This window comes from Rhinopithecus roxellana, chromosome 3 (genome assembly GCF_007565055.1).
Source record: "Rhinopithecus roxellana isolate Shanxi Qingling chromosome 3, ASM756505v1, whole genome shotgun sequence".
In the NCBI taxonomy this organism is placed as follows: domain Eukaryota; kingdom Metazoa; phylum Chordata; class Mammalia; order Primates; family Cercopithecidae; genus Rhinopithecus; species Rhinopithecus roxellana.
Genome location: NC_044551.1, coordinates 36,604,384 through 36,746,804, shown reverse-complemented (window position 1 = coordinate 36,746,804; position 142,421 = coordinate 36,604,384). Strand labels below are relative to the sequence as shown.

The 142,421-nt window shown below is 46.5% G+C and overlaps 2 protein-coding genes across 4 annotated transcripts; one reads left to right on the top strand and one right to left on the bottom strand.

The window, feature by feature from the left end:
* The first annotated feature begins 43,839 nt into the window (after window positions 1-43,839).
* On the top strand, window positions 43,840-107,302 carry LARP1 (La ribonucleoprotein 1, translational regulator). 3 transcript variants are annotated; one of them, XM_030926757.1, is made up of 20 exons: window positions 43,840-43,946; window positions 44,088-44,726; window positions 80,444-80,505; window positions 80,764-80,829; window positions 82,668-82,842; window positions 83,651-83,779; window positions 83,856-84,056; window positions 84,156-84,318; window positions 85,235-85,379; window positions 89,731-89,905; window positions 90,018-90,187; window positions 92,161-92,553; window positions 93,441-93,564; window positions 93,688-93,893; window positions 94,349-94,455; window positions 95,909-96,060; window positions 98,487-98,631; window positions 100,962-101,071; window positions 101,226-101,353; window positions 103,576-107,302. In XM_030926757.1, the coding sequence occupies exons 2-20, from the start codon at window positions 44,291-44,293 to the stop codon at window positions 103,783-103,785; spliced, it is 3,297 nt and encodes a 1,098-aa protein (XP_030782617.1). In that variant the 5' UTR covers window positions 43,840-43,946; window positions 44,088-44,290; the 3' UTR covers window positions 103,786-107,302. The 3 variants fall into 3 exon arrangements, with proteins under 3 accessions (XP_030782617.1, XP_030782615.1, XP_010358843.2); XM_030926755.1 differs by having other exon boundaries at window positions 43,867-44,726; window positions 83,856-83,957; XM_010360541.2 differs by lacking the exon at window positions 43,840-43,946 and having other exon boundaries at window positions 43,975-44,726; window positions 90,045-90,187.
* An 883-nt stretch (window positions 107,303-108,185) lies between these two features.
* On the bottom strand, window positions 108,186-140,983 carry FAXDC2 (fatty acid hydroxylase domain containing 2). The gene is made up of 9 exons (XM_010360542.2): window positions 140,850-140,983; window positions 127,701-127,748; window positions 125,380-125,471; window positions 125,158-125,261; window positions 121,034-121,155; window positions 113,365-113,570; window positions 112,450-112,555; window positions 110,927-111,093; window positions 108,186-110,133 (listed from the first exon to the last, which is right to left on the bottom strand). Exons 2-9 carry the CDS (start codon window positions 127,746-127,748, stop codon window positions 109,977-109,979), a joined length of 1,002 nt encoding a protein of 333 aa, XP_010358844.1. The 5' UTR covers window positions 140,850-140,983; the 3' UTR covers window positions 108,186-109,976.
* Window positions 140,984-142,421: the final 1,438 nt, after the last annotated feature.

Sequence of the window (142,421 nt, the reverse complement as noted above, 5' to 3'; positions counted from 1 at the left end):
ATATGCTGGTCAGCCCCACGCTTCAGTTTCCTTCTTTTCTACATGAGGATAAAGAAAGGAAGGAGGAATTTACAAGAGGGAATCTTGGGCAAGTTGAATCATCTTTCTGAATTCCTGAATTACCTTCCAGGAATAGATAAGGAATAGATAAAATTCCTTATGTATTAAGAGGGGGTACAGGGATTGAACTATATTGTAGTGACAGTAGCTTTCTTTCTGTTCTCCAAACTTACCTGCTTTTCAGGGTCCTTACACTCATGGTTGGTTCTGTGTGCATTGAACACTCTTGCTCCAGCTCTTCCATTGCCTGGTTCCTTGTCATCATTCATGTCTCAGCTTTAATATCACCTCCCGAGGGAGGGCCTCCCTTACCACATCATTGAAAATATTCACATCCACCCCCCATTATCATATCCACCTATTTCATTTTTGTGGAACTATTACCTATCTAATTGGTTTCTTTATATCTAGATCCCCTCTCTCCAGAATGTAAACTCAGTAAAAGTAGGGTCCTCGACTTTCTTGCTCATTGATGTGTCCCTAGGAACTAAAACAGGGCCTGACACATAATAGTTGCTGAATAATAATGCCTGTTGAATAATGAATGCCTGATAAATGACTAGATGAGCTAGATACTCTCCAAAATCTCTTTCAGCTTTAAACCCAAGGTTATACACTCATTATAGTGAGTAGAGGATCACTCGTATGACTATACCATGCTACAGATGTGAAAACTGAGGCAGTGACTTGCCAAAGGCTTCACAAACAGGCAAGTGGTGTGGTCCAGCAGCACTGTATGGGAAGTCAAAGGCAGGATAGTTGGGTTTGGATCCTCACACCATCCCACTCTGTTAACCTTCCTTACAAGGGCTGTGTGAACTGAACAAGCCACTTCACCCCTCCAAGGACTCAGTTGTGCCACCAAAAAGGGAAGATGTACTAACAAGTCTGCCCCAGGGTCACTGTGAGATCATGTAGTCTGAACCGCACTGAGCACTTTGTAGAGTGTTTTGCTCTTCCTTTAGCCCCAGCTTGTTTTCCAGGGTGGAGAGTGGAGGTGAGGAAGGAAGCCCAGGACCAGGGCTGTGGAGGAGGGGAGACTCCCCGGTTTGCCACCGTTTGTTTACTCACCTAAGTCTCTCTGCCCCTACCCTATCTGTGCTGCGGGGGGAGCCTTTCTCAGCCAATGAGCTGCCGTCGCTCTCTTAAAGGCACCCAGCATCTGGCAGGAAAACTAGCCTGGCAACCTGGAGAGCTCCCGGGCCAGAGCCAGGAGGCAGCTGTGCGATCTGGATGTACCTAAACCCTTCAGGGCCACATCGTGACCCCAGGCCCTGGTCACTCTATGCTTTGGAGGGTGCTTTTGTCAGAGAGGCCTCCTTTCCCTCACCCAGAGCTGGATTTCCAAGAGGCTCCCACACCTAGCTGCCCTGGCAGACTCCCAGGGAGGAAAAACAGCGTGGCCTTGGCAGCTGCCCCGAGGAAGGATCCCACAGGTGACAAGGAGAAGCCATTGCCATTCCCTGTCCTGACCCCCTTCAGCAACCCTGGTGAGTCCTAGCACTCTGCGTTTCTCAGACCTCAGGACAGCAGGGTGTGGTGGGAAGATCCTTCTCCCTAGGGGCAGAAACCTTGGGTGCTGGTTCCAGCCCTGCTGTGTGACCCTGAGCGAGTCACTCCAGCTCTCTGAACCTCACATTCCCCATCTGGGAAAATGCGGAGCTCAAATTCCGCTCTTGGCTTTCCTTTTTTATTGTTTTCCCTTGTCACACCCCTTGTTCTGAAAGATTTAAGTCTGTCAAGCTGCACCTGTTACATAATGATTCGTTAATTGGTTTTCCCCTTCTGTGTTAATTGTGGCCCTGTAATAGCCAATCAGTGTTTTTTGGTTAGCAGAAACAAACCGCTAAACTGATGCAAGTTCAGCCAAAAGCAATGTAGTGTTTTATTCTGTCTGTGAGATCTTATCTAGAGTTGATATTTGATTTTCATTTGACCTCTTGAAATATGAAAAATAGAGCATTTGTGAGTAATTTCCAGGGAATGGGGTCCCCAGGTGGGGAACTCCTAGATCTAGTTTGCATGGGGTTTATAAGGACACCAGCAAAATCCTGCCTTCACACCCAACCTGAGCTTTGGTCTCTGCATGCTGCCTCACACACAGGGTTCATTCTTGAAAGTGAAAGCTTTAGACTTAAAAACTTCCTATGTGGAGAGACTGCTCCCGGGAGCCCCCACAGTGAGTTTACCCCACCTCTAGCTGGCTGAGGCTGGGGAAGCCTGGTTGGAGTAGCTGAGGTCTCCCTCAGCCCTCTGTTAGGGTGTGGCCAGGAGGGTGATGGGAACAGGTAGGGATGAACACAGGGCCTGGAGGCCAGGAATATATGGTAGATACCGCTTGTGCTGAAAATCTTGTGCTGAAAATCAGGAGATAGGCCTGCAGTTCTGGTTCTGCACTGACTAGCTCTGTGACCTCAGGCAAATTATTTACCTCTTTGAACTCAGTTTTCCCAGCTGCAAAATGGGGATTGTAATCTGGGCAATGCTTGCCTACCACGATTTTTCTTATGACCAAATAAAGTCTTCCATGCAAACTTAGATTCCACAGATTTTAAGATAAATTCAGATTTAAAAATACATTTTGGAATTGATGAGGTAAGGTAATGAATGTTGTGTAAAATGTGGCCTCTGTAGTAATTATTTTCTCCAATCATTGTGTGATAATGCGATAAAAGAATTACTGATTATGATGGAATCGTGGATGTTTGTTTAAATCCTTTTACTTTAAAAAAAATACCATTTACTGGGACTTTTTAAAATGTAGAATCATATAAACAGAAAGAAAGGGGAAATATCTCACTGAGTCATGGTATTTTCTAACGACTCCTGGGATGGGAACCAGTCCTGGAATGTGGCCCCATTGGAAGCAGCAGGATAATACAGTGGTTAGAACAGGCACTTCGGAGTAAAGGATCTTGGGCTCAAATATATATTGTAAGACCTACTGATGACCCTGGGTGTAAGTCACTTTTCTTTTCAAAGCCCCTTCTATGCAGTCATTTGAGCTTCAGCCTTTCCTGTTCTCTCCTTTCCTGCAGCTCCCTGCTGAGTAAATAAATCTCGGAGAATGTTGGTTTCAAGGGTTGTGGCAGCACCCTCCCTCTGGGTAGAGCCTATGGTAGAAGGAGTGCAGTGAAAGTGAAAGCCAAAACAGTTTCTAGGAATAGGGAATTTAGGCAGATATTTGAGCAACAATGTGTGTGAGTGTTATGCGCATATATGCATATGTGCATGTGCACAGGAGCTAATGAAATTAAAGATGAAGCCAGGCATGGTGGCTCATGCCTGTAATCTCAGCACTTTGGGAGGCTGAGATGGGTGAATCATGAGGTCAGGAGTTTGAGACCAGCCTGGCCAACATGGTGAAACCCGTCTCTACTAAAGATACAAAAATTAGCCAGGTATGGTGGTGCACGCCTATAATCCCAGCTACTAGGAGGCCGAGGCAGGAGAATCGCTTGAACCTGGGAGGCAGAGGTTGCAGTGAGCCGAGATCACGCCACTGCACTCCAGCCTGGGCAACAGAGCGAGACTGTGTCTCAAAAAAAAAAAAAAAAAGAAATTAAAGTTGAAGATTTTAAGGCCCCTGAAGGGTCATGTTAGCCAGTCCTCTGCTCTGGGGCAAGCCTCTGTCTCTTTCTTTTTTTTGCGAGACAGTTTTGCTCTTGTTGCCCAGGCTGGAGTGCAATGGCTTGATCTCGGCTCACCGCAACCTCCGCCTCCCAGGTTCAAGTGATTCTCCTGCCTCAGCCTCTTGAGTAGCTGGGATTACAGGCATGTGCCACCGCACTCAGCTAATTTTGTATTTTTAGTAGAGATGGAGTTTCTCCAGGTTGGTCAGGCTGGTCTTAAACTCCTGACCTCAGGTGATCTGCCCACCTCGGCTTCCCAAAGTGCTGGGATTACAGGCGTGAGCCACCGCGCCTGACCAAGCCTGTCTTTTAATCAACACTGAAACATTGCTGCTGAACACCAGGGAAGGCTCCTAAACATTTTCCTTGGTAACTAGCCTTGGCATCTCAAAATCCTCCCAAGAGTGAATGCAGGGTGTGTGCGAGTATTTTTTGAGTGCCTTGGGTATCTGAGTTAGAGTTCCAGGGATATTGAGTGACCAAACCTTGGGGAAAAAGTAGATTTGAAGTGGATGGAGTAGGGAGCAGAAGGGATTGGGAGTTCCTCCAATTAGGAACTTCAGTGGAGTAGCTATAGTTATTGCGTACCTACGATGAGCTAACCATTTTACTAGATGTTTTAAAGTCATTACCTCATTTATCCTCACAGTAGCCCATTTTACTATTCTCATTTTACAGGAGAAAGTATTGAAGCTCAGGGAGGCTACAAATCTTAAATAAAGTTACTTAGACATGCAGTGGCAGAACTCCGACTCAGGTCTTTATATGTTTAAATCTGCAGCCTGGGGCCCTTACCCCTTCCACCAAAATTTACAAATCAGGCTAGACTGCAGTTCTCGGTTGTGTTTTGTTTGGCCCACACAGTGGTGTTTTACTATTTTTTGGTTTTTTTTTGAGATGGAGTCTTGCTCTGTTGCCCAGTTTGGAGTGGAATGGTGCAATCTCAGCTCACTGTACCTTCCGCCTCCCGGGTTCAAGTGATTCCTGTGCCTCAGCCTCTCTAGTGGCTGGGATTACAGGTGCCTGCCACCACGCCCATCTATTTTTTTGTATTTTTAGTAGAGATGGGGTTTTGCCATGTTGGCCAGGCTGGTCTTGAATTCCTGACCTCAGGTGTCTGCCCGCCTCAGCCTCCCAAAGTGCTAGGATTACAGACATGAGCCACTATGCCCAGCCTTTCACTGTTTAAAAAGTTAGATGCCAACATTTTATTTTGTTTTGAGACAGAGAGTATCACTCTGTCACCCAGGCTGGAGTGCAATGGTGCCATCTTGGCTCACTGCAGCCTCCGCCTCCAGGGTTCAAGCGATCCTCCTGCCTCAGCCTCCCAAGTAACTGGGATTATAAGCACACACCATCACACCTGGCTAATTTTTGTATTTTTAGTAGAGATGGGGTTTCACCATGTTGGCTAGGCTGGTCTCGAACTTTTGACCTCAAGTGATCCACCTGCTTTGGCCTCCTAAAGTGTTGGGATTACAGGTGTGAGCCACTGCACCCAGCTGATGGCAACATTTTAACATGAGATTATTTGGCCAGGCACAGTAGCTCACACCTGTAATCTCAGCACTTTGGGGGGCCAAGGCAGGCAACTTGCTTGAATCCAGGAGTTTGAGACTGACCTGGGTGACATGGCGAAATCCGATCTCTACAAAAAATTTAAAAATTAGCCGGGTGTGGTGGTATGCACCTGTAGTCCCAGCTACTCAGGAGCTGAGGCGGGAGGATTTCCTTGAGCCAGGGAGGTGGAAGTTGCAGAGAGCCAAGATCAAGCTGCTGTACTCCAGCCTGGGCAAGAGAATGAGACCCTGTCTCCAAAAAAAGAAAAAAAAAAAGGAGAGAGAGAGACTATTTAATATAAAAATCTAAAGTCTAACATGTCTTTAAAAACCAGAAGAAAGATCTGGCACTATATGTCCACATTCTCATATGCCAACAACCAACTTGAACTGATATTAGCTGCTGCCTTTAAACAGGGCATGTGACATCTAGTTTGCCACAGTCCCCACCATTCCTTTTTTTTTTTTTTTTTTTGAGACGGAGTCTCACTGTCGCCGAAGTTGGAGTGCAGTGGCCAGATCTCAGCTCACTGCAAGCTCCGCCTCCCGGGTTCACGCCATTCTCCTGCCTCAGCCTCCCGAGTAGCTGGGACTACAGGCGCCTGCCACTTCACCCGACTAGTTTTTTGTATTTTTTAGTAGAGACAGGGTTTCACCATATTAGCCAGGATGGTCTCGATCTCCTGACCTTGTGATCCGCCCGCCTCGGCCTCCCAAAGTGCTGGGATTACAGGCTTGAGCCACCGCGCCCGGCTTACCATTCCCTACTATTCTACCCAGCCTACTTTCTCATTTGTGATACCAGCCTGGCCCCACAAGCCTGTGGTTATTTAACCTCTGCATTGCACTCTACTCCTTACTTACATATCTGGGCCCTGGTCCTAGTGATGGCTTGAAACGGCTGTGACATTAGGTAAGTTATGGCACCTGTCTAGGCTTCTGCTGTAACCTAGGCTAGTTACACTCTGAAATAACTTCCTAAGTGGCTTTCTGCATTGCTTTGCAAGAAACCACAAGTCTCCAGCACATCTTGGCTACCTAGCTAATCTGAGTCCATGTAGATTATACCAGAAGTGACTGGTGTTATTCACTCTCTGTCACCATCACTGCTATTCTTTGTGACACAGGACATTTAGGGACAGGTAAGGCCTGGTGATATCAGTACTGGTAGGATGCCAATTCCCAATACTTTGATCAAAAAGTCTGACTTCCACGTGCCTCCACTCATCTGTTCCAGGAGGCCTAACTGAACCATGAGGAGCTCTACTGAGATTTCAGCTTCTGGGTGTCCTATTCTGACCCCATTTTTGCTACATGAGAGAAAATATGTAGCCCAGCTGAGAATGTTCTCTCTTTCTCTGACACATACACACACCCACCCACATACACACACACACACCCCTATGGGTTAGAAATAGCCTTTTGTTTTCTTTTTAAGAGTCAGTGTTTCACTCTGTCACCCAGGCTGCAGTGCAGTGGCACCTTCTTAACTCACTGCAGCCTCAACATCCTGGGCTCAAGGAATCCTCCCACCTCAGCCTCCCTAGTAGCTGGGACTACAGGTGTAGGCCACCATGCCCAGCTAACTTAAAAAAAAATTTTTTTTTATGGAAACAGAGTCTCACTTTGTTGGCCAGGCTGGTCTCAAATTACTCTTGTCAAATGAACCTCTTGCCTCAGCCTCCTGAGTTGCTGAGATTACAGGCATGAGCCACCTCACCAGCAGAAATAGCCGCCTTTACAGGTCTCTGCATCTAGCTAGTATCTCACTTGGGTTTCTGAGATCAGATCTTTAAAGCGATAGAATATCAGAGATAGAAATGTATTCTTTTGTCTTTCTTTTCTTTTTTGTTCATTGATTTGTTCGAGATGAGGTCTTGTTATTTTGCCCAGGCTGGAGTGCAGTGGGATTCACAGGCGTGATCCCACTACTGATCAGCATGGGAGCACTGGAGTTTTGACCTGCTCCATTTCCAACCTGGGCCAGTTCACCCCTCCGTAGGCAACCTGGTGTCCCCCCTCTCCAGGGAGGTCACCACATTAATGCCAAACTTAGTACAGACACCTGATTAGCATTGTGTACTATACCCCAGAACTCTTGGACTCAAGTGATTCTCCTGCCTCAGCCTCCTAGGTTGCTGGGACCAGAGGCATAGGCCACTGTGCCCAGCCAGATCATCTAGTACAGTAATAGCAAATAGGCTCCACTTCATTTGCCAATTTCAGTCAACAAGTAGAGTGTTGAAAAGGCTCAGAAGCTACCTATGGGCATAGAATGATCAGACTCTAAGATCTCTCAATAATGTCTATTGTGGGTATGGCAAGGGGGAATGGCAGTACCTATATTAGAAATTTGCTATCCTTGAGCCAGCCAATCTCCTTGTTACACAGATGTGAAAGCTGATGTGGGAAGGGGTGATGACTTGCCCAAAGTCATGTGGCAAGGTAAGGCAGAAGTAGATCCAGAAGCAGGGTCTCTCTTGACCTTGAAGCCATGATTGCTCCCACTGTATTAACTCAGAGAAGAAAACTGAGGCTGGGAAGGGAAATGACTGAAGCAAGACTAGGACCTAGGAGTCCTGGGAAGCCTGGCTGGGGTGGGGGCTAAGAAATTCAGTTTGGTGCCCCTAGCCTGAGCCCTGCCAGCCTGGCCTATTGGCCTCTGCTCCACTTCTCAGAGTCCCTTTGCTCCTGTCCCAGTTTCCTGTCTCATTTTCCTCAGGCTCAGAGAGTGCATATGGAAGCAGAGGGGCCTCTGGGGATCCTAGGCCCTACATACCCTCTTTTGGCAGCCTTCAGCAAGCTCCCAGCTCCCTCCTCTCTTCTGGAAGAGAAGTCCTAGGACAAGGGTTTTTAACCTTATTGATTTCATGGATCCCTTGACAATCTGTGAAACCTATGGGCTCCTTCTCAGGGTATTTTTAAATACATAAAATACATAGGATGACAAAGGAAACCAATCATCCTGAAATACAACTATCACATTAGTACTTTAAAAATGAAGTCTAGCGGCAGATATAACTATTGTAGCCAGGTGTGGTGGCCTCACGCCTGTAATTCCAGCACTGAGGCAGGCGGATCACATGAGGCCAGGAGTTTGAGACCAGCTGGCCAACATGGAGAAACCCCATAAAAATGCAAAACTTAGCTGGACATGGTGGCACATGCCTGTAATCCCAGCTACACAGGAGTCTGAGGCACGAGACTCACTTGAGCCCAGGAGGCAGAGGTTGCAGTGAGCCGAGACTGTGCCACTGCACTCCAGCCTGGGTGACAAAGTGAGACTCTGTCTCAAAAAAATAAATAAATAAATAAGATATAGCTATGGTAATTTTATAATACTGGCTGGGCACAGTGGCTCATGCCTGTAATCTTAGCACTTTGGGAGGCTGAGGCGGGTGGATTGCCTGAGCTCAGGAGTTTGACACCAGTCTGGGCAACACAGTGAAACCCCGTCTCTACTAAAATACAAAAAATTAGCCAGGCATGGCGGCATGTGCCTTTTGTCCCAGCTACTTGGGAGGCTGAGGCAGGAGAATTGCTTGAACCCAGACGGCGGAGGTTGCAGTGAACCGAGATCACACCACTGCACTCCAGCCTGGGCAACAGAGCGAGACTCTGTCTCAAAAAAAAAAAAAAAAAAAATTAATACTAACCATAAATGGTATTTTTGAAAGATCTGCAACAACTATAATGTGATATTAAAATATCTATGATTTCTTTTGGTGACATAGTCACAGGAACTGCCAATACTACTGTGGGTCATTGCCTACATTTATAACGAAACAAAATGCTAACTTGAGTTACAGGTTAGGGAAAATAAAGACAGTGGTTTGTAATGGTCCATAACTGAAAAACAGAGGCTAGGTGTGGTGGCTCACACCTGTAATTCCAACACTTTGGGAGGCCGAGGTAGGAGGATCACTTGAACCTGAGAGTTTGGGACAAGCCTGAGCAACATAGGGAAACTCTCTCTCTAAAAATTTAAAATTTAGCCAGGTGTGGTGACACGTATCTGCAGTCCCAGCTGCTTAGGAGGCTGAGGTGGGAGGATCACTTGAGCCCAGGAGGTTGAGGCTACAGTGAGCTGAGATTGTGCCCCTGCACTCCTGCCTGGGCAACAGAGAGAGACCATGTCTTGGAGGGAAAAAAAAAAGAAAGAAAAGAGAAGAAAAAAATTTTTTTTCCTTCCAAGTTCAGAGATACCCTGAATTCTATTTGTGAACCCAGGCTGGGAACCTCTGTTTTGGGAGGTTCATGCAGGAGTCTGCTAGGCCAGTGGTTTGCAAACTGTGGGCTATGGAACCCTGGAGATTCTGGAAGTGTCAAGGAAGCTGTCAAACAGTAGATGAGTTGAGGTAGCAAGCAGGAAAACCATCCAACCAGATAGCCTCTGAGTCTGCATCCCTAATCTCTGCTTCCACTTGAAAAGGTTCTTTTCTATTTGAGTTCATTTCAGTCATTCATATGATTCCATTGTCTTAAAAAGGAGGTGGGGTGCTGGGCCTGGTGGTTCACACTTATAATCTCCGCTCTTGGGGAAGCTGAGGTGGGAGGATCACTTGAGCCCAGGGGTTGGAGACTTGCCTGGGCAACATAGTGCAACCTTGTCTCTAAAAATATATATATTTTAAATTAGCCCGGCATGGTGGTGCACGTCTATAGTCCCAGCTACTCCGGAGGCTGAGGTGGGAAGATCCCCTGAGCCTAGGAGGTTGAGGTTGCAGTGAGCTGTGATGGCACCATTACACTCCAGCCTGGGCAACAGAGCGAGACTCCGTCTCAAAAAAAAGTGTGTTGGGGGGGGTTCCTCTGTTCGAATGTTGAAAAACTTCATTTGGCCCCACCCACAACTTCACATGACATAAAGGAAAGCAGAGGCTGAAAGAAGTGAAGGGGTCCTATGTTACCCTTACCAGTTGGTGGCAGGTTTGGGGGTATAGGGAAGGCCAGAGAGAGGAGCTGGGAAGCACCTAGGCACAGGTGAACTTCCCTGTACCTCTTCCTGCCAGCCACTGCAAGGAAGCACCTTGTATGGCCTGAGTTCTGGGCCAAGGGTCAGGAAACTGGAATTCAACATCCTGGTTCTGCTGCTAAAGTTTCTTATTTACAAAGTTTCTCATGTCAAGTTTCTCATTTGCAAAACAGAGATGATAATGCACAAGTGTTGAGAGAACCAATCCAGAGAAAGCTGTAAGGAACATAAGGCTGTGGTTCAAGGGATTGTAATGTATTACAGGTGCCTGGCACCCTTTTTTCCATGCTCCTGGAGTCCTTTCTCTCCATACTGACAAACCAGATATTCCCTGTATCCTATGACAGTATCATCCCAGTCACCCAGCACAATGACACAGTCAGATTTATGGTTGAATGCCCAGTTACTCAGTCTACCACCTTACCTCCTAAATATCTCCTCTTTACTGTCTCCACTGCTATGACATTATCTTTGACCTTCATTTCTCTAACAGCCCCCAGTTTCTCTCTGTCCCTCAGGCTGCCTTCCATGGAGCCAAAACACGTTCTGACCACAAGTTCTGACCATGTCTTTCTTCTACTGTAAAGCCTTGGTGACTCCTCACTGCGTGCAAGGCCAAGTCTAGCCCCTGCAGAATATGGCAACCCAGACTCCGCATGCCTTTAGCCTCCCTGCCCTCTCCCTTTTTCCAGCATCCCTTTCTCCTCCTTCAGGGAGGCTGCTGGACTCCTTTTGCTGTCTTCCCTCCCTGCCTTCTTCATTACCCAGACAATAGTGCAATGCCAGGGGGCTATGAGAAGAGGAGATTCAGGAACCTGGGAATATTGCTCTCCCCAGGCTGGTGGGTGGGCAGAGGAAGCTGAACACACAGAAGACTCAGGAGTTCTGTTGATAGGTTAGAGAACAGGTGTGACCCTGCCCTCATTCTGGGAGAGACGGGTTATTTTCAGAGACCAGCCAGTAGCACATGGAGAAGTCACCTGCACAGTCAGGAAGAGTCTATACTTACAGGAACCAGATCACCAGGAACAGGATATAGCCAGGCAGTGGAGAATTCATAGAATCCCTGATTCTTTTTTTTTTTTTTTTTGAGATGGAGTCTCTCTCCGTTGCCCAGTCTGGAGTGCAGTGGCGCAATCTTGGCTCACTGCAATCTCCACCTCCCGGGTTCACGCCATTCTCCTGCTTCAGCCTCTCAAGTAGCTGGGACTACAGGCGCCCGCCACCATGCCCAGCTAATTTTTTGTATTTTTAGTAGAGACGGGGTTTCACCATGTTAGCCAGGATGATCTCGATCTCCTGACCTTGTGATCTGCCCGCATCGGCCTCCCAAAGTGCTGGGATTACAGGCGTGAGCCACCATGCCCATCTGAATCCCTGATTCTTAGAATGTTAGAGGTGAAAGGGACCTCATGCATATTTCCTAGGTTTTTTTTTTTTTCTTTTCTTTTTTTTTTTTTTTTTTTTGAGATGGAGTCTCACTGTGTCGCCCAGGCTGGAGTGCAGTGGCGCGATCTCAGCTCACTGCAACTTCTGCCTCCCGGGTTCAAGCGATTCTCCTGCCTCAGTCTCCTGAGTAGTGGAACTACAGGCGTGTACCACCATGCCTGGCTAATTTTTGTATTTTTGGTAGGGACCGGGTTTTACCATGTTGGCTGGCTGGTCTCAAACTCCTGACCTCAGGTGATCCACCCACCTCGGCCTCCCAGAGTGCTGGGATTATAGGCGTGAGCCAGCACACCTAGCCTCTTTCCTAGGTTTTAACTCTTCTCTGCTTCAAACATAAAAGTAAAATCCAGAGAAGGGAAATGAGTTGGCCAAGGTCATACAGTGAGTTGGGGTAGAGGCTGAACGAATGCCAACATCTGATTTTCTTCCCAATTTTCATGTTCTGGGCTCTGGCCTCTGGACTCTCACCAGGAGCCTGAGTAACTGGTCCAGGACTCATTTACTAACAATGGGTTAATATGTCACTGCCGGGCGTTACAAGTGCTAGCTGTAACAGGGGTTGTCAATGCCTTAACCCTAAGGTTTTTAGCTGGGGAAGAGTGATGGGTTACAAGTGTGCTGAGATATAGAACCATTGGGCCATAAGTGGCCAGGTGGAGACTGGGGCAGCCAGAGGCCACAGTCCTGCTGGGTAGTCACCTTCAGGCCTTAGACAGCCTCCTCATAAGTTTAGCCCCACAGGTATCTAAGAATTACCATGGACTAGGATGGGGAAAGTTGGGAAGCACTGTGTAAACCCTAAAACGTGAGTTGTTTTAGGGGTGGTATAGGCAAAGGTGAGGGAAGGGAGAGTGCAAAGATATAGGTTCTAGCTCTAGCTGTACCACTTCCTTCTGACATATATTCTAGGGGGAAAAATATGAGAAAATATAAGAGGTATCATTTATTGTGTCTCATTTAATCTTTCAAACAGTTCTATAAAAGTAGATGCTGTTATCAACTTCATTATACAGATGAGGAAACTGAGTCAGGGAAATTAAGAGACTTAGCCAGGAGCCAACAACCAGGAAATAGTATGCTAGAATCGAAACCCAAGTCTGTCTTTATTTGGATTCTGTGCTCTTAATTACTCTGCCATATGGACTTGTTTGGGGACAAGTGGGGAGAAAGATGGGGCCCTTCAGCCCCACTCCCCTGGCATGAGGGCTACTGATTCTCCCTCTACTCTGGATTCCCAGGCTTTAGGGAGGCCTTCAGCAGGGAGCAGTAGGGTCCAGAGGACCCCTAAGCAGTGAGCGCTATCCCCCAACCCTGCTTTCATGGTGTAAGATCATCCACAGAACTGTAGTGAGTATTTTGAACCCTGCCAGAGGCAACCATGATCTTCCAGGAGTGGAGTCTCCAGCCCTCAGAACAGGAAAAGTAGTGAGATTTCCCTGGTTGTTGTGACACCCTAAAACTCATAGAAAGAAAGCTGGAATAAGGCACCTTGTTTACTATACTAATCCTTCCTTAAACAATAACTCCTATTTACAGATCCAGTTACTTTGCCAAGAACTTTATTCACATTGCCTCATGGAATTTTTACAGCAGCCCTATCTTGAGTAGCTCCTGTTATTATCATCTGTTCTTTACTGGAGGAGGAATCTAAAACTCTGACTCAGCTAGACTGCTGACTTTTCAGTGGACCTTAGTCAAGGGACTTTTGGGCAAGTCTTCTCTGGGTCCAATATTTAGGACTACAGAAGTAATTCCTTCCCTGCCTAGAGCATTGGATTATGAAAGCGAAAACAATTTACAAGCCGTTATCCATTTGTTTAAATGGTGTCTATTGAGAACTTAAAGCGAGGAGGCCCTGGCACTACAGAGAAGAATAAAGTGTCATTCCTGCCCACGGAAAAATGCAAGATAAATGTTAGGTAAACAAAGGCTTTCCATTTCCAGTAATTAGTAATTATGGACTAGAAGACTGCTCCCCCACTTCACTGGGAATTTTTTTTTTTTTTTTTTTTTTTAAGACAAGGTCTCACTCTCTCACCCAGACTGGAGTGCAGTGGCACAATCACAGCTCACTGCAGCCTTGAGCTTCCCAGGCTCAGGTGATGCTGCCACCTCAGCCTCCCAAGTAGCTGGGACTACAGGTCTGTGCCCTATACCTGGATAATTTTGCATTTTGTGTATAGATGGGGTTTCGTCATATTGCCGAAACTGGTCTCGAGCTCCCAAGCTCAAGTGATTTGCCCACCTTGGCCTCCCAAAGGCTAGGATTACAGGCGTGAGCCACTGCGCCTGGCCACCACTGGGAATTATTAAAAGAGCTAAACAGCCAGGACTGGTGGCTCATGCCTGAAATCCCAATACTTTGGGAGGCCGAGGCCAGCTTGGGCAACATAGTGAGACCTTGTCTCTACAAAAAATTTTTAAATTAGCCAGATGTGGGCCGGGTGTAGTGGCTCACACTTGTAATCCCAGCACTTTGGGAGGCCGAGGCAGGTGGATCACGAGGTCATGAGATCAAGACCAGCCTGGCCAAGGTGGTGAAACTCCATCTGTACTAAAAATACAAAAATTAGCTGGCCGTGGTGGCAGGCACCTGTAATCCCAGCTACCTGGGAGGCTGAGCCAGAGAATTGGTTGAAACTGGGAGGTGGAGGTTGCAGTGAGCCGAGATCATGCCACTGCACTCCAGCCTGGGTGACAGAGTGGCACTCCATCTCAAAAAAAAAAAATAGGTGTGGTGGCATGCATCGCCTCGATAGTCCCAGCTCCTTGGGAGGCTGAGGTGAAAGGGTTGCTTGAGCCCAGAAGGTTGAGGCTGCAGTGAGCCGTGATTATGCCACTGCACTCTAGCTTGGGTGACAGAGTGAGACCCTATCTCAAAAGAAAAAAAAACAAAAGCTAAACAAAATAAGTGTGTGTGTATATGTGTGTGTGTTTGTGTATTCGAAGGCATTAGAGAACTACCAAAGCCACAAAGACCTGAGGGGTCAAGATTCCAGAGAGATAAGAAGCCCCATATTTGGTTGCTACTTTCCTGCATGAGGCATAGGCTCTTTCTCAAGAAAAGGCTGAGAAACTGAGCAGAGAGTCTGGTAGTGTTATGAGGCTGGGGAATAGAATAAAAATTGGATTTCAGAGTCTACCAAGAAGGAGTGTCCCTAATAAACGTTTCAGGTCTTCCTTTTCTTTTTTTTTTTTTTTTGAGCTGGAGTCTCGCTGTGTCACCCAGGCTGGAGTGTGGCGGTATAATCTCGGCTCACTGCAACCTCGGCCTCCCAGGTTTGAGTCATTCCCCTGCCTCAGCCTCTTGAGTAGCTGGAATTATAGGCACCCTCCCCCACACCCAGCTAATTTTTGTGTTTTTAGTAGAGACAGCAGTATCTCCATGTTGCCCAGGCTGGTCTCAAACTCCTGACCACAAGTGATCCTCCCACCTTGGCCTTCCACAGTGTTGGGATGACAGATGTGAGCCACTTCACCTGGCCAACATTTCAAGTCTTCCACTGGAGCCACCAAAGGGCAACACCCTAGGAATACATGTGAATTAGAATTAGACCAGCCCTGACAAAACTGGCACCCAATCAATTCAATCCCTTATAGGACTTAGGTGTAAATGCCTAGTGGAAACAAAAGTAAAAATATTTCTGAAGGAAGATAATACCATCCCGGGCCTCAGATTTTTTTCATACACAATACCTGGTATTCAATCAAAATTCACCTGACATTTCTTTTCTTTTCTTTTCTTTTTTTTTTCTTTTCTTTTTTTTTGAGATGGAGTTTCACTCTTGTCACCCAGGCTGAAGTGCGATGGCATGATCTTGGCTTGCTGCAACCTCTGCCTCCCAGATTCAAGCAATTCTCCTGCCTCAGCCTCCCAAGTAGCCAGGATTACAGGCATGCACCACCACACCTGACTAATTTTTTGTATTTTTAGTAGGGACGGGGTTTCTCCAGGTTGGTCAGGCTGGTCTTGAACTCCTGACCTCAGGTGATCCACCTGCCTCAGCCTCCCAAAGTGCTGGGATTACAGGGGTGAGGCACCGCGCCTGGCTTTACCTGATATTTCCATAGATAAAACCACATGGCTGAAAACCAAGTAGACAATAGCAATTGGCCCATAGGAGATCCAGATTTTGGCATTTTGAGGCATGGACTTTAAAAGATATGTGATTAATATAGTCAAGAAATCACATGACAAAATGGAGAATTTCTGCAAAGAAGTACAATCTATCACAGAGAATCAAATGAAAATTTAAGCCCCAAATACAGCATCTGAAATTAAGATGCAATAGATGGATATAACAGCATATTAACACAGCTGAAAATAAAAATTAGTGAACCAGAAAGCCAGCAGAAAGTTGTATTAATTTGTTCTCATGCTGCTGTGAAGAAATACCTGAGACTGGGTAATTTATAAAGAAAAGAGATTTCATTGACTCACAGATCCACATGGCTGAGGAGGCCTCAGGAAACTTGCAATCATGGCAGAAGGCACCTCTGCACAGGGCGGCGGGAGAGAGAATGAGAGCCAGCAGGGGAAATGCCAGATGCTTTTAAAATCATCAGATCTCATGAGACTCACTCATTATCACGAGAACAGCATGGGGGAAACCGCTTCCATGATTCACTTACTTCTACCTGGTCCTGCCCTTGACATGTGGGGATTATTATAATTCAAGGTGAGATTTGAGTGGGGAAACAGAGCCAAACCATATCAAAAGTATTCAGCACATATAATACATATTTTATATGGAATGTGGTAAAAATTTCTACATATATAATTGAAGGCCCATGGGAAGAGAGGGAGGGGAGGGGAGAGGAAATGAGAGAAGAGACACAATGCAAAGAGAAATGAAGCCAGAAGCAATATTTGATGATGGTCAATAATTAAGAATCACTTAAAACCCTAAGCAGAATAAATAAATAAAACAGAACTACAGAACTAGGGCCTATTATGATGTAACTGCTGATAGTAAAAGATAAGGGGAAAATTTTGAAGGGAGCAATAATAAAACTCTCTCCACAGAAATAATGAAAACCAGAAGACAATGGAATGATATGTTTGAGGTCATAAATGAAAATAAATCATATCCCATTAGAATTAGAGAGTAAAATGGTGGTTACCAAGGTCTAGGGTAGTTGTGGGAGAAGGGAAAATTGGGGTGATATTGGTCAAAGGTTACAAAATTTCAGTTAGATGGGAGGATTAAGTTTAAGGAATCTATTATACAACATGGTGACTAAAGTTAACAACAATATATTGTATCCTTGAAAAATGTTGGGGGCCAGGCACGGTGGCTCATGCCTGTAATCCCCGCTCTTTGGGAGGCTGAGGCGGGCGGATCACGAGGTCAGGAGATCGAGACCATCCTGGCTAACACAGTGAAACCCCGTCTCTATTAAAAATACAAAACATTAGCCGGGCATGGTGGCAGGCACCTGTAGTCCCAGCTACTTGGGAGGCTGAGGCAGGAGAATGGCGTGAACTCAGGAGGCAGAGGTTGCAGCGAGCCGAGATTGCGTCACTGCACTCCAGCCTGGGTGACAAAGCAAGACTCCATCTCAAAAAAAAAAAAAGAAAAATGCTAAGAGAGTGAATGTTGTGTTCTCACAAAAATAATGACTATGTGAGCTAACGTTAATTAGCTAGATTTACTTATTCCACTATATATATATTTTAAAACATCATGCTGTACATGATAAATACATACAACTGTATCTGTAAAATTTTAAAAATGATGATAAATAAAAGAAATGTTGCCTGTAATCCCAGCACTTTAGGAGGCCATGTTGGGCAGATCACTTGAGGTCAGGAGTTTGAGACCAGCCTGACCAACATGGCAAAACTCTGTCTCTACTAATAATAGAAAAATTAGCTGGGCATGGTGGTGTGTGCCTGTAATCCCAGCTACTCAGGAGGCTGAGGCAGGAGAATCGCTCAAACCCTGGTGGTGGAGGTTGTAGTGAGTACTCCAGCCTGGACAACAGAGTAAAACTGTGTCTCAAAAGCAAGAAGAGAAAAGAAATCTTGTATGAGCATAGGCTAATGACTCTCAAGTTGTAATATAAGTATGAATCACTTGGCAAGGGTGTTAAATTTTGGATTCCCAGATCCCACTCTGTAGACTTAGCCCCTCTGGTGTAGGGCCAAGGTACCTTCTTTCAACAAGCAGCCTGCGGATTCCGATGCAATGAGTCTACAGTAGATTGTCTGCCATGATGGTTGCAACAATTCCTCCCATTCCTGTATTCACACTCCTTTGCAATGTGACTTTGTCACTCTTTCAGTCAAGAGATTGAGTCAATTTTTCCTCCTTTTGAATCTCGGCTTATCCTTTGGCTTACTTTGACCAATAGAGATCAGTTGACATGATATTATGGGGCATCTGAGCCTTTGCCTTCAAGAGGCCTTGTGTTTTCGGTATTCACCCTTTTGGATCTCAGCTGCCATGTAATTAAGTGGAGCCTATCCTTCTCGAGAAATAGAGAGAGAGGCAGATCCAACAGCCAACAGCAACCACCAGACACAGTATAAGTGAGGAATGGATCTGTTTGGGTCCAACTAGGAGAGAGAAAGCACACAGTACTTTGAATATGGAAAGTTGAGTATGAAGAATTATTAATTATAATAGGGGATTAGAGTAACAGGGGATTGACTAATAAGAAGGAAAGAACGTTGAAGACTAGGAATAGCAAATATGAGGAACAGCCACTATCTTTAGGGTTGACATAGAGCACCCAAGGAAGAGCTCCTTCAGGGCTGAGATCTAGATCTTTTTGGAAAGGGCCCACTAAATGGCAGAGAAGTCACTGTGGTGCCCTGCCAGTTCAGTGGAACTGGTAGAAATCATCTTCTGAAGGCCGGGTGCGGTGGCTCAAGCCTATAATCCCAGCACTTTGGGAGGCCGAGACGGGCGGATCACGAGGTCAGGAGATCGAGACCATCCTGGCTAACACAGTGAAACCCCGTCTCTACTAAAAAATACAAAAAACTAGCCAGGCGAGGTGGCGGGCGCCTGTAGTCCCAGCTACTCGGGAGGCTGAGGCAGGAGAATGGCGTAAACCCGGGAGGCGGAGCTTGCAGTGAGCTGAGATCCGGCCACTGCACTCCAGCCTGGGCGACAGAGCGAGACTCCGTCTCAAAAAAAAAAAAAAGAAATCATCTTCTGAAACTTGCTGGAAATTGGCCCTCTCAGGTGCCAGGGAAAGTTGTTCATAGGGAAATGTCTCTTTATCGACAGTTGCTGCACAACCACTTGAGAGGGATTCTTGGGGAAGCTGCTAGCTACCAGATGCTGCTGGCCATGGTGCCCTGCAGGAGCCTGAAGCTGAAGAGGCCATTCATGTGCAAGAGATGGGCATGGGGGAAGCACAACACTGCAGGAGCCTAGCGAGCCAGAACACAGTAACCAGGAAACAAAACTCTTTCTTCCTTTCAGCCAAAACTGCCACCTTCCAATAATTCACTAAAATATCTAACACAAAGGGAAAGAGAAGCACCTGATATATGTTCTCTAGGTCTTTTAGGAAACCTGGAATTGTTCCTTTGGCCACATACATGCAAATCTGTAAGATGATATTGTAGACATTGAGAGAATGGATACTGTTCAAAAAGGAATACCCCACAAATGTTACCATGGCAAAACTGAAGAGTCTACAGTGTTACCTAGCATGCTATTGGCCTTGTAAACAAACAAGAGCAAGATTCTTGCCAAGGGAGTTAATCTGCGTAGGGAGCACACTAAGCATTCTAAGAGCTGAGATAGCTTCCTGAAAAGTGTGAAGGGAAATGATCAGAAAAAGAAGAAAGCCAAAGAGAAAGGTACCTGGGTTCAGCTGAAGCACCAGCCACTCCACCCAGAGAAGCACACTTTGTGAGAACCAATGAAAAGGACGCTGAGCTGCTGGAATCTATTCCCTATGAATTCGTGGTATAATAGGTATTAAAAAAATAGCTCTAGACTGTAAAAAGCAAGTAGACAAACAAAGAAAAAACTTCAATGTCTTCCTAGCACACTCTACTGACAAAGCTGGGCATCCTGCCAGCTGTCAAAGGAGAAAGGCATTTGAGGGGCCCAGATCCATTTTAATAGAGCCGGCAAAAAAGTAAATTTGCAGCTAAGGCAGTAAATCAATAACCAGCACAGGCCATCTTGGACCTCTAGTCCAAGTCAATCTGCATGACTACAACTGCATGAATGATTTTAGAGGAGACTGGCAGAAAGAACTGTGTAGCTGAACCCAGCCGAAATTGCCACAGATCAGAATTATGAGCAAATAAAATTGCTCATAAATTTTAAGCCCTAAATTTTGGGGTAGTTTGCTTACACAAAATATTATAACACCAATATTGCAAGCAACCTGGACTGTTGTCCATTTCCTACTTTTATGACTTTCTTTGTGCTGTTCCTTCTGTCCAAAGAAACTTTTTTTTTTTGAGGTGGAGTCTTGCTCTGTTGCCCAGGCTGGAGTACAGTGGTGTGATCTCAGCTCACTGAAACCTCTGCCTCCTGGGTTCAAGCGATTCTCTTGCCTCAGCCTCCCGAGTAGCTGGGATTACAGATAAACAGTCTTGATTATCTCTACCACATAGATGTATTTTTCTGCAACTGATTAATTAACTTTTTTTGACCTATAGCACACATGTAGAAAAGTGCACAAATCTTAAATGCATAGCTTGATACATTTTCACCAAGTGCTTATATTTTTCTTTTTTTTGAGATGGAGTGTTGCCCTGGTCGCCCAGGCTGGGGTGCAATGGTGCGATCTCGGCTCGCTGCAACCTCTGCCTCCCGGGTTCAAGCGATTCTCCTGCCTCAGCCTCCAGAGTAGCTGGGATTACAGGTGCACACCACCATGCCTGGCTAATTTTTTGTATCTTTAGTAGAGACAAGGTTTCACTATGTTGGCCAGGCTGGTCTCGAACTCCTGACCTTGTGGACTGCCCGCCTCGGCCTCCCAAAGTGCAGGCATTACAGGTATGAGCCACCGTGCCCAGCCAAGTGCTTATATTCTTGTGGTCTATAGCTGAGTGCCTCTCATACTCCCATCTAGTCACAAACCATGCCCCGAAGGGTAAGCACCATTTAGACTTTTTTTTTTTGAGACAGAGTTGCGCTCTGTCACCCAAGCTGGAGTGCAGTGGCGTGATCTCAGCTTACTGCAACCTCCACCTCCCTGGTTTCAAGTGTACCACCATGCTTGGCTAATTTTTATATTTTTAGTGGAGACGGGGTTTCACTATGTTGGCCAGGCTGGTCTTCAACTCCTGACCTCAGGTGATCCACCCGCCTTGGCCTCCCAAAGTGTTGGGGTTACAGGCATGAGCCACTGCGCCTGGCCTTTTAAAGGTTTTTAAATATCAAAATATAAAATGGTATGCCTATCAATCATAACCATGTGAAAGGAGAAAAAAAAAAAACACCTGTGCATGGAGTAAAATGATACTAGAAGAAAAAAAAGTTGATATGGTTGATGGGTAAAGGAAATAAGAATGATTTTTCTTCTTGACAATCTGTCTCTCCCAATAATTATGTAATGACCATGTGCAACTTTTATAATCAAAAGAAACATTTAATCCTACTGATCTTTAAAGTCCTGTTCAAATGTCACTTCCTCCAAGTAGCCTTAGCATAACCGTATTGCTGTAGCCAGCCAATGCCTTCCTCTATTTGTACACCCCCTAGAGCAAAAACACATTCCAGAAGGAGCACAGTACCTTTCTTAGAGAAGCTGCTCTCAAAATGTCTGATCCTTTCCCTACAACTACAGACATTTCATTAGCAGCTCACATTTCTCAAAAGAGCATCTCAACCTGCCGCTAAGACAGGCAGGAATCTGAAGCTGGATTGCTGTCTCCATTTTCTACTTGAAAACACCTGATACTGAAAGAGGTTAAGTCCCACTGTCATTCAGCAAATCATTGGTGGAGGCATTTAAAATAGCTTATTCATGAAAGATGAGCCAGCGCAGTGGCTCACGTCTGTAATCCCAGCACTTTGGGAGGCCGAGGCAGGCAGATCACGAGGTCAAGAGACTGAGACCATCCTGGCCAACATGGTGAAACTCTACTAAAAATAAAAAAATTGGCTAGGCGTGGTGGCACGCGCCTGTAGTCCCGGCTACTCGGGAGGCTGAGGCAGGAGAATCGCTTGAACCCAGGATGCAGAGGTTGCAGTGAGCCGAGATGGTGCCACTGCACTCAAGCCTGGGTGACAGAGCACGACTCTATCTCAACAACAACAACAACAACAACAACAACAACAACAACAAAAGAAAAGAAAAGAAAGGTGAATCTGGTGCAAGCCATATAATTTACCAATTATAGTCTGAACAGAGCAAAGAAGCAGGGATGGAGATTAAGGAAAAAGAAAAAATTTGGTAACGTGGCCTTTGCATTACCAGCTGTATAATTTTGAGTGAGCTTATTTACCTTTCTGAACTTTAGTCTTCTGTCTGACTCGTTGAAGGGATAAGAGTGAACTAATAACCAGAATAGCAAATAGGATCCAACTCTGATGAACTAGTGGTGGCTAACTTGAGTACTACCGGGGGAAAGATTCTGAAGACACATGCAGCCTTTGTGGGAAAAAGTGCTGTGATTAATAATTTCTGCCATAAGCAGGGAATCTGAAATTGATGTTATATTTGTTAGATATTGGTCTTTCCTGGACAGATTGCTCTTCGAGATCTTTTCCAGCCCTGTGTATGGAATTCCCAGATTTAGATCTATTCATGTGTCTGGTGGGCAAAATATTCATCCTACAGGAAATCTTCTTACTTCCAAAGGGGAAGGAATTTTAATTATCTTTTAAAACAATAGATCTTGTCTCCAGCAATGGATGTGATATATATTTAAATAATCATCCTTAAGACTCTCAGAGCTCCTTAGAGATGGAAATGTCTGCATATGAAGTGTTAATTATACCAACATAATCATTCTTTTGAGATAAATTATATTATTACAATTACCATGTTTGACATCCTTCCCTGTCTGCACTTTGCCCTACGCTCAGATTGAAGTTGGTCCTGGGAGGAGGGTATGTGTCCTGGTTGGCTGTAATGGGCTGTGGAGTTAGTAAGTAAGGTGGAAAAAGTGAATGTCTCATAAAATCCCAGTCTCAAGGTCCCCAGGATTGTCTCATTCATTGGCTTTGTCTGGACCCACCTGGAATGTTATGTGGCTTGGGATTTCTGGACTGAGGTTGACCCTTATCTTTGAAACAAATATTCTACAGCCACCAGGAGAGTGGTAGGGGTATTGTTTGACCAATTTAAGTAACACATAAATTATAGATTCGTGGCTATTGAAGGAAGCCATGAACAGGTTGACAAGTTACGACATCATGTTGGTCTAGCAGCATAGCCAGGCTGTCAATAACATGGGCTTTGGCATCAGACTGCTCTGAAATCAGACATAGCTCTGACATTTCTATTTTTTATTTTTGTGTAGAAACGGGAGTCTGGCTATGTTGCCCAAGGTGGTCGCAAACTCCTGGCTTTAAGTGATCTTCCTGCCTCAGTCTACCAAAGTGCTGGGATTATAGCTGTGAGCCACTGTGCCTGGCCAGCTTTGACAGTTCTAAATGAGTTTGCACAAGCTATATAACCTCTGTTTTTTTCTCTTTTCTTTTCTTTCTTTCTTTTTTTTTTTTTTTTTTTTTTTTTGGAGATGGAGTCTCACTCTGTTGCCCAGGCTGGAGTGCAGTGGCGCCATCTTGGCTCACTACAACCTCCGCCTTCCAGGTTCAAGCATTTCTCTTGCTTTAGCCTCCTGAGTAGCTGGGATTACAGATGCCTGCCACAAAGCCTGGCTAAGTTTTGTATTTTTAGTAGAGACGGCATTTTGCCATGTTGGCCAGGCTGGTCAGGAACTCTTGACCTCAGATGATTCACCCACCTCAGCCTCTTAAAGTGGTGGGATTACAGGTGTGAGCCACCGTAATAGAGGCCATAACCTCTATTTTTTTCATCGTAGAAAGAGTTTTAATAATAGTACCTAACTCAGCACTTTGGGAGGCGGAGGCAGGTGGATTACCTGAGGTCGGGAGATTGAGACCATCCTGGCTAACATGGTGAAACCCCGTCTCTACTAAAAATACAAAAAATTAGCCAGGCATGGTGGCACGTGCCTGTAATCCCAGCTCCTCAGGAGGCCAAGGCAGGAGAGTCACTTAAACCCAGGAGGCGGAGGTTGCAATGAGCCGAGATCGCGCCATTGCACTCCAGCCTGGGTAACAAAAGTGAAACTCCGTCTCCAAAAAAAAAAAAAAAAAAAACAGTACCTAACTCAAAAGGTTAATATGTGAGATAATTCATGAAGAGCACAAGTATCTTGCACTGCATAGGAAGTATTACTATTATTATATTGAGATTAATTATTAGCATTGATTTCAAATTACATACAAAATAAAACTTCAAAAATACGAATTCAACTTATGTCGGTTTTGTGGACATCAAGCCAGAGGCTGAAATAGGATGAAGCTTAATTGTTGTTTTAATAAGTAAAAAAATGTTCCCTAAAAAAAGTTACAGAGTATAGATTAGCAAAAGGGACAAAATCAGCACTCAGAAATATCCACTGGTAATCTTTTGGTTTATGTCCTAATAATAATAATTTACATATATTAGAATAGAAAAGGACATTTGACAAAAATAGTATCACACTGAACAGGCTGTTTTGAAACCAGCTGTTTTTCAGTGAGTAAAGGGGGGTGTCTACAGGCAAATGTGTTGTTTTGGTTTTGGGTTTTTTTAATTAAAAAAATCCTTTTATGGTCAGAGATACATAAAATTTACCATGTTAACCATCTTTAAGTGTACATTCAGTAGCGTTAAGTGTATTCACGTTGTTGGAAGCAGATTTCCAGAACTTTATCTTGCTAAACTGAAACTCTGCACCCATTAAAAAACAACTTCCGGCCGGGCGCGGTGGCTCAAGCCTGTAATCCCAGCACTTTGGGAGGCCGAGACGGGTGGATCACGAGGTCAGGAGATCGAGACCATCCTGGCTAACACCGTGAAACCCCGTCTCTACTAAAAAATACAAAAAACTAGCTGGGCGCGGTGGCGGGCGCCTGTAGTCCCAGCTACTCGGGAGGCTGAGGCAGGAGAATGGCGTAAACCCGTGAGGCGGAGCTTGCAGTGAGCTGAGATCCGGCCACCGCACTCCAGCCTGGGCGATAGAGCGAGACTTCGTCTCAAAAAAAAAAAAAAAAACTTCCCTTTTCCCGCGCCCTCCAGGCCCTGGTAACCAGCATTCCACTTTCTGTTTCTATGAATTTGCTGACTTTAGATATCCCATATAAATGGCATCATGCAGTATTTGTTGTTTTGTGACTGGGTTATTTCATTTAGCATAATGTCTTCAAGTTTCATTCATGTTGCAACATATAACATGATTTCCTTCCTTTTTAAGGCTGAATAATATTCCATGGTATATATAATATATACCACATTTTGCTTGTCCATGTATCCATCAATAGACATTTGTGTTGTTTCCCTCTCTTAGCTATTGTGAATAGTACTGCTATGAACACAGGTGTACAAGTGGCTCTTTAAGACCCTGCTTTCAGGTCGAACGCGGTGGCTTAAGCCTGTTATCCCAGCACTTTGGGAGGCTGAGGTGGGCAGGTCACCTGAGGTCAGGAGTTCAAGACCAGCCTGGTCAACATGGTGAAACACCGTCTCTACTAAAAATACAAACATTAGCCAGGCATGATGGGTGCCTGTCATCCCAGCTACTCAGGAGGCTAAGGCAGTAGAATTGCTTGAATCTGGGAGGCGGAGGTTGCAGTGAGTCGAGATCGCACCACTGCCCTCCAGCCTCAGCGACAGAGTGAGACTGTCTCAAAAGAAAAAAAAAGACCCCGCTTTCAAATCTTTTGGATATACACACAGAAGTGGAATTGCTGGATCATATGGTAGTTCAATTTTTATTTTTATTTATTTATTTATCTCTGAGATGGCGTTTCACTCTTGTTGCCCAGGCTAGATTGTAGTGGTGAGATCTTGGCTCATTGAAACCTCCACCTCCCGGGTTCAAGCAACCTGCCTCAACCTCCCAAGTAGTTGGGATTACGGGCATGGTTTTTTTGTATATTTTTAGTAGGGACAGGGTTTCGCCATGTTGGCCAGGCTGGTCTCAAACTCCTGACCTCTGGTGATTTGCCCTCCTCGGCCTCCTAAAGTGCTGGGATTACAGGCATGAGGCACCGCACCTGGTCAAGGTATTTCTATTTTTAATTATTTAAAATTTTTTTTACATTTTTTCACTTTATTATTATTTTAGGAGTGGAATCATCACTCTGTCTACCCAGGCAAGAGTGCAGTAGCACCATCTTAGCTTACTGCAGCCTTTAATTCTTGGGCTTAAGTGATCCTTCTGCCTCAGCCTTTCAAGTAGCTGGGACTACAGGTGTTTGCCACCATACCCAGCTAAGTTTTTTAATTTTTTTTTTTTTTTTGAGATGGAGTCTTGCTCTTGTTGCCCAGGCTGGAGTGCAATGGCGCGATCTCAGCTCACTGTAACCTCCACCTCCCAGTTCAAGCGATTCTCCTGCTTCAGCCTCCTGAGTAGCTGGGATTACAGGTGTGTGCCACCACACCTGGCTAATAGTGGACACAGGGTTTCACCGTGTTGGCCAGGCTGGTCTCGAGCTCCTGATATCAGGTAATCCACCTCTCTCAGCCTCCCAAAGTGCTGGGATTATAAGCATGAGCCACTATGCCCAGCAAGTTTTTAAATTTTTTGTAGAAATGGGGTCTCACTCTGTTCCTGAGACTGGTCTCCAACTCCTGGCTTCAAGAGATCCTCCTACTTTGGCCTCCCAAAGTGCTTAGATTACTAGCATGAGCCACCCTGCGTGGCCTATTTTTATTTATTTATTTATTTATTTTAGACAGAGTCTCAGTGTGTTGCCCAAGCTGGAGTACCGTAGCACGATCTTGCCTCACTGCAACCTCTGCCTCCTGGGTTCAAGTGATTTTCCTCCCTTAGACTCCTGAGTAGCTGGGATTACAGGTATGTGCCATCACGTCTGGCTAATTTTTGTAGTTTTAGTAGAGACAGGGTTTTACCATGTTGGCCAGGCTGGTTTCAAACTCCTGTCCTCAGGCGATCAGCCCACCTCAGCCTCTCAAAGTGCTGGGATTACAGGTGTGAGCCACCATGCCTGGCCCTATTTTTAATTTTTTGAGAAACTTCCATATGGTTTTCCATAGTGGCTGTACCATTTTACATTTCCACTGACAGTATACAAAGCTTCCAGTTTCTACACATCCTTGCTAACTCTTGTTATTTTCTGTTTGTTTTGATACTAGCCATCCTAATGTGTGTGAGGTGAATAAATGTGTTCTTTTTTTGGTTTTTCAAGACAGAGTCTCCCTCTATCACCCAGGCTGGAGTGCAATCACGATCTCAGCTCACTGCAACCTCTGCCTCCCAGGTTCAAGCGATTCTCCTCCCTCAGCTTCCTGAGTAGCTGGGATTACAGGCGTGTGCCACCACACCTGGCTAATTTTTGTATTTTTAGTAGAGACGGGGTTTCACCATGTTGGCCAGGCTGGCCTCAAACTCCTGACCTCAGGTCATCTGCTTGCCTTGGCCTCCCAAAGTGCTGGGATTACAGGTGTGAGCCACCGTGCCTGGCCAATATGTTGTTTTAATGCAATTCTAGGGGGAACGTTTAAAGTACTCAAAGGAACTAACCTTCCTTTTTGATAATCTAGAAGCATGGATTTTTTCTCTTTTTTTCTTTTTTTTTTTTTGACATGGAGTCTTGCTTCGTCACCCAGGCTGGAGTGCAGTGGCGAGATCTTGGCTCACTGCAACCTCTGCCTCCCAGGTTCAAGCAATTGTCCTGTCTCAGCCTCCCGAGTAGCTGGGACTACAGGCACATGCCACCATGCCCAGCTAATTTTTTTGTATTTTTAGTAGAGATGGGGTTTCACCTTGTTGGTCAGACTGGTCTTGAACTCCTGACCTCAGGTGATCCACCCACCCCAGCCTCCCAAAGTGCTGGGATTACAGGTGTGAGCCACCGCGCCCGGCTAGAATTTTTCTTTTTATATATAAATGACTAAAAAATTGTTCTGCAACTTAGCAAATTTCATCTCATTAAACATCTTCTGATATGTGGATTAGCCTTTCCCACCTCCACCACTCCTAATTTGAAGGACAGTGATTAGTTCTGTAATGCTGCAGCAGGTCAACACTTGGTACTTGCTTTCTTCTCAAAACCGTCTTCCCCAAGCTTTTGCTCTCTCTCTCTTTGATCTCCTCTGATATTCCCGGTTCCCTGCCCCTGCCCCTCCTTGTGAATGAGCTGTCCTCATTGTTTCAGCTTTCCAGCTCTGCTCTAACCGCCGCTCCTCAGCCCTCCCCTTCATAGTCCCTGAACATTCCCCTAGCTTCACTCCCACTGCTGGTTCTGGAGAACTGTCAGATCCTTGTCTTCATCTCTGGACCCTCAGTTAGCCTCCTCCAGGAACCTAAGGGACAATGGGAGGCCCTTTAGGTTCTGTGGGCCTCCCTAAGACAAACAGAATGGGTCAGAAGCACAGCATAGACACATCTAAGTCACACACCCTCGGCTCCACGATCTGATGGACATAGACACAGTATGGCAAACGATGCATGTGTGGGATACTGGATGCTGCCATTCCCTTAGCAGTCTTGGATCCCAGAGGTGTGTCTCACCACACTGAATATCGCCTTATTGTAGAGCTAGCTGTACATTCCTTTTCTCACAACCTGAGCCCTACACACCAGCCAGCATCTTAATCTGGACCCTCAGAAGAAACAGGCAAAGCTGGGTGCGGTGGCTCATGCCTGTAACTTTGGGAGGCTGAGGTGGGTGGATCACCTGAGGTCAGGAGTTCGAGACCAGCCTGGCCAACATGATGAAACCTCATCTCTACTAAAAACACAAAAATTAACCGGATTTGGCAGCACATACCTGTAATCCCAGCTACTCTGGAGGCTGAGGCAGGAGAATCGTTTGAACCTGGGAGGCGGAGGTTGCAGTGAACCAGGATCGTACCACTGTACTCCAGACTGGGAGAGAGAGTGAGACTCTGTCTCAAAAAAAAAAAAAAAGAAAAAAAAGAAACAGCAGGCTGTTACAGCAATGTCCATAGACTGCTGACTCCAATATGATGATTTTCTGAGGGCTTTTCTTGAGGCTTTAGACCATATATTATTTTTCATCCAAAATGCTGATCCCCTTATGAGATAGGACACAGATGTACCATTTTACTATTTTAAAAAATGGAGTTAGCTGGGCATAATGGCTCATGCCTGTAATCCCAGCACTTTGGGAGGCTGAGGCAGGAGAATTTGAGCCCAAGAGGTCAAGGCTACAGTAAGCTATGATCATGCCACTGTACTCCAGCCTGGACAAGAAAGAAAGACTCTGTCTTAGAAAACAGAAACATAAAACAAAAATAAATAAAAAAATTAAAATTAAAAATTGAGCTAAATTTACAATAATATACTAGACAGTTTTTTTTTTTGGTTGTTGTTTGTTTGTTTTTGTTTTTGTTTTGAGATGGAGTCTTGCTCTGTCACCCAGGCTAGAGTGCAGTGGTGTAATCTGTGTTCACTGCAACTCTGCCTCCCGGGTTCAAGCAATTCTTCTGCCTCAGCCTCCTGAGTAGCTGGGACTACAGGCATGTGCCACCATGCCCAGCTAATTTTTTGTATTTTTGGTAGAGATTAGGTTTCACCGTGTTGGCCAGGCTGGTGTGAAACTCCTGACCTCAGATAATCCGCCCACCTCAGACTCCCAAAGTGCTGGGATTACAGGCATGAGCCACCGCGCCAAGCACTGGACAGATTTTAAGTGTACATTTCAATGACTTTTGACAAATGTAAACCCCTATGAATTACAGGATTTGGACACACAAGTAGCTTATTTAGAGTAATTGCAAGATGCAATAGAACTGTTGGAAAAAGCATGAAATTTGGAGTCAAATGATCTGCTTACCCATTCAAACCTCTGCACTAAACAGCTGTGTGATTTTAGGCAAGTCCCTTCCCCTCTCTGGGCCTTGGCTTCTGATTTGTACAATGAGAAGGCTGCCTCCCCTCCCCCAACCTTCTGCCCCAGCCCCAGGTCCTCATGTCAGAGCAGGTCTTCAGCAAAGGTCACCCAAGAGCTCCTGAAATTATGAAGAGTTACTGTGTCCTGCTGGCCTTTGCAAAGTGAATGCAGCTCACCTGGATCCTTCCAATCAAATTATTGGAGAAACTGGAGAAATAATAACTTTAACAATAAACCAGATGGCAGGAAACCAAACCAAGACTTGTATCGTTTAGGAATGTACCTAAATGTTTGTAATCAAATCCTTCTCAATTTTTTTTTAACTCTAGTACATAAATAAAAGAAGATTCTAAAGGGATATGCTTCAAATTCACAGCAAGTACCAAAAGCACATGATCTACCAAGTAGGTTGAGTTTAGCTATTTTTGTTGAAAGCTGATTTGCCTTGCTAAAAGTGGTAAGGGCTTCTCCAACAAAATGAGATTAATTCCTCACGTTTATATAGTATTTTTCACTTTTCAAAGTCTTCCTGTCCATTTCTCGTTTGATCTACACATTGGTTCTATTATGACATTAAATTTTTTTTGTAGACACAGGGTCTTGCTATGTTGACAGGCTGAGCTCACACTCCTGGCCTCAAGTAATCCTCCTACCTCAGCCTCCCAAAGTGCTGGAATTATAGGCGTGAGCCACCATACCCAGCTACATTGGCTAAATGTCAGGAAGGAAGCAGGACAGGAAATATTCTTTCTCTTTATTCAGATGAGGATCCTAAGGCTCTGAAAGACAAAGTGAAGGTTCTCACAGTCAACAGTGAGCCACCCCTCTGAATTTCCAGCCCTGAGTTTGGGCTGGGATCTACTATCTCCTTCGCAAACAAAGCAATCCAGAGAACCTGAGTCTAAGAGGTTTTAAAACCAACAAGCAAGGTGTGGTGGCTCATGCCTGTCATCCAGCACTTCAGGAGGCTGAGGCAGGAGGGTAGCTTGAGGCCAGGAGTTGGAGACCAGACCAGGTAACATAGTGAGACCTTGTCTCTAAAACAACCATGTCCACCCCGGCCCCAAGAAAAAACACACCACACACACAAACATAAAAAAAATTAAATTACCACCACCAACACTCAGTAGGTAGCAATTAACGGTAATCTACATTTATTGCTCTCCTACTATCAATTAACACTTTGTAATTCTCCCAACAGCCCAGTGAGGATTCTCCCTGTTTTATACTACAGGAAGCAGAGACACAGAGAGGTTTTATGGCTTGCTCAAGCTCACACAGCAAGTCTGCTGCAGAGCTGTAATTCCACCCAGGCAGCCTGGCTGGAAGCCCAGGCCTTTCACCCCTATGCTACACTGCCTTGCGTTACACCATGCTGCTGATTAAAGAACTTTTTAAACAAATCCATTCATTGGTGAGATGAGCAGCTCTGAAAGGCACTGAGGCCCCTATTCTGAGCACTTCAAGTGGAATCATGGTGGAGGCATCTTTAGAAGACACTTAGGTTTAAGGCAAAGGGCTGGGCCAAGCATCCCTTTTAATCCAGAAATGAGGGGATCTGATGAATCTCTTGTGGATTCTAGCCTTTCAGGTCAGGACAGTGACAAGTCCTCCTTGCCCCTGGGCTTCCAGATCGAAAATGTTTTCCCAGCCTGCCCACCATCCTCTCCTCAGGGGCACTGGGATCGAGTGAGCTGGGAGAACAGGTGGCTGTGCATGGATCATCCTGGAAATCTGACAGCACAGTCCCCAGTCCAGGGACTGGGGAGGAGGAACAACAGAACACTAAATTACAGGGTGTTTGCTGCTTGATTAAATCAGTGCACTCTGTGCAGCACTGTGGAGATGCAACACGCCTGGGCTCACTCCTGGGCTTGAGGCCCAGATGTTATTCACAGAGCTGCAGTCAGAGCGCCAAGGGCTCTCAGTAACACCTCTTTTAACCACTTCATTTCACTCATAGGCCTACAGAGTCCCAGAGAGGGAAAGCAGCTTGTCAGAGGCCACGCAGCATTCTTTCAACACATACTGAGTGCCTACTGAATGCCTACTAAAGGTGAATAAAATAGCCACATGCTCCAATGTCATGGAGCTTACATGTTAGTGGAGGCAATGGACAAAAAGCAGATAAACACATGAAATCAGAGGTTGTGATCTGTGCTATGGAGAACATAGAGTACTTCAACCAGGCTGATCAAGGGTGGTCCCTCTGAGAAGGGGCCATTTAAGCTGAGTCTTGAAGAATGCGAAATATCGAGTGTTTGTGTGTGGGTGGGGGGAGTGGGAATGCAGTGGGAACACTATGCCCTAGGGGCCCGCAGGCTGGGATGAGTTTCCATGTGTTTGTGGGACTGGCACAGAGCAAGGCCAGGGACAAGAAACAGGGAAAATCTGGAAGTAAATGGGTTCTGGAGCATAGAGGGTACGTGGGCCAAAGTGAGAGGTCTAGAGTTTATTCTTGTAATAGAAAGTTATGGAGGGTTGTTTGTTTGTTTGTTTTTAAGAGAGTGGCAGACATACTGCAACATTTCCTGCTTTTCCTAAGTGAGGGACTCCTGGGAAGTTTACAAAAAACACAGAAGGCAATGATACCCATGCAAAATTAGCCCAGCCCAGCTTTTCCTTGTCTTTATCTAGAGTCTCTATGCTTTTTGTCCACATTAGGTAATTAGGCCATTCATATTCCTTCTAACGAATCTAGAGATATGTCTCAAATTGACCTAAAGATCCAAGTCCTGTGGAAATTGGCCAACCTCTCTGATCCATGCCTGTTGTTGGGACAGGCAGTTAGGCAGCCCCATCAACTTCCCACAGCCTTTCTGCACCTCACTCCTGTGATCATCCTTTTTTCCATAGAGGTAGGAAATGTTAGAAACTATCAAGATTGCTAGAATTGGAGCCTGGGCACAAGACAAACCTGGGCAACATGATGAAACCCTTTCTCTACAAAAAATACAAAAAAGTGGCTGGGCACGGCGGCTCACGCCTGTAATCCCAGCATCTTGGGAGGCCAAGGCAGGTGGATCACTTGAGGCCAGGGGTTCGAGACCAGCCTGGCTAACATGGTGAAACCCTGTCTCTATTAAAAATAAAATTAGTCAGGCATAGTGTCACATGCCTGTAATCCCAGCTATTCAGGAGGCTGAGGCATGAAAATCTCTTGAACTAGGAGGCAAAGGTTGCAGTGAGCCATGATCATGCCATTGCACTCCAACCTGGGCAACAGAGCGAGACCCTGTCTCAAAAAAATGTATATATACAAAAAATTAGCTGGGTGAGGTGGCTTGTACCTGTAGTTCCAGCTATTCAGGAGTCTGAGGTGAAATAATTGCTTGAGTCAAGGAAGTTGAGGCTGCAGTGAGCCATGATCATGCCACTGTACTCCAGCCTGGGCAACAGAGTGAGACCCTGTCTCAAAAAAAAAAAAAAAAAAAAAAAAAAAGAAAAGAAAAGAAAAGAAAAAGAAAAAAGAAAAAAATAGTTTCTAGTTTCATTTAATATTGCTTAACCCAATGTTTCCCAGAATGATTTGATGATGGACTACATCTTCACGTATATTTATTCATATTCTGGGAAACGCTCCTTGAAAAATGCCACCCTTAGCAAAAAAATCCACTATCCACTATCATAATGGTGTAATAAATGCTAGCTATTGTCATTATCATTATTACTTTTATTATTAACGGCAAGGGCTATAGTTCATTATTTTTATTTACTTTTTTGAAATGGAGTTTCACTCTTGTTGCCCAGGCTGGAGTGCAATGGTGCAATCTCAGCTCACTGCAACCTCCGCCTTCCAAATTCAAGCGATTTTCCTGCCTCAGCCTCCTGAATAGCTGGGATTACAAGTGCCCGCCACCATGCCCAGCTAATGTTTCTATTTTTAGTAGAGATAGGGTTTCACCAGGTTGTCCAGGCTGGGCTCGAACTCCTGACCTCAGGTGATCCACCCGCCTTGGCCTCCCAAAGTGCTGGGATTACAGGAGTGAGCCACTGCTTCTGGTCTATAGTTTGTTTGTTTGTTTGTTTGTTTAGAGACAGAGTCGCATTCTGTTGCTCAGGCTGGAGTATAGTGGCACGATCTGGGCTTACTGCAACCTCTGCCTCCCAGGTTCAAGCGATTCTCCTGCCTCAGCCTCCCAAGTAGCTGGGATTACAGGCACCACCACCACGCTCAGTTAATATTTGTATTTTTAATAGAAATGGAATTTCACCATGTTGGCCAGGCTGGTCTCCGACTCCTCCTCTCAAGTGAATCTCCTGCCTCAGCCTCCCAAAGTGCTGGGATTACAAGCATGAGCCACCACACCCAGCCAGGGCTATAGTTTATACTTTGGCTCATGTGATTTCAGCTTTCTCCAAGTGCCTTGCACAGTGCTGAGTCCTCAGAGATGATGGCACAGACCAATTAATCAACAAACAATGACAATTTGTATTGATTCTGGATCTCCTAGGTCACATGGCCTCAACTGAGATAAAGGGCAGCTCATTTGTTTTCTGTCCTCTACCAAAGGAAAGGCCTGGGGGAAGCCTTGGCAGGGGAGGATCATAAACATATCCGAAGGTCACCAAATGCTAAAACAATCTGCCCTATCTCCTGCCCTCCTTTTTAATCTCAGCAAATCCTACTTCCCAGTTTTAAGTCCTAATTGAAATCCAGGTACCTCCAGGAAGGCTTCCCTGACTACCTCTTTCCTCCCACTCTCACCTATGATACTCTCTGCCTCTTCTTTAGTCTCCTGAACTTGTCTGTTCCATATATTAATGACTGGTATGGCATTAGTTTGTGCAGGTATCTAAACGAGGGTAGTGTGCTGGGAGTAACACCAGAGGAGGAGTGGGGCCTGAGGCTCACTAGTGTTTGCTGGGCCCATCTAATCACATTTAAATTCAATTTAAAAAATACTGTGTGGACCAAACAAAATTTGCCTGTGGGCTGAAATTGGCCAGAGGACTGACAGGTTGCAACAGATGGAATATTATCTGCAGGGGAAAGGGTATTGGACATGCAATTTTTTTTTTTTTTTTGAGACAGAGTCTTGCTCTGTCACGAGACTGGAGTGCAGTGGCACCATCTCAGCTCACTGCAACCTCCGCCTCGCCGGTTCAAGCGATTTTCCTGCCTCAGCCTCCCTCATAGCTCGAACTACAGGCAGCACGCCACCACTCCCAGCTCATTTTTGTATTTTTAGTAGAGACGGGGTTTCACCGTGTTAGCCAGGATGGCCTCGATCTCCTGACCTCATGATCTGCCCACTTCGGCCTCCCAAAGTGCTGGGATTACAGGTGTGAGCCACCGCACCTGGCCTTTTGGATATACAATCTTTACAAGCCCTGGAGTTTCCACCAACTAGCAGTATGACTTCAGATAAAACACCTCATCTTTCTGAGCCTCAGTGTCCTCATCTTTAAAATGGGGTGACACTTCTCCCACCTTCTTTGTGAGATTTGAAGAATACTTCTCCTGACTCTATGCCAGTGACCACTACCCCCTTTATGATAATAGCAAACATTTATTCAGTACTCACTATATATCAAGCACTGTTCTGAGTACTTTGGGTGTATTAATTCAATCCCTACAATAATCCTCAGGGGTTCGGGGGTAGGTGCTATCATCATCATCATTTTACACAGGAGAAAACTGAGGCAGAGAGACACAAAGGAATTTGCCCAAGGTTACAAAGCTGGTAGGTGGCAGAGCTGAGACTATTGAACACTTTCATAAATATTGGCTCATTTAATCCTCTCAAAGACATAATGAATTTTACCCAGCAATTCCCTTTCTGACATTTTACAGATGGAGACACTGAAACTCAGAGAAACAAAGTGACTTGCCTGAGGTCATGCAGCTAGGAAGTGGGCAAAGCTGGGCCTAAACCCAACTTCTTTTTTTTTTTTTTTTTTTTTTTTTTTTTTTTTTTTTTGAGGCAGAGTCTCACTCTGTTACTAGGCTATAGTGCAATGGTGCGATTTCGGCTCACTGCAACCTCTGAATCCCTGGTTCAAGCGATTCTTCTGCCTTAGCCTTCCAAGTACCTGGGATTACAGGCACACACCACCATGCCCACCTAATTTTGGTATTTTTAGTAGAGATGGGGTTTCACCATGTTGGCCAGCCAGGATGGTCTCAATCTCCTGACTTCGTGATCTACCCACCTTGGCCTCCCAAAGTGCTGGGATTACAGGCATCAGCCACCACACCCGGCCTAAACCCAGCTCTTTTGACATCAAACCCTTTCCCCATTTTTCTGTGCCACATGTGAAGGACAGGCAAATGGTCTGTGAGGAGAACAATGTGCTGGTGTAGGGAGTTTTGTTTCCAGGTGGAGGGACCCTGTCTTGTCCTTTATTGTTTCCACACTAGTCTCTACGGCTGGGCCCTTCTGTCTTGGAGCTTGGCTCCCATGTTTGACTGAGTGACGGTTCTCTCAGCCAGTCTCACCGCAGGACTAGTTATGCTCATGTTACGAAGAAATTTCCTTATGCCCTCATTTTGGCTTCTGATTTCCACTTGTCTCCATGAACTTGGATGTTTCTTGACCATGGAATGCTTAAACATGGTTACCTGAGTTCGTCCAACTGTATGGTTTTTGCGTTTTCTATGAGTACTATCTGTGTCTCTTGTGATGTGGTGTCACGATCTGGAATGGGAGGGGTGATACCTGGGTTCTGATCTTGATTCTGCTGCCTTGGCACCCTGGAGCAAGTCACTTAACTTCTGTAGGCCTCAGTTCTTCAGCTGCCAACCAAAGATAATCATGTCTATCCTGTCTCCATGAAAGCCCTTTGGAAAATACAGGGTGATCCAAACAGCAAGTGGGTCACTGGCTGGGCACTGTGACTCACGCCTGTAAGCCCAGCACTTTGGGAAGCCAAGGCACGAGGATCACTCAAGTCCGGAGTTCAAGTCCAGCCTGGATAAAATAGAGTATCTCTACTAAAAAACTGAAATAAAAAAAATGGGCCGGATGCAGTGGCTCATACCTGTAATCCCTGTACTTTGGGAAGCTGTGGTGGGCAGATCACTTGAGGTCAGGAGGTCGAGACCAGCCTGGCCAACATGGTGAAACCCTGCCTCTACTGAAAATACAAAAATTACCTGGGCGTTTGGGCACCTGTAATCTCAGCTGCTCGGGAAGCTGAGGCAGAGAATTGCTTGAATCCGGGAGGTACAGGTTGCAGTGAGCCGAGATTGTGCCACTGCACTCCAGCCTGGGCGACAGGGCGAGACTCCATCTCAAAACAAACAAACAAACAAACAAAAAACAGAAATTAACCCGGCAAGGTGGCAGGCACCTGTAATCCCAGCTACTTGGGAGACTGAAGCAGGAGAATCATTTCAACGCGGGAGGCAGAGGTTGCAGTGAGTTGACATGGTGCCATTGCACTCTAGCCTGGTTGACAGAGCAAGACTGTCTTTAAAAAAAAAAAAAAAAGATGGCCATAGTGGATCACCTGAGGTCAGGAGTTCGCGACCAGCCTGCAAAACCCTGTCTCTACTAAAAATACAAAAATTAGGCCAGGTGTGGTGGCTCATGTTTGTAACCCCAGCATTTTGGGACACTGAGTCGCGTGGATCACCTGAGGTCGGGAGTTGGAGACCAGCCTGACCAACATGACGAAACCCCATCTCTACTAAAAATACAAAATTAGCTGGGCGTGTTGGCGGGCACCTGTAATCCCACCTATTCGGGAGACTGAGGCAGGAGAACTGCTTGAACCTGGGAGGCGGAGGTTGTGGTGGTGAGCCGAGATTGTGCCATTGCACTTCAGCCTGAGCAACAAAAGTGAAACTCCATCTCAAAAAAAGCAAAAATTAGCCAGGCATGGTTATGCATGCCTGTAATCCCAGCTACTTGGGAGGCTGAGGCAGAATAGCTTGAACCAGGGAGACGGAGACTGCAGTGAGCTGAGATCATGCCACTGCACTCCAGCCTGGGCGACAGAGCGAGACTCCGTCTCAAAAAAAAAAAAAAAAAGAAAGAAACAAAAAGAAAAGAAAAGAAAAAGACACAGTGTCTCCCTCTGTCACCCAGGTTGGAGTGCAATGGCATGATCAATGGCTCACTGCAACCTCAAACTCTTGGGCTCAAGCCATCCTTCTGTCTCAGTCTTGCACTACAGATATGCGGCACCACACTCAGGTAATTTCTTTTTTATTTTTCTTAAAGACGGGGTCTTAGTATATTGTCCAGGCTTGTCCTGAACTCCTGGTCTCAAGGGATTTCCCATCCTTGGCCTCCCAAAGTGCTGTGATTACCGTTATGAGCCATTGTGCCCAGCCTAAAAAAATTTTCCAGTTTGCTAAAGTTAGCCTGTTTTATTTTTATATTATATTTTATCATTTACAAAAGACATATATATATATAAATATAATTTAGCACTTGGCCCTTGACAGTGTTGCTCTGGTTGCCAAAACATTGATGCAATCAGGAGTGATCCTGTATTCATTCATTTATTCTTTTGTTCAGAAAAGACTGAAGGCCTGTTCGTGACCATTGATAAGTACTCCAAGTAACACTAAGATGAATAAGGTATAATCCCTGCCTTATGGTTACTTATGAACAAGGCATTCTCATAAGTAACCATAACCGAGTAGAGAAAATGAAAAATATATGTTTTAGGAAAACTGCCACTAGGAGATAAGAGTTCAGAGAAATCTACTTTAACTATGGAGATTAAATAAGATTTTGTGAAGAAGTTGACATTTGGTGCTGAGCCTTGAAGGACAAGTAGAATTCAGGACAAGTGGAAATGGAAAGGTGTTATCAGTAATAATAAAAGTAATGAAAGGGAATATTACTTAGCATATACTCTGCTATAAATGTCATTGGGCTATTAAACACATCTCACTTAAGGCTCACTGAAAGCTCTATGAGATAAGTAGAATTATCATCTCCAATTTACCGATGGGGAAACTGAGGCTTAAAGAGAAGTTAAATATTTACCTAAAGTCACAAGGTAGTTGAGCCAGGATTCAGAGTCATGACCTCACTATTAATAGCTATGTTATATGAATGGAGGTAGGAAAACATGGAGCCCACAGGGGTTTACATGGGAAACTTCTGGGAAGTAGGGAACATGTCTGTCTTGCTCACTTTTCTATGTTCAGGGCCTAGCAGTATCTGGTACATTGTAGATGCTCAATACATATTTCCTGAGTTAAAGAAGGAGTAAGTGGTCCCCTGATGCTGGAGTGTAGGGTGTGTGCTGGAAGGCAGTAGGACAGGAAGGTTAGTTAGGGTCAGGGTGTGCTGGGTGTGAATGTGGAGATTCAAAGCAGAGGCGGGGTCTGAGTCCATCATAGAGCCAGAGAGCTGACACAGGCAAGTGTGGTAGACTGGATCACAGTGGGAGTACAGTTAGTGAGGAAGCCCATCACGGGACAACTTGGGAAGTACAAAACTCCAGGGAGGGTAGTGGGGATGGGAGAAGAGGCTGCATAGGTAGAACTGATGAGAAGAGGCTGAGATGGTACTTGTTTCCAACTCAGAGGGGTGAGTGTGTTAAAAGTTATTTATCAGACCTTCTTCATTGCAAACCATCCTCCTCATTGACCACCCCTCTTCCTCTGAGCCTCCTTTCTCATCTGTAAAGTGGGGTTAGTCATGGAAAAGGATTGGCCTGGGGGTTAAACGAGGAATTATGGAAATAGTCTCTACCCCACCTCCTCCTTGTATGTTAGCTATTGCCGTTTACATCTACTTCACAAGAGGAGATCCTGGCTGAGCCTCTTCCCAAGAACTGAAATAATTATGTGATGTGTGTCAGAAGGCCCAAGAGTCTTCAGGATCTTGAAAAACACTCCCCAGCTGGCACTGTTTTGGCCAAGGCCCCTCCCTATGCTAACCCCACTCCCGTTGTGTCAGTGTAAGAGGCTTCATACCCAAGGGGCCCCATAGCAGAAGTAAGTGATTAGCCCAAGCTCTTCCAGAAACACAAGGCTCTTTGGAAAACCAAACTCAAAGGGAATAAAACTAATACATATCCAAGCATGTTAAATTTTCCTTTATAATAAGCACAGATAAGGAACCATTCCTCCTTTCTTTACCTATTCACTACTCCCCCTCCAATGGAATAAAATTTCATGTAAACTTTGTATTTTCTTCCTGTTTATAAGCCGGATGGGCAGATATGCTTCCTGTTTCGTGGATGGAAGGCTCAGGAGGCTGCCCAAAGTCATTCAGCAAACTTGGAGATGGGACCCAGGTTATAAATCAATTCCCCCAGCTCTCTAGTCTCTCACGCAGCCTGCTCTCTCTTTAGGAAGTTGTTTGCACAAGGAGCAAACAAGCATATAATTAATTACAAATAGGTTTTTGTTTTGTTTTGTTTTTGAGACAGGGTCTCACTGGGTTCCCCAGGCTGGGGTACAGTGGCGCAATCATGGCTCACTGCAGTCTCAACTTCCCAGGCTCAGGTTATCTTCCCACCTCAACCTCCCCAGTAGCTGGGACTCCAGGTGTATGCCACCATGCCCAGATAATTTTTTTTTTTTTTGAGGTGGAATCTCGCTCTGTCGCCCAGGCTGGGGTGCAGTGGTGCAATCTCGGCTCACTGCAAGCTCCGCCTCCCGGGTTCAGGTGATTCTCCTGCCTCAGCCTTCCGAGTAGCTGGGACTACAAGCGCCCGCCACAACGCCCGGCTAATTTTTAAAATATTTTTACTAGAGACGGGGTTTCACCGTGTTAGCCAGGATGGTCTCGATCTCCTGACCCCGTGATCCACCCGCCTCGGCCTCCCAAAGTGCTGGGATTATAGGCGTGAGCCACCGCACCCGGCCTCATCTTTTTTTTATTAAAAGTTTAAAAGAAATAGAGATAGGGTCTCACTGTGTTGTCCAGGCTGGTCTCTAACTCCTGGGTTCAGGCGATCCTCCTGCTTTGGCCTTTCAAAGTGTTGGGATTACAAGTGTGAGTCACTGTGCCCAGACCCAGTTTCATTATTTTAATGTAGAAAAAGCTACTAGATTTAGGATAAAGAGATTCAGGTATGACACCTGGCTCTGTCAGGCTCTGCTGTGTGACTTTGGATAAGGAACTTTACTTTTCTTTTTTTTTTTTTCTTTTTGAGATGGAGTTTTGTTCTGTCACCCAGGCTGGAGTGCAGTGGGGGTAGTCTCGGTTTACTGCAAGCTCTGCCTCCTGGGTTCAAGCAATTTTCGTGCCTCAGCCTCCTGAGTAGCTTGGATTACAGGTGTGCGCCACCACGCCCAGCTAATTTTTGTATTTTTAGTAGAGACGGGGGTTTCACTATGTTGACCAGGCTGGTCTCGAACTCATGACCTCAGGTGATGTGCCCGCCTCAGCCTCCCAAAGTGCTGGGATTACAGGTTTGAGCCACCGTGCCCAGGCGGGAACTTTACTTTTCTGAACTTTGGTTTCTTCATCTGCAAAACAAGGAAAATGAGTAATCATTATGATTCCTTTTTCCAGTTCTAACAGCTTCTAAGTGTAAGATGTTGTCTCGGCCAGGCATGGTGGCTAACGCTTGTAATTCCAGCACTTTGGGAGGCTGAGTTGGGCAGATCACCTGAGGTCAGGAGTTTCAGACCAGCCTGGCCATTATGGTGAAATCCCGTTGCTACTAAAAATACAAAAATTAGTCGGGTGTAGTGGCGGGCGCCTGTAATTCCAGCTACTCAGGAGGCTGAGGCAGGAGAATTGCTTGAACCCAGGAGGCGGAGGTTGCAGTGAGCTGAGATCCCGCCACTGCACTCCAGCCCGGGCGACAGAATGAGAGTCAAAAAAAAAAAAAAAAAAAAAGATGTTTCACACAGGTCTGTTACTTTCTCTGGCCCTAGTTCGCCTCTCTCTGGGGCAGGCCCAGGGTAGGCAGATCTCAATACCCCTCCACTCTGTACACAGCAGGGCCTGGCCATGCTTGTTCAACCCTGTCTCTGACTGCTGAGTAGCATGAATGAGTTTCTTGTCCACATAGTGCCCTCGTACCCTCACAAGTTCTCAGGGGTCAGGGAAGGGTACTTCTCTACCTCCAATAACAAAAAGAACGACCAACAATAATAATTATGTCCCTATTAACAAAGTTTAGAGAGGGTCTAGAGTGAATAATCTCTTCAGGTAATATTTATCAATAAATTTTAAAAAATAAAGCTGTGCATGGTGGCACGTGCCTGTGGTCCTAGCTACTTCGGAGGCTGAGGTAGGAGGATAGCTTGAGCCCAGGAGTTTGAGGCTGCAGTAAGCCATGATCACACCACTGCACTCCAGCCTGGGTGACAGACCTTACCTCTTCAAATAAATAAATAGTGCATTCCAGTGGCAATGTGCAATAATTTACCTTCTGATTAAGAGTACATGTAATGCACTTAGTAGATTCCTGGTGTAATTCATTGAGTAACATTACCTTCCTTGGTAGCTCTTTTCAAGTGCTGGCTTGTCTATAAAATTTACACAGCACCTTGACTAACACTGTCTCACTTGACCCTTCACAGGAGCTCAGAGGGTGGAAGCAAGTCAGGCATTATTTACCCCCATTTTTCCACCAGGAGAGGGGTCCAGGGAAGTGCGGCTAGCTGGCCAAGGTTTGGAGGCTGAATAACCCAAGAGTTGGAATTAGACATGGCATTACCTGGCTATCCCTACCAGTGCTTCTCCCCCATACAGGTTACAACAATCCTACAGCTCAGCCTTGCTGGCTGGGGCAGTTCCAAGAGGCTTTTCATTCAGTCGTCTCCTAGATCCAGCAGGTCGTGTGCTCTAATTCTTGTTTTGGAGATGGCCAACATTCCAGGCTGTTATGTTATGTGAGCACGTGGGATCACAGCCAGTCAGAAGCCAGGACTTCTCTAAGTGAAGTCATAAGCACCAAAGGTATCTTGCTAGACACGCAGATTTCTGGGTCCAGTCCCAGACCGAGTCTGATTCCTAATACTTTGGCATGTGCGTTCAAAGAAGTCTTCCCTTATCACCCAAACAAAAGTAGTCCATCTAGTTTAACTGATTACCACAGTTTAACTATTGTCTTCATAGATACTAGACAATAATTTATCACTTTTTTATTGTCTCGTTCCCCACCTTAGAATAAATTCCATGAGGATAGGGACTTCATTAGCCTGGTTTATACCAAACCCGTTTCCTAGAACCCTGCAAGGCCCCCACAGTACGAGGTCAGTAAGTATTTATTGAATAGAATGTACATTGAAGTTTGAAACTGCTGTCATACGTTGTTCCTTCATTTTACAATAGTGAAACTGAGGCCCACGAAACTGGAAGTCACTGCTGCAGATGGTAAGGGGCAGGGCCAGGATAAAACCTCAGATCTCAGAAGTCCCAATCCAGGGACGGTTCAACTCCGCCCAAAGCAATTCTTGAGGAAAAAAACAACATCCACTTAAAAGAAAAGACATTTCCTGCCCATAAATACAAGGTTCCGCGGTGGGGAGAAGGGCCTGGTCTGGGTGAGGGCTTTGGTAATTCCGTTCCCACTTCCTAGGCTCCCGCTGCCCTCAAGGGCTAAAGAATCGCCTTCCAGGCCCGGAGTCGAACCCATCTGCGGGTAGCGTCGAGGCCAGGCCTGGCGGCGGCGAAGCGCGGAGCACAACCCGCTGAGGTGCGGACGGCTCACCCAACCAAGGTCACCCGGGCGGGGACCGAAGGGGCCAGGCCCGCCGCGCACAGGGGAGGGGCCAGCGTTGGTGCATCCTCGGGGCGGATGAGGGTCCTCCCTTCAGTCTCCCGGAAGTCAGGAATGACACTAATGGATCCTTCCCCTGAATCTGACACCCAGCCTAAAGAGCGCGAGCAGGCCCGGCCGCCCGCGTGGCCCGGTCCCATGTGCTCCACCTGAAGCCGCTCTCACACGCTGGCCCTTTAAGACACCTCCCCTCCTCGCCCAGCCTTCTCTCCTATCCCCCTCAGCGCCCCCACCGACAACTCCCGAATTGCATCAGGCACGTGCTCGCCCCCGTCCGGTCTGAGCGTCCCTACCCCCAGCCCGGGAGGTGCTCTGAGGAATCGGAGACGAGGGGCGGGGCGAGGGGGCAGGACCGCGGAGCCGTGCGCGCGCGCTCCCGCCGCCTCCTGCCCGCCCGTCGCCCAGGGCCCGGCCGGCGGGCGCGCCCCCGCTGCGCCGTCCCCCCTCGCTCGCCGCGTCGTGAGGCGCGCGCCCGCCCGCCGCCTGCCGCGGATCGCGTGGTCTGCTCGGCTCGCCGCGCCTCTCCCCCGTCCGTCCATATTGCTGCAGCCCCCGAGCCGGGAAGCCCGGGCCGCCCCGGGGGCGGGGGGGGAGGGAGGGACGGGACTAGAAGCCTGCCGGGCTCGGGGTGGGGGCGTCTTGCGAGGAACGGGCGGGGGGGGACGCACGCCAAGGAGGCCTGGACCGCAGAGTGGGGGGCCTTCCTCCCCCCCCGCCCCGCTGGTGGGCCTCGGATTTACGGCGTCTGCATCTAACTGGGAGGGGGCCGCACCTCGCGTGAACCCCGACCCTTCTCCGCAGGGACTGGGGCCCGGCGCCCCGGAGGAAGGCGTCGCGGGCGCCCTGCTAGCCAAGTTCGAGGCGGGGGAGGCAGCTTCGGGCGCGCCCGGCTTCTCCGGGGGGGCGGGCGCGCAGATGGCCACTCAGGTGGAGCCGCTCCTGCCTGGGGGCGCCCCGCTCTTGCAGGCCGAAGAGCACGGGGGGCTGGTGAGGAAGAAGCCGCCGCCGGCGCCCGAGGGCAAGGGCGAGCCCGGGGCGAACGACGTCCGCGGGGGGGAGCCGGACAGCGGCGCTCGGAGACCCCGGCCGCCCTGCGCCAAGCCGCTCAAGGAGGGCACCGGGCAGCAGGAGCGCGAGAGCCCGCGGCCGCTGCAGCTGCCCGGCGCCGAAGGCCCGGCCGTCAGCGACGGGGAGGAGGGCGGCGGCGAGCTAGGCGCTGGCGGAGGAGCTGCCGGAGCCGCGGGCGCGGGGCGCCGGGACTTCGTGGAAGCCCCCCCGCCCAAGGTGAACCCGTGGACTAAGAACGCATTGCAGCCAGTCCTGACCACCGTGAACGGACAGTCCCCCCCAGGTGGGTTTCCCTCCTTGCCCTCCTGGGCCCGGGGGCCTCTTCCGGGGACATGGGAGTCCCCTCCCCCAGCACCTCCAGGGCCCCGGGGTCCGCTACCGGTCATGGTGACTCGGGACTTTTTTAAATTGCCTCCTGGTTGATCCTGGTCGCTGCGCCCTCCCCCCCACCGCACACTCAGGGATCTGCCCCTGCCCGAGGGCCCGGCCTCCGGGAGGCTACGGCCACCGCCTGGGCCTCAGCGGTTAGTGGGCAACGGTGTGATCCGGGCCTACCTCGTCGGCAGAGGGTGGGCGCTGGTTTCAGTGAAACGATCTCCACTGCATGCTGGTGTAGGAGACGGTTTCTGGTTTGAACCTTCCTTGGGAAGCCCCTCTTCCCACCCCGCCCGGCGCTCCCCGTTTTGGTAGCGTTGCGAGCCTCCCCATGTTGTAAATGTTTAATAAGCATATGTCACGGGCAACCCAGTGCCCGGCGCGGAGTACATGCCGGCCGCACGAATTCGGGGATTAAAAGTTAACAAGTTTTGTTCTCGGGGAGATGATACTGGGCGGTAGAATCGCCATTTGGAGACGGGTTGAGGGGTCAGTTTTGGGGAGAAGAAACCCATCGTGTTACCGAATTCGGTGGTTTCCCTCCCCGATCCCGGGCACCTTCCGCCTTAAGAAGGAGCCCGACGGCGAGTGTGCTGGGGGAGCCAGTTAGGAGGTTGGCGGAAAATGTGAGGCGGGTGAGGGGCCTGCGGCGACTTGAGGGGCGTGTGGCGGCGGGGGAGGGAGTGGCCCGGCTGGGCGGGCGGGTGACAGTTGGGCGCCATGCGCCGCGCCGGCGTCCCGCGGGTCGCTCGGCCTCGGCGTTCGGCGCGGGCCGCGGCGCTGGGGGTGGCAGGCGGGTGCGGGCCCGCGGCGCCGAGTGTGCGTGTGCGCGGCGCGGGTGTGTGCGCGTCCCCCCTTCCCGGCATTCCTCTGCAGCCGGGACAACGTGGTGCCTCCCCGCGCGGGGAGCGGCATGTGACTGCCGACCGGCGCTCCGCGAGTCCTCCCTCTCCCTCCTCCGCGTTTTGGTCCTTTTGGACCGTGCCCCTTTCCAGGGGGAGGTAAGGGTTGCAGGAAATCCCAGCAGAGCCGTGTCAGCGTGGGGAGAGAGGCGATGCAGAATATGGAGTCTGCTCCTGGCCTTCCTTTGCCGAGAATAGATCGTCGGCTTGGGTGGGGGGGCGCGCCCACTCTTTCCTCGGCCGGCGCAGAGGGCGGGTCTCCATTCTTTGGTTTTGGGTCCGTTGGAGGTGGGTCGGTTTGGAACTGTCTTGTAGTTAGAATGATGGCCTCTGGTCGTAGCCCTGGTGCTTTTAAAAAAAAAAAAAAACTCCTCTCCTGCCGTAGCTGATTGAGGCTAACTGGTTTAAACCATTAAAAATAAAGGGGGTGCTTAATGCCTTCACAGTCAAAGAAGTAGAAGCACTGCTAGTCCTAGGGAAGCCAGAATAGCCAGTCCTGAAAACAGCATGTTGCAATTTTTATTTCTTTTCAGGTTGCTTCATTTGGAGGAGAGGACATTGGGGGTTTACTAACAATCCCTCAAACTGTGTTCTCTTCCTTCACCCCTCCTTCCCTTCCCCCCTTTCCCTTCCAGAGCCCTCTTATGCAAAAGACAGTGCTGAAACCTCCGTTTTCTTTCACATCCCTCCTATCCACCCACAGAATGAGGGAAAACAACTTTAGAACACTCTTTGGTCCTTCTCCACTCTTTAAACTCAAAGGGGTATAATCATCCCCGGGAGAGAGCACTCCTTTTAAATGGGGCTACTCATCCTGGCTACTGCTTGGCTAATGGTGAACCTGCCTTGTGGGTTTTAAATCAGCCATGACATCAGGTGGTATTGGGTGCCTGAGCTGGCATTTTGTGTAAGTCCAGGAGCCCTTGATAGTGTGTGTCACTGGGGTTATTGATCGTGGGAAGAAGACAGCTTGGCTGGCATCTCACCTTTTCCTCTGAGCGGAGAAGCTGACTTGCTTTAAGTGCCCAAAGCAAAATTCTCAGTAAGGGTAGATTTGCTCTGTTATTGTTTTTTGGAATCTTAAGGTAGGAGAGTGTCTACTCGTTGGTTTAGAACCTTTGGAATAGGTTTTGACAGCCTAACTCAGGTTAATCCCGTAGCTTCTCTCTCTAAGCTTGTTGGTAGGCTTGTGTGTATTTTGAGAGAGAATTCTGTGATTGGGCTGTCAGTCTGATAAGGCTAGATGGTGGCCCTTTCTCTGGAGCCTACATGAATCTCTGAAGTGCTTTTCCAGCCCTGGTTTTATTTACAGCTTTGACAAATTTAAATGTGACACTAGTGGAGTGGCTGTGTGGTCTTGGGAATTTTTGTGTTCTGTGATGCATGTGTTTTTGGGAGTCTACAGAAATGAGTACCTCATAAGCAAACTAAAAGCTTTCCAAAGCTTGCTGTAAATGCCTATTTTTAGCCTTGCTTTTGGCTCAGATGTTGGTGTTTTAGTTCTTTAAGGGACACATGCAGTAACTAGTAATAAAATATGTTTTGTGATATCTCTCCTTTCTTGTGGGGTTCTGTATTCTGCTTTAAGCATCCAAGTCTTACATTTGCATTTTGGTTTTTTAGATCTCCCTCCCTCCCCAGAGCATTTTTAAATGTTTAAAATTTTTGCCTTATCCTAGCCATATCCCTTCTAAGTATAAGGTCCAAGATGTCTAAGTTAAGAGATGATATATAGCAAAAGTTCTGGGGTCAAACTGCGTGGGTTCAAATGCCAGCTCTACCACTTGTTAGCTGTGCCTCCTTGGGCAAGTTATTTAACCATTCTGTGCCTCACCTTCTTAATTTGTGTAATAGATATTTATGATTTACCTGCCTCATGGGGGTATTACGAGCATTCATTATTATGATAAATGTATTTAGCCCAGTGCCTGGCAGGTAGAAGTTGTTACTCTGGGTCTTGGTGGGACTTTTCTCTGGATCTCTGCTTTTCTCTACCTGTAATATGATGGGGTTGCTGAATGCAGATCTTTCCTTTTCTTTTGTTATATCAGTATTCCATGATATGTATGGGATCTGTCTCTTAAAACTTGACTTTTGCTTATCCACAGACATGAAGGGCATGGGATGGATAATTTAAAGGTTGGTGACTCTTAAGAATTAGCTGTTTTTTGCTTCGGAGTGTGGTGAGATGAATTTTTAAAAAATAAATTTTAACTTTTTAATTTGCCTTTTGTGAAGATTTTCTTTGGGGGGAGTTGCACGTGTGCTGTCAGGGATATGAGGAAAAGTCAGCCTAACTGGACTGAAAGTTTGCTGTGGCTGGTGCACGTGTAGTGCCGTGAGACTTGAGAGTACAGATAGTCCCCAACTTATGGTGGTTCAATTTATGATTTTTTGACTGTATGTTGATGAGAAAGTGATACACATTTATTGGAAACTGTACTTCAGGTACCCATACAACCATGGTTTTTCACTTGCAGTATATAGTATTCAATAAATTAATTACATGAGAGATTCAACACTTAAAATAGGCTTTATGTTAGATGCTTTGGCCATCTGTAGGCTAATATAAGTGTTCTGAGTGCATTTAAGATAGGCTAGGCTAAGTTTTTTTTTTTATTATTATTATTATTATTATTATTTTTTGAGACAGTCTTGCTCTGTCGCCCAGGCTTGAGTGCAGTGGTGTGATCTTGGCCCACTCCAACCTCCGCCTCCCGGCTTCAAGCGATTCTCCTGCCTCAGCCTCCTAAGTAGCTAGGACTACAGGTGTGCACCACCATGCCCAGCTAATTTTTGTATTTTTAGTAGAGACGGGGTTTTACCACATTAACCAGGCTGGTCTTGAACTCCTGACCTTAGGCAGTCCGCCCACCTTGGGCTCCCAAAATGCTGGGGTTACAGGCATGAGCCATGGTACCTGGTGCTAGGCTAAGCTTTGATGTTCAGTAGGTAGGTGTATTAAATGCATTTTCAATTTAATTATATTTATTTATTTTTTAGACAGGGTCTCACTGTCACCTAGGCTGGAGTGTAGTGGCACAATCATAGCTCACTGCAGTCTCAAACTCCTGGGCTCAAAGGATCCTCCCAGTTTAGCCTCCCTAGTAGCTGAGACTACAGGTGCATGCCACCACACTGGCTAATTTTTTTCTGTATTTTTTATAGAGATGGGGTTCTGCCATGTTGCCCAGGCTGGTGTCCAACTCCTGGGCTCAAGTGATCTGCTGGCCTAGGCCTCCTGAAGTGCTGGGATTACAGATGTGAGCCACCATGGCTGGCCTTATGGTATTTTCAGGATGTAACCCCATCTTAAGTCGATAAGTGTCTGTATATCATTTCCACAAGCCCGCATCCACCGTAGCCGGGGTAGTCAGTAGGTTTGTTTTGTGTACACCTCTAACTTGATGTGTAGTAAGAAACGTAGTGCTGAAGTTTGGAACAAGGTCTGAGACTTAAATGTTTATGTTCTGAGCATCATTTTTTTCTGTGTCCCTTTGAAATGCAACCAACTGGCCCAAAATTTAAAAAGATTATCATTCAGCAATCCCGTGGTGCCCCAGAGATCCTCTGCTGCACTGAACTGGGCCCATGTAAACCTCTCTGCTTTGCTTCCTGGGTGTGGGCCCTTCCCCAGATTGCCCTGGTTGTACTAGCTGGGTGTCTGTGGATTTAGGGCATCACCATGACCTTGCAGTGTCAAAGCTACTTCACCGTTATTAGGAGCTACTTTTTTTTTTTTTTTTGGAGATGGAGTTTTGCACTTGTTGCCCAGGTTGGAGTGCAATGGCACGATCTCAGCTCACCACAACCTCTGCCTCCCAGGTTCAAGTGATTCTCCTGCCTCAGCCTCGCGAGTAACTGGGATTACAGGCATGCGCCACCATGCCCGGCTAATTTTGTATTTTTAGTAGAACAGGGTTTCTCCATGTTGGTCAGGCTGGTCTCAAACTCCTGACCTCAGGTGATCCACCCGCCTCAGCCTGCAAAAGTGCTGGGTTGGGATTACAGGCATGAGTGATCGTGCCCGGCCCTAGGAGCTACTTCTGATCATGCTCATGACCAGCAATGTGGACGCTGGCAAACCCTTTGCTTTCTCTGTGCCTCTGTTTCTTCATCTGTAAAATCAGCGTATTAGACTAGGTCTAAATGTCTTAAAAGTTTTCTAGTATCAAAACTTTTTTTCTAAAACTCCCTTCCCACAAAAGAAAGAAACCAAAGTATAGCTTTATATATGTGTAGCTTTATATTTGCATCATGATTAAGAATCCAAGCTCTCTGGAGGCTGGAGAAACTCTTCTGGCTTCAGGAGCCTAAGTCGATGGCTTGAGGGTGTATAATGGAGCAGCCAGACGTTATGTGCCTTACAGCGTCTGAAAGCCTGAAAATTTCCTCCGCCAATAAAAACTGAACCTAAATCTAACAACCATAGATCTAACTGCCAGTTTGTAGGGAAATGGGGCTACAGTAACAGACTAATTAGCCATGAGGTAGGCAGTTACTCAGTTTCTAAATGTGAGAAATTCTACAAGACACACTATTTCCAATAGATAAATGGCATTTTTAAAAAGGAAGAACTGTTACAGATGAAGAGAGTTGAGACATCAGTCGTGCATTGTTGTGGATCTTGTTTGGATCTTGATTCTTGACCAAATGTCCAAAGATGTTTTGATGACAACTGAGGAAATTTGACTATTTTAAGATAAGAAATTATCTTATTTTGTCAGGGATGATAATGGTATTATGATTATTTTTAACTGTGTAACTGGATATATTGTGCACCCCCAGCTAAAAACTGCTTGGTTAGTCTATTCAATGAGACTTAAGGCTTTTTCCTATCGTGCACTTGATCTTAGCCAAAAGTCCAAGAAGCAATATAGTGTGAATCACTTTCTCTTCTTCTAAGGAGAGGTCACAATTAGGACACCCTTTGAAGGGGAGAGTGGGAGGCAGCTTTCATCGGGAGCCTTCAGCTGGCCTGGCCCCTTCCCTTCTGGACAGGTAGTTTGCGTTTCATACTGACCCGGAAGTGAGTGCCTGCCAGGTAGGGGAAGGTTTTTAGGAGGTGGGGCCCTTTGGGAGGTAGAGGATAGTCACAAACCTTCCTGAACTCTGAACCTCCTGAGGGATGGGGTCTTTTTGCTGACCCACCCACTGTCTAGCAGTGGGACCTGAACTGGAGTAAGCAATCTAATAGCTATTACTGAGCACCCATTCCCTTTTCTGGGAGGTGGGCAGGGGAGGAGGAGGAGGAGGAGGAGAAGGAGGAGCCGGCCTGAAACCACAAAAACCTCTTTAAAATGAAGAGCTTGGCAGATGGGAGTGCCCCTGTTTGCAAAACCCAAGACAGCTCAAAGGGAGTAATTAGGGTGTTGGGGCCACTGGAGGTTCAGCAGGTGCCTCAGTCCAGACTCACAAACCTCCCTGGCTGGTCCAGAGTGATCTAAGGGAGTGGCCAGGAGAAAGGATGGCCTTACCTTGCCTGGGATTCAAGGAAAGAAGTAAGTGTTTGATACCTCGCTAGTGAAAACATGGGAAACAGCACATCAATGTGAAGGGGGACGGTGATGGAATTTAAATTAGGACATGAGCAGGGTACTTCTCTCTACTCTCACTTTGTGACCTTAGATTGTTTGTCTAACCTCTGTTTTCCTTATTCACAGAATGGGGCTAATCCTGGTGCTGAGGTTGTTTAGAGGGTCAAATTGCTGTTAAGTACGGGGCAGCACAGGTGCGGTGGTTCACACCTGTAATCCTAGCACTTTGGGAGGCTGAGGCAGGCGGATCATGAGGTCAGGAGTTTTAAGAACAGTCTGGCCAGCATAGTGAAACCTCATCTCTACTAAAAATACAAAAAAATTAGCCAGGCATGGCGGCCTGCACCTGTAGTCCCAGCTACTCAGGAGGCTGAGGCAGGAAAATTGCTTGAACCTGGGAGGGGGAGGTTGCAGTGAGCTGAGATCGTGCCACTGCACTCCAGCCTAGGTGACAGAGCAAGACTCCGTCTGAAAAATAAACATCCTACACAGATGTAAGATGTAAGTTTTTTTAATTTCAGAAGATTGCATTCCAAAGCCAGATATTGGTAATTACTTACTCTGAGGGTTTATCTGTGCCTTTCCTCAACTGAGTGGATAATCAGGAGTTAGCTGAATTTTCAAGAAGGGCTATTTGTGATAGTTACCAGGGGCAAGTGACCAACTTCCCATGGCTAATAGCCTGGGATGTCTCCCTGAAAGATTTTCCCAGAATCAAGGACAGTCCTAGTGTGGCACCTTTTTTTTTCTTGGCTGAACCTTTAGACTGGCAAAGCCCTAGGTATGGGGAGGGGACGAGTGTGGGTCTTCATAGATGAATTTTGTAAATCCAGCCTGGTAAATCTGTCATACATGGCGTGGGACTTCTCCATCTCAGTTTGATGTGCTGTTAGTAAACCTAGATGATTCCTCCATGACAGGCCTTGTTTACAGGCCACTTTGTAATTACTCTCCAAACTAGTGGTAACAACCTTACTCTCAAGACATACATTCCAGCCACTCAAGTTGTCTTTTCTCTTTGCCTTAGAATGGAGTTGCAAGCTTCTCAGAGGAACTTAAGTCCCACAGTATCCAGGAGCCATCTAGATAAATGATCTGATAGAGATAGGACTCTGTATGGTTTTTGCTCTGCTTTTCACTTAAACTAATTTATTTAGGCTCCTGATAATTCAGAGATAGGTAATAGTGGTATAATAGTCACCATTTACTGAGTGTCTCACCTGTTCTAGCCCAAGTGATCTGCCGAGCAGAGGCTTTTTTTTTTTTTTTTTTAATTGGGAAAGAGTTTTGCTCTTGTTGCCCAGGCTGGAGTGCAATGCGCGCAATCTCGGCTCACGGCAACCTCTGACTCCTGGGTTCAAGCGATTCACCTGCCTCAGCCTCCCAAGTAGCTGGGATTATGGCCATGCGCCACCACCCCCGGCTAATTTTTTGTGTTTTTAGTAGAGACGGGATTTCTCCATGTTGGTCAGGCTGGTCTCGAACTCCTGACCTCAGATGATCTGCCCACCTTGGCCTCCCAAAGTGCTGGGATTACAGGTATGAGCCACTGCGCCTGGCCCAGCAGATTCTCTTTTTATTCCCATTTCACAGATGAGGAAAGCGAGACTCAGGAGACGTTAAGCATTTCTATCCTTCTAATTGCTCAGACTAAAGACCTTAAGATCATCCTTGCCACCTCTCTTTTTTTCTGGCTGGTTGCAGTGGCTCACACCTGTAATCCCAGCACTTTGGGAGGCCAAGATGGTAGGATCATGTGAACCCAGGAGTTCAAGGTTGCAAGTGAACTGTGATTGTGCCACTGTACTCCAGCCTGGGCGACAGAGTGAGACCTTGTCTCTAAAAAGTAAATGTCTTTTGGTGACCCCACATGTAATGTGCTAGTACATCCTTTGACTCTTAAAAACTGTGTCCTGGCTGGGCACAGTGCCTCATGCCTGTAACCCCAGCACTTTGGGTGGGAGGCCAAGGTGGGCAGATTGCTTGAGTCTAGAAGTTTGAGACCAACCTGGGTAACATAGGGATACCCCATCTCTTAAAAAAAAAAAAAAAATTAGTTGGGCATGGTGGTATGTGCCTGTAATCCCAGCTCCTGGGGAGGCTGAGGTGGGTGGATCACTTGAGCCTTGGGAGGTAAAGGCTGCAGTGAAAGATGAGTGTGTCACTGCACTCACTCCATCCTGGGCAACAGGGCAAGACTATCTCAAAAAGAAAAAGCTGCCTGGGCGCGGTGGCTCACACCTGTACTCGTAGCACTTTGGGAGGCCAAGTGGGGGGGCGGATCACCTGAGGTCAGGAGTTCAAGACCAGCCTGGCCAACACAGTGAAACCCTGCCTCTACTAAAAATCCAAAAATTAGCCGGGCGTGGTGGCACGTGCTTGTAATCCTAGCTACTCTTGAGGCTGAGGCAGGAGAATCGCTTGAACCTGGGAGGCAGAGGTTACAGTGAGCTGAGATTGTGCCATTGCACTCCAGCCTGGGTGACAGAGCAAGACTCCATCTCAAAAGAAAAAAAAAAAAAAAAAAAAACTGCGTCCAGGTTGGGTGTGGTGGCTCACACATGGCATCCCAGCACTTTGGGAGGCTGAAGTGAGAGGATCACTTGAGCCCAGGAGTTTGAGACCAGCCTGGGCAACATAGTGAGACTCCATCTCTTTTTAAAAAAAAATTAACTGGGTGTGGTGGTGCACTCCTATGGGGTCTCAACTACTCTGGAGGCTGAAGTGGGAGGATTGCTTGAGCCCAGGAGGTCGAGGCTATGTTGAGCTATGATTGTGCTGCTGCACTCCAGCCTAGGCAATGCAGTGAGACCATGTCTCAAAAAAAAACCAAAACAAAACTGGCTGGGCGTGGTGGCTCCCACCTGTAATCCCAGCACTTTGGGAGGCTGAGGCGGGAGGGTCACTTGAAGTCAGGAGTTTGAGACCAGCCTGGCCAACATGGTGAAACCCAGTCTCTACTAAAAATAAAAAGTAGCTGGGTGTCGTGGTGCACACCTGTAATCCCAGCTACTTGGAAAGCTGAGGCACAAGAATCGCTTGAACCTGGGATGCAGAGGTTGCAGTGAGCCGAGATCATGCCACTGCACTCCAGCCTGGGCAACAGAGCAAGACTCCATCTCCAAAAACAACAACAACAACAACAACAACAACAAAAACTAGGTCCAAATCTAAATGCTTTTACCACCTCATCTCTTGCTGGCCTGGACCATACATCATCATTTCTCATGTAGATTTTTGCAGCAGCCTCTTAACTGGTCTCCTATCACTCCTACTTAAAGCCCTCTGGTAACTTCTCAGCAGAGTAAAATCCAGAGTCTTCAGGGTGTTCTGTAAGACTGTACTTGATCTGGTCTCCATCTAACCTCTGACCTCATCTTTGATCACTTGCTCCTTCTTCACTCATTCCCTTCCAACATCAGTCCTCACTTCCTGAAACATGTCATGTACTCTTTGCTTCAGATCTTTTGTTCTGTAGTGCTCTTCCTGCACATCACTGTGGTGGAAATGCCTTCCCAGACTGCCCTATATAGACTAGCAAGCCCTGACCTTGGATTCCCTATCTCCATCCCTCTTACCCTGCTTCATTTTTCTTTTTAGCTTTTTTTTTCCCCCAAGGCAGGGTCTGAGTCTGTCACCCAGCCTGCAGTACAGCAGTGCGATCACGGCTCACTGCAGACTCAACCTCCCAAGCTCAAGCAATCCTCCCACCTCAGCCTCCAGAGCAGTAGCTGAGACTACAAGCACACGCCACCACGCCTGGCCAGTTTTTAAATTTTTTGTAGGAATAGGGTCTCACTGTGTTGCCCAGGCTGGTCTTTAAACTCCTAGGCTCAAGCAGTCCTTCCACCTCGGTTTCCCAACGTGCCAGGATTACAAGCATGAGCCACAGCACCTGGCTATTTTTCTTCTTAGCTCTTACCACCACTGGGTCAGAGACTTTGATACTTGACTGCTTTGTATTCCCAGCACCTGTAGCAGTGCCTGGCACAATGTAGTAGGCAGCTTGGTGAACACTTAGTGAAAGAATGAATTAATTGCATATTTTTAATGGCATTCATTCATTACATTTTGAGTGCTTACCATGTGTCAGATATAGGGGATACTGCAGTGCATAATAAAAAGTCTCTGCAAGAAACACATGCACTCAAAATTCAGTATGGAATGTGCTGTGTAGGGAATCCCAAAGCATGGAATTCTTTGGCAGTGTAGCAGGGACACCCAATTCAGTATAGGTCAGAGAAGTCTTCTAGAAATGGGAAGGATGAGTAGCAGTCATCTGAGAAGAAGCCTGGAAAGAGAACTCATGTTTGTTTGAGGGAAGGTCCTGGTGTTCCGGGAACTGAGTTCCTTGTGGTTCTAGTGTGGATGATTAGAAAGTAAGGTAAAGTAAGGTAAAGATTACCTTGTAATCTGTGCTGAATTCTAATTTTAGCTGGAAGGAGTGGAGAGATATTGAAGATTGTATGTGAGGGGAGTAGCATGGTCAGATTTTTCCTTTTGAAAGATGACTGTGGCCACATGGCAGAACCTCTTGGGTTAAGAATAGGTGATTTGGGGTTTCCCATTTGATCCTTTAGGGCAAGGTTCCCAGATTACAAAATGGAGCAAGTTTCCAAGTCATTCCTGAAATGTGGATCTTGGGCAATTATTAACTGTCATCATTTAGGGGTAGAGAGTGGCTGGGATTTATGGGATATCTCAGACCCTTCAGAAGGCTGCATTATCCAGAATGCATCTCAGTTGCTGGAAGAAGCACAATTGCTGACGAACTGGTTGAGCTCATGCTTGCCTGCTTGCCCCTGCTGCAGCTGACTGGGTGGGAAGAACAAGAGACCCTGAAAGTTGTAGAAGGGGCAGTGGGGCAGGCTTCCAGGTGGCAATAGCGCCCCCTTCTCCTGGGGAGGTCCACATGGCTAGGCTTCTAACCATCAGCTGGTTTTACAGCTATGCTGAGAACAGTGGGTTTGCATTTACCCACAGATAGGCTGCTACCCTGAGTTCTTGAGAACACTAGGCTATAGTTAGGCTTACCCAGCCCAGTTTCCTAGTTGTCAGCACTGTCTCCATTGCTGTGCCCTCAGGGCCTTGGTTTTCCCTTCCTCCTTTCAGAGAGGAGGGAATATTTGGAACTGGAAGGGCCTCAGAGGTCAATCTAAACCTCTCATTTACAGGTTGGGTACTTCAAGCCCAGAAAGGAAATAGGAGTTGTTCAGGATTCCAGCGAATTCAAAGCAAGGCTGAGACTTGAACCTGCTCCCACTATAGTTCTGTTTTTATTCTACCTCTGGAGGAAGAAGTAAAATGGGGTAGATAAGCATGAGCTTGGGACAGTCAGTCACAGTTAGCCCAGCCATTTGCCAACTGAGTGCCCTCGGATAGGTTGCTAACTTCTGGGCTTCAGTAAATGGGGCTATAGCTGGAGTGCCCACGTACTAGGATAATTGTTGAATGTGAGCTAGGTGAATATATAAAAACACTCAGCTGGAGCCTGGCACATAGTAATACGTGGTAATGGTAAGAATGTTGAGGCCGGGCGTGGTGGCTCAAGCCTGTAATCCCAGCACTTTGGGAGGCCGAGACGGGCGGATCACGAGGTCAGGAGATCGAGACCATCCTGGCTAATACGGTGAAACCCTGTCTCTACTTAAAAATACAAAAAACTAGCCGGGCGACGAGGCGGGCGCCTGTAGTCCCAGCTACTCGGGAGGCTGAGGCAGGAGAATGGCGTAAAAAACCCGGGAGGCAGAGCTTGCAGTGAGCTGAGATCCGGCCACTGCACTCCAGCCTGGGTGGCAGAGCAAGACTCCGTCTCAAAAAAAAAAAAAGAATGTTGAATGTTCTTTTGAGGCCCTGAGTTTGGCCCGGGTCTTCAGTTTGCTTAACAGAAGTCAGGTGCTATAACTGGTCTTCCTCTGTTGTCCTGGGTCCTCTGCCCCTTGATTGCTGAAGTTTGGTTCTGAGTATACACAGAAAGGTAGCCTACATGAACTCTCAGCCAGTTTTTCTGACCTTGCTCTAGGCTGGCTCATGCAACTCCATATTGAAGTGGAATTTGAGGACTCACTGGGGACCATAATCTTGACAGTGAGAAGCTCAAGTTGTGGTGCTTGAGAATGCCCTAGAGTTAGAATGTCAGAGATGAGCTCAGGTGTTTTGCAGTAAAACTCTCCCACTCTCTCATGGCTTTCTGCAGCTTGGAGTTTGAAGAAGCAGAGCTCTCTCTGATTTTTCTGTTCTGTATATGTATTTCCTGTTATGCGTGTATATTAACAGTGATAGGAGGAAGAGACAGCATGGACGGAATAGCCTGGTTTTGGAGCCCAGTGTAGGGGTGGGGTTTGGAAATGGTGAGTGCAAGGTTGGGTATGAGAGACTGGATGCTGCTTCTAGGAATGTGGGAGACAGGAAATCAGGAACACCTAGAAGAATTGGCTCACTGGGCTGCATGCCTCCTTCTGTGAAGGAGTGGTTGAAGAACTAGGGTTATTTTGCCCAGGGAATCAAAGCTTGGGGGGTGCGGTGGGAAATGCTGCTTGTCTTGAAATACAGAATTTTGATAGATCTTTTGCACTTGGCCTAAAGCTCTGATGGCAGGTGAAAGATGAAGGGTTAGTAGGTTTTGCCTATAGTCAAGTAGTAACTTTTAACAGTGCCCCTAAATGGATTCAGTTGTCACAGGAGATACTGAGTTTCTTGACATGGTAATATTTGGGATAGTTTAGAGCATGATTTGTTGTAGGGTTCTGCAGCTACAAGTTGGCAAAATACTTTTCAGATATGTTCATTCAGAAAGTTGTGAATACTGTGTCTGTTAGGTGTCAGGCCCTGAGATTCAGAGTTGTAAACAAGACACATTGCGGCCATGGTGGGGCTTACATTTTAAAAGGCAGAAGTCACCTGTCAGTCCAGCCTACTGACAAGCTTTGATTAACTTGCATTTAGAAACACTTTAATCATCTTATATTTAAAAATCAAGAAAATTATCTGGAAACCTAGGGAATTCCAGCTTAAAAAAAATCAGTCAATAAGCAACCACTGAATTATGTACCTTACTTTTTATTTATTTATTTTTATTTATTTATTTTGAGACAAAGTCTCACTCTGTTGCCCAATCCAGAGTGCAGTGGCGCGATCTTGGCTCACTGCAACCTCCACCTCCCGGGTTCAAGTGATTCTCCTGCCTCAGCCTCCTGAGTAGCTGGGACTACAGGCGTACGCCACCATGCCCAGCTAATTTTTGTATTTTTAGTAGAAATTGGGTTTCACTGTGTTGGCCAGGCTGGTCTTGAACTTCTGACTTCGCGATTTGCCTGCCTCGGCCTCCCAAAGTGCTGTAATTACAGGTGTGAGCCACCTTGCCCAGCCGTATTTTACTTTTTTTTTTTTTTTTTGCCTGATCTAAGCTCACTGCAACCTCCACCTGCCGAGTTCGAGCGATTCTCCTGCGTCAACCTCCCAAGTAGTGGGATTACAGGTGCCTATCACCCCTGGCTAATTTTTTGTATTTTTAGTAGAGACTGCGTTTTGCCATGTTGGCCAGTCTGGTCTTGAATTCCTGACCTCAGGTGATTCGCCCACCTCGGCCTCTCTAAGTGCAGGAGTTAAAGGTATGAGCCACCACGCCTGGCCAAATTGTGTACTTTAAATGGATGGGTTGCATGGTATGTACATTATGTCAATAAAGCTATTATGGGGGAAAAAATGAGAAGACCTAGCCACTCTGGGCCTCTCATGACTGCTGTCTGATGGCAGGGCCCAGCCTCCCTTTAGGTGAAGAGTGCCACAGCTTGGCTCTTATAGACCCTTGAGTTTGCCATCTTTTATCCAGGCTTCCTTCCAGCATGAGGTCTATGGACCCAGACTTTGTGTATTTCATCATAAAAATGAGAAAGGACAGCAGACTGCCTAGCTCACAAACAGAGGAACATCCTCATGGAAGAAGAATGAGAGGAGGCGTTGGGGAAGACTTGAAGGCCTTAGGGTAGGAGTTGCACTCAGTAGAGGTGAGGTGGGGGAGTGCGTGTGATGGAGAGATAGGACTCACCTAGCTTTGTGGCCAGAGGCCCTGGAGCACCAATAGAAAGCTCTCTGAGAGTTAAGGGATGGGATTGCCAGGTGAAACTGAGTTATGTTAGGCCCCAGTGAGACTTTGCTTCCCTCCCCTCATCTGCAAAATGGGTATAGCATCTTGGATCTCAATCTCTAAGGCTCTGTTAAGCACAAACACCCTGTAAGTGTGATCAATCTCAGAGTATAAAGGAGAAAGATGTAGCTAGAGACCTTGTGACAGTAGCTGGGGGCAGCCTCAGTCAAAGTGTTAGGGAGTACCTCTCACGGTGAGCCAAGATGGGATTGATAAGGCGACTGGTGGTGAACCTTCTGGAGGAATAACAAGTACCAGGTGATAATGAGTTTAGAGTTCTCCAAGGAACAAGGCCTGTATGAATGAGGAGAGAGAGACACAAAGAATCAGAAACAGGAGGCCTTTGGAGGCCAGCTTAGGGAGTCTGGATCCTGTTCTGAAAGCATCGGAAGAGGTGATATCACCTGATTTCTGCTTTAGGATTACTCAGTTCTGTGGAAAATGGACGGAGGAGGTAGGAGGAGGAGGCAAGGTGGAAGCAAGGAGACTCCTTAGGAGACTACTTCTGTAGTAGTTCAGGAAAAAGATGGAGAGTAGGGGGATGATGGCATAGTGACTTGGGCCAGATTTTTTTTTTTTTAAACTAGTTGTTTTCTCCTGAGACTAGGCCACTTAAAGAGGAAGCTTTCTGATTGCTGTTTCCTATTTCCTCCTCACTTCTCGCTCTGTCTAGAAGCTGAATTAGTTGCACTGTCTCCTGATCAGAAGAGTAGTTTAGGCAGGCATTTTCCCCCTGGTTTTGGATCTCTTGGCCCCAAAGCCAGGCTAAGGACAGGTGCTTCCCTGCCTAGGCTACCTCTCCCGGCCTGTCCCTGGCTCCCTCCCTGCCCCAGGGTAGAGGTGGAATGAGGATGTGAGAGAATAGCCTGAGACACAGGCAAGGGCATGGTTGGGAGGGCAGTCCAGGAGGTGGGGACTGATCTTGGCCCTGAGTCTGTGTGTCATGGTTTTCTCTTCCTGACTTCTTGTCAGAAACTGCTGTGGGTTTTTGATTTCAGGTAAGATCCTTAGGGCAGAGTCAGAGCAAGCTGCTGGAGTACAGTTTAGACTGGAGTTCTGATTTTTGTCCCATTCTCTAGTTTCTCCTGGCTAGAACTTCATTTCTCACAACTTTTATAAAAGGATTGGATCCTGACCGGGCATGGTAGCTCACGCCTATAATCCCAGCACTTTGGGAGGCTGAGGCAGGTGGATCACCTGAGGTCAGGAGTTCAAGACCAGCCTGCCCAATGTGGTGAAACCCCGTCTCTACCAAAAAAAAGTAGCCAGGTGTGGCAGCAGGCCCCCATAATCCCAGCTACTTGGGAGGCTGAGGTGAGAGAATCTCTTGAACGCAGGAGGTGGAGGTTGCTGTGAGCCAAGATCACGCCACTGCCCTCCAGCCTGGGCGACAGAGTGAGACTCTGTCTCAAAAAAATAAGGGGGATTGGATCCTGTGCTGTCAAGTGCAGTGCTTATCAGTGAGTAATAGCTTTTGTCATGTCCCTGGGCTTAGCCAGGTGTCCTAGAATCTGCCTTATGGGTAGCTTGCTTTGGTGAGGACAGATGCCCCAGGAAGCCAGGCCAGAGTTCCTGGAGACCCTCTGCTAATCTCATGATTATTGAACTTCCAAGCTACCACACACTCCTATTCACTGTCACCATTCATTTTCACAGTAACCCTATGGGATCTAGCTACAGTGACAGTCCTCATTTTACAGATGAGAAAACAGGTGCTCATAGAGGTTCACTAATTTGCTCAAGGCTCCACAGTAGTTAGTAAGTAGCTGGGGTTTGAGCCCATGGCACACTGACTCCAGAGTTCATACTGTACACATCATCTGGCTTTGCCTTCTCCCAGACCACAGAATTGTACATATCCTGCCAGGAAAACTGTTCGGGGAGAGAGAGGACTTGCACAGATCTTGAGATGCTGATATCTGTATAGGGCTCTTATGGCCCAGCCTAGACGCTTCAGCTCTGCCTCCGCTGGCAGGGTGGGCTCTGGGGACATAAGCCAAGTGGGTATAAGCCAGGCACTGATCCTGCTGGGGAGTCCTGACTCTTCTTCCCCTAGAGATGTTCCTCTTCAGCTCTGCGGGGCCACATGCAGGTCTGCTGGAAAGACCTTGCGGGTTTTCAGGCATGGCCTTAGGGTCAGTAGGAAAGGTTGGGGGTGGGGTTCTCTACAGGCTTTGGGAGGCTCTCTTTGTGTTACCAAAGAGGATGGAAAATACCCTATGTGTTGGGCCTTTTAACTTCTTTTGAAGGGGAAATCTTCAGGTTGCTCAAGCAACACCAATTCGTTGTAGAAAAATGTCCAAATATATTTTAGCAAAAAGAAAAACAACCTCTTGGTAATCTGTCCCACTAAATATCCAACCCCCATGAACATAAATACACATGTAAATATAATAAGCCTTGATGGGATTGTGTATCTTTCTAGACCAGTGCTAGCCACATACATTAAAATTTTCTAGTAGTCATATTTTTTTAAAAAGTAAAAACGGAGGCTGGGCGCGGTGGCTCAAGCCTGTAATCCCAGCACTTTGGGAGGCCGAGGCAGGCGGATCATGAGGTCAGGAGATCGAGACCATCCTGGCCAATATGGTGAAACCCCGTCTCTACTAAAAAAAAAATACAAAAAACTAGCCGGGCGAGATGGCAGGCACCTGTAGTCCCAGCTACTCAGGAGGCTGAGGCAGGAGAATGGCGTAAACCCGGGAGGCGGAGCTTGCAGTGAGCTGAGATCCGGCCACTGCACTCCAGCCTGGGCGACAGAAAAAAAGTAAAAATGGGAATTCAGTTTTAATAATCTATTCAAAATGCTGTTTTAACATAATGTAAAAATAATGAAATGTACATTCTTACTAAGTTTTTGAAATTTGATGTCTTTCACACTTAAACTTCTCGATTTGGACTAGGAACATTTCAAGTGCTCAGTATCCACATTTTGTGGCTCGTGACTATGGTATTGGATAGCATATTTCAAGTGTGTGTGAGAGTATACATATATATACACCTTTTAATAAAAAGACAAAATGGGATCATAGTATAGTAGCCTTCCCCTTGTCCATGGGGGATACATTTCAAGACCCTCCAGTAGATGCTTGAAACTTAAGCTAGTACTAAACCTATGTGTTTTTTCCTGTACGTACATAACTATGATAAAGGTTAATTTGTGAATGAGGCACAATGTATAATAATAAAAGTTATGTGAATGTGGTCTCTTTCTCAAAATACCTTTTTTTTTGTTCTGTTTTTTGAGATGGAGTTTTGCTCTTGTTGCCCAGGCTGGAGTGTAGTGGCATGGTATCAGGTCACCACAACCTCTGCCTCCAGGTTCAAGCAATTCTCCTGCCTCAGCCTCTGGAGTAGCTGGGATTACAGGCATGCACTGTCACACCCTGCTAATTTTGTATTTTTAGTAGAGACAGAGTTTTTCCATGTTGGTCAGTCTGGTCTCGAACTCCCGACCTCAGGTGATCCGCCTGCCTCCTGAAGTGCTGGGATTACAGGCGTGAGCCAACGCACCTGGCTTTTTTTTTTTTTTATTAAAGACCTTGCTGTTCTATCCTTTGAGTTACTGTTGGGTCAGCTGGGAAGAGGGAGGAGTTGAGATAAACAATGAGGAAGACTCCATGACTGGAAGTTTAGTCCACCCAGTTTTTGTACTGGAAGGGCTTGTTGCTGATTTCATTAAGAAAACGTATGAACGGGGGCTTCTGTCACCTCACTATATCTTGTGGTACTGTACTCTCCTATTTTGGGGCCTCAGTTGACCATGGGTTACAAACTATGGCTGGTGGGACGGGGATCCACTGTATTGTAAGCTATATATTTTTTCCATTTAGAAACATAGGCTTTCAAGGGGACTTAATCTTTTGTAACCCTCAAAGCCACCTTGGGAAGGAAGGTAGCAATTTCCTGTTGAGAGAAAGGTTAAGGAACTGTGGCTGTGCAGGCACATACCCAGCTGCTACCTGTGAGCCCTCCACTCTTTCCCTGCCCTTTACAGGCATGCTGGGGTTGAGGCCTCTGAGCCGGGGCCACCATTCACATGCATACATGTGTAAGTGCATGTTACCACACAGCACTGTGCTGGGGGAAGCAGGCCCAGATAGGGGAAGATACCGAGCTGCAACACAGGGATAGGATATTTAAAACACAAGCACTCTGAACTCCCAGTCCAGTGTTCTTTCCACTCATCTGCCAGATTCTGAGAGCTTCCTGCCTGGTTTTGGAACTACCTGAAGTACAAAGGGGAAACTAATGGAGGGTGAGCAGAGACCTTCCACTTGGTTTGTGTGGGAGTGCCCCCAAGTCTACAGCCCACCCCGCTGGTGGAAGCAGGCCAGCGCTGGCCTGTCTCATGGGGAGAACAAATGTGGATAGGCAATGGGAAAAAGACCAGTTGGGCCAGAGTGGTTGCAGAAAGGGACGTGGCTTGACTTGAGTCAGGTTGGGACTTAGACATCTCTAAATAATTGGTTTGTCCAACAATGCTGCACCCCAGTGTGGGCACAAGTGCCTCACACTAGGCCACTTTGTGACAAGAACGTCATGCAGGTTTGAGATTTGTAGGAGCCTGGTTTCATTTTTTTGTTGTTTTTTTGTTTGTTTGTTTGTTTCTCCACACCCAAACCTGTGCCTGAGTTTTTCAGCCTGTAAAATTGGGCTGCCTCTTAGGTGTGCCATTGGCCTGCTGCTGGCCTCCTCTGCCCCTTTGGAGGAGGGTTGAAGATGAGCAGCTGACTTGGGTTAGCCCTCAGATGAAAAGGAGCAGAGTACTGATGATTGGGAGTTTAAAGACTGGATGGAGTTTAAATACTTGATGGATCCAGGGAAGCCAGCTCTCCTCTACATCACTGCATCCCTGCCCTATGCTTGTTTGCACTGCAGGAAATGGCAGCTATGGCACTCAGCAGCCCTGTGCCAAGTCTCCAGGCTGGGGAGGGCCTGCTCCAGGGAGTGAGGGGGTGCCTTGGTTTGCACTCCTCTGCGAGCCAAATTGCCTCGAAGTGGGATATTGCTCAAGACGGCATTTGCCAGAGCTAAGGAGTCTAAGGCACCATCTTTTGATTTCTCCTGGGATCTAGTCTTATTACTCAAACCCTTGGATTGAAAGGGTTGGTACTACCTTTGGGGAGACTTCATCTCTTGCATTTTCTCTGAGGTGGGATTGGAGAGGCAGTAAAGGTCCTTATTGGCTGTTGCTGGGCTTGTAGTTGCTCTGGGATGTTCTCCGCTATCCCTGCCCCAGGCCTTTTCTGCCCACATATCATCACTGCCATTGCCCCCTGAGGTGGCAGATCTTTGGAGATCCTAGACTTGAAGCAGGTCGGAATCTAAAAGGGCTTTGGTCACTAAGAAGCCATCTGGTTACTTCTAATTTTACAGAAAACCAAGTCTGTATCTTGGACAAAGTGTCTCAGGTGGCACCAGGGGGAATCACAGTGCCTGCATTAGGATTTCCAGACTTTGTTGCCTTGAGGAAAGAAACAGTTGAAACTCAGTAATTTCAGGGAAAAAAAGAAAAACAGGAGGCCCCTTTGAATAGTCAGTGCTGCCAGAGTGGAGATTAGAAGAAGACTAGGGCTGGATATGGTGGCTCACACCTGTAATCCCAGCACTTTGGGAGGCCAGGGCGAGAGGATCGCTTGAGCCTAGGAGTTTCAGTCTAGCTTGGACAAGATGGCGAGACTGTCTCTACAAAAATTAAAATTAGCTGGGTATCACAGCTAATTTAGTCCCAGCTACTTGGGTGGCTGATCCAGGAAGATCGTGTGAGTTCAGGAGCTTGAGGCTGCAGTGAGCTAGGATTCTGCCACTGCACTCCAGCCTGGGTGACAGAGCGAGACCTCGTATCTAAAAAACATAATACGGGCCGGGCACGGTGGCTCAATCCTGTAATCCCAGCACTTTGGGAGGCCGAGACGGGCGGATCATGAGGTCAGGAGATCGAGACCATCCTGGCTAACACGGTGAAACCCTGTCTCTACTAAAAACTACAAAAAACTAGCCGGGCGAGGTAGTGGCGCCTGTAGTCCCAGCTACCCGGGAGGCTGAGGCAGGAGAATGGCGTGAACCCGGAAGGCGGAGCTTGCAGTGAGCTGAGATCCGGCCACAGCACTCCAACCTGGGTGACAGAGCGAGACTCCGTCTCAAAATAAATAAATAAATAAATAAATAAATAACATAATACAAACAAGAACTTCAAATAGAAAAATTAGTTGGGTGTGATGGCAAGCACCTATAGTCCCAGCTACTCAGGGGACTAAGGTGGAAGGATCACCTGAACCCAGGGAGGTCGAAGCTGCAGTGAACTGTGATCACGCCACTGCATTCCAGTCTGGGTAACAAAGTGAGACCCTCCCTCAAAAAAAAAGCAACTCCCCTGGGGCTTTGGTGCTTGCCGGAGCCCAGGCCTTCAGGTTGCAGGTGGCACTAGAGCATTGCCTTTGCAATAAACAGTGCTTTTGATTCTTGACTGTGTTTACTCACATCATTCCCTTTTCTGAGTTGCATTATCCCCATTTGGCAGGTGAACTAACAGGCTCAAGAGGAGTGGATTCTGGTGGCTTCAGTCCCCTGTAGGGCCTACAGGCTTGATCTGGAGCCCTTTGGGGACAAGAACCTAATGTTTGTTTCCTGCAGTGCTGAGAGGGGTTTGGGGTAGCCTGGGATTTCATATCCTTGGGGTCAGATACCTTCTCACGGGGTGACCTTTGGCTAACAACTTAGCTGCTTTGAGTCTTCTAAAACTGGGATAATAGTCCCTCCATTGTGAGGACTGAAAAACTTACTGCACAAAAGGCCCACGGCAGGAGGCCTGGCTTCCTGCGGTAAATGCCTAGTAAGTGGTGGCCATTATGACTATTATTAATATTTTAAAATAAATATGGCTGGGCTTGGTGTCTTACACCTGTAACCCCAGCACTTTGGGAGGCCAAGGTGAGAGTATCCCTTGAGCCCAGGAATTCAAGACCAGCCTGGGCAGCATAGCAAGACCCAGTATCTATTTTATTTTGTATAGAGTCAGGGCATTGGATGAGCAAACAGTAAGATTTTTAGGGTAAGAGAAGCTTGTTTGGCTGTGAGGCAAAAAAGCAGGTGGACAATTTCCTTCAGAACCTTCATTATTCTGGCACAGCCAAGTTTTGGAGCTTGTTGTAAAACTTAAACCCCAGCCCAGACTGTTCCCTTGTGACCTCATATCTGTCAGCACACTCATCATGTGGCTTCTTGGATCAGTGTTGGTTCCTGGTGCTGGAGATTGGACTGGTGGGTAAAGGAAGAGTACCTCCTGCACCTCTCTTCTGTCTGCTGTTTATATGTGTAATTGAAACTACCTGCTCTTGTGAACCAATGAAGTTCTGTCTATACAAGTGAGACCCTGCACTGGGGTTTGGAGACCAGGGTTCCTTCCTGGCAGTCTCACTCATTGGCAGCTCAGTTCTCAAACATTAATCTGCCATGAGCATTGCACAGGAAGCATACAGCTGCAGGTGTTCAATTTCTGCCCACCTTCCTAAATTGATTTCTGGAGTTTATAGAGGGAGTCAAGAATCTGCATTTCACCCAAGCCAACCCCTCTTCGCAGGTGCTCTGTAGACCACAGAATTGGTACTGCAAGCCTGCTAGCTCACTGATCTACAGTTTCTACAACTGTGAAGTGACTTTTTCAAACTGCCTTCTGCTCAGGAACTCCTGCTGAATGGGAGTCACTCAGTTTAGTAACATTTCTTTTGGAACAGCTCTGCTATTTTATTTTTCTTTTCAAGAAATTTAAGTGTTTAATCCATACTAAAGAATATAAATGTAAAATAACAAAACAATAACCCAAATACAGTCTTGTGTCACTTAACAACAGGGATACATTCTGAGAAATGTGTCATTAGTTGATTTTGTCATCGTGTGAACCTGAAGTGTACTTACACAAACAAATGGCACAGCATACTATGGACTTTGGGTGTATGGTATAACCTGTTGCTCCTGGGCTACAAATCTGTGCAGCATGTTCCTATACTGAATACTATAGGAATTGTAATACAATGTTAAGTATTTGTGTATCTAAACATAGAAAAAGTATTGTAGGCTGGGCGCAGTGGCTTATGCCTGTAATCCCAGCACTTTGGGAGCCCGAGGCAGGCAGATCGCCTGAGGTCAGGAGTTCAAGACCAGCCTGGCCAATGTGGTGAAACGCCATCTCTACTAAAAAAAAAAATGCAAAAATTAGCTGAGCGTGGTGGCAGACACCTGTAATCCCAGCTGCTGGGGAGGCTGAGGTGGGAGAATTGCCTAAATTCAGGAGACGGAGGTTGCAGTGAGCAGAGATCATGCCACTGCACTCCAGCCTGGGTGACAGAGCGAGACTCTGTCTCAAGAAGAAAAAGTACTGTAAAAACATGGTATAAATACGGAATAAAAAGTGTTCCTTCTTCATACCCACTGCTTCACTTTACTAGCCTTAAAATGTTTAAAGATTTTTAAAAATGGCACACTGACTACAGTCAGCAACAATTTATTGTACATTTAAAAATAACAAAGTGTAACTGGATTGTTTGTAACACAAAGAAAGGATAAATGCTGGAGATGATTTATACCCCATTTACCCTGATGTGATTATTATACCTGTATCAAAGTATCTCATCTACCCCATAAATATATAAACCTACTATATACCTACACAAATTAAAAATTTAAAAATACATATAACAAAGTGGCACACTGGCATAGGGCAGCTCCATTATAATCTTACGGGACCAACTGTCATGTTTGTGGGTGGGGATGTCATTATTTGGCTCATGACTATACTTACTGCTGGTTTAAGAAGTGCAGCTCTGATTTAAAAATATTAAATATGGTATTGTGGTTTTGGGTAACCCCTGTCAATTTAACAGTTGAAATTCACTAGGTTAAATCAAAATAACTTAAGTATGTACAGAGAAAAACCTACCTTAGAATTACCTAGCAGATTCCTGACTCCACCATTGCTGAGCAAAAAATCTCTGAAGGATGGGACCCGGGAATCTATATTTTGACAAGCTCCTCACATGGTAATTCGAATGCATGCCAAAATCTTAACAGCGTGTCCTGGAAAGCTGGCTGCATTTATGGAGATCAATGGGTGTAAGGACAGAATCACAAGATGTTAGGACTGGAAGGACTGTAGATGATAGGATTCTGCCCACCCCTACCACAGGCCTCTGAATAGAGAGACTGAAGACACTGGAGGGCAATTCTTGCCAGGCATCCATAGCAAGAGCTCTGGTGTCTGAGCCAGGACTGTCAACCAGTCTCTTGACTTCTAGCCCAGGGCTCTGGTCACAATTCCACTTTCAGTTTGGAACATGGGGCAACAGTCCTTCCTTACTATGGTATCCAGATGTAACTAAAAATATAGGGGACACCCAGTTAAATTTGAATTTTAGATAAATCAAATGTTAGTATAAGTATGTCCCAGTACTGCAGAGGACATATTTAGTCTATAAAATTACTATTTATCTGAAATTTAGATTTAGCAGTGTCCTGAATTGCTGTTTGCTAAATCTGGCAACCATATTCTCTCCCAACTTGCCCCACCTTTTTTTGGGCACCAGACAGGTTCAAGAATTGCCCTAAATAAATGAAAAATAATTACCATGCATTTATGATACTATTACTTCATTTAATCTGTTAATCCTGTGAGTTGGCTGTCATGGACCCCATTCATGGTTCAGGAAAGTGAGAGGTTAAATCTGACTCCTGGAATCATCTCTGTAAGCTGTCTTTTTGCTTCCTCATGAACCTAGTTGCTTGGCTGTCATTGATGTGTGGCCCATTTAATGCCTATCAAGTTACAAGCAGCATGAGAGATTGCTCAGTTTTGACTCATCTGTCCCTGGCCTTGTGAGTTACTTAATTGATGGTGGCTCTTGGTTAGTACATCCAAGAATGGACTCCAAAGTCCATGCTGTTAACTGCTGCTCTAACCTGTCTCTTAACCCAGTGGCATAGTAAATTGCTGGTAGGGTGGCTTTGGGATAGGGATTGGACAACTTTTACATTCCCTTTTTTTTGTTTGTTTTTGAGACAGAGGTTTGCTGTTGTTGCCCAGGCTAGAGTGCGATGGCACAATCTCGGCTCACTGCAACCTCTACCTCCTGGGTTCAAATGATTCTCCTACCTCAGCCTCCTGATTAGCTGGGAATATAGGCATGTGCCACCACATCTAGCTAATTTTGTATTTTTTAGTAGAGATTGGGTTTCTCCATGTTGGTCCGTCTGGTCTCAAACTCCCGACCTCAGATGATCCGCCTGCCTCAGCCTCCCAAAGTGCTAGGATTACAGGCGTGAGCCACTGCGCCTGGCCCCCCTCTACATTCTCTAAAGGGGTGTGCTGGTGCCTTGAGAGCATCCGTGTGCAGGGTTGGGGAGTCTGCAGGTGGAGCAGCACCCCGGCTGCTAAGCCTGTAATGTCTCCATGTTCATGGCATCCCAGGGCTCAACTCTTTTCCAGTTGGGGTGTAGCATATGACACTGAAGGAGCCTGTAGGCCAGCCTGAACTCACCGAGAGAGGCAAATTAGCACCTCCTGGGAAGCAAGGCTGCCTGGCCAGGCTGACCTGGATTGGGGGAACTAGTTGCTACTCGAGAACCCCAGCTTCCTATCTGCTTTTGGGATGACCCTCCCTGGAAAGTCCCTCCCATTGCTGTGGAATTTTCAGGCTACCAGATGTGCCCAGCCTGCCTCTCAGGACAGACAGACAGACAGAGAATGAGAAAAAGATCTCCAGGGCTCACCAGGTCTTCCAGAGGGAGCTGAGAAATTCAGCCTTCCCTGGCAGGGCTCAAAGAGGAAAAAAGGGATTGGAAATGGGGCCTCTCCCAGAGCCACTTCAAAGCACTCTCCCCTGTGGTCATGTATTTCAGTTCCATGTGAGTAGTTTTTCTTGACAGTATGGGTAGTTTTGGGGAACAGTTCCTGTGACACTTTGGGTCCCTAAGGCCCTGCCCCGACCCTGTGAGTGGATATAGTTGGGCACAGAGTATATTTTGTTGAGGAGGAGATGTTCGCTTCCCCGTTTGCCAAAGAGCTCTAGATTGGGAGACAAGGCCTTGATGTTCCAGTGCCAGCTCTACAGCAAATCACTGGTTACTTTGGCCTCTCCTGGTCCTCAGTTTTTCTGTATGTACTATGAGATTCTCAAGTCTTTCCAGCCCTGACTGGGTCTGGGAGCAGCCTCTCCACTCCAATAATGGGAATAATTCATAGTAATTTTTTGGGGATTCAGAAGCCTCTTCCAACAAAGGATGCCCTGAGATTGGAAGGACAATAAAATGAGGGCGTGGTGGCTCATACCTGTAATCCCAGTACCTTGGGAGGCTCAGGTGGGTGGATCACTTGAGGTAGGAGTTCAAGACCAGCCTGGCCAACATGGTGAAACCTCGTCTCTACTAAAAATAGAAAAAGTTAGCCAGGCGTGGTGGCTCGCGCCTGTAGTCCCAGCTACTCGGGAGGCTGAGGCAGTAGAATCGCTTGAACCTGGGAGGTGGAGTTGGCAGTGAGCCTAGATTGTGCCACCCCACAGCACTCCAGCCTGGGTGACAGAGTGAGACTCCATCTCAAAAAATCAAAAAATGAGTTAGTGTTACCTGACGTGGTGGTTGACCACCAAGGACAGGAAGAAAACCTCTGAGGTTGGCAGCCTCCCACATCAGGGTAATGGAGTCAGATGTGCATGGAGTTGTGCGTGCCTGGCAACCTGCCTGAGAGGATTGGCTTCTGAAGTCCAGGGCCTAGGAGAGCCCGTGGGAGCCCCACAAACTGGTTATGCATAGCTCATTTGTTTAACTGGGAATCATCATCATACCTACCTTCCAGGCTCACACCTGTAATCCCAGCACTTTGGGAGGCTGAGGCAGGTGGATCACGAGGTCAGGAGATCGAGACCATCCTGGCTAACGTGGTGAAACCCTGTCTCTACTAAAAATACAAAAAAATTAGCCATGTGCGGTGGCACACACCTGTAGTCCCAGCTACTGGGGAGGCTGAGGCAGGAGACTGGCGTGAACCCGGGAGGCAGAGCTTGCAGTGAGCCGAGATGGCGCCACTGCACTCCAGCCTGGGTGATAGAGCAAGACTCCGTCTCAAAAAAAAAGAAAAGAAAAATAAATGAGCTACTACATATAAAAAACTTTGGCACCATGCAAAGACATAGTAAGGCAAGCTTGTCCAAAGGACGGCTTTGAATGCGTCTTGACACAAATTTGTACTTTCTTAAAACATTGAGATTTTCTTGCAATTTTTGTTCTTTAGGCTCATCAGCTGTCATTAGTGTTAGTGTGTTTTACATGTGGTCCAAGACAATGATTCTTCCATTGTGGCTCAGGGAAGGCAAAAAGATTGGACACCTCTGTAGTGAGCGCTCAGTAATTGATTGTAGTCTAGTGGAGTTGAGATTACACACAGAGGCAACCATTTCAGGCTGCAGTGAGTGCCCTGAAGACCTTAAATTGTAGACTGAATTAGAACTTGATCCAGAGTTGCTGGTTTTGTAGCACTTTACATTGGGCAGTCAGGAAGCTTCCTGAAGAGAATTTATATTGAGATCTGTGACTAGGCCTGAGGAATCAGTCATCTTGCTCTTCAACATTGTGACCTTGGGCGAGTCCTTTCCTTCAGTGTCATTTTCTGGACAACTGGAATAATTGTGTCTTTTTGAGATGATTAAGTGAAATCATACATAGACAGCAACTTAGATTAGTTTTTGGTACTTAGTCAGTATGCAGTAAAAGGTGATTTTTATTACTGTTCTAACTAGAACCAAATGTGCTCATTAGAAAAGGCTGGGTTAGAGAGCTGGCACATGGAGGCCCGGAGCTTTAGTGGCCACTGATGTATTTCAGCTGTGTTGATTATTGATCAGCTTTGGACCAGGATTTCAGGGACTCGTACCAGCAGTGGGAGTGGCCACAGCCACCCGAGGGTGGCTGGGTCCACGTCTGGGCAGGGAGAGTGGGAGCACTGGGCCACCTGGGTCACCACAGGCTAAAGATAGTCAGCTGGGGCTGGGGCTGGGCCAGGCTGGCCAGCATCATGTGACTGGAGCCTGGCCCACCCTTGCCCCTCCTTCCAGTCCAGCAGCTCCTGAGCTGACTGGTGGCCTGCAGCTTCCTTTCAGCGGGAACTCAAGATGGTCTGACCTTCTGAACATTTCTCTCCTTCCCTTTCTCTGCCCACTCCTCTCCCTAAGAATGCCCTTCCAGCCCCTCCTGCATTTCATCTGCAGGTCTAGGGGAAATTTGGGTGGGAGGACTGGGCAGAGAGGCCTCTGAGAGATGGTACCGACAGCAGCAGCTGGTGACCAAGGTGAGGAGGGCTAACATGGCATTCTCTTTACTCGATAGAAGAATGTTGCTGCTTGGGGGGTGCTGGGATCAGTCAGCATAGGAGGAAAGGCCTGTGGGTCTCCAGGCTCCCTTCCATGACTCCACCCTATCCCCAGGATGAGTGACAGCTGAAAGTAGCCAGGCTTTTCAGATAATCTGCCCTCAGGCTGGCCTGGGAGGGACAGGTACAGGTGGGTAGTATAACCCAGGCACTCTTTCCTGCCTGCCTCACCCTCCAGATGGTATTGCTGCCTTCCACAGTCAGGGTCCCTGGACACAGGCTCAGGGAGATAGTGGTGGCCTTCCTCATACCTCAGTGGTGGCTGAGGGAGGGGCACAATCCATGTCAGCTGGATCCCCCTGAGCAGCCTCTGGGAGAACTGGGAGGAACTGGGAGGTGGGTCTGGAAGGAATGTCTCTTTCCTCATAGGGCTGCTAGTGCCAGAGTTCTGGAGTTAGACTCAAGCTAGGTGTGCTTGGTGGTGGTTTCTCTTGCCTCTCTGGGTAGGGAAACTAGGCACTTCCAACCACTGAAGTGCCACTTGCCCAGCTGTTAGCTTATGCTTCCCTGCAACAGGCTTTGGTTTTCTGCAGTATGTAGAATGATGCCCGGGCATCCCTGCTGTTGAGAAACTGTCCTGTTGGCTACAATAAGGTGGTAACTTATACCCCTTAGCTTCTCTTCCACCTCCTTTTAGCGGTTAAGAGCACAGGTTTTAGAGTCAGACTGCTTGACTCCAAATCCTGTTCCTCTCTTTGCTGGCTGTTATCTTGGCAAATAACCTTTCCACCATGTGTCTTGGGTTCCCCATTTTAAAATGGGACCAATGAAAGAAACTAATTCAGCATGATCAAGATTAAGAGAATCCATGCCAAGAATTTAGAACAGTGTGTGGTGTCTAGTAAATGCTCACTACATATTGTTAACACTTGTCATTAATTGTGCATCTATGATTGGCTGCTAGCATTTCTTGTGCTTTGGTGAGAAATCTAAGTGGTTGAGATCTTTCTGTCCTCACACCTGTAGACCCAATATTAGTAAGGAGGGTGATGCTGGGGTAGAATGGTAGGTAATGCTCCCAGGGGTTATACAACTGGTGAGTGTTGCATTCTGGACTGAGGTGCAGCACTGATACCAGGCAGTTGGGTTGCCTGTGAGTCAAAGCTGGGCTAGGGCCTGCGTTCCTCTGGGAGCCAGCAGTTTCTAGGACACTAGCAGTTTCTCTGTACTTAGGAGGGCCCCAGCTGAAGGCTAAGGGTTGAGGCTGTAACCTCAGGAATTAGCACTTGACAAGCAAAGCCTTTTCTGGTGTGAAGTCACCATTCATTAAACAAGTGTCTGCTGTGTTGCCAGGCCCTGAGCTAGACACTGGGTTAGTGCTGTGAAAGCAGCCCTGTGGTCCCTACCCTCAGGGAACGGGCAGATAAGTAACCAACCAGTTAACATTTACAGTACCGTGGGAGCACATAGCAGGGTACTTCACCACACTTGAAGTCTGGGAGGTCTCCCCCAAGGAGGTCGACCTAATGGCCAGGTCTATGGTAGCAGATTGGTGAGTGTGAATTTAACACAGCCCCTAAACCCAAGATGACCTTGTTCCTCAAGGTAGTAGTTCTTAGCTCTGGTAAACTCAGCCTTTTCAGATGCCAATCTCCAAGAGATGATACCAGTCCCCAAATAAGCATTTGGTCTTCCTAATTTTCCTGGCAGTGCTCAAGCCTGAAATCTGGTAGTCCTTCTAGTCACCCACTCTGGGTACTGAAGGCTTTCTTTGGATAGCTCTGCCTTTTTTCACCTTTCACGCACCGGTCTCTCAGTTTTAATTCTAGCTTCGTCCTGCCTCTTACCAGCTTTTTTTTTTTACTGTGACCTATGAGTTTGAATCACCCATGTGCTTTCTACCTGTTGGTTGAACCAAGTTCTTGCTCCTCAGACCTTCACATCTGGAACCTCTGGGTAGCTTTTGTTTCAAAAGTTCAGCAGCCTTAGGATCTTTTGAGAACAAGACAGTAGTGAAAATACCTTTAAATCTTTCTTCCTGACTGTATACTGGCCAGAGTTACGGGTTTAGTAAGCTGAGAGAGACTCCTTGAGCCTGGGCTGTTTTCCTTTTCTATACTGAGTAAAAAGTGGAATGACCAAATTTCAACTGAAAGGGAACTCTCTCAGCCTTCTCCATGTTCTTCCTTCCTCCCTAACAAAGCAGGGCTTTATGTCAAAGCACCCCTGGGGGACCTGTGGTTAAATTCCCCCATCTTTCTTTCCCCATTTTAAACTACAAAGTTCGGAAGCTTCCTTTCCTGGGGAAACTTGCCCTGGGGCCCAGGTGCCTCCTGTCTCTGGAGGGCAATGTGGTGGTGTGGTGTCCCCACCCAGTGGGCATGGATTACCACTCAGAAGAGCCAGGTGAGGTGGGTGGCCTCATTTGCAGTCTGGACTGGATGAATTGAACCAGTTGATCCCCAAGAGAAATTTTTCCCATACGTTCTGATTCTTTCATTTTGAGAGATGATTTGGTGTATCTCCCTGCCATCCCCATCTCTATCTCAGAGTGAGGGTGGTGATTGCTTGGAAATAGTAAGCTTCCTTTGTGAATTGTAGTATTAGCATTTGTTGGGCATTTGTTGTGTGCTAGGTACTCTTACTATGCGCTGTTCATTTAACTGTTCCAGCAGCCATGTAACTATGACTTCAATTTTACAGAGGAAGGTGAAGTTCAGAGGGACCCTGTGAGGAACAGAGTAGGTAGGGACTCCACTCTAAGTCCATCCCATAGCAAAGTCCATGTGCTTAATGGGGCCCTCTGACTTTCCTAGGTGGTCTTTGAATGAGGGGGTGTTAGACACACTTGAAAATAGAGGCTCGGCCGGGCGCGGTGGCTCAAGCCTATAATCCCAGCACTTTGGGAGGCCGAGACGGGCGGATCACGAGGTCAGGAGATCGAGACCATCCTGGCTAACACGGTGAAACCCCGTCTCTACTAAAAATACAAAAAACTAGCCGGGCGAGGTGGCGGGGGCCTGTAGTCCCAGCTACTTGGGAGGCTGAGGCAGGAGAATGGCGTAAACCCGGGAGGCGGAGCTTGCAGTGAGTTGAGAGCCGGCCACAGCACTCCAGCCTGGGCGACAGAGCCAGACTCCGTCTCAAAAAAAAAAAAAAAAAAAAATAGAGGCTCAAAGAATCTCAGGGTTAGACAGTCAAGGTCATGTGGTCATCAAGCACTCCACTTTACAGAGGAGCCACCATCCCTACTCCAACCATCCCAGTTAGTAATTCCTCTCTGCCCTGCCATTCCTTAGCACCCACCTTCTACCCCTCATTACTCTTCATCCTTCATTAGCAGTAGTAGCTTTAGCTTCCTGCTTTACACTCAAAATAACCTTAAGTAATCCAAGTGAAAACAGTGGGTTTGCCATGCAGATAGTTGCCAGAAAAGCCCTCTAGTGTCCTCACGACCACCACATTCAGATTGCTTCTTGCACATAGCCATTTTGGTATGCTTCACTTTATTTTAATTTTTTTGAGATGGAGTTTCACTCTTGTCACCCAAGCTGGAGTGCAGTGGTGCGATCTCAGCTCACTGCAACCTCCGCCTCCCGGGTTCAAGCGATTCTCCTGCCTCAGCCTCCTGATTAGTTGGGAATACAGGTGCACGCCACCACGCCTGGCTAATTTTTTGTATTTTTAGTTACAGGCAGCGTTTCACCATGTCGGCCAGGCCAGTCTGAAACTCCTGACCTCAGGTAATCTGCCAGCCTCGGCCTTCCAAAGTGCTGGGATTATAGTCGTGGGCCACTGCACCCGGCTACTGTGCTTCTTTTTTTTTTTTTTTTTTTTTTTGAGGCGGAGTCTTGCTCTGCCGCCCAGGCTGGAGTGCAGTGGCCGGCTCTCAGCTCACTGCAAGCTCCGCCTCCCGGGTTCACGCCATTCTCCTGTCTCAGCCTCCTGAGTAGCTGGGACTACAGGCGCCCGCCACCTCGCCCGGCTAGTTTTTTGTATTTTTTAGTAGAGACGGGGTTTCACCATATTAGCCAGGATGGTCTCGATCTCCTGACCTCGTGATCCACCCGTCTCGGCTTCCCAAAGTGCTGGGATTACAGGCTTGAGCCACCGCGCCCAGCTATGCTTCATTTTTAACAAAGGCATGTGTGTATTTAAGAAGCCCCTGGACCCCCTGGAGCTAGAATTACCAGAATTAGTACTGACTCCTGGCTATAGTCCTTTGGGACAGAAGGTGGTTTTCCTTCTCTTCCAGATACCCTTTAGGCTCTGGTTTGCCTTAGTTGAGGAAGAAGACCCTCATAGGGACTCTGTGTGCCATCCTCCCTCCTACAATCTGGGCCTCAGAGACCTGTGGGTGGATAAGCTGCTGGGCCCAGTCATCAGTAACTGTTTACTCAGAAAAACCAGGGAAGTGCTCTTAGATTACACTAAGAAGGTTTTTTACCCATTCCTCACCAGTAGACACATGGAAACCACTGGGCTTCATGGAATTTCTGGTGAGCTGTGGAGGAGCTTTGGCAAGGGAGTCAAGATTTATAGCTTCTCATCTTAGCTTTGCAGCTAGTCTTGAGGAAGTCCCTTCCCTTTTTCTGGCCTCAGTTCCCTATCTACACATTGAGTGGATTGGAACTATGGTCCTGTCATTCTATAATTGTTTTCTTCTTCTTTTTTTTTTGAGACGGAATTTCACTCATGTTGCCCAGGCTGGAGTGCAGTGGTGCAGTCTCTGCTCACCACAACCTCCTGCCTCCCGGGTTCAAGCGATTCTCCCACCTCAGCCTCCCAAGTAGCTGGAATTACAGGCATGTGCCATCACACCTGGCTAATTTTGTAATTTTAGTAGAGACGGCGTTTCTCCATGTTGCTCAGGCAATCCGCCCACCTCGGCCTCCCAAAGTGCTGGGATTACAGGCATGAGCCACTGTGCCCAGCTATAACTGTTTTCTTGACCAAGTGAATGGTGTTTCCTGACTGGGCATTGGGTCAGTGGCAGCAGGCATGCAGGTTTCAGAATGCAGGGTTAGAAGGAGAATTATCCCTGATTTGGTTGGGATGGTGCTAGACATGGGGATTGGTGCATGTGCAAAGGATTGGTTTGCATTGGAAGCCATTACAGATGCCAGGCCTAGCTGAACCTGTATATTCTGTGTGTGCACACCTGCTCTAGTGGGTTACCTGGTGAGGGTTGGTGGCTGAGATGGATAATTGAAGTCATCAGAAAGCCTAGTCTTCTTTCTGGTCTCCTGCAGGGCCTGACAGCAGCTCATCTGAATCCTTCTGGGTTTCCTTGAAGCCCAATAGGATTTTAACAAATCTGTGAAATTTAGATTTTAAAGGCAGAAGTGGCTCTTGCTCCCCAGTGGATTTTTCTGCCTTTCTGGGGGCTTTTTTCTACTTGTCAGGGGCAACCTGAAGCCTCACCTGGGAGCAGAGAAAGAATGGCACTATGGGTTTTCAGGACAGAGGAGGAATCTGGGGATGGACCTTTTTCAACAAACTCACACAGGACTAATTTAAGAATATTCATGTGTATGCTCAGACTGTATTCTCATCAGCTTGGGATTGGTGGCAGAGTAGGGAATTGGTGAGGTCTTTTCATGGCAGGAGGGCTCTTGAAACGTTGATTGGAGGCTGAGCTTTCTATACTTTACCATCTCCTTTTGTGATCAAACAATGATCTGACTTTGCCTCACCTTTTTAAGGAAAAGTCTTCAGGAATACCTTGCCCACTGCACCTGATTCCTCTTTATAACATCCTGTTAGTGAAGTTGGTGGTGGTGGTACACAGGCCCTTTGGCCTGCTCTCCTGGTAGCATGCACACAGTGTTGCTGGGTACTGGGAGAAGTGATTACCAGCCATAGTGCAGGTATACATGAACCTGGTCCTGGTTTGAAGCAGACAAAGATTTTATCGGGGGACTAGATGGTATTAGGCTCATCCAGGCTAACCCAGAAGTTGCAGGAGTATGGGTGCAGAATGGCCCCTTGGGCCTAAGAACTCTATCCTCTTGGGATTGAGATTTTCTGGTTCACCATTGCCCTGCACTGGGGTGTGGGATGCTGTTGGCTGGGTTCCACAACTCCAGCTCTCGAAGGCACGTGGGGTATCTTGAGGGGGTAGTGGCTCTGGTAGGGAGTGGAAGCCTATGTCTGTCTTTGTTGAAAAACTGAAGTCCCTGTAAATGTTATATTTAATTCCTGGTAGTTCTTACATGTCCTTCTAGAGTTTGTACTGTATGTGTGTGCATGTGCACATTTTTGTTTTACAAGAAGAATTTTTAAAAAACTTCAGCCAGGCGTGGTGGCTCACACCTGTAATCCCAGCACTTTGGGAGGCCGAGGCAGGCAGGTTACTTGAGGTCAGGCATTTGAGACCGGCCTGGCCAACATGGTGAAACCCATCTCGACTAAAAAAACAAAAATGAACCGGGCATGGTGGTGCGCACTTGTAGTCCCAGCTACTTGGGAGGCTGAGACAGGAGAATCGCTTGAACCTCGGAGGTGGAGGTTGTACTGAGCCGAGATGGCACCAGTGCACTCCAGCCTGGGCGACAGAGTGAGACTCTGTCTCAAAACAAACACTTTTTTTTTTTTTTTTTTTTTTGAGACAGTCTTGCTCCGTCGCCCAGGCTGGAGTGCAATGGTGCAATCTCGGCTCACTGCAACCCCCGCCTCCCGGGTTCAAGTGATTCTCCTGCCTCAGTCTCCAAAGTAGCTGGGATTACAGGTGCCCAACACCGCGCCCAGCTAATTTTTTGTATTTTTAAGAGTAGAGACAGGGGGTTCGCCATGTTGGCCAGGCTGGTCTCGAACTCCTGACCTCAGGTGATCCACCTGCTTTGGCCCCCCCGAAGTGCTGGGATTACAGGCATGAGCCACCGCACCTGGCCACAAACAAAGTTTTCATTTATTGTGTCTGTCTTTTTATATTAGTAGAGATCATTGTCTTTTTAATGACGTTTCTAAAAATGGATGAACTTTAGTCAGTCCCCTATTTTGGGGTATATAGGTTGTTTTCCATTTTTTGCAGTTATAGATAATATTTTAGTAGGACATCTCTGTACGTAACTCTTGTCTAATTTGTATCATTAGGATAAATTCTTAGAGGTAGGACTGTTGAGTCAAATGGGAGTCCACTTTTTCATTGGAAACTGAGGAGACAAAAATCATTCCTGACCAACTGGCCCTGGTGTGGTCCCTAGATTTCTTGATGGCTCACTTAAGGTTTTTACTTTGCCTTCCCAGTGATCACTAGTCCTGGTCTGCTCCCATCAGACTTCCAGAATATTAGGGCCAGAAATGATCTTTCAGACATCTGCCATGATTCAGGAACCCTGAATTATAGTGCTGACTTTGGTGACATGGACTTCTTTCTTCAGGCCTCAGTTTCTGTTAAAGAACTATTCTCTCTAAGGGCCTCCCACCTGAATCTGGACTCCTAGGGTTTTGGCTGCTGGCTCCTGGCTCTTTGCATGATCTTGCTTTCTATGACTTCTTTAGGAATGGGCTGGTAAAATTGTTATTGGTGTTTGCGCATATGTCTTTCCCCTCTCTACTGTGTCTTTCTCTTTTGGGAACTTGCAGGTTGCTTGGTGGAGTGGGGACGGTGATGAGGGTGAGGAGCTGGTAGTAGCCCCATCACATGGGCTTTGCATTACTAACTCTCCCTTCTTGTTCCCGTAGAACACTCTGCTCCAGCCAAAGTGGTGAGGGCAGCTGTTCCTAAACAGCGCAAAGGCAGCAAGGTAAGGAATCAGAGTGGGCAACCCAAGGGGATTTTCTGGAGGTGGTGGCCTCTTTCCTGTTCTAGTGAATGCTCCTGGACTGCCAACAAGTTCTGGGTTATCTGTGAATTGCAGGGGAGCTCCTTCTGGGTATCCATTGTGAGTGGTCCTGGTGAACAGACTGATGTGGCCTCTGATCTCTTGGTGAAGCTTGGGTCGGGGGCTGAATAGCAAAGGCAGGGTCACTCCTGGGGCCCTCATAGTGTATGTTCCCTGCAGGTTGGTGACTTTGGAGATGCAATCAACTGGCCCACACCTGGAGAGATAGCCCACAAGAGTGTTCAGGTGAGTCTTTGTGGAAGGATAGACAGGTTTGAACTCTGTTGACATACATACATTTCAAGCTTCCAGAGAGCCTTAGCTCTAACCTTTCTCAGTTTTCTTTTTTTTTCTCCCCCCCAGCCCCTCCCCCCGGCCCCGACAGAGTTTCACTCTTTTTGCCCAGGTTGGAGTGCAGTGGCGCAGTCTCAGCTCACTGCAACTTCTACCTCCTGGGTTCAAGTGATTCTCCTGCCTCAGCCTCCCAAGTAGCTGTGATTACAGGCACTCACCACCATGACTGGCTAATTTTGTATTTTTAGCAGAGACAAGGTTTCACCATGTTGGCCAGGCTGGTATTGAACTCCTGACCTCAAGTGATCTGCCTGCCTCGGCCTCCCAAAGTGCTGGGATTATAGGTATGAGCCACCATGCCTCCTGGCCTCTCAGTTTTCTTTTCTTTTCTTTTCTTTTTTTTTTTGAGATGGAGTCTCGCTCAGTCACCAGGCTTGAGTGCAATGGTATGATCTTAGCTCACTGCAACCTCCACCTCCCAGGTTCAAGCAATTCTCCTGCCTCAGCCTCCCGAGTAGCTGGGATTACAGTCACCTACCGTCATGCCTGGCTAATTTTTGTATTTTTTAGAGACGGGGTTTCACCACGTTGGCTAGGCTGGTCTTGAACTCCTGACCTCAGGTGATCTGCCCTCCTTGGCTTCCCAAAGTGCTGGGATTACAGGCGTAAAGCCACAGTGCCCAGTCCGCCAGCCTCTCAGTTTTCTAAATGGGGTGGTTAATACAATCTGAGCAACATTGAAATAGCTAAGAACTGTCATCATTTGAACCTTTGCTTTGTGTCAGAGACTGCCAAGTACAGTTTTCCTTTGTTATACATGGCGGGGCTGGTGGCAGGTGTTGGTTCCGGGACCCCTGTGTATATCAAAATCTTTGCATACTCAAGTCCTGCAGTTGGCCCTGCAGCACCTACATATATGAAAAGTTGGCCTTCTGTGTATGCAGGTTTCACATCCTGCTAATACGTATTTTTGATCTGCGTTTGGTTTTTAAAAGTCCTGCATATAAGTGGACCCATACAGTTCAAAGCCATTTTATTCAAGGGTCGCCTGAATTGCCTGTTCGTCATCTCATCTAACCCTCACAGTGACTCTGAGATAGGTCCTTTTATAATTCCCATTTTACAGATGAAGCTGCTGAGACTTGCAGAGGTTAATTACTAGCCCTTGATGGCCAAGTGGGGATTGAAAGTCAGGTGTATTGTATTATTCCCCAGCCTGTGTTCTCCATCACTACGCTTTTTCTGAGTGCAGTAGGAGAGTTAGGCCAAGCACCGACCTCCAGACCACATGTCTTGGGGAAGCTTATAAAATTCTCTTGGGCCCTAGCAAAGAGAGGACTCCTAGTCAGTTCTCTTCTTCCCAGCACTTTTGTTCTGGGCCAGTGGCTTAGAGTCTTTACTCACTGGCTGTGGCCGCTTTTACTTCACAGAGTTGTTGTTGATAGGCCAGAGGGCATCTCTTCCTTCCCACAGACGACCTAGACAACATGGCCCTGTTGCAGGGAATAATTTTGCCCCCGTGAGCCTCAGCACTGCTGTCCTGAAGGTTGTCTCTGTCACTTAGACTTGGAAGCTGGAGAGATAAGTTGCCTTTCCACTTTCTGGCCTATTTGATCATGCTTCCCGGTGAAACCATCTCAGGTGTGAAAATGACCTTAGAATACATCCTGTCCTAGCCTGCCATTGCATGCTGTGGCTCCTGCCTGCCTTTCTAGTGACAGGGAGTGCCTTCCCTCCTATACCATGAGGCACTCACACTCACCTCCCTGTTACTTTACTTCCTGCTGTAGCCACAGTCCCACAAGCCTCAGCCTGCCCGTAAACTGCCACCCAAGAAGGACATGAAGGAACAGGAGAAAGGAGAAGGGAGTGATAGTAAGGAGAGTCCAAAAACCAAATCGGACGAATCAGGGGAGGAAAAGAATGGAGATGAGGATTGCCAGCGAGGCGGACAGAAGAAGAAAGGTGAGTGACTGGGAGCAGAACTTGGGAGAAGGTGGCAGGGTAGAACTGTGAAATGTTAGGACTCCAGGAGACTGCTGGAGGAGTTTTAGGTACCCCCTCTGAAAAGTCAGAGGGGAACTGATGGATGTAGGCTGGTGAGACAGCAGTCTTCAACCATCTGTCATTAATCAGTCCCTCCTCTCAAACACAAGAGTTTTCAAGAAACCTGCTGAAATTTTGACTTCTCTAATGCTGATCTAGAGTAACCATGGTTTAAACAAGATAAAACTTTCTTTGATGTAACAGCTTGCTGTAAATATGCCAGGCCTGGTATGACAATTCCTAAATCCCTTCAGCTTGCTGTGGTGCACTGGCTCTTCATATGATCACTGATGGCTTCCTATTTCCTTCTCCTTCTAGCTAGGAGGAAAGGAAGAGAGAAGGATGGTCCCTTTCCTTTTAGGGACTCAACCTGGAGTTGGTTACTTCAGCTTAACTCTCACAGGCAGTGTTTTGGCACCTGTCTAGAGGGAGTCTGGAAAGCATGGTCTTCATTCTGGGCTGCCATGTGTCTGACTCCTGAAGGGGATTCTGTGGCCATGGAGACACTGATCTTAGGAGTTAACGAGGAGTCTCTAACACACTGAGGGCCACTGACCAGCTTATTTTAGAGATGAAAAAGAGGGCTAATGTGTGGGAAAGGGATCTGCCCAAGGTAACCAGATTGTGATTTGGGCTCAAGTACAGGGCAGAAGAGGAGGAGTGGGTAGAGCTGGCTAGGAGTGGCCTCTCCCTCAAGCTTTTCTCATGTGCCCATGCTGTCTCCCAGGAAACAAACACAAGTGGGTTCCGTTACAAATAGACATGAAGCCTGAAGCACCCAGAGAGAAACTAGCTTCACGCCCCACTCGCCCGCCGGAACCTAGACACATACCTGCCAGTCGTGGAGATATCAAAGGTATGCACTACCCACTATGGAGGGCCTGGACTTGGGAGACACCCTCAGGCCTGACCTGGTACCCCTCTCCCCATAGGGTCTGAGTCTGCCACCTACGTGCCTGTGGCGCCCCCCACCCCAGCCTGGCAACCAGAGATCAAACCGGAGCCTGCCTGGCACGACCAGGATGAGACATCGAGTGTGAAGAGTGATGGGGCTGGTGGGGCGCGGGCTTCCTTCCGTGGCCGTGGACGGGGGCGTGGTCGCGGCCGGGGACGTGGCCGGGGTGGCACTCGAAGTACGTGAGGCCCCTTTGGGCTCCGGGATGTCCAAGGGTGTGCAGCGGGGGTGGTGGGCAGGAATCTCCTCTCCCTCATGGCACCCATTTCCCCCATAGCCCATTTTGACTACCAGTTTGGCTACCGAAAGTTTGATGGTGTGGAGGGGCCTCGTACACCCAAGTACATGAACAACATCACCTACTACTTTGACAATGTCAGCAGCACTGAGCTTTACAGCGTGGATCAGGAACTGCTCAAAGACTACATCAAGCGCCAGATGTGAGTGTGCGGAAGCCTTCTTACCCTGGAGAAATGAGTGAGAGGTTAGGGGTTGCTAGAGTGTAGTAGCTGGGCAGGCCCTTTTGGTGCTTAGCAGCAGTTTCAGGCTCAGGCTGAAAAGATGGCTTTTCTCATTGTTTATTACAGAAGTGATACCACATTCTCATTGTTTATTACAGAAGTAGTACAACATTTACCTTAAGAAAATTAGAAACTACACCATTACAAAAAGGAAGGAAAATATTTAGAATCTACCCCCTTCTGTGCTTCCATTTGTAATGACAACATTGACAGAAGACTAACGAACGTTTATTGGATCGTTACTATCGGCCAGCCTCAATGTTAAGTGTTTTAGAGGCATTGTCTTAGTCCTGCAATTCTTATCTGTTGAATTCCTGTGAGCTGAGTCTTTTAGCCCCAATTTATAGACAAGCATACTGGCCCAGTGATTTGCACAGAATCTCACAGCTAGTAAGTAACAAAGCACAGATTTAAATCCTTTTCTGTCCTATTATAGAACCTTTGTTCTTAACCACTCCGATACATTGTCTCTCAGTCCAGTAAGGAAGTCATAGAAGAAAATACATGGTTGTAATAGAGTGTTAGTAAGTGTTTGAGGAGCAGAAGAGAAAGTGACCAACAATATTTGGACTGGAATTTAAAGGAGGATGAGGAGTTTGACAGGCGTGCCAAGGGGCTTAGGGCAGAGGGAGTGATTTGACCCAAGCAAGGTAGGGTGCCATGAAGGGATCACGTCATTTCTTTTCGGCCCTCAATACTGTTGGTATATAGGATAGCGATGGGCTAGGTCAGAGGCTGTGTGAGATTGCTGGGATGTGTAGCAGAAGAAGGAAGGCATACTCATAAAACTGATGCAGCAATCCCTTGGTGATAACTACTTCTTCCCTCCACTTAGTGAATACTACTTCAGCGTGGACAATTTAGAGCGAGACTTCTTCCTGCGAAGGAAAATGGATGCTGATGGTTTCCTACCCATCACCCTTATTGCTTCCTTCCACCGAGTGCAGGCCCTTACCACTGACATTTCACTCATCTTTGCGGTATGTCTTCCTCCCTGGAACTGGGATGCAGGGGAAAGAAAGGTCCTTAGGGAGCTGGAGTTTGGGCCAAGGCAGAAAGCCCTGAAAGAGTCATGATCTGATGACTTCTGCTGAAGTCTCAAGGCTTGGCTAGTCTCCTCCTCTCCCTCCTTCCTTCCTCTCTCTCTCTTGCTCATTATGGAAAATGTCAGACACTTACAAAAGTAGAGTAGTATAATGAGCCCATCATCAGCTTCAGCAAGTATCAGTTTATGGCTAATCTTATTCCATCTGTACCCTCATCTGTTTATTCTCACATACTACATTGAAGAAAATCCTAGAAAACCTGGCATTTTGTTCACAAATATTTCAGTATAGATTTCGAAAAGATAGACTTGTTAAAAGAAAATAGCCACGATATCATTATACCTAAAAATATTAACAGTTCCTTAATATCATCAAATATTTAGTCAGTTCCAATTCACCCCAATTGGCTATATATAGATATGTGTATATATATATGTTTTATATATAGTTTGTGAGAATCAGAATCCAAGTAAGACCTATAGGCTGGGTGCAGTGGCTCACACCTAATAATGCCAGCACTTGGGGAGGCCAAGGGGAGGGTCATATGAGCCCAGGAGTTCAAGATCAGCCTGGGTAACATAGCAGGACCCCATCTCTACAAAAAACAAACAAGACCTGTGTATTGTCTTACTAAGTGTCCTCGTGCCTCTATTTTTCTTTTTCTTTGCTGTTTATTATTTGAATAGACTAAGTTGTACATCCTGTAGAATTTTCCACAGGGCACAGGGGTGTCATTTTAACGTGTTCATCTGTACTCCAAGTGTTTTGTAAATTGATGATCTAGAGGCCTGATGAGATTCACATTTTGAAGTTTTTTGCCCTCCTTGTCAAGAATACTTTATCATAATGATATATTTTCTCTCAGGTGGCACATAACATTTCATTTGATTGTCTCTTGTGATATAAGCTGCCAGCAGTGCTCTTAGGATTGCAAAATGATAATATACTAATTATATCAGTTGGTCTTCATTTATTAGGTGGGATACCTCTTCAAGAAGTAACTTTGCCTCAGCTGTTCAGTTACCAAGAGGTATAGTTTGTACAGGAAGGGCAGATTAATGTTTGATCTTCCTCCCTTTGTTAGCCATATTTATTTCGGTCCATTGCAGTTAATGGATTGGATCAAATTGTCCCATCTTTGGTCAGTGGGACCCTCCACATTTCCTGCCCCAGATCTGCAATTGGCCACTTTTAAAAGGAACTCTAGTTCCTTTCTCTTGGGAAATGGTATTTAGATACCAGTCTGGGTTATAGGGGTGCTTTGTTGCTACTTGGTTGGTCATTCTTTCTAGATGATTTTTTTTGTTTTTTTGGTGAGATAAAATACATTATGGGGTTATTCTGGTATTTTCTTTCTTTCTTTCTTTCTTTCTTTCTTTCTTTCTTTCTTTCTTTCTTTCTTTCTTTCCTTTTCTTTTCTTTCTTTCTTTCTTTTTCTTTCTTTCTTTCTTCCTCTCTTTCCTTTTCTTTTCTTTCTTTCTTTTTCTTTCTTTCTTTCTTCCTCTCTTTCTTCCTCTTTCTTTCTTCCTCTTTCTTTCTTTCTTCCTCTTTCTTTCTTTCTTCCTCTTTCTTTCTTTCTCTCTCTCTTTCTTTCTCTCTTCCTTTCTCTTTCTTTCTTTCACGGAGTTTCACTGTTGTTGCCCAGGCTAGAGTGCAGTGGCACAGTCTCAGCTCACTGCAACCTCCACCTCCCGGGTTTAAGCAATTCTCCTGCCTCAACCTTCCAAGTAGCTGGTATTACAAGCATGCACCACCATACCCAACTTATTTTGTATTTCTCGTAGAGATGGGGTTTCACCATGTTGGCCAGGTCTCGAACTACTGACCTCCGGTGATCCACCCACCTCGGCCTCCCAAAGTGCTGGGATTACAGGCAGGAGCTACTGCGCCCGGCCTTTTCTGGTATTTTCTATTAAAGGGTCTTTACTTAACCTTGTGGGTGTTTTATTTTACCTACTTCTTTATCCCATGCCCATAATATTAATTCCTAATGATATCAACATAATTACTCATTTTGTTTTATTTCACAGTATGTCTACAGTCTTTTTTGTGGTCTTTTTCCCCCCCCCCTTTTTTAAAGAGATAGGGTCTTGCTCTCACAGGCTGGATTGCAGTGGTGTGATCATGGCTTACTGCAGCCTCAACTGCCTGAAATCAGGCAGTCCTCTTGCCTCAGCCTCCTGAATAGCTAGGATTACAGGTGCACACCACCATGCATGGCTAATTTTTAGATTTTTTGTAGAGATGGGGTCTTGCTTTGTTGTTGCCCAGGCTGGTCTCAAATTCCTGGGCTTAAGCCATCCTCTCACTTCGGCTTCCAAAGTGTTGGGATTACAGGTGTGAGCCATTGTGCCAACCTCTACATTATTCTTACAGTACCTCCACTACCACTGAAAACAGTTTTTCCACTTATACAGTCGAATAACTGTATCTTCAAGTCATTTGAAAGAATCTTTGTGTGGTTACACATTTAAATTTATATATATTAGTTTTATTTTGCTCCCAAGTTTTAGAGATTGTTTTCTCCCTACTCCTATAATTTTCTAAGTTGTTTTACATTTGTGTAAAACATTTACATCGTTCTAGAGTTTCCGCATGGTATAGTCATAGAAGTCTGACTTAAATTCTATCAGGCCGGGCGCGGTGGCTCACTTCAGTAATCCCAGCACTTTGGAGGCCAAGACAGAGTGATCACGAGGTCAGGAGATGGAGACCATCCTGGCTAACACGGTGAAACCCCGTCTCTACTAAAATACAAAAAAAATTAGCCGGGTGTGGTGGCGGGCGCCTGTAGTCCCAGCTACTCCGGAGGCTGAGGCAGGAGAATGGTGTGAACCTGGGAGGCGGAGCTTACATTGAGCCGAGATTGCGCCACTGCACTCCAGCCTGGGTGACAGAGCAAAACTCTGTCTCAAAAAAATTCTGTCAAGTACACCCTTTCTTTTCTTGTAGGCAAACTTTTTAGAATGTTTCCATTTAAGAAAAAAGCAAATGCTTCTATATGTATTTGTATCCTCCTCCTTTCTTAGGTAAATGGAAATATACAACACATGCATTTCTTCAGTTCTTTTTTGTCTTCACTGAATGTATCTGGGAGCTAACTGCAAAGTAGCAGTATATAATAGAAAGATATTCCTCGTTCCTGTGTACAGTTGCATAGTTCACCATTGTGTAGAATGCTCCATGGTTTTTTCAACTGCTGCTCCTATAGATGAGTGTTTTGGTTGTTTTTTTGAGACTGGGTCTTGCTCTTTTGCCCAGGCTAGAGTTAGTACAGTGGTGTGATCAAAGCTCACTGCAGCCTCAACTACCCAGACTTCCAAGTAGCTGGGACCACAGATACGTGCCAGCAACCATGCCCAGCTGATTTTTTTACTATTTGTAGTAATGGAGTCTCACTATTTTGCTCAGGCTGGTCTTGAACTCCTTTGCTCAAGCGATGTTCCCACCTTGACCTCCCAAAATGTTGGGATTACAGGTGTGAGCCACTGTACCTAGCCTACTTTTATGATTAATGTTTTGTGAGCTTATCCACCTCAGCATGTGTAAAGTTGGTTGGCTTTTGTTTGTTTGTTCTTTTTTTGAGGCAGAATCTTGCTCTGTCGCCTAGGCTGGAGTGCAGTGGCACCATCTCAGCTCACTGCAACCTCCTTCTGGGTTCAAGCCATTCTCCTGCCTCAACCTCTCGAATAGCTAGGACTATAGGCGCGTGCCACCACACCCAGCTAATTTTTGTATTTTTAGTAGAGATGAGGTTTCACCATGTTGGCCAGGATGTTCTCGATCTCTTGGACCTTGTGATCCGCCCACCTCGGCCTCCCAAAGTGCAGGATTATAGATGTGAGCCACCGTGCCCGACCTGTAAAGTTTTTTAATGTCTGAGAAGTGTTCCATCAAATGCATATGCTGTAAATATTTAAATTGCCTATGGGATGGCAAGTTAGATATTTTCCAGTTATTTTCTTACTCTAGTGTTACTGTGAATGGCTTTTTGTGCAAATATTATACATACTGCTGCCTGTTTGTGCAAGTGTTCTCTAGGGTAGATTACTGGAAGTAGGATTGCAGGCTCAGAGTAAAAGGGCAGGTGTATTTTTTATGCTGGTACCTCCTACAAGTTTGAACATCTTACATGTCTACCAGTCGTGGAAGATGGTGCAAATTTTCTTATATTACTGCTAGCATTGGACTCATACCAAGCTCAGGGGAACCCAGTTGTCCACCATTTCCAAGATCTTTCTGCCCGAGATTTTCTTCTTAATTCCTTGTTCCTTCTCCCCTGCAGGCCCTAAAAGACAGCAAGGTGGTGGAGATCGTTGATGAGAAAGTTCGTAGGAGGGAAGAACCAGAAAAGTGGCCTCTTCCTGGTCCCCCAATAGTGGATTATTCACAGACTGATTTCTCCCAGCTTCTCAACTGCCCTGAATTTGTCCCCCGTCAGCACTACCAAAAGGAGACAGGTAGGTCCTGCTGGCATGAGGATTGCACTTGTCCTCCGGGCAACAGTCCTCCTCAGGGCTGGCAAAAGGAGGAGGACTGGAGGGATGAGGACTTCACCTTTCCACCCTTTAGAGTCAGCACCTGGCTCTCCTCGTGCAGTCACCCCAGTGCCAACCAAAACAGAGGAGGTCAGCAACCTAAAGACACTACCCAAGGGCTTGTCTGCCAGCCTGCCTGACCTGGATTCCGAGAACTGGATTGAAGTGAAGAAGAGGCCTCGGCCGTCCCCAGCACGGCCCAAGGTGGGTGAGGCCTTGTCCTTTGCCTTGGTTTGAGCACTCTGAGCTAGGGTGCTTGAAGGGGATAACACATGGGCACAGCATTCTAGCTCTGAGGGGCCAGCAGGAAATCTCAGTAGTTCAGGATCATAGTGTGAGCTGAAGTTACCAGTAGTGGCTGCAGAAAGGTTGATTTGGCCTGTTTCCATTTCCTGTAGGGAACCATCCTTTAGGGTACCCTACTGTGTGAGTTCCTCAGTGACATTTTTCATAAGGGATCATGCAGCATCTGGCAGTGATATTTCAGGCTTCTTGATTCTTGACTCTTCTTTTTGCTCCATCTAAATTTCTGGGGCTACATTTTCAGTGTCTTTTCCTTGAGTATGTCCCCACTATCACATATGTAAGCCCCTTAGGTCCTCCGAAGAAGGAAGGGAGAGGGAGCAGATGCATAGCCCAAGTATGGAGTTCATCTACACAGGTCTGCTGCACTAATGGCAAGCTGAGCTTGGGAAGCCTGTTTCATACCTCAAGGCTTCAGTTTCCCCATCTTCAGATGAAAGGAAGGAGAGGGTAGAATATTCTAAAAATAGTTTATATACATAAACAGATGAAGTTCACTGTTAAAGAAGTCTTACAATCTCTAACTCAAATTACTACTTCCTTTTTAAGTGCTGAATTTTTCTCCACATACCTGCTCACCCTCACACACTTTGGAGACGTCTGGCCTGGGGCTTGTGAGGAGACTTCAGAATTGACCTTGAACTTTGGGTCTGTGGAATTCTATACTCCCTTATCTGTTTTCCCACAGTGACTACCTCTTGTATCCTTTCTCTCGCCTGCCTGTTCATACGCAGAATTCCCCACAGTTGCGGCTTCAGCCCTTAAAAAGTGTTGGAGATCCAGCCAGAGACATAAGGAGAAAGGTCGTAAGTGGATAAGGGTCTTACAGAGTCCAGGCCTACAAAGTTTTCTTTGAAACAGGGGTCAGACTTAGCTCCCATTCCAGCATTAGAGCCACTACTCTGACCTCGTCTATCTTAACCCTTAAAAAAAAGAGGTTTAGATTTTTTGTGGGAAGCTCTTGGCACAGCAGGGAATCTACTTTTGAATAAATACTGTGAGTTTAGACAAATGCTTCTCTCTCAGCATCTCATATTCAGTCTATCAAAACAAATAGTTTCTCTTTGCTGAAGGCACCCTGTTTTTTCTTGCCTTTGGAACAATGGTGTTCTTTCTGCCTAGCATACTCTGTCCCTATCTTCATCTGGCTTACTTATGTTCATCCTGTGGTAGTCACTTCTTGAAGGAGGCCTTCCCTAACCATTCTTAGTCACAGTTGACTAAGCTCCTTTCACTGTGTGCTTCCACAAACCTGCTTATAGCCTTTACCATACAACAGTGCACTTGGCTGTTTAGTTGACTTTCTCCCACTGAGCTCCCTAAGTAACAGGGACCTTGTCTTATTATTCTGCTTTTAGGTTTTTCATACAGAGCTTAGGACTAATGGGTATTCCCTCATTTATAATATAATTGAACATCTGCTATTACCAGATCCCCATCTAGGTACTGAGTATATAATGGAAAGCAAGGCAGCTGTGGATCATGGAGCTTCCAGTTCATTGTGAGATTTTGAGTAGATGGATAAAAGGATGAATCAACCCCGTGAACTACTGTGTGTCCACTCCTAGGCTAGGTGCTATATGTAGGATATAAAGGTAAATGAGAGCACAGTTCCTGCCTATAGAGAACTCATCATCTAGTTGTTTGTGCATGACTGATATGAGCTGTGAGTGGAGGAACCTGGACTTCTATGAGACATCCTTTATCATAGTCACAAAGCTGACTCCCAGGATGACACTTGTGACCTGCTGGTGTTACCGGGTCTTGAACAGTCTCATGCTGAGGGGCTAGAGCCTCCCTCTCATGGAATAGCTACAGAATCTGGGCCAAGGACCTCCGGTGATTCCTTTTCCCCTTCATCTGTCCTATTTTAGAAGTCAGAGGAGCCCAGATTTGCCCACCTGACCTCTCTGCCTCAGCAGCTGCCCTCCCAGCAGCTGATGTCCAAGGATCAGGATGAGCAAGAGGAACTGGATTTTCTGTTTGACGAGGAGATGGAGCAGATGGATGGGCGGAAGAACACCTTCACCGCCTGGTCTGATGAGGAATCTGACTATGAGATTGATGACAGGGATGTCAACAAGATCCTCATTGTCACCCAGACACCACATTACATGCGCCGGCACCCAGGGGGGGACCGCACAGGCAATCACACCTCGCGTGCCAAGATGAGTGCCGAGCTGGCCAAGGTCATTAATGATGGCCTCTTCTACTATGAGCAGGACCTGTGGGCTGAGAAGTTTGAACCTGAGTATTCCCAGATCAAGGTGAGGCTTGGACATAGCAGTGAGTGTGGAGCCTGGGGTGCCTGTAGTGTACAGAGAAGAGGAAGATTGATTAGCTGTGCAACTTGAGGCAGGTCCTTATAATTCAGAGTCTCAGAATTTTTATATATGGGAAGGGGATGATGACTGGTGTCTAGCTTGGACATTAGGAGTGAGGGGTGATGTGTAAACACTGCAAACTCTTCAGGTGAGGCAGGGGTGATTATTATCCTATCTGTGGATCCATAGTTAATATTATGACAGTTGGCTAGACACTTCTGTGGGGAATAGAATAAGGGGTTAGATTGTTATTTCTAGTCTTAAATATTTAGGCATCTAAAAATTTAGAAGCCTTTTAAGAAGCTTGTGTTGAGTATGGAAAATGGAGAAGAGATAGGTCTTTTGGAAAATTGCTGCTGCCTGGAAACAGTCAAAACATCTTTGTTGTAGGATTTTACAGAGTGGGTATGTTTGATGGTAGGTTGTCCTAGGGTGAGCCCTTGTAACAAGTAGCAGTGCATTTACTGGAAGGAAGGAGAGTTGCCCAGCCACTGTGTGATAAGGCAGTAGCAGAAAGAGAGATGGGGAAACACTGGAGCTTTCAAGGGAGAGTCTGTAGTGAGTTCCTGAGGAACTCCTGTAAGCCTGATCTCAGTCTTACTACAGGGAGGGCAGGGCAAGTACTGTCTTTTTCTGGGCTAGCACACTTGTGCCAAGGTACCTGGGGTGAGGAATGGTGACTGGGCAGGCTGAGAGCCTGGGGACCAGAATTCCACGTATGTCGATGTGGGAGTTGCCCTCTCCAACTTCCTGCCAGTCTTGATTCCTTAAACAGGCTGGAACAGCTTGCTTACTTACATCTTTCCCCACCCATCTCATAACCTCTGCAGCAAGAGGTCGAGAACTTCAAAAAAGTCAATATGATCAGCCGGGAGCAGTTTGACACACTGACCCCTGAGCCCCCTGTGGATCCCAACCAGGAAGTTCCTCCTGGGCCACCTCGGTTCCAGCAAGGTGAGAAGCAGACACCTGAGATCCTGACATGGGTGAGAGGGTCTGGGGCCTTGGACCAGGGGCTATCCAGGGGTGGATGCTACAGGCCTTTCCCTGCTTCCTGACTCCTCTCTGCCACTGCAGTTCCCACGGATGCCCTGGCCAACAAGTTGTTTGGTGCTCCTGAGCCCTCCACCATCGCCCGCTCTCTACCAACCACTGTCCCAGAGTCACCAAACTACCGCAACACCAGGACCCCCCGTACTCCCCGGACACCACAGCTCAAAGACTCAAGCCAGACATCACGGTTTTACCCAGTAGTGAAAGAAGGACGGACACTGGATGCCAAGGTGAGGCATTCCTGTCAGGCTGCTCAGAGTCTTGGGCCTACTTCATTGCATTCCAGTGCTTCGCTTCTCTCTTTTGCCTTGTCTGAGCCAAGGAAGTGCCAAATCCTTCACCTGCTCTGTGTTCTGAGGCTAATGGGCTCGCCTAGGATTAGGTGGCCACATCTGCAAAATATACTGGGTGTGGGAGTGGTGGCCCCATGTAGAAAGGCCTAAGGAGGATTGACCAGGTATGAGTCCTTGGGCAAATCACTTCATTCCCAAACCTTGATTTCTTCACCTGTTTGAAATAGGCATACTAGTTCCTAGCTCACCGCTGTGAACATTATAAGAGAATGAATATGAAAATGCTGTTGTAAAATGTGAGAGATCATGCCCATCTTAGTCCTACAAGTGCTTGATGCTCCTCAGAGTTGTAGGAGTACAAATAGTAACAAACCCTGGGCTAACCTTTGCAGATGCCTCGAAAAAGAAAGACAAGACACAGTTCAAACCCACCCTTGGAGAGCCATGTGGGCTGGGTGATGGATTCCCGTGAGCACAGGCCCCGTACTGCTTCCATCAGGTACCTGGGGCAGTGGGGGAAGAGTGATCAGGCTGCCTGTGGAATGAGTGGGCAAGCATGAAATTGACTGGACCAAGAAGATTGGTCTGAAAATTAAAGGGACCCTCATTTAAGAGATTTTCAAAAAACCAGTGGTGTGGAAAGTTCAGCCCGGGACCTGGGAATGAGGTGGAGGCTTTTTTTCCTAAAGAAGTGGTGTGGCAGTCACATGAGACCAGATTTTCATACATGCAGAGAGAAAATCTCTGAATTGGTTTCCAAGCCTGGGTGTCTACTTTCTACCTGAGGAAGGATAGCCAGGGTAGTTGAATAAACAGATTTCTGGGAGTCTCTCTGAGCCTACTGTGTCTTGGGAGGCTGCCTGAAAAGTTTTAAAAATTTAAAAAATACATATTTATTGGCCCCAACCTATATCTACTGACCCTGCTTCTTGGGGTAGGATCCATGCTCTTTATTTATTTATTTATTTCAGTAAGATGGCCCCAGTACATGTTTCCTGTTTCCCAAAGCAAGCTTTGAGAGCCACCTACCTATGCTCTCTACTCCCTGCAGAGATGGCACAGACTGCAAATAGGCATGCTTTTGAAGAAAATAACAATTGATCTTTGAACAATGAAGGGCCTGGGGTGCCCACCCTGCACACAGTTGAAAATCCGTGTATAACTTTTGACTCTCCAAAAGCCTGCTGTTAACCAGAAGCCTTACCAATAACATATAGTGAATTAGCACATGTTTTGCATATTATATGTATTGCATACTGTATTCTTAACAATAAACTGAAGAAAAAATGTTACTAAGAAAATCACAAGGAAACAAGCAGACACTGGGGCCTACTTGGGGGTGGGGAGAGGGAGAAGAGTGAGGTGCAATTTACCTACGTAACAAACGTACACACATACCTCCAAACCTAAAATAAAAGTTAAAATCATAAGAGAAAATGTTTACTTCATCCTCATGGTCTTCACGTTGAGCAGGCTGAGAAGGAGGGGTTGGTCTTGCTGTCTCAAGAGTAGCAAAGGTGGAAGAAATCTGCGTATAAGTGGACCCATGCATGGATCCATGCATTTCAAACCCATGTTGTTCAAGGCTTCACTATAGATGGGTTGACCCATGATGGCCCATTAAGGAAGGTTAAATGCTTAAAAGTTAATAGATGGTTAAAAGCTCAGGTTTTATCATTGGACACTTTTCTGCCATTAAATAGTCTTATGACCCTGGATGAGTCTCCTAATCTCTGTAAGCCTCAGTATCCTCTGTAAAACCCTTTGAGAGTTAATGCAGAGTTAATCAGTCCCATGGATATAAGTTAAAGGCCCGTAACTCGGCCTCCTTGTTTGATACTCTGTGAGAGGATGGATCTTGGCTGATAGAACGAATCAGAGGGATCCCTCCTAACCTTATGGTGGGGCTGCTGTGGGGAACCTGGTGACAGTATTTTTTGTGGTTTCTGTAGCTCCAGCCCCTCAGAAGGGACGCCTACAGTTGGCAGCTATGGCTGTACCCCTCAGTCATTGCCCAAGTTCCAACATCCTTCCCATGAACTGCTCAAGGAAAATGGCTTCACACAACATGTCTACCATAAGTATCGTAGGCGCTGCCTTAATGGTAAGAAGTGAGGGGGGCAGGGGGCGATCCTCTGGGCCGCTTATTTAGACCCAGAGTGTAAGGATTGGGGGATATGGGGATAGGTGACTCTTTTCTCTGACTTCAGAGCAAAAAAAGACGTGACATTATAGCAAGAAGGACTGAAGTTAGACTCGGGCCAGATAGTTTTAAACTGTAGGAAGCTAGGGGAATATGGCACTCACAACATTTGTGTTCCTTGATCTTCCTCTATTGATTATTAAAACTGTCAAGTATTTCTGTATCTCTGGCAAGATTACTGACTCAGCCATTGTCAGGTCTAGTCCACTGTCCATCACAAAAGGGTATGTAAGAGGTGGCATATGCTCTCTAGAACAAAGGTTGCCAAACTGTGGTTTGTGAGTCAAATCCAGCCAATAGTCTGTTTTCATGTGGCGTTGGAGCTAAGGACAGTTTTTACATTTTTGAGGGGTTGTAAGAAAAAAAGATTTGTGACAGAGACTATGTCATCTATAAAGCCTGAAATATTTGTTCTCTGTCCCTTTACAGAAGTAGTTTGCTGATCCCCCCTGCAGATGATAGTGTAAGGAAAGAGCCTGTCTAGATGCTTTTGTCTGTCCCCCTCTTAGCATTCTGATTGGTTTTGTGCATCTTTACAGCCAACCTATCTTGTCATCTGTAGTTACTAACTCACTCATCTCCTTTCATTCAACAAAACATGGCTGCTAAATTCTTGATTCATCCACTTCAGTTCTCTCTTTCCTACTTTGTGTGTAATAACAGCTTTATTGCGTTATAATTTACATATGATGTAACATACCTAAAGTATGCAATGTAATAGCTCTAAGTATATTCATATAGTTGTGTGCCCGTCACCAGAATCAATTTTAGAACATTTTCATTACCCCCCAAAATGCTATGCCCCTTACCAGTCATACTCATTATACATGCAAACTACTCCCCACCCCCAAAATCCTGCCAGTCCTATGAAACTACTAATCTACTTTCTGTCTCTGAGGATTTGCCTATTCTGGACATTTCACATAAATTATACTGTATGTAGTCCTTTGTTACTGGCTTCTTCCCCTTAGTATATTTGGTATACTGACAAATACACAGCAAGGTTCATGTCATAGCATGCATCAGTACTTTATTCTTTTTATTGCCAAATCGTATTCCATCATATGGATGTATTACATTTTGTGTATCCATTCATCAGTTGTTTGGCATTTGGGTTGTGTCTACTTTTTGTCTGTTGTGAATAATGCTACTGGGCATATTCACATATAGGTTTCCTGTAGACGTAGCTTCTCTTTTATTTTGGATGAAAGAATATTATTTCTGGGTCATGGGGTAACCATGTTTAACCCTTTGACAAAATTAAACACTGTTTTCCAAAGTGGAAATTTTGGAATTTTATATTGAAGTATAAAATTTTATATTGAAAGATAAAATTTTCATTTTGTATTTCTAAAAGCAGTATGTGAGGCTTCTGGTTTTTCACATCCTTCCAACACTTGTTATTGTTTGTCTATTTTTATTTACTTTTATTAGCATTTATTTTTGAGACAGGGTTTTGCTCTGTCACCCAGGCTGGAATGCAGTGATTCAATTATAGTCCACTGCAGTCTCGAATTACCGGACTCAAGCAATCCTCCTGCCTCAGCCTCCTGAGTAGCTGGGACTACAGGCGTGTGCCACCATACCTATCTAATTACTGAAAATTTTCTGTAGAGACAGCAGTCTCACTGTGTTGACCACGGTGGTCTTGAACTCCTGGCCTTACGCAGTCCTCCCTCCTCAGCCTCACAAAGTGCTGGAATTACAGACGTGAGCAACCTTGCCCAGCCAAGATCCTTTTTTAACTGGATTGTTTTCCTAATTATTAAGTTTTAGGAATTCCTTTATCAGATACATGATTTGCAAATATTTTCTCTGATTCTACGGGTTATCTTTTCACTTTTTTGATGCGCAAAAATTTTTCATTTTAATGATACTCATTTTCTGTTTTGTTGCTCGTGCTTTCGGTTTGTGTATTTTTTGATATTACTGTTGTGTACTTGTGAATATTGTAGGACTCTTGAGGTAAATATTGGTAATGAGCCAAATACAGTTTGTTAGAATTTACAGACAATTTGTTCATGCCTTGTCTTGTCTCGACGGCACTTGAAAGCAGTACCAGTTGAGGTGAAGAGCTAGACTGCCAGCCTGGTTCAGAAGCTGCTGCCACCTGCTCCTGGAAAAGTACAGGCCCAGTTCCCAGCATCAGGGCCTGTTGCAGAGTGGTTAGTGCTCAATAAACATCTGCTGAATGATTGAGTGGCAGATGATGAGTGAGGGAATTTGGAGATATAAGAGAAAGGACCAAGTCTTAAGTTCCAGAATCCTTTGTCCCTGAAGCAAGGGCAGCCTGAACCTGAGACATGTCTTTCCTCCTTTCCCATCAGAGCGGAAACGCTTGGGCATTGGCCAGTCTCAGGAGATGAACACACTCTTCCGCTTCTGGTCCTTCTTCCTCCGAGATCACTTCAACAAAAAGATGTATGAGGAGTTCAAGCAGCTGGCTCTGGAGGACGCCAAAGAAGGCTACAGGTGAGCAGGTTTGGGGTGGGGGACTTTGGCTCGTGCTTAGGGATGGTGTGGGATCCCTAGTTGGTCTGCTTCCAGAACTGTAGTTGGAAATTCCTTGCATGTGTATTTTCATTCATATACTTGATGAAAAATTTGGTTTTAAATGAGCAGTATATTCACATGGTTTAAATTTCAAACAGTTTAAAAGGTTATATAATGAAGAGTCATCTCATGCCTGTCGCCCACCCATCTGGTGTCTTTCCCCACAGACAACCAGTATTAGAATCCTGTGGGTCCTTTATAAAGGACCCTGTGTAAGTAAGTAGATATCTGTGTAGTCTTCTATGCCACTACCACTCCTTTTGTTTACATAAAAGCTGGCCTATGTTATAATATTTTCTGCACCTTGCGTTTGTTTTTGTTTAATACTGTATTTTGGAGATCATTCTATATCTGTACATAATTAACTTTTCTTGTTCTTTTTTTATAGGCCGTAACATGGTCTTATACTATATGGATGTACCATGATTTATTTAGTCAGTTTGCTATTAATAGATACTTAGGTTGTTTCCAATATTTTGCTATTAAAAAAACCTTAAGAGTCCTTTTTTCCTGGCTGGGTGGCTCACGCTTATAATCCCTGCGCTTTGGGAGGCCAAGACAGAAGGATCACTTGAGCCCAGCCTGGGCTTAAGTGATCGTTCTGCCATAGCAAGACCCTGTATCTATTAAGTTTAAAAAAAAAAAAAAAAAAAAAAAAAAGACCTCCCCATGCCCCCACCCCTTCCCCGATTTTCAATGTAAAATGTGCTGTCTGTAAACTACATGAAAAAAGACAAGTTTGGAAAAGCTGATGAAAACATCCATCATTCCAGAGACAGCAAGTGTTATTCTGCCATTAAGCTTCCTAGTTTCTTCTTGGCATATTTAATGTATTTAGCTCACCCTGTAAAGTTTGTGCTCTTCCAGACTTTGTATGCATGTGTAGTTGTATAATATACATATTTGTTTACAAAAGTTGACTCATGGGATCATTCTACATCTAACATGTTCAAACATGTCTTTTCCATTTGATAATATATTGTAAGCATTCTTCAGTATCCTTAAGTATACATGTATACTATTAATTTCTAATAGCTTATATTACCCTATTGTATAGATTTACCATGATTTTTCTTAATTACATCTCTCTTCGTTGACATTTGTATTTTGCTTAATAATGCTGCTGCAAACAGTTTTGAATCTGGGCTGGGTGCGGTGGCTCACACCTTTAATCCCAGCACTTTGGGAGGGCGACGCAGGCAGATCACTCGAGGTCAGGAGTTTAGGACCAGCCTGGCCAACATGGTGAAGCCCCATCTCTACTAAAAATACAAAAATTAGCTGGGTGTGGTGGCACATGCCTGTAGTCCCAGCTACATGGGAAGCTGAGCCAGGAGAATGGCTTGAACCCGGGAGGCAGAGGTTGCAGTGAGTCAAGATGGTGCCACTGCACTCCAGCCTGGATGACTGAGCGATACTTTGTCTCAAAAAAACAAAAGATCTAAATCTGCAGTTTTGGCCATTTCCTGCATGTATCTTTTTTTTTTTTTTTTTTTTTTTTTGGGAGATGAGTCTTAACTCTGTCGCCCAGGCTGGAGTGCAGTGGCACAATCTTGGCTCACTGCAACCTCCGCCTCCCGGATTCAAGCGATTCTTGTGCCTCAGCCTCCCTAGTAGCTGAGATTACAGGCACCCACCACCACACCTGGCTAATTTTTGTATTTTAGTAGAGATGAGGTTTCACCATGTTGGCCGGGCTGGTCTTGAACTCCGGTCCTCAAGTGATCCGAGTGCCTTGGCCTCCCAAAGTGCTCGGATTATAGACGTGAGCCACTGTGCCTGACTGCATGTGTTCCTTGAAGTGAAATTTCTGAGTCAGATAAATGAACAGACCTACTAATTGGCATGGTTAAATGGCTTTGCAGAGTTCTTATACCAGGGATTGGCCAACTTTTTCTGGAAAGAGTCAGTAAATACTTTAGGCTTTGTTGGCCATAAGGTCTTTGTCATAACTACGCAATTCCGTTCACTCTGTTACTGTAGCAGAAAGCAACCACAGACACTTCATAAAAGAATAGGAGTAAACAAATGTCTGTGGCAGGGGGCTGTGTTTGTTGACCCCAGGAAAGCTCTGAACATTTTATGCTGGACCCACTTAGACTAGCATTCTTAAAGCATATATGCCGTTTTTTCAATACAGAAATAACACATTGTTTAAACTGTTTCATAGTTCCTCTGTTATACAGGCACATTTCCCATTTTACAGATGAAGAAACTGTGCCCTGATTTCACTGACTTGTGTTCTACAGATATGGTTTGGAGTGCCTTTTTCGATACTACAGTTATGGCCTGGAAAAGAAGTTCCGGCTGGACATATTCAAGGATTTTCAGGAGGAAACAGTGAAGGACTATGAAGCTGGTAAGAGCCAGAGTTGGATCTGAGTGAGGCTTGGTCATGTAGGCCTCCTCTTCCCCAGTTCTACCTGGGTCTTTCTGTGTATTACACAACACCTCCCTCTCCTCTGAGCGTCTTTATCCTCACCAGCTCAGCTTTTATGTACCTCTCCCTACAGGCCAACTGTATGGGCTGGAGAAGTTCTGGGCCTTCTTAAAATATTCCAAAGCCAAAAATTTGGACATTGACCCCAAACTGCAAGAATACCTCGGCAAATTCCGACGTCTTGAAGACTTCCGAGTAGATGTAAGTGAAACTCTTTCTCTCACCCTACTTGTCCTGGAAAGAAAACTGGACCAGGAATCAGGATACTTGGATTCTGGTCCAGCTGTGCCCCTAGCCCAAGAACCCCTCTCCCTGCTCCCCACAATTTGGGCTATAGTCTTTTTTCACCTTTAAAATGGAGAGTGGCCAATGAAGGCTAGTTGGAGATAGTTGTATTGTTGCTCCTGCTTCCCTGTTCTGTGGTACCATCATAATGCTCTCTCTCTCCTTTCTCACCACCCTCCTTGCTATTGTGCCCAAGTTAGCCACTACTAGTTGGTCAGGATGGGTATCCAAGATACACACATTTGTTCTTTTTGGAAAAGGCCAATTCCAACCCCAGTTTATAAATTAATGCCCAGGTCTCTATGTTCTTGGAGCAGCGCCTCAACGGTGACATCCAGTGGCAGGGCTGGGTTATTACTGCTGGGTATATCAAGGGAAGATGGAGTGATTTAATTGATTCAGCAGATATTGATTGGATGTCTCTGTGCTCAGTGCTTTAGAGATAAGGGAAAGAGACTCAGTTTTTCCTTCTGAGAGTTTATAATGTAGTAGAAATGTCTGTTTGTCTTATTCCCTTCAAACCTTTTAGCAAAAAGGCAAATGCAAGTAAATGACAATACTAGCCGTTACATTTTGTGTTAGTCTGTTCTCACTCTGCTAATAAAGACATACACAAGACTGGGTAATTTATAAGGGAAAGAGGTTTAATTGACTCACAGTTCTGCAGGGCCGGGGAGGCCTCAGGAAACTTCAAATCTTGGCAGAAGGGGAAGCAAATACATCCTTCTTTACATGGTGGCAGCAAGGAGAAGTGCAGAGTGAAGGGGGGTAAAAGCCCCCCCCCCTTTTTTTGAGATAAAGTCTTGCTCTGTCACCCAGGCTGGAGTTCAGTGGCACGATCTTGGCTCACTGCAACCTCTGCCTCCTGGGTTCAAGTGATTCTCTTGCTTTAGCCTCCTGAGTAGCTGGGATTATAGGCGCACACCACCACGTCTGGCTAATTTTTGTATTTTTAGCAGAGATGGGTTTCACCATATTGGCCAGGCTGGTCTCGAACTCCTGACCTCGTGATCCACCTGCCTCGGCCTCCCAAAGTGCTGGGATTACAGGTGTGAGCCACCACACTCGGCCCAAAAGCCCCTTATAAAACCATCAGATCTTGTGAGAAGTCACTCATTATGAGAACAAGATGGGGGAAACTGCCCCCATGATGCAGTTATCTCCACCTGGTCTCTCACACAACATGTGGGGATTATGGGAACTACAATTCAAGATCTAGATTTGGGTGGAGACACAGCCAAACCATATCCAATTTATTATTTTAAAACTGCCATTTATTGGGTGTTTATTATGTGCCAGGTACTTTACATTGACCTTATTTAACCCTTATGTGGTGATGCAGACAGGACTTTTTAGATAGGTTAACTGAAGTTCGTGGCCATCCAGTGACATAATGGCAGAGCCACTCATGTCTCTCAATATAAAGACAAACCTGTTTTCTTTCATTCTTAAGCATTTCCACCCTTGGGGAGGAGGGGGAAGGGGAACAGGGTACAAGTTACAGAGAACCCTTGTGATTTCTCTGGGTGGAACAAGGACTCAGTTTTGGTTACCAAAATGGGAAGGAAATGTCTGTCTTCGGGGTTATAGGACCTTTGTTAGTGCTAAGGCCAGGCTGGAGCATGGTCTGAGTCTTAGTTCAGGATCCTCTGGACATTGAAGAGAATGAGGTGATCCTCGGAAGGATCTGGGCCTTCTGAGCTGAGACATAGCAGCATACTGCATGCCACATTCCACATTTCTGAGCAAGAGATCCCTTCTTGGAAGGGAAGCAGAAATGAGGTTGGCTAAAAGCCTGGCCTTTTGGGGCAGATAGACCTAAATTTTGTCTTTATCAGTTACCAGCTGTGAGACCCTGGGGAAGTTACTTTTTTCTGCTTCAGTTTTCTCATCTATAAAATCAGATGTCCATGGGTCCACATCAAAGGGTGATGCTGACTTCATAAGAGAATGTGCATAAAACAGCACAAGGTGTGGCATGGAGAAACGCTTAATAACTGATAATTTATTTTTAAGGTTAATTATCTATTAATTATCTATATTTGGAGGTAGAAAGTAGAAAGTGTCTAGACGGGCCTGGCAAGGAAGAGGGCGTAGATAGTGCCTCCGATCACCTGTGACTCCTTCCTCTGTTGCAGCCCCCCATGGGTGAGGAGGGCAACCACAAGCGACACTCAGTGGTAGCAGGAGGTGGCGGCGGTGAGGGCAGGAAGCGGTGCCCTTCCCAGTCTTCCAGCAGGTCTGCTGCCATGATCAGCCAACCCCCTACACCACCCACCGGCCAGCCCGTCCGGGAAGATGCCAAATGGACAAGCCAGCACTCGAACACACAGACTTTGGGAAAGTGAAAAGCTCCTTAGCCCTGGGGCTTGAGGGGGGAAAGGGGTAGGGTGGGTAAGAGTCCATGGGGGTGCCCAGTCCCAGGAGAGGGGACAATGAAGGGACAGGCCTGGAGTTACTAGGACAGGCCTTTGTGCTGAGTAGCAATGTGTACACCATTTGGGCTATCAGAGGTACCCCTGGGCAGGAGCCTCTACATCCCCTTCCCCTTCCTCTCTCCATGACTCTTGACATCCTAGCTTCTTCTAAGGGGGGAGGGAAAGGGGGGAAATTTTTATATATATATATACATATATATATATCAAGTTTTAAATTATTGATAGTTCATCTGGATTACCAAAATCACTCTGCAGCCCTGCCCGCGGCTAGTAGGCTGCAACCCTGGTCCCCACTCTAGCCTCCTCTTGCTCCCCCTCAAGCCAACTATGCAGCCCACAAGAAGGCCCTGCGGGCCCCCCATAGCCCAGCACTGTCCCATAGAAGGCTCTGGCGGCACCTCTGGGCCCCAGGAGCATCAGCCCCTTGATCATCTGGGGTTTGTCATCACCATGTTTTCTCCCTGCTGTCCCCACCCTGCCCTTCTGCCATCTTCTGGGAGAAGGAAACCAAAGGATCTAAAACTGGGGTTTGGGGGAAGGTTTTAGCCTCTCCCCACTCCCCTTGCCCCACACCCTTTACTCCCCAGCCCAGAGAGACGCTGCTTTTACCAGGAAAGACTATTGAAAGATGATTTATTTTATTTTTCTCTGACCTTTCCATCCTCGAGAAAATGGGGAAAAAAAAAAAAAAAGACAAAATCAACCATAAAAGACCAAAAAAAAAAAAAAAAAAATCAGATAAACCCCCACCTAATCCACAGAAAGTAATGTCTTTCCCCTCCCCTTGGAATTTTTGTTTTGTTTTTGGAAATAATATTTTTTTAAAAGTTGCCTTATTGTGGAGCGGGAATCTGAAATACCCAAATGCCTGTTTTCCTCGGTGGAGTCAACCCGAAGAGCTCCCACCTTCTCTGGATGTGCCTGGGCTTGGACTGGCTAGAATCTTTCTCTGGACTGTTGCATGTACAGTGCCTCCATCCTGGAGGCAAGAGAGTTGGGAGTGGCTCGAATCAGAGCCGTGCCCAAGATATCCCTGCTGTTGCATCGTTTGAAGCTGACGTCCTGTGTCTGTACACTGCTGCCACTGTTGTGTCCTCGCTCTGCTTGCTGTTGCCTCACGCCAGGCCCCGTCCTGCCGTGACACCCTTCATCCTACCCTTGGAACCCCAAGGCCAAGTTTGCTTCAAACTGTTGGAGAACAGAGTTGGCCTGCATCTGGAACACACTTGTCCTCAGCTTGACCGTCTCCCCACACCCCAGAGTGGAAAGGTGAACACCTGCAGCTGAGGCTTGGAAACATTTCTTGTGTTGCCCTGAAGAATCTCTGAGACCTCAGGGAGGCTCTGTCTCTCTTAAAAGGTGGAGAAAGATGCCATTCTCTTCCTAAGGTCTGGTGGAGTCTCCCCATCTTGCATACCCTTCTGCAAGCCATCCATCTCTGCTCACTCTCCAATTGACCCGCCTGGGAACAAGGGATGAGGAGGAGTTGGGGGCTGGGGGGAATCCTGCCAGTTGGTGAAGCCCTGTGGCAGGAAGGTATATGTGGACATAGAGTATACCTGATTCTCTTCTTCAGCCACTTGACTGTTTGGGTTGGGCTGTGAATGACAGTGGAATGGCTGGAGTCTGCTGTTGTCAGAAGGCAGGGAGGGTGATGAAGGACTGACCCACATGGACTGGGATGTGTGTCGGTTATGGGCATGACTGCACATTCACTCTCGGTGGGATCTGGGCAACACGGAGGAGTTTATGGTCCTGTTGCTTACTTACTGCAATGTCTTTGGCCCTCCTTTTCAACTGGTTCCTCTGTTGGGCCCAAAGGTGGGGAGTAGGAGACAGTATCCCAGGTTGACAAGGCCTTGCCCTTTACCTTGGGCACCTTGTTAATTTTTAGCCTGTGCCCTTCCCCACCTTTGCCCTCCCAGTGGTTGGTGTGTGGGAAGCCCATCTCAGTTCTGTGACTTTATGTCTCAAACCAAGGATGAGCGTCTGGTCTCTACTATGATGGTGGTATCTGAGGCCTTTCCCTGCCCAGTCTGGTGCCTGCCCCACATTGTACCAGACACTGGATTCCTGGACCCCCTTCTCCTTTCCTTTCTTTCCTTCAGGTCACGCAGCCCTGTACTGTATCCAGCATCACAGAAACCTCAGTGTTTTTCGTCTGCTGGTTTGGGGCACAAGGAAGCCTTAGGGTATGGGGAAAGGCTGTTATTACTTAGAGTTTACTCCCAGGCCAGGGGGCTGCCATCTTTTTCACAGACATCCCTGAAAGGAAGCCCCTTTGGGGCAGGGAGTCGAGGACTTCATCTCAACATAGGCTGGTGGTTGGTAGGGGAGCTTTTTCTTTTTTTTCTTTTCTTTTCTTTTCTTTTTTTTTTTTTTTTTTTGGTAACATGTTAGGAGTTAATGTTGCAAAGAGTAGTTTACATCTTCACTTTCTGAAGACACTTGAATTTAGGACCGATGTATCTGTGACAAGCATGCCAGAAGTGGCAGGGGCCATCAGGGCTAACCACTTCACACCCACCATCCTCCCATGGGGATCCAAGACCTGAGATAAAGCAACAGCCTGCCCAGATCCCTCTGTTCATCCTATCCCTTCCAAGGTTGGTCCATGCCAACATAACCTCTGGGCATCAGACATTAGCAGTTCTGTGTGCCTCAGCCCTGTTAAGGGGAAGGTTTCTCTTTCGCCCTCTTCCTACACCTGGGAGCAAAGGCACTACCAGTAGAGAAGGGCCATCCGGCCCTGCCCCAGCCTGGACCCCTGGGGCTCAGAGGTGCTGAGCCCCTATGTCAAAAGTTGTTAATTAAATGTTTTTGTTTTGTTCCATTGTAGCTCTTTTTTTTCCCCCCCCTTTCCTGGTGATTGATTTTACAAAAGAAAGTAAGCTGCTTAGAAGGCCCTGGAAGGGAAGTGAGGAGGAGGGACAAGGAAGATGACTAGTTACGGAGGGTAGGGTTGTTTTTTGCCAAAAAAGCCTAGGTAGAGTGATCTGAATTATCTGGAACCCTCCTGAATGGAACCCCAGAGTACCTCCTGTGTGGAAGGGTCCCTGGATTTTCCCTAACACCCACCCTCTCCCCCTTCAGCCATGCTGATGGCAGAGAAGATAAGAACTTGGAGCCCATTTCTCACTGGAGAGGAAAACTTGTCATCTGGCTTTGCGGAGAAAGTTCCACCTTACGCTCGTAGTACATTATCTTTACTATGTGCTAGGATATCATATTTAAAAGGACAAAAAAATGTAAAATACTTGAATGAGCTTGTATTATAACATTAATATTATTGAGAGTATCTGCTTTCCAGGCTGAAGTGATTCATTCATTATTCTAGTCCTGCTTTAGTCCTTTGTAATTTGTGGTAATTATGCTTTTCTTTTTAATACAAAAAAATGTATAAAAATAAACACTTGAAAAGGCAAAATACTGGCTGGTCTTCCATCTAGGGTACTGTTATTTGGTGTGAAGGATGGGTTTCTGGTAGGGTTCCCCCAGATCCAGAGGAACCCTGCACTTAGTGTGCACATGAAACCTCAGCAGGGGCTCTGCCATTGTGCTTTGAGGAGTCTGCCTAAGGCAGGGGCTTCTACAAGCCTTGAATTCATGTCCACCCTGTGTCTTAAGTGAGACGTGACAGTCATAGCCAGTGCCACAAAACAACAGTCCAGCATAATGCCAGGATTTCAGTGCACTTGTCAGCTTCCAAGTTTTCCATCCCCTGGCTGTGGCCTGCATTGTGTTATGAGACAGCCAAGAAGAAAAAGGTTGATGAGGCTCCTTCTGGAGGGTTGCCACAACCCCTCTATGAACAGACTTCCATGGGGGTGAAGGAGGAATGATCCAGCACCATGTGGCCTTACGGAATCCTGGTCAGCCCCTGAACCCTGAGATGTGATGCTGGGGAGGGATGGAACAATGAGTCCCCCATTCCCTGTATGAATTACAAAACTAAAAATCAGGCATGGCCTTATTTACGTGTTCATCTGACAACTGTCTCCCATACCTGACTTGGGAAAATGGTTTTTCTAGAGAGTTCGTTTTCACTGTTCTTGAGGTGGGCAGGTGCTTCAGTACCACCAGTGACCTCCACAGGCCAAAGGAAAGTTTAGGAGATAGTGTCCAGGGATGATGCAGACTGGTACTTTGAGAACAGAAAGATGAATTAATTGAACCTTACTTCACACATTATCGTTAGGAATGCCCATGGAAGCTTAATTTTACAGCCTGAGCTTCCAAATGTTATGTCTGAAGTATTAGAAGTCTGGTAGTAAACACCCCCGTTCAAAAAAAAAAAAAATCCACCGGAATTCATGAAGACCAGTTTATTTTACATGCTTGCTTTCACGTTCTTTACTGGGAATTTAAGGCCTTTTTTCAGCCTTGTATACCAACCTCAAGGATTTTGTTTCATACAGAAAAGGACAGGGCTGGGCCCTTCTGCCAAGGACTGATCACCTGCCTGCCAAAAGGAAGAGGGAATGACAGCCTTTTGTCCTTCTAGGCCCCTTACAGTACCTCAAAATCTAAAGGCCTTAAAGGGGAAAAAAAGCGTATCTGTTCTTTCTCTTTATCTCCTACCCTTCTCTTTAAGCATACTGAAGATGGACTTTTTTCCAAATGTTTATTTGTAGGAAGAGGTGATGGGTGCAGGCCAGCAGCTGAGAACTTACAGCTTTGATGCACCAGGAGCTGTATTCAAGCTGAGGGCACAAGCCTCCTAGGGAGGGAGCCAGGTCCACCAAGGCCAGAGACAGGCAGGCGAGACTGGAAAGCCAGAGAGATGCTGCCTGGTAAGTGCTTAGCTGGCCTATTGGGCAAGTCCTCTGGGCTTCTAGAGCTGATAGGAAGGAGGAGTTCATTTTGATAGTCCTGCCTGGAGACTTGGACCTATCTGATAATAAAGTATTTCATAAAGCTACAGTGGATGTTTTTCTTAAGAGAACTGAAAGTTGGAAAAGGTGCAAATATATATAAGAATTTAGTAAAATAATGGTGGTCTTTCAAATCAAAGAGTGATCTTTAAATTGTTCTTGGGAACCACAGGGTTCCTGGCCATGTCTGGCGGCTGAGGGGAGGCCAGGATGGGGACTTCAACCCAAGCAGCTGTGGTTTTGCTTTTGATAAGGTCCCTGGTAAAAATCATTTGAATAAATGTTGCTGAGAAAGTGGTAAAGCATTCGGGGCAGAAAGGATTTTGCCCTTTGCTCCGCCATGTTTTTCCAGGCTCTTTCTTTGGGGAGAAAGAGGGTTCTAACCTCTGGTCCTCATTCAGATGGGCTAATTAGGGGTCTCGGGTGTCCCCAAAGGGCAGCAATTTTGATCCTTTCCCTTGTGGGTAAAAAGGATTTTCAGTTTCTCAGCAGTTGGTTTTTGGTTTCCACATAAGGCTAAAAGTGTTAAAGTTTGGTCTGTACCTCTTTGCTTTTAATCCAGAATCCTCCAGAGGGAGGGAGGAAGACCTTTTGTTTGCAGTGTGCCAGAGTTAAAATGGGGCCTTTACCACTCACTTAGTGTTTGGTGTGTGTATGTTTGTGTGTGTGTTGGGTGAAGTGGCTACTGGCATCGGGTATGTCATGAATTGAGACCTATAGTGGTTTGCCAGGGTGTCTTGGCTCTCGCCTGAGGTAGGGTATGTGAAAGCCTTTTGGGGCAGGAAGGGGCAAAGCAATACATGGCCCTCCCACCCCCTGGTCCCAGAAGAAGCTCTCCCTGGAGCCAGGCAGCCTCCAGTCCCCCTCCTTTCAGCTTTGTCATTCTCTGCATCCTGCCCAGGCCACAAAGGAGTTATCTGGGGCTGAACCCCTCTCCTTCCACAGCAGAGGACCAGGGGTCTCCTCCCTCTGACCAGCCTCCAGTCTGGGGAGCTGTGTTTTCCTTTTTCTTAAGCTAACTCCTGATCCCATTGAGGGACATCAAGGGCAGTAGTTTGGAGAAAGCCTCATCCTTAGCCCTGCTTTTCTGGGAAGCCCACCTTCCCTCTACCCTGGTGCCACACATTTGGGAGTGTGGCCAAAGGAGGCAAATTGTTAGGAGCAATCAGGAAGCCGCATCTGTATCCCATGGCTGAGGGACAGCCAGGATGACACTTGGGCCCTCTCTCACTCTATCCTCTTTGGGGAGTCTGGGATGCTCTCAGAGAGCGGAGTGAAGCCCAGCAGGAGGACATGTCTCTCGTAGGCCTTGGTCTGCTTGAACATGATATCAGTCCCATGGAGGTGGTCCAGCACACCCAGCACACCATAGCACTGGTTGAACCTAGAAGAGAGAAGACAGTGCTGCAGTGCCAATGCTGGAGGCCTCTGTCCAGATCCCATTTCATTTGTGCCAGCCTCACACATTTCTCAGCCCTCCTACCCCACACCTGTCACCACCATCCTGACTGTCTGCATCAGAATAAGCTGGGGAGTTGCTACAAATGCACCTTCTGGGGGGCACTCCAAACCTGCAATTTGCAGTATCTGCAGTCTTCCTTTGAAAAGCTTGCTGTGTGATTCTGATGCCCACAGTCTGAGGATCTCTAGTAGAACTAGGCTTCTTCGGGCATGAGATCACCAGCATCAAAATCCCCTGGAACACTTAACTAAAATGCAGGTATCCAGGCCCTGCTCCCCCAGATACCTTAGTTCAGCATATTTGGAGTGGAATCCAAGAGCCTAAATTTTAAACAAGCATCTCAGGTGATTCTGGTATAGGAGGTTTGTAGACTACACTTGAAAAAGTCTGGGGCTTTCAGACAGTATATGACTTCCTTGTGATTGCATGCAGGAGTTTTATGCATACATGTACTTTTCTAAAGAGAATGTCCAGAGCTTATTCAAAGGGCCCAGAGCCCAAATAAAGGTTTAAAATCCCCAGTTGGAGGAGGACCCAATTTCAGAAAGAAAAGAGTATGGTCATCCCAGTGTGGTTATTATTTTCCTGACCATCAGACCTCTTCCCCAACTAGCATTCACGTGTAAACTGAGACACCAGTGTCTGCTATCAGAAGCTTAAGGAGGAAGGGTGATGGTTATTGCCCAGGGACCCATTATGGGGAGAGGGTCCTTACTTGAGATGGTGGTAGTCGTGGAATTCAGGCGAAGGCAGGAAGGGAAGGTGGTAGCCACAGTGGGAGATGGTGGTGATGATGAGGGCCAAGGAAAACCACACGGTGATGGAGGACAAGTGGGAGCCCATTACTAATGGGCCCACTATCGCAGGTAGCATGTTGGAGACCTGCAAGGGGAGGGATGATTGAAGGCAGGGCCCAGGGAGATGAAGGGACTTAGTTGGGTGTACACTTGGCCCCAAGGTGGTACCAGAGGCAAACTTCATTGACCCAGATCTGGAGAAGGTGAGAATTTCAGGACTTTGATTTGTTGAAGGCATTCACCTTTGTAACTTGGGACAAATTATGCAGTTTGAGCCTCAATTTTCTTGTTTGCAAAATTAAGATTAAAAAGGTTGTTGGAGGAGCCAGGTGTGGTGGTTCATGCCTGTAATCCCAGCAATTTGGGAGGCAGAGGTGGGGGGATTGCTTGAGGCCAGAGGTTCCAGCCAGCCTGGGCAAAATAGCAGGATCCCGACTCTACAAAAAATTTAAAAATTAGCCAGATATGACTGGGCGCAGTGGCTCACTCCTATAATCCCAGAATTTTGGGAGGCCAAGGCGGGTGGATCACGAGGTCAGGAGTTTAAGACCAGCCTGACCAATGTGGTGAAACCCTGTCTCTACTAAAAATACAAAAATTAGCCAGGCGTGGTGGCACACGCCTGTAATCCCAGCTACTCGGCAGGCTGAGACAGGAGAATTGCTTGAACCCAGGAGGCGGGGGGTTGCAGTGAGCCGAGATCACGCCATTGCACTCCAGCCTGGATGACACAGTGAGACTCTATCTAAAAAAAAAAAAAAAAAAAGCCAGGTGTGGTGGTGTACACCTGTGGTCTCAGCTATTTGGAAGACTGAAGCTAGAGGATCACATGCGCCCAGGAGTTGGAGGCTGCAGTGAGCTATGATCACACCATTGCACTCCAACCTGGGTGACAGAGCAAGACCCTGTCTCAAAAAGAAAAAAAAAAAAAAGTTGTTGGGATGATTAAATGAGACAACTGTGTTAGGCACTTAACATAGCCTGGCATATGGAAGGCTGACAATAAATGGTAACTATTTTTTTTTTTTTTTTGAGACGGAGTCTTGCTCTGTCGCCCGGACTGGAGTGCAGTGGCCTGATCTCAGCTCACTTCAAGCTCCGCCTCCAGGGTTTACGCCATTCTCCTGCCTCAGCCTCCCCAGTAGCTGGGACTACAGGCGCCCCGCCACCTCGCCCAGCTAGTTTTTTGTATTTTTTTAGTAGACACGGGGTTTCACCGTGTTAGCCAGGATGGTCTCGATCTCCTGACCTCGTGACCCGCCCGTCTCGGCCTCCCACAGTGCTGGGATTACAGGCTTGAGCCACCATGCCCGGCCAATGGTAGCTATTTTTAAATGGGAAGTAAAAGGGCCGGTGTGGTCTAAGTTCTCTGCAGGAGAGCTTCAGGAAGGTGGTTAGGGCCGTCTGCCCTTTGCTATGGGGAGAGTAGAGCTCTACTCACCACATGCTCTATAGGATGGGCATAGAGAGAGATCACACCAATGGGAGCTGTCCACTCATGGTGTTTCTTGTGGATTTTCTTGTAGAATGTTGGGTGGTGAAGAAGCCTGGGGAAATAGTTAATAGTTAATAACCTGCTGATTCCTCTTTCTCCTTCCCCAACCAGTCTATGAGAAGCCAAAAATAGGAACTAGGGGTTACATCCATGGAGCAAAGCTAAAAACACCCAGACCTGCTTCAAATTTCAACCCCAGCCCTTATACTGCATAGTTTGGGAGTGGGTTGCTTTGCCCCTCTACCCCAGTTGTATTTGCTATAAAATGGGATGCTCCCCAGAAAGGATTGAATAAGGAAATGGATGGGAAACGCCCTGGCCCCCACACAATCGGAGAGGCCTTTTCTCTTCTGGACATTCATTCCTCACTTGTCCCAAGTTGTCAGTTATGAGACAACTGTTAGTCTTCCTGTTAACCGTTTAATGGGAGACTTGAGGCCAGGGAGTATTTTATTGGCCTACACTCAATTCAGAAGCCTGTTTCCTTTTATTTTTTTTTTTCTTTGAGACAAGGTCTTGCTCTTTCGCCCAGGCTGGAGTGCAATGGTGTGATCACAGCTCACTACAGCCTTGACCTCCCGGGCTCATGTGATCCTCCCACCTCAATCTCCCGACTAGCCAGGACTACAAGTACACACCACCATGCCTGGCTAATTTTTAAAAATTTTTTTGTAGAGACGGTCTCCTGACATTCCCCAGGCTAGTCTCAAACTCCTGGGCTCAAGTGATCCGCCCAACTCACCCTCCCAAAGTGCCAGGATTACAAGCGTGAGTCACTGCACCTGGCCTTAGTTTCCCTGTTGATCAGTGAGCCCTAGACAGGGTGAGGAGCCAGCTGTGCCTCAGGCAGGGACTGCTCACCGGTGTGAATAGTAGAACAAGACTTCCTCGATCAGCGTGAAGATGGCCAGCTCCAGGAGGAACCAGTGGAAGGTGGGTAGCTCACGGCGGCAGGGGTCTCCCCACCATTCGAGGAAGGGATAGAGGAAGACCACCATGGGGAAAGATACCATGCACTGGTTGAAAAGAACTGTGCGGATAGACTGGCGCAGTTTCACAGGATCCACCTGCCCAAGGGAAGGGAGGAGATGGACAAGAGTGTGAGAAGTAGGCTCCACCGTGACCTGCTTACAGGAGGCCCTCACTCCGGTTGGATTCTGGGAGAGATGTTGGGACACAGCCAGTAGCTCCTGACTGCAACCCAGCTCCAGGCCTGGAAACGTTGCAGAATAAGGCCCTAGCTGCTAGGCAGTGAGTAATACCCCTGTCCTTGGAAACTTCAGCAGCCTTCAGTCTGTGCTGGAACCTGCCTTCTTCCTGGTTCTGCACATTATCACCACTGCCCTCCCCATTTCTCTGGCCAGGCCCCATGTATTTACAGGTAACTTGGGTAGCCTCCATGGTGCTTGGAGAAGGCTGTGACTTTCTGACTGACACCCCATTTCAGCCATTTAGCCCCTCTTTGTCAGAGAACCTTGTCCATGATTGGATGCAGAGGTCAAGGTCATCTGCCTCCTCACATGGTCCAGCCTCACTGCAGTAGGCCCAGAGCAAAGAAGCAGGTAAGCCAAGGAGCTGCTTATTCAGCTTCTTGACCAACTTCCTGGTTTTCACAGTGACGCTGTGAAGATGGGGGCCTGCCCAAACATTTCCACCACGGTCCACTGTACAGAGCTGGCCCCAAGTGTCCAAACTCCATTTGGCCTCAATACTACATCCAGTATTTTCCCCCAGAATCAGCAACTCTTTGACCCTTCCTTTTGTTAGATCTCTGGGGCTCCAGGGAACAGTCCTGTGACCATAGAAAGTTCCTGGATCCTGATGAACTTGTTTGGTTAGAAAGGATTTCTCCAAGCACTCTCTGTGAGCTGGAGGGATTTCTGCCCCAAAGCGAGACAGGGGCTCAGAACGGTCCCCAGCTTGAGGCCTGCCTCTTCCTCCAGCCTGGAATTCCAGGCACTGCATGCATTAACTGATTTCAGAATTCACTCTTTGTTTACTTCCATCCCCTTGTGAGACCAGGTCTCGCCAGCCTGTTGTGAGAGGACATGTTAGGTGAGGCCATTACACCTTCTGGAAACCTTGACCAAGAGGTGGGGTATCACATCTGTCTATTCATTTATTTATTTAACTGATATTTATTGAGCATCCACTATGTAGCACTCAGTGTTCTGGGTGTTGAAAATAAAGCAATGAGCAAAACAAAGATTCCTGCCCCCATGGAATTTATATTCCAGTGAGAAAGGTAGACTAAACACAACAAATATAAAAACATATATATCAGGCTAGGCATGGTGGCTCACACCTGTAATCCCAGCACTTTGGGAGGTGGAGGTGGGAGGATCACTTGAGGCCAGGAATTTGAGAGCAGCCTTGGCAACATAACAAAACCCCATCAAATTTTTTTTAAAAAGCTGGGTGTGGTGGTGTGCACCTGCTGTCCCAGCTATTCAGGAGGCTGGGGTGGGAGGATCATGTGAGTCCAGGAGTTTAAGGCACTCCAGCCTGCATGAGAGGGTGAGACCCAATCTCTTGAAAAAAAAAAAAAAAGGCCAGACGCTGTGGCTTACACCTGTAATCCCAACACTTTGGGAAGCCAAGGTGGGCAGATCATGAGGTCAGGAAATTGAGACCATCCTGGCTAACACGGTGAAACCTTGTCTCTACTAAAAATACAAAAATTTAGCTGGGCGTGGTGGCATGTGCTTGTAGTCCCAGCTACTTGGGAGGCTGAGGCAGGAGAATCACTTGAACCCGGGAGGCGGAGGTTGTAGTGAGCCACCGAGATTGTGCCACTGCACTCCAGCCTCTGTGATAGACCAAGACTCCGTCTCAAAAAAAAAAAAAAGGGCGCCGGGCGCGGTGGCTCAAGCCTGTAATCCCAGCACTGTGGGAGGTCGAGACGGGCGGATCACAAGGTCAGGAGATCAAGACCATCCTGGCTAACACGGTGAAACCCCGTGTCTACTAAAAAAATACAAAAAACTAGCCGGGCGAGGTGGCGGGCGCCTGTAGTCCCAGCTACTCGGGAGGCTGAGGCAGGAGAATGGCGTAAACCCGGAAGGCGGAGCTTGCAGTGAGCTGAGATCCGGTCACTGTACTCCAGCCTGGGCGACAGAGCGAGACTCCGTCTCAAAAAAAAAAAAAAAAGGGCAAAAAAGGCAGGCCGGGCACTGTGGCTCACTTTGTAATCCCAGCACTTTGGGAGGCCGAGGCAGGCAGATCACGAGGTCAGGAGTTTGAGACCAGCGTAACCAATATGGTGAAACCCTGTCTCTACTAAAAATACAAAAATTAGCTGGGCATGGTAGCATGCGCCTGTAATCCCAGCTACTCAGGAGGCTGAGGCAGGAGAATCACTTGAACCCAGCAGGCAGAGGTTGCAGTAAGTCAAGATTGCTCCATTGCAGTCCAGCCTGGGTGACAGAGTGAGACTTCATCTCAAAAAAAAAAAAAAAAAAAAGCAATAATACAGACAAGAGATGATGGTGAATTGGACAAGGGTAATAGTGATGGAAGTGACGAGAAGTGGTAAGAAGTGATTGGATTCTGAATTTGTTTCGGAAATAGAGTTAATAGGGTTCCCGGATAGATTGGATGTGGAGTATGAAGGAAAGAGAGTAGTCAAGAATGACTCCAAAGTTTTTGGCCTGAGCAACTAGAGGACTGGAATTGCCATCCACTCAGATTGGGGAAGCTATGGGTAGTAAGTAAAGGCTTTGGCAGGACAATCAGAAATGCTCTTTTGGACATCATAAATTGGCAATTTCTATTAGTATCCATGTGGAGATGTCAAGGAGGGAGTTGGATATTTCAGGTTGGAATTCAGTAGAGAGTTCTGGGCTAGAGAGAGAAATGTGTGAGCTGTCGGTCCATGGATGGTATTTAAAGTCATGGCACTGAAGAGATAACTGGGAGAATGAATACAGAGAAGAAGACCAAGGCGAGAACCCATGGAACATTCAACACAAAGAGGTTGGAGAGAAGAGAAGGAATCAGGAAAGCGACAGTGAAGAAGTGAACAATCAGATGTGACGGGGAGCCGGGTGTGGTGGCTCATGCCTGTAATCCCAGCAGTTTGTGAGGCCAAGGTGGATGGATCCCCTGAGGTCAGGAGTTCAAGATCAGCCTGGGGAACTTGGTGAAACCCTGTCTCTACTAAAAATACAAAAAATTAGCTGGGCATGGTGGCACGTGCCTGTAATCCCAGCTACTTGGGAGGCTGAGGCAGGAGAATCGCTTGAACCCGGGAGACAGAGGTTGCAGTGAGCCAAGATCGTGCCATTGCACTCCACCTGGGCAACAGAGTGAGACTGTCTCTTAAAAAAAAAAAAAATTAAAGGGGTACCTAGAAAGCACATTGTACTGGAAGCCAAGTGAAAAAAATATTTCAAGGCTGAGGGAGTCAGCAGCTGTGGAAATGTCTCTGCTGCTCTAATGAAACCATATCATTGGCGAACTTGCCAAAAGAAATGTTGGTAGAGCCTTTTTCTAGGTGTGACACCTGATTTGGAGGTTTGTAAAGAAAATGAGACAATGCTTTTGTGATTAGGAGAGATGCAGGCTGAAGGATTTAGGGGTCAAGTTTTATGATGTCTCAAACTTACTTTCAATAGGAAAAATGTATAGATGCATATATATTTATATTTTTATATATAAAGCAAAAATAAAATGTTTAAAATTGGTGAATCTAAGTGATATGTAAATGCATAATTCTTACATTATTTTTCAACTTTCTGTATGTATTTTTAACGTTTTTCATAATTACAAAACGTTGGGGAAAAGAGTAGACAGATGGCTGGGCGTGGTGGCTCATGCCTTTTATCCCAGCACTTTGGGAGTCTGAAGCTAGTGGATCACCTAAGGTCAGGAGTTCGAGACCAGCCTGGCGAACATGGTGAAACCCCATCTCTACTGAAAATACAAAAATTACCCAGGCGTGGTGGTACATGCCTGTAATCCCAGCTACTTGGAAGGCTGAGGCAGAAGAATTGCTTGAACCCAGGAAGTAGAGTTTACAGTGAGCCAAGACTGCGGTGCCACTGCATTCCAGCCTGGGTGACAGAGGGAGACTGTCTCAAAAAAAAACAAACAACAAAACCCAAGTAAGAGTGGACAGAGAGGAATTGGAAACTATATAGATAACTCTTTCAAAGAACTTTGCTAGTTAAGGGTTGTTTTTTCTGTTACTCTGGTTTGTGTGTGCGTGTGTGTGTGTGTGTCTGTTTTTGTGAGACGGGGTCTCACTCTGTCACCCAGGCTGGAGTGCACTCTTTGTTTACTTCCATCCCATCACGAGGCCAGGTCTCACCAGCCTGTTGTGAGAGGACATATTAGGTGAGGCCATTACACCTAACTACAGCTCACTGCAGCCTCAACCTCCTACGCTCAAGCAATCCTCCCACCTCAGCCTCCCAAATAGCTAGGACTACAGGCGTGCACTGTCACACCCAGCTAATTTTTGTATTTTTTGTAGAGACATTGTTGGGTGGGGTGTTTCGTCATGTTGCCCAGACTGGTCTCAAACACCTGAGCTTAGGCATTCCTCCTGCCTCGGCCTTACAAAGTGGTAGGATTACAGGTGTGAACCACTCCACCTGGCCTGTTTTTTTCCTTTTCGAGTCAGTGTCTTGCTCTGTCACCCAGGTTAGAGTGTAGTGGTATGATCATAGCTCACTGTAACCTCAACCTCCTGGGCTCAAGCAGTCCTCCCGCCTCAGCTTCCCAAGTAGCTGGGACTACAGGCACATTCCACCTCGCTTGCCTAGTTAAAATTTTTTTTGTGGAGATGGGATCTCGTTCTGTCGCTTGGGCTGGTCTTGAACTCCTAGGCGCAAGTGATTCTCCTGCCTCAGACTCCCAAAGTCTGGGATTACAGGTGTGAGCCACCACACCTACCCTGTTTTATTATTTATTTTTCTTTTTGAGTCAGGCTCTCACTCTGTCACCCAGGCTGATCTCAAACTCCTGGGCTCAAGCAATTCTTCTGGCTCAGCCTCCCAAAGTCTGGGATTATAGTAGTGAGCACACACTTGGTGGGGTTTTTTTTTTTTAGATGGAAAACAATTACTGCATGTTTGTAATAATCTAGAGAGGAATAATGAGAGAAAGAGAAGGAAAAGAAGATACAAGAAAGCAAAGAGAGAATTACTGTAGCCATTTCCTGGATGTAGTACATGGATAGGGGAGGAATCACCCACAGACAGGAGCAAGGAGAGTTCACCTGTGGTGTGAGGTGGGCAGGCAGAGCATGTGGGTGCAGGTGCTGATCGCTGGCCAATGTGGTGTGCATCTATAAAACTCTTCTACTTGCTTTGGTTTTTTTTTTTTTTTTTTTTTCCTAGAGACAGTGTCTCCCTCTGTCTCCAAGGCTTGGAGTGCAGTGGCACAATCATGGCTCACTTCAGCCTTGAACTCCTGGGTTCAGGTGATCCTCCTGCCTCGGCCTCCTGACTAGCCGAGACTACAGACACACACCACTGTGCCCGGCTAATTAAAATAAATTTTTTTTTGTAGAGACAGGGATCTCACTATGTTGCCCAGGCTGGTCTTGAACTCCTGGCATCAAGCAGTCCTCCTGTCTCAGCCTCCCAAAGTGCTGAGATCACAAGCCTGAGTCACCGTGCCCCAGCCTGCTTAAATTTTCTTTTTTTCTTTTTTTTTGAGACAGAGTCTTGCTGTGTCACTCAGGCTGGAGTGCAGTGGTGCAATCTCGGCTCACTGCAACCTGTGCCTCCCAGGTTCAAGCGATTCTTCTCCAGGCATGTGCCACTACGCCCAGCTAATTTTTGTATTTTTAGCAGAGGCAGGATTTTGCCATGTTGCCCAGGCTAGTCTTGAACTCTGGAGCTCAAGTGATTTGCCCACCTCAGTCTCCCAAAGTGCTGGGATTACAGGCATGAACCACCACGCCCAGCCTTAAATTTTCTTAGTGAAATGGGAAGCATGGCCTTCCTTCTGCCAGCGGTTAGGGGAGGAGGTGTTAGAGAGGTGTGAAGTAGCCATTCAGGCAGTGGGAGAGTAAACAGAGCAGGGATGGATCATAGGAACACCAGGTAGCATTCAGCTCCCACTTGAGGATCTGTTTCTGATGTCTTGGTTCAGGGCCCAGTCCTTCCTGGAAACAGCCAAAGATTAAATGGCCTCGTGAGGTTCTTTCCTACTTCTGTGCCCACCTGAGGGTGCACGTGGTACAGGAGCACTGGACTTGGTGTCAGATGGGATGAGCCCTGGCTCTGTTTCCTAGTAGCAATCTGATCTTGAACTAGTCACTGGACATTTCTGAACCTCAGCTTCCGCAGAATGCAGTGAGATCTTCCAATGTAGCTCTGTAGTCGTTGTGTAGACTATAAGGTCGTACAGGCGGCAGGTAATATTCTGGAGAGCTGATTAAGAATGTGAGCCCTGAAGTCAAAAAGCCTGAGTTTGAATCATAGTTTACCCATGTAATACCTGTTTCCTCATCTGAATAGTGAAGGTTCTTGGCCTCAGTTGAAGATGTGAGCATTAGTCAATGGTGCTACAACAGCCATGGTTGACAGATGAAGGGTTCTTGAGGACCAAGCATAGGGTTTGACACTTTAGGCTCTGATTCATGTCCTGCCAAGCTGGGCCTGGAGGAAGCCCCCGAGCCTGGCTGGCAGCTGTTGTCCCAAGTGAGGGGGATGGTAAGCCAGGCCAACAGCTCCAGTTCAGGAAGGGGCCCATTTCAAAGGAGTGGGTCAAGAGCACTGTTTGCCTTTCTGGAGTGCTGGGCTGGGACAGAAGGACCTGAGAGCTGAGATGGTTCACCCAGACACCTGGGCAGATTACTAAAAGATGATTGTCTTGTCTGGGAAAGAAGCCAGGATGTGGTTTGGGTGGAGTTGGGGAAAGAACCTGAGTTTCAGAATCAACTTCTTCCTTATTTTGTAAGAAAAGGCGAGCCAGACTCAGGGAACAGTGGGACCCACTTCCTGGCACTGTGCAAGTCGGAGTGCCTTGTAAGCAGGGTCTGGGCCTCACTTATGGATTTACCCTGGTGTCTTCCACTATTGGTCGAATTGAGTATTTAGGAAGGAGGACTTGTTTAAAAGACAGCCACCGCCCACACATTCAGAATCCATACTATCCACATGTTATAGTGGAGTTATCCATTGTTTTTGCAGCTGTCTCCCTCTCTCACAACAACAGCTGTTACCCATATTCTAGCATCCAGCATTGCTGTCTCCATTCCCATGGGTAAAGTGGAGTTGCCTGCCTTCTCAGTGCCAGGCTGACTATAGTCCCATGGGGCACCACAGGCAGGTCCAGATCCTGGGCCAGGAATCAGGAGGCCAGAACATTGGTCTTGACTGGCTACTAGCTGAGTGACTCTGAGATTGTGGGCAAATTATTTCCTCTCTTTAACCTTCTAACCTGGGGGAGCCTTGTTGCTAATAACTTGGCTCACACTGGCCAGGTCTCTCCTGGGCCAGTGGTGAAAATTCTGAGTGTGGCTTTAGCTCTTGCTTTCTGTGCTTTGACCAGGAGAAGTTGCAATAATACTTACAGGTTCATTCTTGCCGATCTGAATTCGGTAGCGAGAGATGAAGTTAGGTTTTCCTGTTGTGTCAACCACCAGTAGAAGTCCATTGAAGCTCCAGAAGAACAGACAAGGCACTTGGATGGCACCTGAGATTGGGAAACAGAAACAGTCAGGGCGACTTTGGGTTCTCGCAGCACATAGACTAAAGGAACACACTTTTTTATGGTGACTGAGGCTTCATCCTAGACATTTCTTTGGCAGGGAGGTCTTAGGGCTTGGCACCAAGGGGTTACCTGTAGTCTTGGGTAGGAACTGGGACAGTCCACTTAAGGAGTGTCTCCATTCATTTTCTTAGCCGTAAAATGAGGACAACAACCTTCAAGATGGTTGGTGGTTTTCATGTAAATACATATGAAAGTATGTTAAGATATATAATACACTCTAAAATAGAAATTAATTCAGGTTGACATTTGGGAGTCTGCGCCCACTGAACCCTTTATGAATTGCCAAGGAAGGAGAAGCAAAGGAAGTACTCTGTATGGTATGGGTCACAGTGAGCCCTGGGCTAGGAGTCAGTCAGGAAATGTAATCCCTGTCATCCTACTAACTGACCAGCAGAACCTCGAGTGTCATCTAGTCAGTATCTCCCCAAATGGAAAACTCATCTTTCTTTCTTTCTTTCTTTCTTTTTTTTTTTTTTTGAGACAAAGCCTTGCTCTGTCACCCAAGCTGGAAGTGCAGTTGTGCGATCATGGCTCACTGTAGCCTCGACCTGCCAAGCTCAAGTGATCCTCTTGCTTCAGCCTCCTGAATAGCTGGGACTATCAGCACCTGCCACCATGCCCAGCTAGGACTAGGCTTTGCTTAATTCCATGTCTGTGCCCCTCCGCTAGCACCCTTCATGCTCCATCAACCAAAGTATCTGTGGCAGCTGGGACTTGGAAAATACTTGCCAGCACTGTAGGGGAGTAGGATTGGTACAAACTTTCTTTTTTTTTTTTTTTTTTGAGACGGAGTCTCGCTCTGTCGCCCAGGCTGGAGTGCAGTGGCCGGATCTCAGCTCACTGCAAGCTCCGCCTCCCGGGTTTACGCCCTTCTCCTGCCTCAGCCTCCCGAGTAGCTGGGACTACAGGCGCCCGCCACCTCACCTGGCTGGTTTTTTGTATTTTTTTTTAGTAGAGACGGGGTTTCACTGTGTTAGCCAGGATGGTCTCGATCTGCTGAATTGGTACAAACTTTCTAGAGGGCAATTTGGCAGTATCTGAAGTAATACAGTGAGAGAGTCAGAAAGCCAAGACAGAAAGGGAGAAAGAAGAAAAGGAGACACATCTATTCGTATGCATAAATGTCCGTCACAGCATTAAAAAAAAAAAAAAAATTTAAAGCAGCCTAAATACCCATCAGTAGGGAATGGACTAAATAGATTAGAGTATTTCCATATAATGGAATAGAATGGGAAGGCTAGAGTATTAAGTAAGGCTACATTAATAGGCATGGAAAGATACCTACAATCGGCCGGGCGCGGTGGCTCAAGCCTGTAATCCCAGCACTTTGGGAGGCCGAGACGGGCGGATCACGAGGTCAGGAGATCGAGACCATCCTGGCTAACATGGTGAAACCCCGTCTCTACTAAAAAATACAAAAAAAACTAGCCGGGTGAGGTGGCGGGCGCCTGTAGTCCCAGCTACTTGGGAGGCTGAGGCAGGAGAATGGCGTGAACCCGGGAGGCGGAGCTTGCAGTGAGCTGAGATCTGGCCACTGCACTCCAGCCTGGGCGACAGAGCGAGACTCCGTCTCAAAAAAAAAAAAAAAAAAAAAAAAAAGATACCTACAATCTATTCAATGAAAAAAAGATTTTAAAATAGTTGATATCTCATAAGTACAACTATATACCCAATATATAAAAGATGTACGCTAATATATAAACAGTGGTTATTTCTTGAAGGTAAGAGAGAGGGTGATTTTCACACTTTCTATGCTTATTTGAATTGCCTGATTTTTCTTTTTAACAATGAGCACATATTTTATACCCAGAAAAAATAAACAATTTTTTACTTTGGAAAAAAAAGGTTGGTGGTTACCCAGTGGGCCAGCCAAGTTGTCTACCTACTTGGAACTCCAAAGGCTGTCTGAGGAATACAGATGAAAAGCACACCATAAGATGATCTTGAGCTTCTAGCTCTAACACTTAAAATTGGAAACATTTTCTCCCTCTCATATTGGCTTATCACCTAGGTAATAGGTAATTTTCACAGGATTGTACCTAAAGTATATACAATATTTGGGGTTTTTTTTTAGATTGCAGCTTCAAGCTAATAAAGTTTTTCTACCACTTTCCCCATATACATAGGTAATCTGCATTGTTCAATGACTGCTTAAGATCCCATTAAATCTGTCATATTTAATGTTCAACCCATTGTCACAGTTATCCTTCTAGTTGAAAACAATCCTCAGGGGCATTTTACTTTGTGGCAACAGACACTTTTTATCTTCCCTTCTAGACTGTGACATCATTTTTTAATGGGGGAGGGAAACATTTCATTTAAATATTTCTTTTTGTGTTGTTTTTTGAGACAGAGTCTTGCTCTGTCACCCAGGCTGGAGTGCAGTGGCGCTGTCTCAGCTCTCTGCAGCCTCTGCCTCCCGAGTTCAAGCGATTCTTGTGCCTCAGCCTCCCGAGTAGCTGGGATTACAGGCATGCGCCACCATGCCTGGCTCATTTTTTGTATTTTTAGTAGAGATAAGTTTCACCATGTTGGCCAGGATGGTCTCGAACTTCTGGCCTCAAGTGATCTGCCTGTCTCGGCCTCCCAAAGTGCTGGGATTACAGGTGTGAGCCACCAATCTTGGCCATCTTAATTTTTTTTTTTTTTTTTTTTTTTTTTGAGGCAGAGTCTTGCTCTATTGCACAGGCTGGAGTGTAGTGGCACCATCTAGGCTGACTGCAACCTCTGCCTCCCAGGTTCAACAGCAATTCTCATGCCTCAGCCTCCAGAGTAGCTGACATTATAGGCACATACCACCACGCCCAGCTAATTTGTGTGTATGTTTTTTGTGAAAAAGGGGTTTTGCCATATTGGCCAGGCTGGTCTTGAACCCCTGACTTCAAGTGATCCGCCTGCCTTGGCCTCCCAAAGTGTTGGGATTACAGGTGTGAGCCACTGTGCCCAGCCCCATCTTAAATACTTCTTTCTTTTTTGTTGTTTTTTTTTTTTTTTTTTTTGAGATGAAGCCTCACACTGTCACCCGGCTAGAGTGCAGTGGTGCAATCTTGGCTTACTGCAACCCCCTCCCAAGTTCAAGCGATTCTCCCTGCCTTAGCCTCCCAAATAGCTGGGATTACAGGAGCCTGCCACCACGCCCAGCTAATTTTTTTGTATTTTTAGTAGAAACGGGCTTTCACTATGTTGGCCAGGCTGGTCTTGAACTCCTAACCTTGTGATCCACCTGCCTCAGCCTCCCAAAGTGCTAGGATTACAGGCGTCAGCCACTGTGCCTGGTCTCCCATCTTAAATATTTCTATATCTTCCACACAAGTTTAGCACATAGTAACATTATATATCATATTAATAATATAAATAAATGTATGTTACATATAATTTATATTAAATTGTGTATAATTATGATTTGAGTGAATGTATGATTGAGGACAATCACTATTATAGATAATGCTATTATAAATATCTATGTTTACATGGCTTTTCCTTCCATTTATTTACTTAGGCTTGTTTGGAGCCATTTAAGCTGTCGGTAAATATTTATTGACTGGCCACGTGCTGTCAAGCACTGACTGTACCAGGTACAGGGTACATAGTCTCAGACAAGACAGGGCAGCCCTCTGTGCTTGTGGAATTACATGTAGAAACAGGATTATTAATGAAGTGTGCATTCATTTTTACATAAAATATTTCTTATTTTTCTATATTTTGGGAGGAGTCTCAACTTCTCAGCTTCTTTTTTTAGACATCCTGTTTCCAGACTGCCCACAAGTTTAGTATTCTTTGGGACTACCACTTTTTTGAACTCAAGTCCTCATCCCTTGGAATAATAAACTGAAAATTCCCAAAGTAGATAACAAAACAATAGAAAAAGAATTAAGTTATAATCATGCACCCACACACTAGGTGCTGGTGGTCTGGGAACCTCACCTATAAAGAAGAGGATCCACTCCTTCCCTTCAAATGTAGTCAGCAGCCTCTCCCACTGGGCTTGCCAAAAGTAGCCAGAAGCACCCCAAAATCTCTGAAGATGCCTTGGAAGAAAAACCATTCAGGTTTCTGGGTGAAGACTAGTGGGTGAACAGCTCCTTCCCCTATGATCTACCCCCCACCACCACCACACTGCACCCTAGCTGGGTGGAGCCAACTTACCATGTCACTGAGTTCCAGAAGGCCACAAATGAGAGAAGTCCAGAGCCCAGGATGAAAGCTGTCCTCCTCATAGAGCCCCAGATGTGTCCCTCCTGGAGGAGGGCAAGGAAATGTCAAACCCCAGCAAGCCTCCTGCCTTTACACCCAGCTCACTGCTGAGGCACAGCGGGAATGCTGTAGGATCAGGGTCTCAACAAACCAGGAAGGCACAGCTGACCTTTTCCCAGCTTCTGTGGGAGCCTCTTCCTTATCAGGAGCTCTCAGGCTGTACATGGGTGTGTTTATGAAAATTAGAGTTCAAGTTGGGGGAGGGAAGGGAATTAGCCTGACTCCAGAGAAACTAGCAGGCAATTCTGTCAGTCAGAGGACAGGCAAACCTCTGTTCAGCCATAGGATTTCATCACCAGTCCTCTTGGCAAACAGAGCTACCCATTATCTGCACATTGGAATCACCTGGGAGCTTAAAAAAGTCCCAGTACCCAGGGTCCCCTCCAATCCAATTACATAAGAGTCCCTGGGGGTGGGACCTGGGCTCCCCAGGCAATTCTAATGGGCAGGCAAGGTTGAGATATCATAGCAGCATCTGCCAAAACCATGATGAGGAAATCCTTTCCCGGTCATACGGGCTTCACTGTGTCCATAGGCCAGGCCTATTTTTTCCATCCCTACCCTCCTCTTGCTTTGGGAGAAAAGAGTGAATTGTACACCTTTTCTGACTTTTTTTTGAGGCAGAGTGTTGCTCTGTCACCCAGGCTGGAGTGCAGTGTCACCACCTTGGCTCACTGCAACCTCTGCCTCCAGGGTTCAAGCGATTCTTCTGCCCCAGCTTCCTGAGTAGCTGGGATTACAGATGCCTGCCACCATGCCCAGCTAATTTTTGTATTTTTAGTAGAGAAGTTAGCTGGGGTTTCGCCATGTTGGCCAGGCTGGCCTAGAATTCTAAACTTCTAGTGATTCACCTGCCTCAGTCTCCCAAAGTGCTGGGATTACAGGCACGAGCCACTGTGCCCGGCCACTTTCTGACTTTTAATAACCCCTCTCTGCCTTCCAGCAAGATTAGCCCAGTCTGCCAGCTGGACAAGATGACTAGCCATTCTGTGGGTCAAGGAGAGACCACTGGAAATCACTGGGAGGTCCTTATATATTCCCCTCCAAAAGGTTCTCCTCTAAACCAGAAGTCATTGTGAGCTCGATGACCAAAAAATGCCCCAGATTCAGGGAGGGAAAACACCAGCTGCCAGGTGTATCACCAGTTTCCATTGTACCACAGACAGGAATTACAAATGACCACTCATATTCTGTCTCTAAATTCAGATTGGGGTCTGCTCATATTCTTTCATAGGAAATAACTGGAGGTGGTGGTCCCTACAGTGTGTGTACCTGGGGCTCATCTGCAATTAGCTAATGGGGCCATGTACAGGGTGTCAGAGGGGGTGCTGGAGCTGATCTAATAGGACACTACTTTTTTTTTTTTTTTTTTTTTTTTTGAGACAATCTTACTCTGTTGCCCAGGCTGGAGTGTAGTGGTATAATCTCGGCTCACTGCAACCTCTACCTCCCAAGTTCAAGCGATTCTCCTGCCTCAGCCTCTGGAGTAGCTGGGATTACAAGTGCCTGCCACCATGCCTAGCTAATTTTTGGATTTTTAGTAGAGATGGGGTTTCGCCATGTTGGCAAGGCTGATCTTGAACTCCTGACATCAGGTGATCTGCCTGCCTCACCTCTGAGGGCTATTTTCAGTAACTTTTCTAGACTCGTTGGAAGTTTTAATCTTCTGAGTTTCATCAAACCAAATTAAGTCAGATTAAAACCTCAATTTAACATACAGAATTAGATATTTGTTTGGGGATGTTGGGTTTTTTCATCTCTCTAGCAGCCCAGATGAAGGAAATATAAACAGGACAAAGGTCCTCTGTGATGTGCAGGAAAACGCAGTGCAGGAGTTAGCTGGGGTCAAGAGCCAGTTCTCAGCTACCCCCAGAAAGCCTCTGTTGTCCCCAGGAAAGTTATAGAAAGGGGTTTTCCAAAGGCCTAAGGCATAGGGCATGCCAAGGGCTACAGGCAGGAGAGCCAAAAGAAGAAGGGAGGACAGTTATAACGCTTTTCAATTCAAATTTGCACTCTGCATTCTGGCAAAGGGGTTGTGGGTAAAAGGCAGTTTGGAGTCAAGAGGACTCTGCTCAGTTACTGAAATGAAGACATTACCATCTGTCAGCCACCCCGAACCCTTGGGGGAGATGTTGGATGCATAGCAAGTGCAGCTATGGCAAGAGCCACTGACTACATTCTCACCAGTTTGGGGGCGAGGTGCTGGCATTTACCTGCTTTGACTTCTCATTGTGTAGCATATGTCCAGCTTCTCCCTTCATCTGGAATGAGAAAGCACAGGCAAGCCGGGGAGTTATTTTCATAAACATCTAAGGAAGTAGGGAGTGGAGAAAATCAAAGTGTATGGCTAGCAGTGATTTTTGAAAAAAAAAAAAAAAAAAAAAAAAACAACAATAGGTTGGTTGTTCTTCCTGAAACCAGACAAATTGATTTGAAAACTTACATGGAAAGATAAATGTACAAGAATAGCTAGAAAAATGCCAGAAAAGAAAAAGAGTGATGGAAGGGAGGGAACTGCTAGGTCTACCAACTACAAACATGTATGATAATGCTTTTTTAAGAGGCAGGGTACCATTACGTTATGCAGGCTGGTCTCAAACTCCTGGACTCAAGCTATCCTTCTGCCTTGGCCTCCCAAAGTGCTGGAATTATAGGCATGAGCCACTACACCCCGCCAAAAATGTATTCTAATGCTTTTTTGAAAAATTTATTTATGCTCTCTTCATTTCTCCCTTTTATTAGAGAGCTTTTGCTGTAAGAGAAAAAAAATGAACTTACTCAGAACGCAAAGAGTAGTTCTAGCAAGTTCGTTTGGTTTGTTCTTTAGTATTACTTGTTGGTTGGTTTAAAAACATGAACCAAGATTTTTCTGAAACCAATCAACAGTTCTATGGAAAAGAAAAAGTATATGAATATCAGGCATTAACCTCATTTAAAAATGCAGCCTAACAACAATTGGCTAGAAGGACAATCATTAGAAATATGTCTGAGGGCTGGGCACAGGTGGCTCACGTCTGTAATCCCAGCACTTTGGGAGGCCAAGGTGGGTGGATCACCTGAGATCAGGAGTTCAAGACCAGCCTTGCCAACATGGCAAAACCCCATCTCTACTAAAAATACAAAAATTAGCCAGGCATGGTGGTGCATGCCTGTTGTCCCAGCTACTCAGGAGGCTGAGGCAAGAGAATCGCTTGAACCCGGGACGTAGAGGTTGCAGTGAGCCGAGATTGCACCACTGCACTCCAGCCTGGGCAATAGAGCAACTCTTTGTCTCAAAAAAAGAAAAAAGAGATACGTCTGAGGCTAGGTGCAGTGGCCCACATCTGTATTCCCAACACTTGGGGAGGCCAAGGCAAGAGGATCATTTGAGTCCAGGAGTTCAAGACCAGCCTGGGCAAACATAGAGACACCCTGTCTCTACAAAAAATAAAAAACAATTAGCCAGCTGTGGTAGCACATGCCTGTGGTCCCAGCTACCTGAGAGGCTGAACTGGGAAGATCACTTGAGCTTGGGAGACGGAGACTGCAATGAGCCATGATCACACCACTGATCCAGCCTGGACGACAGAGTGAGACCCTGTCTCAAACAAACAAACAAAAACAAACAAACAAACAAAAAAAAACAGTACTGGCAATAAATATTTTCCGTTTTTATATGGTTGAAATTTTGGACCATATGAATGTACTAGTTGTTCAAAAATTTTAAATTTAAATAACAGTAATTGAAACTTAGATGACGAATTCTCCTCCGTCACTCTGTCATCCCTGGTAGACAGCACCTGTCATTCCCAGCATCTTTCACCCAAGCCTAACTAAACTCACAGACCCAACCACAGCATTCAAGGCAGGCATACCAGTCCAGAGAAGCTAGCACATGTTATCCCATTGGCCTTCCCTATTAGATAGTGTCATAACCTGGCTGGAGAGGAGCACTACAGATCATCTGGTCCCGCCATGTTACAAGGATGAAAGAATCTAGACAAGAAGAGGCAGGTGACCTCCCAGAGTCTATAGATGATAAGTAGCAGAGCCAGGCTTAGGACCCAGGTTCCAAACTGGACTTTGTGCCACTTATTTCCATCTCTGCGGACGTTTTATTGTTTTGTATATGATCGTACTTGGTTTTATTATTCTAAATGCATGTTTATCACCTATGACCTTAGGAAATAACTGCTCCCCTTTGACCCATATTTTTTTTAATTTTTATTTTAACAATTAGGAGATGGGGGTCTTGCTTTGTTGCCCAGGGTGGTCTTGAACTCCTGGCTTCAAGCAATCCTCTTGCCTCAGCCCTCCAAAGTGTTGAAATTACAGGCATGAACCCTTTTTTAAAAAGTGATTTTTTTGGGGTCTCACTATGGTGTCTAAGCTGGACTCAAACTCCTGGGCTCAAGGGATCCTCCTGCCTCAGCCTTCTGAGTAGCTGGGACTACAGGTGTACACCACCATGCCCAGCCTCATTCACATTTCTTTTTTTTTTTTTTTTTTTTTGAGACAGGGTCTTGCTCTGTTGCCCAGGCTGGAGTGCAGTAGCCTGATCATGGCTCACTGCAACCTCTGCCTTCCAGCCTCAAGCCCCCCAGACTTAAGCAATTCTCCCACTTCAGCTTTCTGAGTAGCTGGGAATACAGACTACAGGCACAAACCACCATACCCAGCTAATTTTCTTATTTTTTGTAGAGACAGGGTCTCACTACATTGCCCAGACTGATCTCAAACTCGTGAGCTCAAGCGATCCTCCCACCTTGGCCTCCCAAAGTGCCAGGAATACAGGCATGAGCCACTGTGCCCAGGCCACATTTTTTACAGATTACTTAGGCTGAAGAAAGGAAGAGGGAATGGTGACCTATAAAGTGTCTTTCAGTGTTCGAGGAGTTAGGACACCAGGAGGTGATAAGCAAGCTGCTTATCATTACTACTGTGAGTCCCACTACAGTAGGAGGGGTGCAGTTAGCTTAGAGGAAGAGCCTCTCAGGGAGAAATACCAAGACATCTGATACCTGTCAGGGAGACAGCGTCTGACTTGAGAGAGGGCGCCAGGATGTTTGGCGTGTCGTGCGCCTAACCCCCACCTGGAGGCAGGGGAATGGGTTTCAGACACTCTAGATAATACAGGGCCCTGTCCACACTCCTAGGCCTGCTTTACCTATGCTCCCTTCCCCTGCTCCCTTCCCAGACATTGCCTAACTGACAGCAAGGGAAGCTACTGTGGCTTGTAAGTGTGCAGTTTCTGCCTCAATGCAAGTTCTGGGAAAACCAGAAAAAGAAAAGTTAGTAGAGTGCAGCTGCAGGCATTCCTTCACTCCAGGTTCTGATACTGAATGGCGCTGGGATTCCTTTGTGGACTTGGGGGTTAGAGGGTGCTCTGTAGTCATATTCTGCCCCGCCTGAGCTTCCAGGACAGCTGAGCAAGCATTTCAGGATGGTAAGTCTCAGCCTAAACCTATGTAAACACCCCTGCCCCACAACTAGGACAACAGATGTTAGTTAATAAATTGGGCTTATGAAGATTCCAAATAATTATTCTTTAAATAATTATTTTCTTCACCCTCATTGTTCTAAGCAGTTCCTGTGGCTCAATTCTGAGTTTGGCCCGCATCTCCAAGGTGGATAAGGGTCCCTTCAGAGAAGCTGCCCTTCACACAGTGCTAGGATTCTGGAATGAGGCAAAGTCATATTCTTTTTTTTTTTTTTTTTTTTTGAGGCAGTCTAACTCTGTCACCTAGGCTGGAGTGTAGTGGTACAATCTTGGCTCACTGCAACCTCCGCCTCCCTGGTACAAGCGATTATCCTGCCTCGGCCTCCCAAGTACCTGGGATTACAGGGGCCTGCCACCACGCACAGATAATTTTTTGTATTTTTAATAGAGTCGGGGTTTTGCCCTGTTGGCCAGGCCAGTCTCGAACTCCTGACCTCAGGTGATCCACCTGCCTCGGCCTTCCAAAGTGCTGGGATTACAGGCATGAGCCACTGTGCCTGGCTTAGGTCATTTTCAGCCTGACACTTTGTTTGCTGTCCGGAGTCCCAAAAAGCATGGACCATTAAGCACAAAAGAGGTAGTGGTGTTAGGTACTTTTAGGGCTAAACCTATCAAATGTTTCATTTCTCCCACGCTTTTTGTTTGTTTGTGTCCTTTTTTTTTTTGAGATGGAGTCTCACTCTTTCACCTAGGCTGGAGCGTAGCAGCGCGATCTCGGCTCACTGCAACCTCCGCCTCCTGGGTTCTTGCAATTCTTCTGCCTCAGCCTCGCTAGTAGCTGAGATTACAGGCATGCCACCATGCCCAGCGAATTTTTTTGTTTTTTTTTTTTTTTTTTTTTGAGATGGAGTCTTGCTCTGTCGCCCAGGCTGGAGTGCAGTGGCCGGATCTCAGCTCACTGCAAGCTCCGCCTCCCGGGTTCACGCCATTCTCCTGTCTCAGCCTCCCAAGTAGCTGGGACTACAGGCACCCGCCACCACGCCCGGCTAGTTTTTTGTATTTTTTAGTAGAGACGGGGTTTCACCATGTTAGCCAGGATGGTCTCGATCTCCTGACCTCATAATCCGCCCGTCTCGGCCTCCCAAAGTACTGGGATTACAGGCTTGAGCCACCGTGCCCGGCCTTGTATTTTTTTTAAGTATAGATGGGGTTTCACCATATTGGCCAGGCTGGTCTCGAACTCCTGACTGTGTGATCCACACGCCTCAACCTCCCAAAGTGCTGAGATTACAGGCGTGAGCCACTGCGCCCAGCCGTTTGTAGTTTTTTTTTTTTTTTTTTTTTTTGAGATGGAGTCTTGCTCTGTCACTCTTGCTGAGTGCAGTGGTAGCATCTCGGCTCACTGCAACCTCTGCCTCCCAGGTTCAGGCAATTCTCCTGCCTCAGCCTCCCAAGTAGCTGGGATTACAGGCACGCACCACCATGCCCAGCTAATTTTTTTTTTTTTTTAGATGGAGTCTGGCACTGTCCCTCAGGCTGGAGTGCAGTGGCCGGATCTCGGCTCACTGCAAGCTCCACCTCCCGAGTTTACGCCATTCTCCTGCCTCAGCCTCCCCAGTAGCTGGGACTACAGGCGCCTGACACCTCGCCTGGCTAGTGTTTTGTATTTTTTAGTGGAGACGGGGTTTCACCGGGTTAGCCAGGATGGTCTCGATCTGCTGACCTCGTGATCCGCCCGTCTCAGCCTCCCAAAGTGCTGGGATTACAGCCTTGAGCCACCGCACCTGGCGGTTTTTTTTTTTTTTTTTTATTTTACTAGACATGGGGTTTCACCATTTTTGCCAGGATGGTCTCGATCTCCTACCTCATGATCTGCCTGCCTTGGCCTTCCAAAGTGCTGCGATTACAGGTGTGAGCCACTGCGCCCGGCCCTCTTTAAAAAAAAAAAAAAAAAAAAAAAAAAAAAAAATAGAGATGGGGTCTTGCTATGTTGCTGAGGCTAGTCTCTAACTCCTGGGCTTAAGAGATCCTCCTGCCTCAGTCTCCCAAGCACTGGGATTACAGGCTTGAACCACCAGGCCCAGCTCAAATATTTTGATGACAAGGAACCAAGTGTCAAAAGAAACACCTCAACTTGGGAAATACTTGGGAGATCTAAATGTCTGCAAACCATCTGCAAACAGGCAGAGCCTTTTTGTCAATGTGGATTTCCCTCTTCAGTGTAGGAAGTATAAAATGTTCTGTTGACCCTGTTGAGATAACTATCCTGTTTGGGAAGGAAGTAGAGAGGAAATGGGGTTGGTTTGTTTGCTTTTCAAGCTTATAGAACTCTTTCTGCTATGCCATGCCACAGGGAACTTCACTTACAAGTCCAAGTCTCCTAGCCTTTTCCCTGTCTTATCAACTCCATTATCTTTGCTAAGAGCTTGCAAAGCAAATGAGACATGGCCTTTGATCTTTAGGAGCTCATCCATTCCTTCCAAAAACATTTATTAACTTACTATGTGCAAAGAGCTGTAGAAATTGCCAGAGATGCAAAAATGAGAATCTCTCAGTCTGGACACATATTCATCATTCCGAAATTTATATCCAAAGTACTGGGCTAGAGGTCTGGGCCAGAGCTAAGAAACTACTAGACAGGCAGGAGATCTGGTACACCAAGAAATCTCTATAGGAAGACAGTGTCCAGGCTTTCTTCATGCTCTTGGATACATGGTCTCCAACTTCAAAACTGAACTTTCTTCCCAGACTGCATTTTAGCTTATCCAAAGAATGCTGTTTTTAGTCAGACCATAGTTAAACAAACAAGATAGATAGAAGAGAAAAAAATATTTAACAGTCTGCCACATGAATACCAAAATAGCCATTGAAGACATTCCCTACTCCATTATTTAGTTGTTAAGAAGAAGCAGTATACTTTTTATGAGGACACAGATGATTCCAATAAAGAAATAAGTATGGCCGGGCAGGGTGGCTCATGCCTGTATTCCCAGCACTTTGGGAGGCCAAGGCAGGAGGATTGCTTAAACCTGGGAGTTCAAGACCAGTCTGCGGTCGGGTGCAGTGGCTCATGCCTGTAATCTGAGCACTTTGGAGGCCGAGGTGGGTGGATTGTTTGAGGTTAGGAGTTCAAGACTAGCCTGGCCAACATGGCAAAACCCTACCTATACTAAAAATACAAAACTTAGCTGGGCATGGTGGCGGGCACCTGTAATCCCAGCTACTGGGAGGCTGAGACAGGAAAATTGCTTGAACCTGGGAAGTGGAGGCTGTAGTGAGTTGAGATTACACCACTGCACTCCAGCCTGGGCAACAGAGTGAAACTGTGTCTCAAAAAAAAAAAAAAAGACCCGCCTGGACAACATAGTGAGAACCTGTCTCTTCAAAAAATTAAAGAAGATTAGGTGGGAAGATCACTCGAGCTGGGGAGGTGGAGGTTGCAATGAGCTGTGATTGCATCACTGCACTCCTGCCTGGATGACAGAGCAAGACCCTGCCTCCAAAAAAAAAAAAAAAAAAAGAAACAAGTACACATAGAGACTGAGTCAGATAAAGACCAAAAAGAAATAAGTGCACAGAAGTTTTTCCTCTTTGGAAGAAGTGGTATGCTTTCTTATGGTGTGCAAAGAAAATTGGATAATCCATTTTTACCCCTCTTTTTAAAGCACCTGTTTATTTTCTCTACAAATCACACCTTCCCCACCAAAATGATATAGGTTATTGTCTGATGGTTTCTTATCAGTTTTTATTTATTTGAAGCTGTTCTATATATCCTTTTATTGGAAACTACCTCAAACCCTTTTGACATACAGGCTGGGTATAAAGTATAAAGAAACAGAATCAGATATTGCAATTAAAAACAAAAACCAAGAGGAACTAGATGACTGTCAGTACAATAAGATCTTGGCTCTGGAAGAAGGCAGCTCTGGTTCACTCTACAGGGCAGAGTGCTGATCACGACCACTGTGTCCATGTTATGGACACTGGGTATTGCTGAGATGGAGTGATTAGGGGCTGATAAGTATGTTTAACATTGGACTCCTATGCTCCACGTACGCCTTCTGGCCAAAGGGAAAATGATTGCTTACTTTCTGGTGGTGGGAATGCTTCTTGGCTGTAAGAGCAGCAGCATTTATCTGTTGACATCTCATTTCATTAGAACCAACGAAGCATTTCCTGACATGTCATTTATTCTTTAGTTATGCCAATATGGCCATATGCCATCTCCAGAGATAACTTATCTAGGTACTGAGTCCTCCAACTGTATTGTTCTGCTGAATATTTTATGCCAAAGCAGCTTGCTTTCTGTGCCTCTCTGCCTGCCTGAGGATATGTTTTCAGTTTTACATGAACATGGTCAGTCAGAAAGGTTCTAGGGGAAACCTCAAACATGGTAGGCAGATGGGTCTTCACCCAAAGAAGCTCCTTAACACTGTTTGCTAATGATAGTGTTCAAGTTAGAAATGTTGGCAATAAAACTAGCAACAACATTTACTAATACACTGAAGTACCATAGTCATTACTTTCTCTGACTTGACTAATTCTTTTCTTCTACCTTTTGAAGTGTGCTGTCTTAAGAACTAGAAGTTGGACTGGGCATGGTGGCTCACGCCTGTCATCCCAGCACTTTGAGAGGCTGAAGCAGAAGGATTGCTTGAGTCAGTCTAGGAAACATAGGGAGCTCTATATCCACAAAATATTAATATTAAAAAAAATTAGCCAGATGTGGTGGCTTATGCTCCAACCTGGGCCACAGAGCAAGACTCTAAAAAAATAAAATAAAATAAAATAAAAACTGGAAGTCGTATTACAGCTCATCTATTCAAATGCCTCCATTACCTATCTGAAGAAGTGGAGGTGCAGAGATATTCAGTATTTGGCTTCCAACTGAACACCTATTTTTTTTTTTTTTTTAAGATGTAATCTTACTCTGTCGGCAGGCTGGAGTGCAGTGGCGTGATCTTGGCTCACTGCATCCTCCGCCTCCCGGGTTCAAGCAATTCTCCTGCTTCAGCCTCCTGAGTAGCCGGGATTACAGGCACGCATCACCATGTCCAGCTAATTTTTGTGTGTTTTTTTTTTTTTTTTTTTTTTTTTTTTTTTTTTTTTTTTTTAGTAGAGACGTGGTTTCTCCGTGTTGGCCAGGATGGTCTCAATCTTTTGACCTCACGATCTGCCTGCCTCGGCTTCCCAAAGTGTTGGGATTACAGGCGTGAGCCACTGCGCCTGGCCTGGACACATATTTAGTGGCAGAACTTGAATTCCGTGCTCATTATACCAACTGAGACTACAAAAGTATAGAATACATTGATGTTGATGAACACGGGGTAAGTGTCAGGGATTGAAAGGGACACAAAGGAATGAGATTGGCTTGTATTAGCCATGAATAGTGAACTAGATTGTGTGTGTGTGCACGCATGTGTGTGTGTGTGTTTTAATACCAAAGGACAGGTTTTCTCTAAAATACTAATTATTCTTTCAAGAAATATTTATCAGATGCCAGAGACAATGCTAGGCACAGGGGATAGAAAGATGAATAAGACATGTTTTTTGCCCTATTTTATAAAATCGTATAACTTTGATTTTCCAGAGAAAGGAGGATAATGGCATACTTATTTTAGAATGGAATACATTCAGAGGACAGAAAGAAATGAAGTGCACTAAAAGTAAAGATTTTTTTTTTTTTTTTTTTGAGACGGAGTCTCGCTCTGTCGCCCGGGCTGGAGTGCAGTGGCCGGATCTCCGCTCACTGCAAACTCCGCCTCCCGGGTTCACGCCATTCTCCTGCCTCAGCCTCTCGAGTAGCTGAGACTACAGGCGCCCGCCACCTTGCCCGGCTAGCTTTTTGTATTTTTTAGTAGAGACGGGGTTTCACCGTGTTAGCCAGGATGGTCTCGATCTCCTGACCTTGTGATCCGCCTGTCTTGGCCTCCCAAAGTGCTGGGATTACAGGCTTGAGCCACCGCGCCTGGCCAAGTAAAGATTTTTAAAACATTTATTTTAGCCGGGCGCGGTGGCTCAAGCCTGTAATCCCAGCACTTTGGGAGGCCGAGACAGGCGGATCACGAGGTCAGGAGATCGAGACCATCCTGGCTAACATGGTGAAACCCCCGTCTCTACTAAAAAATACAAAAAACTAGCCGGGCGAGGTGGCGGGCGTCTGTAGTCCCAGCTACTCGGGAGGCTGAGGCAGGAGAATGGCGTGAACCTGGGAGGCGGAGCTTGCAGTGAGCTGAGATCCAGCCACTGCACTCCAGCCCAGGAGACAGAGCCAGACTCCGTCTCGGAAAAAAAAAAAAAAAAAAAATTATTTTTTTTTTAATTTTTAGAGATGGGGTCTCACTATTTTGCCCAGACTGGTATCAAACTCCTGGGTTCAAGTGATGTTCCCACCTCAGCCTCCCAAAGTGTTGGGATTATAGGCATGAGCCACCATGCCTGGCCAAAGATTCTAATATTTTACAACAATGAATCACTCCCTTAATGTGAATTTGATATCTATTGTGAGTGTATCCAATTTTTATTTATTTATTTATTTTGAGACAGGGTTTCACTCGGTTACCCAGGCTGGAGTGCAGTGACCCAGTCATGACTCACTGCAGCCTCGACTTCCTGGGGTCAGGTGATCCTCCTGCCTCAGCCTCCCTAGTAGCAAATTAGATGCTTTTTAGTGTGGTTCTGGTTTTTTGTTTGTTTGTTTGTTTTTTAGTGTGAACCAAGGATTTTATTTATTTTTTAGAGATAACATCTTGCTCTGTTGCCCAGACTGAAGTGCAATGGCTCAATCATAGCTCACTGCAGCCTCAATCTGCTATGCTCCAGTGATCCTCCCACCTCAGTCCCCTGAGTAATTGGGACTACAGGTCTGTGCCACCATGTCGGCGGTGAATTTTTTAAAAACATTTGTAAAGATGGGATCTCCCTATGTTGCCCAAGCTGGTCTTGGACTCCTGGGCTCAAGCGATCTTGGTCTCCCAAAGTTCTGGGATTCCAGGCGTGAGCCACTCTGTCCTGCCTATGTGGTTTTGTTGAAAGCAGATGATTCTCAGTATGCAGGCTTTTTATTAAGGAATCCCCAATCTAGATACATGACACAGTGAAGCTATAGCTAATGTTTACAACCTCAAGAATCTAAGTAAAGGACATAGGAATAAGGTGAGGCTGGAAGGAATACAGATGGTTTAATCTTGAGTTTTATTTATCTACAGCCCAACTCTTTCAGATTTTCTTTCTTTTTCTTTTCTTTCCTTTCTTTTTTCTTTTTTTTTTTTTTTTTTTGAGATGGAGTCTCACTCATGTTGCCCAGGCTGGAGTGCAATGGCATGACTTTGGCTCACTGCAGCCTCCGCCTCCCGGGTTCAAGCAATTCTGCCTCAGCCTCCCAAGTAGCTGGGATTACAGGCACCCACCCCCACAACACCTGGCTAATTTTTTGTATTTTTAGTAGAGACGGGGTTTCACCATGTTGGCCAGGCTGGTCTAGAACTTCTGACCTCAGGTGATATGCCCACCTTGACCTCCCAAAGTGCTGGGATTACAGGCATAAGCTACCGCGCCCGACCCAGATTTTCTTTCATATTCTTGTTTCCTGGATATTCTTCATGATTGATGAATGTTCCTATTTTATAAATATAAATGCATCACCTTTATGTGAATGTGTATTATTTTGTAAATAACTTGTAAAATTATTGAGACAATTTACTCTTAAAGGGGGAAAAAAAAGACCTCATGTTCATCTGGCTTACCCCTTCCATTTTATAAGCTAAGGAGGAAGCCCTAGATAGTAGAAGTGACTTGCTCCAAACTCCACATGGTTTCTGGCAAAATCTAGGCTTCTTAACACTTTGCCTAGTGCTGTATGTATTTTGGGAATAGCATAAATTCTATTTCATAAGAAATGACACAGGGAGAGGGCAACTGACCCAAAGATTAGAACTCCCCTTACTTCAGCCTCTGCTCTCGGACTGTATGCTAGGAAAAAGCTGAGCAGTCAGCCTCCAGGGCTGAGAGTGACCTCTAATGTAATTACACAGCTTAAAGCCTCTGGTGAAGAGGGTTTTGAGAAGCTGCTATGACTCAACATCTGTACTAATCTGAGGCTTATATAGAAGATAGAGTGGCCGATATTCATTTAAGAAGATGAAATGCGGCTGGGAGCGGTGGCTCACATATGTAATCCCAGCATTTTGGAAGGCCGAGGTGGGCGGATCACCTGAGGTCAGGAGTTTGAGACCAGCCTGGCCAACATGGTGAAACTCTGTCTCTACTAAAATACAAAAATGAGCTGGGTGTGGTGGTGCTCACCTGTAATCCCAGCTACTCTGGAGGTTGAGACAGGAGAATCACTTGAACCTGGGAGGCGGAGGTTGCAGTGAGCCAAGATCATACCACTGCACTCCAGCCTGGGCGCCAGAGCGAGAGTCTGTTTCCAAAAAAGAAAAAACAAACAAACAAAAAAAAACAAAGATTAAATGCAGCTGGGTACGTTGGCTCATGCCTGTAATCTCAGCACTTTGGGAGGCCGAGGTGGGTGGATCACCTGAGGTCAGGAGTTGGAGACCAGCCTAGCCAGCATGGTGAAACCCCATCTCTACTAAAAATACAAAAATTAGCCGGGTGTGGTGGCGGGCACCTGTAATCCCAGCTACTTGGGGGGCTGAGGCAGGAGAATCGTTTGAACCCAGGAGGTAGAGGTTGCAGTGAGCCAAAATCGCGCCACTGCACTCCAGCTTGGGTGACAGAGTGAGACTCCATCTCAAAAAGCAAAAAACAAAAACAAAAACAGAAGATGAAATGCATGAAAGGAAAGGTTAGAAATTATTCCCGTGTGCCAGTTTTAGTATACTCTCTTCACTCCTTTTGCTGCATGATACTCGCACCCTTTGAGCTTACTGTTCTGCTTGATTGCATGTCCATGAGGCCGAGAACCTGCCTGTCTTGTTTACCATGAGATCCACAGAATCAAGCCCAAGCCTGGCATGTAGCAGATACTCGAGAAGGATTTGCCGAATAAGAGATACACGAATCAAAAGCACTGCTTTTTGCCCTCAAAAAGTGTCCAACTTTTGCTATTGAACATTTCAGCGCCATTCCTTTGTGCTAATTACTTTCCTAAGTAAAGTTAGAAGCTGATGCTCAGTGCATTTGTGTTTTAGCAAATTGAATTGAATCTGTATATCCCACTCAAAGAAATTTAATTGGAATTGCACATTAAACTGAAGCAACCCACAAATCAGCATCTTATCTTGCTTGCCTTAAGCCCCAAAGGGCCTATGAGGAGCACCCGGAAAGCCACTGTTCTATTGTTCATCTCCATCTACACATCTTACTGTATGCCCTTTACCCAATAACCTTCGTGGAGTGTTTCCATAGGTACTATCAAGCCACTAACGATGTAACAACTGGAGTCACTGTCGGTAAATCCAAGTATGTTGCATCAAAAGAGTTTCGACCTACTTGTCTAGCTCATAACCCACACATCTATCCAGAGACTTTAAAACTGTTATATTTTGCCCCCTACCTTCCACGTGATGGCAGATTAGAGGTGAGAAGCAATTAGGCAGCAGTTGCTTCCCAACAGTCTCTTCCAGTTTGTTCTGTCTCTCATTTGAGTTCTGACTTAGGAGTTGCTCCTTTACATGGTTTTAAAGTCAAACAATTACTTGTCCATTACAATCACCTGTCAATTGCTAGCAAAATTAGACTACTGAGGAGGTAGATGGTATAAACACAGGCAGAGGATGCAGACATTAGTAAGAGACGAGGCGACTGCACTACAAAAATGTCCTAGGACACTGTCTGGAGGCAAATCTAACCCTGACATAAGTAGAGAGGACAGGGTGGTGGTGGAGGTGGGAAGAGTGTGTTTTGCCCTTACTTTAAGTGAACTTGGACATGTCCTGACCTTTGCAAACACCACCCCTCCCCCGTAGTTCCCACTTACCTCTGCAGTGGGCTGTGTCCAGGCTCCTCTGTGGTCCTTGCACAGGTCAAATCTAAGTTCTCTTCCCTTTCAGCCCCCGCTTTGGTGGCTGCTGCTGCTGCTGCTGCTGCTGCTGCTGCTGCTGCTGCTGCTGCTGCTGTGCTGCCGGCTAACCTTGTTTTTGCTCGGGTGGGAGGTTGGCCATGGTGATCTCATTACAGAGCTGCGTACTGGCTTGGGCCAGGCACGTGATGAAAAAAGTTTGGCTCCATGTGGGCTGGAAACAAAACACCCTTCTTTCCAGAGGGCATGTCCTTAAAGCGGAAAGGAAATCTAAGCTTAAGCAAGAACTTGAAAAAAAGTGCATTTCGCCAAACTCTGGGCTTCCCTCCCCCTGCCCCCTTTTTTTCTTTAAAATTTTTTTCTCCATCGTCTGCAACTTAAGAAAATGTTGCTGTCCCATAGGAGGAGGCAGATTCAAGAAAAGATGTGGGTGTCAGATAATGGCAGGTAGTACAAGTTGATAAAAAGGTGACAGAGACCAGAGGATCTCATTTTCTTTTTTTTCATTGCTTCTCTTCCTGTGGAAGGCAGACAAGGGAGGAGAGATACATCAGCTATTTCTAGTGAGTCTAGATGCAGGAAAGGCACGCCTATGAAGGGTGAATTTGCACTGTGATTGAAATAGGGGAACTTAGGATACAGGACCCACGACATGAAGTGAGGAGCACTTTGGAAAAAGAGCTGCTTTTAAATTTCTGAAAACTATTTTTAAATAAATGTGCAAATGATATAAAATACAATAGGGTCAAAAGAATGTACCATGAAAAGTCTTTTTTTATTTCTCCTCATTCCGCATTTTTTCCTCCCAAGAGGCAACCCCTGTGACCAGATTTTTGTATATCCTTCCAGAGCTTACATATGTAAATAAAAACATGTGTAGGTCTTGTGCTTCTCCTTTAGCAACAGCTCCATAGTATGTTTGTTGTGCACTTTGCTTTTTCCACTTAACAATCAAACATGGAGATTGGCTGGGCATGGTGGTGCTCACCTGTAGTCCCAGCTATTTGGGAGACTGAGGTCGGAGGATCGCTTGAGCCCAGGTATTTGAGACCAGCCTGGGCAACATAGGAAGACTCCTTTCTAAATAAACAAAACTCAGAAACTTGGCTGGGCACGGCAGCTCATGCATATAATCTCAGCACTTTGGAAGACCAAGACGGGAGGATCACTTGAGGCCAGGAGTTTGAGACCAGCCTGGGCAACATAGCAAAACCCCATTTCTACTACGTACACAAAAAATTAGCTTACTGGCGCATGTCTGTTATCCCAGCTACTCAGGAGGCTGAGGTGGGTGAATGGCTTGAGCCCATGAGTTGGAGTCTGCAGTGAGCTATGATTGTGCCACCGCACTCCAACCTGAGTGACAGAGTGGGACCCTGCCTGTCTCTAAAAAACAAAACAAAAATAATGCTGGGTGCAGTGGCTCATGCCTGTAATCTCAGCAATCTTTGGAAGGCTGAGGCAAGAGGATTTCTTTTTTTTAATTTTTTGAGACAGAGTCTCGCTCTGTCACCCAGGCTGGAGTGCAAT

What these genes read in the sequence shown, in the direction of transcription:
- FAXDC2 (XM_010360542.2), bottom strand. Translation starts at nt 127,748, where the DNA reads ATGAAGGGAGAAGCTGGACATATGCTACACAATGAGAAGTCAAAGCAG. An exon ending in AGATCGGCAAGAATGAACCT is followed by an intron (nt 113,571 to 121,033) that starts GTAAGTATTATT and finishes TCCCTTGGGCAG; the next exon opens with GTGGATCCTGTGAAACTGCG. An exon ending in CCCATCCTATAGAGCATGTG is followed by an intron (nt 111,094 to 112,449) that starts GTGAGTAGAGCT and finishes CTCCCCTTGCAG; the next exon opens with GTCTCCAACATGCTACCTGC.
- LARP1 (XM_030926757.1), top strand. Translation starts at nt 44,291, where the DNA reads ATGGCCACTCAGGTGGAGCCGCTCCTGCCTGGGGGCGCCCCGCTCTTG. An exon ending in CAGTCGTGGAGATATCAAAG is followed by an intron (nt 83,780 to 83,855) that starts GTATGCACTACC and finishes CTCTCCCCATAG; the next exon opens with GGTCTGAGTCTGCCACCTAC. An exon ending in GACGCCAAAGAAGGCTACAG is followed by an intron (nt 98,632 to 100,961) that starts GTGAGCAGGTTT and finishes TGTGTTCTACAG; the next exon opens with ATATGGTTTGGAGTGCCTTT.